This window comes from Diceros bicornis, chromosome 12 (assembly GCF_020826845.1).
Source record: "Diceros bicornis minor isolate mBicDic1 chromosome 12, mDicBic1.mat.cur, whole genome shotgun sequence".
In the NCBI taxonomy this organism is placed as follows: Eukaryota; Metazoa; Chordata; class Mammalia; order Perissodactyla; family Rhinocerotidae; genus Diceros; species Diceros bicornis.
The window spans coordinates 4048913-4172780 of record NC_080751.1 but is presented as its reverse complement, the minus strand read 5'-3'; the positions used below and the strand labels follow the sequence as shown (position 1 = coordinate 4172780).

At 43.7% G+C, this 123868-nt stretch overlaps 1 protein-coding gene across 2 annotated transcripts; it reads right to left on the bottom strand.

Moving 5' to 3' along the window:
• Positions 1-6613: 6613 nt before the first annotated feature.
• Positions 6614-63752, bottom strand: ST3GAL5 (ST3 beta-galactoside alpha-2,3-sialyltransferase 5). 2 transcript variants are annotated; one of them, XM_058550775.1, is made up of 7 exons: positions 63605-63752; positions 39886-40009; positions 36881-36992; positions 24378-24721; positions 20417-20603; positions 19009-19167; positions 6614-7838 (listed from the first exon to the last, which is right to left on the bottom strand). In XM_058550775.1, exons 1-7 carry the CDS (start codon positions 63687-63689, stop codon positions 7590-7592), a joined length of 1260 nt encoding a protein of 419 aa, XP_058406758.1. In that variant the 5' UTR covers positions 63690-63752; the 3' UTR covers positions 6614-7589. The 2 variants fall into 2 exon arrangements, with proteins under 2 accessions (XP_058406758.1, XP_058406759.1); XM_058550776.1 differs by lacking the exon at positions 19009-19167.
• Positions 63753-123868: the final 60116 nt, after the last annotated feature.

The following is a 123868-nucleotide window of genomic DNA, read 5'->3' as shown; positions in this document are numbered from 1 at the left end:
TGCCAGCTTCCTGAAGAGGAAGGATTCTTTCCAGTTGGAGGGAAGCTAAGTCAATGTTCCATACAGGGTGTGAGCGGGGGCTGGGAGAGCAGAGAGAAAGCAGAGCAGAAGAAACTCAAGATTGGCTCTTTATGGAGAGAGGTTTGGGGAAAATTCTAGAGACTTTAAGTAGCTGCAGGCTGAGATGGAAGTGGTCAGGAGAACTCCTTCTAAAAGTACTTCAAATGTCTTGGGATAAATACTTTAAAAAACACAAAATATGGGCTGGCCCGGTGGCCCAGCGGTTGAGTTCGCGCGCTCCACTTCGGCAGCCTGGGGTTCACCTTGGATCCCAGGTGTGGACCTATGCACTGCTCACAAAGCCATGCTGTGGTGGCATCCCGTATACAAAATAGAGGAGGATGCTCTGGTCCAATCTTCCTCAGCAAACAGAGGAAGATTGGCAACAGATGTTAGCGCAGAGCCGATCTTCCTCACCAAAAAAAAAAAAAACCACACACAAAATAGGTCGGGAGGAATAAGTATATACAGCAGTGAGTATAGTGATTATATTGTCCAAAGTCAAAGTCAGGATATTTGACCTGTAATTGGACAGTGTAACTGCAACTGAGACAGCCCACCCCTCCCAGATGAGGGGTGTTACCGAACCAAGTGGGCTCGCCTTCTGGTGAGTTAAATAAGACTCTACACCAGTGGAAGTTGTCTCACAAAGTAAAGTGTATTTGCAGCAAATAGGAGACCATGAGGAACCATTTCCAAAGTCATGGTGTCCCCTAACAAAGGAAAGCAGGAACTTTTATTTGGTTGGGGAATGAATATTCAAAAGGGCGAGGTGGCCATTCACAAAAATTAACTCAAAATGGATCAAAGACCTGAAGGTGAGACCTGAAACTATAAAACTCATAGAAGAAAATATAGGCAACACACTATTTGACATTGGTCATAAAGGAATCTTTTCGGATGACATGCCTACCCAGACTAGGGAAACTAAAGAAAAAATAAGCCAGTGGGACTTTATCAGATTAAAGAGCTTCTACAAGACAAACGAAACCAGAATCAAGATGAACAGACAACCCACCAGCTGGGAGAAAATATTTGCAAAACATGTATCTGACAAGGGGTTAATCTCCATCACATATAAAGAACTCACACAACCGAACAACAGAAAAACAAACAACCCGATCAAAAAATGCGCAGAGGAAATGAACAGACACTTCTCCAAAGAAGATATACAGATGGCCAATAGGCATATGAAAAGATGTTCAACATCATTAATCATCAGGGAAATGCAAATCAAAACAACACTAAGATACCACCTCACGCCCGTTAGAATGGCTATAATCACCAAGACAAAAAACAACAAATGTTGGAGAGGATGTGGAGAAACAGGAACCCTCATACACAGCTGGTGGGAATGCAAACTGGTGCAGCCTCTATGGAAAACGGTATGGAGATTCCTCAAAGAATTAAAAATAGAGATGCCCTATGACCCAGCCATCCCACTACTGGGAATCTATCCAACGAACTTGAAATCAACAATCCAAAGAGGCTTATGCACCCCTATGTTCATTGCAGCATTATTCACTATAGCCAAGAAGTGGAAGCAACCTAAGTGTCCCTCGACTGATGAGTGGATCAAGAAGATGTGGTATAGATATACAATGGAATACTACTCAGCCATAAAAAAAGACAAAATCGTCCCATTTGCAACAACATGGATGGGCCTGGAGGGCATTACGTTAAGTGAAGCTAGCCAGAAGGAGAAAGACAAACACTGTATGATCTCACTCATATGTGGAAGATAAACCAACTCATGGACAGAGAAAACTGTATTGTGGTTACCAGGGGCAATGGGGGTGGGGGGTGGGCACAAAGGGTGAAGGGAGGCATATATACGGTGATGGACAAACAAAAATGTACAACCCAAAATTTTACAATGTTAAAAACTATTAAAACATCAATAAAAAAAAAATGGAAAAAAAAAAAAGGGCGAGGCGGGTATTCGCTTGCACAGGCTCAGTTGGAGAATATGCTTCCACATAATGAGGCCTAAGCTCCTCCTGGAGAGATCTTTGCATTAAAAATAATGCAAAGGTCATGGGCATAGCTCTTGTGGTGAGGCTTGGTCAGTTTCAGGATGGCTGGTGGTTACATCTCCTTAACAGACAAAAAGAAAAGAAACAACTTGGAAAAACAGTTAATTGCTTCCCAACCCACCTTTGAGTTTCTCAAGGCCCCTGGTTGGTGACAGGGGTGCCAGGCTGATGTGCATGGACCCTAAAGAAAATGCTCGTTTGTGAAGCAAGAGGTTGAACCAAATGTGTCCTCTTTCCCTGTCAGTCTTCCGTGTGACTGGTGTTGGTCATGTTGGGACAGTAGGAGAGGTTAGCAAGGGGACGGAGGGTCTGTTCCTTCTGATGTCTCCTCAGCTCTCACTTTGGGATCACAGTGCACACCATGTTCTTAAATTTAGGTCAAGTTTGCAGAGAACAGTGACTTAGATGAGCCACAGGCAAAAGACGGGGATGGAAAGGCCACTTTCATTTTAGGACAAGATTCTTGGTTTAGACTAGAGTCTAGTTTTGTTTGGGGGGGTGTGTGTGCACGTACATTTTGAGGCTCACTCACTTTTGGTACTGAATATCACACTGGAAGAGCAAGCAACTCCAGAACAAAACCTGAGTCAGAAGGTCTTTTTTTTTTTTTTTCGAGGAAGATTGGCCCTGAGCTAACACCTGTGCCCATCTTCCTCTATATTGTATATAGGACGCTGCCACAGCATGGCTTGATGAGCGGTGCACAGGTCTGCACCCAGGATCCAAACCTGCAAACACTTGGTAGGATATTTTGATATGTTATGGGTAACAGTGGATGTGAAACTACAGTCCGAAGCTGCATAATGACGTTTCAGTCAACAACAGACCTCATATACAACGTGGTCCCATAAGATTAGTACCATCTAGGGGGCCAGCCCCGTGGCATAGTGGTTAAGCGAGTGCGCTCTGCTGCTGGCGGCCCGGGTTCGTATCCCGGGCGTGAACCGATGCACCACTTGTCAGGCCATGCTGAGGCAGCATCCCACATAAAGTGGAGGAAGATGGGCACGGATGTTAGCTCAGGGCCAGTCTTCCTCAGCAAAAAGAGGGGGTTGGCATGGATGTTAGCTCAGGGCTGATCTTCCTCACAAAAAAAAGAAAAAAAGATTAGTACCATATAGCTAGGTATGTAGTAGACTATACCATGTAGGTTTGTGTACGTACACTCTCTGATGTTCACACAAAGATGAAATCACCTAATGATGCGTTTCTCAGAAGGCATCCCACAGTAAGGGATGCATGACTGTACTTTTGTCTCTGACTACTGTTCTTAATCACCCTTGACTGGCCTCACTGCACACACTCTGTCCTTAGTCACCTGTCACATTCACATCACTATGTGGTAACTTACAGTGGTATTTCATATCAAGGACCCAACCAACATTTTAAATGAAATCATCATTTTTAATATCAAATCTTTTTGAAACTGATTTTCTTCAATAAGTCAAGAAACATAAGCCAGGTAACAGATAAGAGTGGAAATATATGGCTCTTTTAGAAGTTATAAATTTTTGGTGTACAATCAATTACTAGTCTTGCTGCTATGAGGTATCTACTGGATAGTCAGTTTCTTTAATGTTTACATTTTCTGAAAATTCACTTTGTTACATTTTCAGCTACCCAAAGGCTGTAACAGCTACATCTGACAAATCTTAGATGGCAGCCTGACACTGTCGCAATGCTGGACATCTCACTTCTTCCAGACAGAAGGAAATGTATAAACTTGTCTTCCTTCCTACATGTTTTATTGACACAGCTCACTGGAAAAATCTGCTTTTAAAAAAGTTAGAACTCAACTTCATAGCATGTTATTTACTCTTGTTGTACCATAACTTTTCTTCTCTGCTAAATAGTTTGAAATTTAATATTGGGAATCAGTCAAATCTAACCATTCCAATAATAAAAGTTAAACTACTAAGACTGCCATTTCCTTTCGGGCAACATTAATTTCTAGTCAATAAAATTTGAGTGTGTACGTTTAATGAATAGTTCTCCTTCCCAATTTACTTCAGTCTTATACTGAGTGTTGGTTGTAGGTAAATACAGATAAACACCACGTTTTGAGAACACAAATCCATGTTAAGACGACCTTGGGAAGTAGGAAAGGAGAGAATAAAGACTCAGAAGGTTGGGCCAAGGGTGTCTTGACCTCCAGGGAAAGGGCAGGGAGAGTTGGGTTTTCAGATGCGCTCTATGTACTGCGATCTCCTTCCCAGGGTCAGTACCCGGGAAGAGGGCAGTGGTCCCACAGGCAGCAAACACAGGGTCCTTTGTTTGAGAGAAGCATTTTGTTACCACGTGCGTGAGTGAAAGGAAGGCCCTGGCGTCACAGTTCTTGCCTGCTACGCAAGCACACAAAGGTCACGTCCTTCTGAGGGGTATTCTGCTCCATAACAGGAGCTCTTCCTTTTCTTCTTCCTCATAGACTTAACTGAAGTGTCCCAAAGAAAAGATACAAACGGAACCCACACTCAGGTGCCGTACAGCTGGCAAGGAGGAAAGAAAGCAGCGTTTCTTCATCTTCCTACAATGCTGGTCTAAAGTCCTGAGACAGTAAGAAGGCAAATTCAACAACCCCTTTGATATCAAGTCCCAAAGGGCTGGGGTTAGAATGTAGCTAAAACAAGTGGTCCTTGGTTTTAGAAATCTGTAATAACCCGGGGAGACAAGGGTGTGAGCGCTGCTTTTTTCTTTTATAGCTAAGCCTGCCTGCCACACAAACCAGACTGACCGTTGACGGCTAAGAGGCCACTGTTGAGCAAAAGCAGGCCAGTCAAGAAGCAGGTTTGACAACTTATTTTAACTAATGGGTCCAACAAATGACGAGACTGCCCCAAATTTGTAGAAATAGACATTGCCACTGCCTTATTAATACATTCTCGGGAAATGAAAAAACCGGGGTGACACAAAAGGAGCAATGAAGGCAAGGTAACACCTAGAGTGCACACAGTTGTCTAGAAGATCCCAATTTAGCTTTGCCTAAAAACACGACACATCAGCAGCAGATACTCATCCCAGTCCCAAAGCATTTTTCTAAGGCCAGCCTAGGTTTCTGGAGAGAACATGCTCTTGGTAAGAGAAAAAAAAGAAAAACAAAAAAAAAAAACCCTAAAACGTGCTGAAATTGTCTATGGCTCAAAGTTTCACTACAAAATATGTTAAAATACAGAACATGTATAAGTTGTCCTAAGTTGCCTCAAAACCAATGCCAACCATGTAACAGGGACGCGTGTGTGTGCCAGTAGAGCTGTACAAAGTTGGAGAGTGGTGGTGAGCCCTCATCCTTGGAGATCAGCCTTGTGACACCCTGGAACACCTCAAGGTCTGTTCCCAGAAAAGTGGGGGTGGGTGGAGTGGGGTGGCGGGAGCAACTCTGAAGCAAAGAAGCAACTTCCAACAAATAACTGCCAGAGCGCTAAGTTCCTGAAGATGGTCTCTGGTCAACTCCCATTGGCTAGTAGACTCCATGGAAGGTATTTGAAAAAAACACACCTTTTTATTCGTTTAGGGCCGTTTCTGCCTGCTAGTATTAAAAGTTGAGAGGTATGGGTCAAGCAACGTAAGGACGCAAAAAAGGACATACAGAGGAGGAGGGCTGGGGATGGGACCGGCCCCACGTTTGCTGAAGGCTGACCAGGCGCTGGGCACTGAGCCACACACTTCGCAGCAGCCGTGCAGGGTAGGGGGACATGAGGCCACACGAACCCGTGAGGAACTCACAACACTGCAAAAGTTGTCTGAGGAAGCTTCAAACCATGGCTTTTTAAAAAAAAATATTCAGGCTTTAAGTAGCCCCTGAAGGATGAGGGGATGGAGATGTGTGGTGTAGGCTTGGCCCTACCTGGGTCACAGGACAGCTGTGGACCATCATCCTAAGTCTCAATTTTCAAAACTAAGTCATATAACTGGTGAGAATTTTAAAGAATTTTCTCTTAAACAAACAGTATCTTATAAAGTAGAAAGCAAAATCCATAGAAAATTTTAAGACACAGAACCAGAGAAATACTCTTTTCCTGTGCCGGCTACTCTGAGCTCGACCGCAGAGCCCTGGAGATCCAAGGGACTCTGAAAGCTATGACCTGGCTCCTTGCCCGGCACATGCTGAGGAGGCAGGAGGCGTGGAAGACGTCAAAACGGGCTGGGAGTCAGCGCTGCATTGGGGCTGCAGAAACAGTTCAAGGAAAGGAGAACTGAGGGAGGGGGCAGCAGCTCAACACTGGGGGAGAACAGGGAGGGAGCAAAATAGTGGCAGGTCTTCTGACAGCAAAGACTAGAGTAATTAAGAGACAGAAGCTAGAACCAGCTGTTCTCTGGGAGGAAGCCACCACCCCTCAACATCTCTCCAGAAGAGTTCACAGGTGTCTGGGAAGCAGCCCCTCACAGGACAGGGCACCCTTCATTCTCTGTCCTCACTAGGACGTCCACAGTGAGGTCTCTACCTAACAGCATCCAAGAAGACATTTTAGGTACATTTACAGACTTATTTTCTTGAAAAAGTACTCAAATTAACTAGACTGTGAGAGCTTCTCAAAAGCTTTTATTTTATTTTGACCAGCACACTGCCTGGTACACACTGCCAGGTAGGCATTCAAAAAAAAATTTTTTTAATAGGCAATTTATAACATTGGGAGGATTTCATTTCAGTGATTCAGAAAATGTGATTATTCTTGGAAAGGTTTTATTCTTCTACAGCTCTGGATAACAGAGGTTTTCTCCTAATTTTTATAAGCCACCTCAGACAGACAGTGGAACACCTTAGATTAACATTTAAGTGCTTTGAAAGGGTAGTAAAAAGCTCTCAAGAAATTCAAGAGTTGTCATCATCGCAGGGAAGATAATGGCTTCTGCAGCCTGGAGTGGCTTCACCATACTCAGAGGACACAGAAAATGTCTTCTGTGTCCTTCCTCAATCAGGGATCAGGTTGATTCCAGCAAGTCTTCTGGCAGAAGGCAGACCAACAGGGGGACCATGAACTTCTCTGACCGGCCCAGGCCTCACGCAGCAGCATGGCCGAACCAGTGCCAGTGGTTTAGCTACTGAGGACGTCCTCCTGGAAGAGCCTCGGACATCTGTCCCACCCAACAGAGATGCAGAGAACCAGAATCAGGCATTCAGAGCTCTCACCAAAGGAGTGACCTCCCTTCTCTTTCCACTTAATTACCTGGTATATCTATGTGCAGTAGACATGGACAGAGTTTTTACAAATTAAATAACTTTCTTAAAATACAATAAAACATCATTACATACAATTCTCTTCAAAAAGTCTTTTCAATTCAATTCTCAAAATTAACTTACAAAATTCTGTGCAAAAAGACTGACAAATAAATAGGGGGAAAAAAGTGGGAAGAGCTAAACTGTTTTTTGTTTTTTAAATTAAAAGTTAAAAACACCAGCTGCACTTCAAAGTCTTTGCAGGATGAAATGCATCAAGAAGGCGATGAAAAACAGCCCTCAGAGTCAGAGTTGCATTTTCAAGTGAGGTTTTCCTGTGTTCAAAATTCACAATGGATGCCCCCGCTGAGATCCTTCACCACGCCCTCTTTGACCAGCTTTAGAAGGAACCTGGTCTCTGTTGTCACATTATGCATGGTCTGAAAGTTCATGGCAGCCATGCAGATATTGTCGAAGTAATGCAAAGGTGTTTTGGGTTGACTGAGGTCATATCCAAAGCCTGCCAAACTGACTTCATCGCACAGATGTGTGGCTAAGACAACAGCAATGATGCCAATCGTGGGGACGTTCTGAAAAAAAGACAAAAAAAGTCTCAGCACAATTCACGGCTTTCAAGTAGTATGTACTACATGCTTTGTAAAGTAATAAAGGCTGCATTGGGGGCTGCAATTTTATACATCACGGAATTCTCAAGTCTGATTTCCCATCGAAGTCCCTAGACTCTGAAATGTGGTCTGTGATAGGAATACTTTTAACACATCACCAAGAGGCAGCCTTGTAGTTTTTCCTGCACAAGCCAAAAGTTGCTCTTTCTGAAACTTCTACTCACTGGTCCTACATATGATGACCAGAATTGCAAAACAAGCCCATTTCCTCTCTCACATGACAAATGTCTACAAGGTCTGCTCTGGGATAAGTGGTCAGAGGACCTTCCACCATCCTTTTCGGGACATGGCTTCTGGAGCCTGTCCCTTCCTGGCTGGCTCCTGTGGACAGGCTCTGTGTGAGAACAGAGCAGCCTCAGTTCCCCCACTGAAGACTGTGTTCAGCCCTTACGTGAAGCTATGTCCCACTTAAGACCCTCATTTGCTTTTCTGGCAAATAACACTTCCAGGCCATTTTCACATGTACAGCTGTTAAGCCAGAAATGTTTATGCTCACCCTCTGTTTAGGAAAGTACATTTTCAGGCCCAAATTAAGGGCTTTCACATTTGTTCCTTTCAAAATACATCCTACTGACTTTGGCCTAGAGTGCCAAATGTCCAAACCATTTTGGATTCTGACTGTATCACCACTCCCTCCTCACGTCCCATATATTGCCACTTGCACATCTGGACTCATGCTTTCTGGATCTCTGTCCCAGTCCTGGGTAAAGACAGCAATAGGGCAGAGAGGAATACAGAAAGCCTTGCAGCTGTCCAAGCCCTCTCTGAAGGCTGCTGTGCATCTACTAATTGAGAATTTTTGTAGAGTTCTTCATGTGCAAATGGACCTCCTCTGTCCATCTTAGCTAAGTTTGTGGCTTCCAGAAAGAACTCTCCTTTTCTGTAAACTGGAACGACAGTGAACCCTTTAGAGTTCATAGATTAAGGTGGGATTAGGGAGCATCTATTGAACCCACTATCCCTTCAAAACTGCTTCCTGCTCCTTGGGGTGTTGCATCTACCTCTCAAAGCCAACCTCACTTGTTAAACAGTCATTCTGCATGCTTGGAAATAGAAACTAAGAGAAATTAACCCAAAGGAAGCCTTCCTCCGGTTTAGCCCTAGGACCCTAAGGAAGTGTTCTGTCTTCTCCACCTGTGGCCAGCTGGGCACCTAGCACCTCAGGAATATTCAATCAGTGTTTGTGGAAGGAGTACACAAAATCAACCCTTCATAGAAACTATCAAAAACTACCCAAAGCATGTTGGAGTGAAGTCAGCATCATGGCGGAGTGAGCTTCCCCCATTGAACTCTCCTCCTCTAAGACACAACAAAAACGACATTCATATTCCAACAGAAGCTATTCACACAACACAGGGGACGTCTGAGGCGCCCAGGCAAACCGTACACCAGAGGACTGAGGTGCTAGAATCCCCAGAGGAAGTGGAAGGAGGTAAGAGGAGCTCCCTTCATTCCCCAAGGACTATGACCCAGAGACTGAGACCACGTGGCTCTCAGAGGAGGGGGACGGGAGGCTCGCCGCGTGAAAACCGGTGTTCTCCAAGACCCCTCACAAGCCCACGGGGCTTCCCCTACGGAGGGAGTGGAACTGTTGCGAGGGTAGTTTCAACAAGCTAGCCTCTCAGGAAAGCAGAGAGGATAGCAAGGCAAGAAGCCTCTGAGATTGGGGAGGCGAGAGTAAGCGCCCCTCCCCCACCAGGCTGGACTGACAGGCGCTTCAGCACAGTGGCACTTCAGCTCAGCCCTGTCCCCCGAGGCAGCAGCCCCTCTGCGCCCGGGCCCGACCAGCAGCAGGGTGAGCCTGCGCCCCCGCACCAGAGGCAGTGGCAGCTCAGGCCCCACCACGCCACAGCCCCAGCTGCTCTAGCTGGACCAAGCCACAGCCCCAGCTTTCCCAGCTCCACCGTGCCATGGCCCCAGCTCCTTCGGCTAGACCATGTCCCGCCCCCAGCTCCTTCAGCTTGACTGCCCTCCGTCCCCCCAGTTCCAGCTGCTTTGGCGTGGTCTGTGCTCAGGCTCCAGCTGACTTGGCGCCAGCAACTTTGGCCCACCGCACTCCAGTTCCAGCATCTTTGGCCCAGCAGCACTCCAGCTCCTCCTTCTTCGGCCCAGTGCACTCCAGTTCCAGTTTCTTTGGCCCAGTGCACTCCAGCTCCTCCTTCTTTGGCCCAGCGCACACCAGTTCCAGCTTCTTCAGCCCACCGGTGCTCCAGCTCCTGCTTCTTCAGCCCAGCGGCACTTCAGCTGTAGCTGCTTCAACCCACCTGCACCTGAGCCCCAACTGCTTTGGCCTAGCTGTGCTCCAGTCCCAGCTGTTCCCACGCTTCCCGCCCAGCAGCCTCCACTCACCACGCCTCAGATCAGCCAGGGGCCGACGAGAGTGCCTGCGGATTGAGGCGGGCCAGAATACACAGCCCTTGACCCCCACCCAGCAGCAGCAAGAGGAAACTGCGACCATATATTTTCATTATGAGGAAAAGTAAGCCAGGCACTATGCAAAAATATATTAAATCTCCAGACCAAAAGGAAAATGACAAGCACCTAGAAGTCAACCCAGAAAGCACAGAAATGTATAACCTTAATGACAGAGAATTCAAAATAGCCATTATAAAAAAGCTTAATGAAATACAAGAAAATACAGACAGACAATTCAATGAAATCAGGAGCTTCTTCATAAAAGAGATTGAAACTGTAAAAAAAACCAATCAGAAATCTTAGAGATGAAAAACACAATAGAGGAGATAAAGACAAATCTGGAAGCCTTAAACATCAGAGCTGACAATATGGAGGAAAGAATTAGCAATATTGAGGACAGCAATGCAGAAATGCTCCAGATGGAGGAGGAAAGAGAACTAAGACTAAAAAGAAATGAAGAAACTCTCCAAGAAATATCCGACTCAATTAGGAAATCCAACATAAGGATTATAGGTATTCCAGAGGGAGAAGAGACGGCAAAAGGAGCAGAGAACTTGTTCAAAGAAATAATATCTGAGAACTTCCCAAACCTGGGGAAGGAGCTGGAAATACCAGTGAATGAAATAAATAGATCTCCTAAACATATCAACACGAAAAGACCCTCTCCGAGGCATACAGTAGTAAAGCTGGCAAAATTAAACAACAAAGAAAAAATATTAAGGGCAGCTAGACAAAAAAATAACGTACAAAGGATTTCCTATCAGGATCTCAGCCGATTTCTTGACAGAAACTTTAGAGGCTAGGAGAAAGTGGAATGATATATTCAAAATTCTGAAGGACAAAAACTTTCAGCCAAGAAGACTCTATCCAGTGAAAATATCCTTCAGATATGATGGAGAAATAATAACTAACCCAGATAAACAAAAGCTAAGGGAGTTCATTGTCACAAGACCCCCACTACAAGAAGTGCTCAAGAAGGCCCCCATCCCTGAGAAACAAAAGAGAAAGGGGATTCAAACTTTTGAAGGAGGAAAGTAGGTCAACAAAACCAGAAAAATTGCAATCCTCTATCAAAATAGATTAGCAAACACTTAATTATAAAACCAAAGATCAAGGGAAGGTAAGCACCAAGAATAAATATAACCTCATCATGTTGAACATGAGAAGGAATAAGATGTGACAACAATAACTTAGAAGGGGAAGAGGAAAGGGATCAAATTGACTTAGTCTAAGGGAATAAGAGGCCATCAAAAAATGGACTGTCACATCCATGAGATTTTTTATACAAACCTCATGGTAACCACTAACCAAATAATCAGAACAGAATCACCCATGATAAAGAAAGAAAACTAAGAGAACTCCCATACAGAACGACCAAACTGAATTGGTAGTCTGAAACACACGGGACGAGAAACAAAAGAAATGCAAAAGAATGGGAAAAAGAGCAATAAAATAACAACAACAAGCTCCCATATATCAATAATTATCCTAAATGTAAATGCACTGAACTCTCCAATCAAAAGACACAGAGTGGTGGGATGGATTAAAAAACAAGACCCAACAATATGCTGCCTCCAGGAAACACATCTCAGCTCTAAAGACAAACAAAGGCTCAGAGTGAAAGGATGGAAGACAATACTCCAAGCTAATGGCAAACAAAAGAAAGCAGGTGTTGCCATACTTATATCAGACAAGGTTGACTTCAAGATAAAACAGGTAATGAGAGACAAAGAGGGGCAATATATAATGATAAAAGGGACACTCCACCAAGCAGACATATCACTTTTAAATATATATGCACCCAATACAGGAGCACCAAGGTACATAAAGCAACTATTAACAAACCTAAAAGGAGATATCAACAACAACACAATAATAGGGGATCTTAACACCCCACTCTCATCAATGGACAGATCATCTAGACAGAAAATCAATAAGGAAATAATGGACTTCAATGAAAAACTTGATGAGATGGACTTAACAGATATATATAGAGCACTCCATCCAAACACAGCAGATTACACATTCTTCTCAAGCGTGCATGGAACATTCTCAGGAATAGACCATATGTTGGGAAACAAGAAATGCTTATATGAATTTAAGAAGATTAAAATCATAACAAGCATCTTTTCTGACCATAATGCCATGAAGCTAGAAATCAACTACAAGGAAAAATCCGGGAAAGTGACAAAGCTGTGGAGACTCAACAACATGCTACTAAACAACCAATGGATCATTGGTGAAATTAAAGGAGAAATCAAAGCATATCTGGAGACAAAGGAAAATGAAAATACACTGTACCAACTCATACGGGATGCGGCAAAAGCGGTCCTGAGAGGGAAACCCATAGCAATACAGGCCCACCTTAACAAACAAGAAAAAGCCCAAATAAGCAACCGCAAACTACGCCTAACAGAATTCGAAAAAGAAGAACAAACAAAGCCTAAAGTCAGCAGAAGGAGGGAAATAATAAAAAAGCAGAAATAAATGAAATTGAAATAAAAAAAGTAGAAAGGATCAATGAAACAAAGAGCTGGTTCTCTGAGAAGATAAACAAAATTGACAAACCCTTAGCCAGACTCACCGAGAAAAAAGGAGAGAAGGCTCAAATAAATAAAATTAGAAATGAAAGCGGAGAAATTACAACAGAAATACAAAAGATTATAAGAGAATACTATGAAAAACTATATGCCAACAAATTGGACAATCTAGAAGAAATGGATAAATTCTTAGACTCATACAACCTCCCAAAACTGAATCAAGAAGAAATAGAGAACTTGAATAGACCAATCACAAGTAAAGAGATTAAAACAGTAATCAAAAACCTCCCAAAAAATAAAAGTCCAGGACCAGATGGCTTCTCTGGAGAATTTTACCAAACATTCAAAGAAGACTTAATACCTATCCTTCTCAAACTATTGCAAAAAATAGAGGAAGATGGAACACTTCCCAATACACTCTACGAGGCCAACATCACCCTGATACCAAAGCCAGACAAAGACAATACTAAGAAGGAAAACTACAGACCAATATCCCCGATGAACATAGATGCAAAAATCCTCAACAAAATATTGGCAAACCAAACACAGCAATACATTAAAAAGATCATACACCATGATCAAGTGGGATTTATACCAGGGACACAGGGATGGTTCAACATCTGCAAATCAATCAATGTGATACACCACATTAACAAAACGAGGAATAAAAACCATATGACCATCTGAATAGATGCAGAGAAGGATTCTGACAAGATCCAACATCCATTTATGATAAAAACTCTCAACAAAACGCGTATCGAAGGAAAGTACCTTAACATAGTAAAGGCCATATATGACAAACCCACAGCCAACACCATACTCAATGGGGAAAAACTGAAAGCCATCCCTCTGAAAACAGGAACAAGACAAGGGTGCCCACTCTCACCACTCTTATTCAACACAGTACTGGAGGTTCTGGCCAGAGCCATTAGGCAAGGAAAAGGAATAAAAAGAATCCAAATAGGCAATGAAGAAGTGAAACTCTCGCTGTTTGCAGATGACATGATCTTATATATAGAAAATCCTAAAGAATCCATTGGAAAACTATTAGAAATAATCAACAACTACAGCCAAGTGACAGGGTACAAAATCAACTTACAGAAATCGGTTGCATTTCTATATACCAACATCGAGCTAACAGAAAGAGAACTCAGGAAGACAATCCCATTTACAATTGCAACAAAAAGAATAAAATATCTAGGAGTAAATTTAACCAAGGAAGTGAAAGACCTATACAATGAAAACTATAAGACATTATTGAGTGAAATCAATGATGACATAAAGAAATGGAAAAATATTCCATGCACTTGGATTGGAAGAATAAACATAGTTAAAACGTCCATACTACCTAAAGCAATCTACAGATTCAATGCAATCCCAATCAGAATCCCAAGGACATTCTTCACAGAAATAGAACAAAAAATACTAACATTCATATGGGGCAACAAAAGACCCCGTATAGCTAAAGCAATCCTGAATAAGAAGAACAAGGCTGGAGGAATCACAATCCCTGACTTCAAAACATACTACAGAGCGATAGTAATTAAAACAGCATGGTACTCATACAAAAACAGACACACAGATCAATGGAACAGAATTGAAAAACCAGAAACAAAACCTCATATCTACGGGCAGCTATCTTTGACAAAGGAGCTAAGGACATACAGTGGAGAAAGGCAAGTCTCTTCAAAAAATGGTGCTGGGAAAACTGGACAGCCATTTGCAAAAGAATGAAAGCAGACCATCTTCGGGGCCAGCCCCATGGCTTGGCGGTTGGGTACGAGTGCTCCGCTGCTGGCGGCCCGGGTACGGGTCCCGGGCGTGCACCGGCGCACTGCTTGTCTGGCCAGGCTGAGGCGGTGTCCCACATACAGCAACTAGAAGGATGTGCAACTATGACATACAACTATCTACTGGGGCTTTGGGGAGAAAAAGGGAAAAAAAAAGGAGGAGGATTGGCAATAGATGTTAGCTCAGAGCCGATCTTCCTCACAAAAAAAGAAAAAGAAAGTAGACCATCTTCTTTCACTATACACAAAAATTAACTCAAAATGGATCAAAGACCTGAAAGTGAGACCTGAAACTATAAAACTCCTGGAGGAAAATACAGGTAGTACACTACTCATCAGCAGCCATAAAGCAATCTTTTTGAATTCCATGTCTACTCAGACAAGAGAAACAAAAGAAAAAATAAACAAGTAGGACTTCATCAGATTAAAGAGCTCCTACAAGGCAAATGAAACCAGGATCAAAATGAATACGGAACCTACCAGCTCGGAAAAAATATTTGCAAACCATATATCTGACAAGGGATTAATCTCCATAATATATAAAGAACTCACACAACTGAATAACAAAAAAACAAACAACCCGATCAAAAAATGGGCAGAGGAAACGAACAGCCACTTCTCCAAAGAAGATATACTGATAGCCAATAGGCATATGAAAAGATGTTCAACATCACTAATCATAAGGGAAATACAAATCAAAACCACACTAAGATATTGTCTTACACCTGTTAGAACGGCTATAATCACCAAGACAAAAAACAACAAATGCTGGAGAGGCTGTGGAGAAATGGGAACCCTAATCCACTGCTGGTGGGAATGCAAACTGGTGCAGCCTCTATGGAAAACAGTATGGAGATTCCTCAAAAAATTAAAAATAGAAATACCTTATGATCTAGCTATCCCACTACTGGGTATCTACCCAACGAACTTGAAATCAACAATCCAAAGAGGCTTATGCACCCCTATGTTCATTGCAGCATTATTCAGTACAGCCAAGAAGTGGAAGCAACCCAAGTGTCCCTTGACTGATGACTGGATAAAGAAGATGTGGTATATATATATATACCATGGAATATTACTCAGCCATAAAAAAAGACAAAATCGTCCAATTTGCAACAACATGGATGGACCTGGAGGGTATTATGTTAAGTGAAATAAGCCAGAAAGAGAAAGTCAAAGAGTGCATGATTTCACTCACATGTGGAAGATAAACCAACACACGGACAGATAGAACTGTTTGGTGGTTACCAGGGGATGGGAGGTGGGGGGTGGGCACAAGGGGTGGAGGGATGCAATTATATGGTAACTGACAAACAAAAATGTACAACAAAAATTTCACAATTAAAAAAAAAAAAAAAACAGAAAGGAAAACTACCCAAAGCATGTTATCTCCGGAACATATTCCCTAAGATCACACCTCATTATCCAACAGACTTCCCTCTCTGCTGGAAGGGCATATGCATGAGGAAATTTCTGACAATGCAATTTTAGATCAGAAGTCATCTTTTAAGTTACCGTTTTTATCCAAAAAAAAAAAAAATACCATTTTGTCAATTATAAAATAAACAAATACTCAATTCAAATAATAAATAAATGGTTTATAAAATAGAAAGTAAAAGTCGTCTACAGACTCACCCCCCAGAGAAGGGCATTCCTCACAGTTTGGCATTTATTTCCAAGCTTTTTCCATGAATCTATATACACACATTTTTATTTTTAAACCAAAATGGGATTATACACATGTTCTGTAACCTGATTTTCTTGCTTTATATATTGTGGAGGTGTTTTCATATCCATTAGCTTTTTTCATGCTTAACAGTCACACAATATTGCACCGACTATACCATAGTATGTTTAAACAATCCCCTAACAATGAACGTGTAGGCTGTTTTTAGTCCTTTGCTATTAATGCCATGGTGAACATCCTAGGATAGCCTTGAGGATTTCTCTGATTTCCTTACAATAAAATTTTTAGAGTAAAATTGCTGGGTGAAAGACCATTTATATTTAAAACTGATGTATATTGCCAAACTACCCTCCAGAAAAAGTACCAACTTATAATTCTACCTACATTCCTGCCAAACAAGGACATTATCAAGCTTTTAAATCTGTGCTAAGAAAACATGCAAAAAATTTCATTGTGGCTCTAATTTGCTTTTACTTGATTACTGGTGAAGTTGAACATCATATCATGTACTCCTTGGCTGTATTAATGTCTTCTTTTGTGAAATGTCTGTTCATATCCTTTCCCCATTTTTTATTGGCTCATCTTTTTCTTTTTGATTTAATTAAGACCTCTTTGTACTTTGAGAATATTTACTCTGTCATATATATAAATTTTCCCCCACTTAATTGGCATGCTACCTTTGCCCACTTAATTGGTATTCTAACTTGGCCATTCAGCAATTTCACATTTTATGTAACTAAATCTGTGTCCATTTTTAAAGGTTAATTTTTAAATAAAATCTACCTACAAACCAACAAATGAGCATTTGCCTGTGTTTAAAAAAAATACTATGGAATTTAATACAGAAACAGGGCAGTATAAAAGATAAAGAAATCTAAGGACATTGAAAGATACTCAAGCATATTTATAGTGAAACGTCTTTATAACTTAGTTTAAGAATCTTCCCAAAGTCTGTTTAAGTCTTTTTTTTAAATTGTTTTGTTAAAAGTGATGCTAACAGTTAGGTTAAAAGTTGTAAGTCCATGCTCTGGGGAACCCTACGTGCTCCCATGTGGGAGAGAGGAGCTAAAGCAACCTAAAAAATGATTCCAGTCGTAGACCCTGAGAGTCGCCGTGAGGGGTAGGGCCACTCTCCTGTGAGAGGGAAAACGCACCACCTCCTGACTGGAAAACTGGTCCTAGACACGCTCCCGCAAAGGGCAAAAACTACAAGGCCCTGACAGGCTCCCCATGGAGGGAGAGGCAGGGAAGCACCTGAGAGGGCAGAGCCCCGAAGGAAGATGGCAGCCTGCTCAGGGAAGAGCTTCAATGCTTGACGGAAAGCTGGGTATTCAAGCCTGAGGCTTCAGCCCGAGTTGGATTTAGCTGTAACCGATCACAGTAAAGAACTAGGTTTTTGTGTCCAAGGAGTCTATTTAGGTGTTTGTTTTCCTTAATAACCACAGAATTCTTCCTTTAAAAGGTACATAATTGTTTTAAAGAATCTTTTTTTGTGTGTGTGTGAGGAAAATCAGCCCTGAGCTAACATCCATACAAATCCTCCTCTTTTTGCTGAGGAAGACCGGCCCTGGGCTAACATCCTGCCCATCTTCCTCCACTTTATATGAGACGCTGCCACAGCATGGCCTGACAAGCGGTGCGTCGTTGTGCGCCCGGGATCCAAACCCAGGGCCGCCACAGCGGAGCGCGTGCACTTAACCGCTACACCACAGGGCCAGCCCCCTAAAGAATCTTTTTAATTAGAATTTGATTCACAGGGAAAACAGAAGAACCTGCTCATCTGCCTACTGGTTGATGACACCTAAGAGTCTAGCTCAGTGTTTGCAAATTGCGACCCTGACCAGCCCCACCTCCCAGGAAATATCTCAGGCCCCCAGTGTGAACAGCAGCCTCCACATTTCAAAATTCCTTGCTTTCCTTTATATAGAGAGGTTTTGCTTAAAATTTTATGAACAATTTCCACTGCTTTTAAAAAAGTTTTAAAGACAGGTTTAGCTATTCAGATCATGAAGAAATAGGTAATAAAGGCATCTCCACCCCCTGGTGGCAGCAGGCTAATTGCAGGTAAGGAATCTCTACCACAGTGAACAAACAGCCTACAGCACAAAGGTTCTCAAATTAGGCTGCAAAATAAAATCACCCAGGGAATTTTGAAAATCCCAATGTACAGAACCACTAAATAAGAATGTCTGGGGTGGGACCCAGGCATCAACTGCAAAGCACAGCTCTAGAGGGTTGACTTTATTTACCATCACTTATAAAGTGATGATAAATGTCAATTCTCATCTAAGTGGCCCACAGAGTATAAAAGACTTTTCAGACCACCAAGGTGCCTTTCAGTGTCCTGTAGTTAGTTATATGGAGTCCTGGAGTAAGAATACCTTAAATAATATCTCAGTGACCTAAGTGTTAGCCTGCTGACTATACTAAAGAGATGGTCACCAGCAGGAAGGTCAATTAAACAATGAGAAGCCCAGAGGTCGAGATGCAGAGTGGTAAACACACAAGGAGCATCTCATCCGTGACTAGGTGTCTCCACTGGAAGATGCTTCCGGGTATAGAGCAAGCCTAAGTAAAATGTGTACAGATGTCTCCCTTCCAACACAGAGAAGAACAGTTACTTTCGGTAGCAACAAAAATACCTTATCTCGGCCCCAGAACCTTGGTTGAGGCTCTGAGTATTGAAGGATGTCAAAGGCAGTCTCTTTGATAATAACTGGATTCAAAATCCTGAAATGTTTTGGCTGTAGTGGGATTTTTTCCGCCACCCGCTTCCAAAAGAAGAGTTGCACCCAAAATGGCTAAGGAAAGAAAGCAAGCAATCATTATGGGTATTTAATAAAGTCATCTTATCAGTGGAGGGTGAGAATGCCACCCCTGCTAATCAGGCCAAAGCCATGGGAGTGACCCCAGGTGGGTGTGTGTGTTGCACTCTGCAGCAAAGTCACAGATCTATGCAAATCCAGCACCTCAACTCAAAGCAGCAACTCTAAAGGACCCGGTTTATGAGGGGCAGTGGACAAGGGAGGAACTGCAGAAGCAGCTCTTGTTTGTTTGGGGAAGAAACTCCTCAGGGAATGACCTGAGATGGTAAGCTTTTTAGGATTGAAAGCCACCACTTTGCCCAGGGAAGACCAAGCACATGGATCCAATTCAAGGTGTTAAGTGCTGTGAGTGCCCCACTCTGATGAGGCCCTCACCTCCATCCTCTCTCCACTTTATTTCCTAGTCCTGTGAAGTCTCCTGGTAACTGACCATAAGTCATTTCATATGCGCGTCATCTTCTAACTAGAATAACTTCTACCCCATAGGAAATCCAGAGGACCACGATCACCTGTACAGAATCAAGCTCGGGAGACACAAATTCTCCATCACATGAAACTTCTGTGAAAAGTTTAATATGTCCTACTAATTTTGCAAACAGCTAGTTTGTGCAGGTGTATATAAATGCACACACACTCCACACTCCAGACAGTTGACCTCTGAAATTTATTTCAGCATAATGGATGGGACTATAAAGAAATGTGATCAATTATTGTAAAGACAAACTAAAGGAATATGACCAAGTAAGGGTCATCTCCTGCACATTTGCCATGAATTTCCTCCAAAAGAATACCACCAATCAAAGTATTTTTGGAGAATCTCTTTGAGAATATTCCTCAGAGATTTTATGTATATTCTTTTGAATATCGCCAACAATGGTTTATATTCATCCACACAAATCTAACTTCTGGAAACAGCCAAAAGCCATGTAAGTTCAAGCCTAGTGAATAAGGCGGGTGATCAACCTCAATAATAGCAATTTGGGTCTCAAACTTGATACTCCCAGTAAGTAATGATCACATTTTTCACATGTGACTCAATCAAGCTCTGAAAGCAACTGCCAGGAGGAGTTCTGAGAGGTTTCTACAAAGGGAGTGGTTATTTGAAAGACAACACAAAAGTATGTATTCCACTGAGTTTGTTTAAAAATAAAAGCCTGTAATTAGAATTAGAGACCCCTTCACTTTCTACGAAGGCACATTTGATAGCTGAATTTCTAGTGCTTACCAGGGTTTCATTTTTTACCACTGCTTGAAGCCAGTTGAAGTCAACACTTTTAAACAAAACAGCAACAAATAGGTCATTGGAATAATATTCAATGTCAGACAGTGGTGCGCCCTCTGGATAAGTCATCCTTATAGTAGTTTTATTTCCAACATGCTCTGCATATCCTTCAACTGGTGCATTGTTTAACCTATTTAAATAAAAAAGACAAAGACAAATCAACAAAGCAAGCCAGCAACTACTTTAACATATCACACAAAATGCCTGCATCCTGTTCTGTACAGTTTTTTTAGGACCGGGAATGAGTATGTGGTTGGGGGTAGGGCATCCCTCCCAGCAGTCTTGTCACCCCTCAGCTCTGCCCTTTCCAGGTGTCTGATGAATCCAGTCTTCAGTCCACGAGGAATACTCATATCTAATCTCTGAACATCAAGCAAGTCCATCTAGTCCTGCCATTTTAAGCCAACCCAAATGTGTTAAATTGTGGGCTTTCTCTGGGCTCTACTAATGTTTCCTTGAGAGCTGTCCATTGTGCTCAGATATTAGTGGTTCTTGCCAGAATTTCAAAAAGGTCATCAGAAAGGAGAACCTAGAAAGCAGGGCAAGGCAGACACAGACCGCAGTTATATAGATAGGGTCGGGGCCGGGGAGGGCACTAGGCCCCAGCACAGCCTGGTCTGAAAGCAAGAACTGGGGGCATGTACAACTGTTAGATGAATGAAGGCTTTACCAGGGGGGTTGTTTTGGGGAAAATGCTCAGAATTCTTCCAAAAGCAATACCACTCACCCAGTTACACAATTTTGCAATTTCAAAATAAGTCTGTCTGGTTCTTCATCTGTATTATCCCATCTGTATCTAACCTTTCTTTTCTATTCCACTGCCACTTCATCTTCTAAATCTCAGATACCCAACACCTGGATTATTAAAAGATATTACTAGACATGACAACTAAACGCAAGGCATGATGCTGGACCAGTTATTATGTTCTTTTTGTTTTCTTTTTTTGTGTGTGTGAAGAAGATCAGCCCTGTGCTAACATCTGCCAATCCTCCTCTTTTTGCTGAGGAAGACTGGCCCCGGGGACGCCGCCACAGCGTGGCTTGACAAGCGGTGCATCAGGGCACGCCCGGGATCCAAACTGGCGAACCCCGGACCGCCGCAGCGGAGCGCACGCACTTAACCGCTTGCGCCACCAGGCCGGCCCCATTGTTTTCTTTTTTTAAATAAAGGACAGTACTGGGATAACTGGTGAAATGTGAATAAGGACTGTAGATAAGGTCTGTACTGTACCAGTGTTCATTTCCTAATTCTGAAAATGGTTCTGTGGTTCTACAATAGAATGTCCTTATTCTCAGAAAATGCACACTGACGTATTTACGGGTAAAGGGCCTTGATATTTGCAACTAACTCTCAAAGAGTTCAGAAAATAATAATAATACAGAAGGACAGAAAATTATAAAGCCAATGTGATAAAGTGTTATCAATTGGGGAATATGGGAGAAGGGTGAATGGGAGTTCTTTGTACTATTCTTGCAACTTTTCTGTTAAGTCTGGAATTCTTTTAAACCTAAAAGTTACCAAAAAAAGTTTCTTAACTGATCTTCGCCCTCATAATCAGGCTAAGTCACCATTCCTCTCTGTTCCCAGTGCTCAGAGGCCTCCCAGTGCCTATGCATGAAGTCCATGCTCCCCAGTTTGGCCCACCATCATTGGCACAGAGCCACCTTCCCAGCCCCCTTCCCACTCTCCCAGGGCCCCCTCTCTTCCTGCCAGGTGAGGCTCCTCAGTGGATTTCCCTCCTGCCTCCTCCCTGAAGAGCCAAATCCCACCATTCTTCAAAGCTAGCTCAAGGCCGCCCTTCTCTTCCATCACATCTCTCCTCTGGCCCGGAGTGTGCACTGTCGATCCCCCTGGTTTCTCATCTCTTCTCCTCCCGTATCCCAGTCTCACACCAATAGATGGGCATGGGGTCCTGACTGCCTACCCCAGGGCTGCCTGGGCACAGATTATCATTCAGCTGCTCACACAGGGCCAGGGTTGAGGTTCTGAAAGCCTCAAAACCCTGCATTTGGAATGCTGGGGTGTGGCCTGGACCCTGGGCCCTACGGTGCCTCTGTGTGCTCATCTATGACACTGGCTAACAATGATGGCTTCCCCGAGCAATGAGAACATCTAAAGCACGTGACACAGCACCTGGCACAGAAAATACCCAGTGAAAGGCTGCAGTTACATCCTCCTTCACCCCAACCTTTACAACCCTCACAGCCCTGACCCCACTCCCACCCTCTCACTTCACACCATCCCTGCTCTCTGGCCACTGGGCCCATAGCACCCTTTTTGCCTTAAAGTTCCGTTCCTACCTGTTTCTTCAATCTCTTAGCCTTACAGAAGTCTGGTTCTTTCCTACAAACACCTGATACCCCTGCCCCCTCCCCTCCTTGGTCCCCACCTTCCCCAGAAATAGCTGCTAACATTTATTGAGCATCTACTATGAGCCCAACACTGATCTAAGTGCTCTCCATCTGTTAATTCATTTTGTCTTCACAGTAACCCTATGAGGTATGTACTGTCACTGCCTCCATTTACAGATGAGGACACAAAGGCCCAGCACAGTCAGGAAACTTGCCCTAGATCACAGCTAGTGGAGACAAAGGCATTACATGAACATATCATTACTTTTAGGTTCGAAATATCTGAAACGGATCTTGTCCTTTCCCTTCACTAACTAGAGATTCTCAACTACTCCATTTCTGACAGTAGTTCCACTAATGTCTTAGGCCCCCAGACTAAAATTCTTTGTGTCCCCTGCCATTAACTGTCAAACTGTCAGAAGGTCCTGTAATTTACTTTTTCAATATACCTCTCAGATTTGATCCTTAGCCTCTATTTCCACTTTCTCCCTCTCACACATTACGTGCCCTGACTGCGACTTCTAACCCCAGCCTCTTATCCCTATTCTCTCCTGCCTTCAACCAAACTCACACACTACTGCTGAACAAATTCAATTAAGACCCAATTTCATCACGTTCCTCGTTCTGCACACCCTTAAGATAGGGACAGTTTACTAAAATGTATCAAAAGCCTTAAAAACGTTCAAATATCTTTAAGCCAATTATCCAAGGAAATAATCAGACATGCACATACAGACATAGGCATGGGAATATGTAAAGCATTTTCACAATAACAAAGAAACTGGAAACACTGTAAATGTTCAGCAACAGAAGAGCAGCTAAATAACACAATACCATCATTTAAAGGAATACTAAGCACTTAGTAAAATTAGTTTTCCTAGAATATTTCATGACCTCAGAAACTGTTCATGATATTAAAAAAGGAAAATCTTTTATAAGAATATAAATGCATTCACTACTAAGTGCATATAACAAAAGTGGAAAAACTACAGCAAATTAATAGTGGTTGGTTACTTGTGCTATGAGTAGTTTTCTTGCTTATATTTTTCTGTATTTTTTAATTTCCGAGAATAAACATATTTTACTTTTATAACAGAAAAACAATTTTTAGCCAGCTAAAGCAAAGAGAGTCGAGGATGATTGCCCATTGTCTGTTATGTGTTCAAACTCCTCTGTGCGCTTTCCGGGTCCCCGCCAGCACCGCCTTCCAGGGCTCACCCACACTCGGCCCTGATCCCAGAAGCCAGGTATCCCACTGCCTCAACCTCCCCCCGCATCCTCGTGGCCCTACCTAGCGCAGTCTTCCTCCTTTGCTGGCTTATCTGAACCTACCCATCCTTCCAAACCTCACCTCCTGGGAAAAGATTCTGCCAAATGATGGCACAGGTTGGGGCCTGCAATCATTTCACATCTTAGTTTCAACTTCTCAATCAGTAAGACCCCTGGGGGCAGGGACATGCAGGGCTGCCTGTGTCCCTTACTGGTCCTGGAGCTGCGCTGACCAACAGCAGTGAACTTAACAGGAGAAGGGTTGGTTTTAAAACCAATGTACCTGATCACAACATCGTACTGGTTCAGGGCTTGGCCCAGTTCCAGCCCGTGGAGTACTCCGCCGCTTCCAATAACCACACACCGCCTACAACTCTTTGCTTTCAAGTGTTCAGGAAAGTCGTGCTCAGGCAATATTTCCAAGAGGGTCTGGACTTTACTGGAGAACTCCCGAAATCCAAAAGGAGGATCATACTTGTACACGGCGTCATCCACCTGGGGGACCTTCTTCACGAAAGGCGGTAAGTCCATGCTGTACCTGTGCTCAAACAACCGCGCCATCGACTGCTTCGCAAACTTGGGTCGGCATTCCTTTTGCAAGACGTGCTGAGCGTATTTCTGAGCTCTCTGGAATGGAATCACACCAATCTGAGTTTAAAAGACTCGCTGGCCTTAGAAATAAACTCTTACAGATGACACTATCCTGGAGGGTCTGATGGAGCCCTCTTGTGGATTATTGTCTTTTAACAGAGAACATCTGCTTTTAAGAGTTAACTGATGCTAGAAACCTGAAGGAAAAAACCTGGGAGAATCACATGACAAGGAGATGCACTCAACAAGAATATTTATTTCATTACACAAGCAAAGCAGGAAAGACCCCCACCCTCCTACCCCCAGCCTAATTGTGTTCAAATAAATTTGGGGTAAAAAACACACTTTGAGGTGTTTAAGATTTCATGTTTCATAAAATCCTGTCACATGCTACAACATGGATAAACCCTGAGGACATTATACTAGGTGAAATAAACCAGTCACAAAAAGACAAATACTGTATGATTCTATTTGCATAATGTATCTAAAGTAGTCAAATTCATAGAAACAGAAAGTAGAATGGTGGGTACTAGGGGAGTTGTTGTTTAATGGGTATAGAGTTTCAGTTTTCCAGCACGAAAAAGTTCTAGATATCTGTTTCACAACAAGGTGAACATACTTAACAGTACATTTAAAAATGGTTAAGATGGTAAATTTTATGTCATGTGTTTTTTTTACCACAATTAAAAAAAGATTTCATATTTCAGGCTCCTATCCAGCAGGATGAGAAATAGACTTACTTATCTGTTGGGGTAACGAGCTTTATACAGTCTGGAAGGCAAATTGCTCTAAATGTAACCAGGGAACGATTTCATATCAACATAGAAGTTGCCTTCGTTTTGTATACAATGTTCCCTGCACGTTAATGTTTTGCCTCAACAAGGAACAACTGCTGAATGCCAAGTACACAAGCCCAGCTGAACACAGCAAGCCACGGAGGAACATGGTGCAAATGCCCATTCGCCCCACAGTCTTGCTCTTGGCTCAGTCCGGCCAAAGGCTGCCTCCGAACTGCTTGGCAGCAAGTTCTCCCTCATCATTGTGCTTCTGTCCTCACCTCCACATTCAGCAGCCTTGACTCTGCCTTACACCTCCTCCCACCAAGTACCTTCACACACATGTGTACATGCATGTGCATGTGCGTGTAAAGTCTTATATTTACTGGCATATTTATTTTTAGGCTCAAACGTCTTTTTGAACTGTGTCAATACTATTATGAGGATTATTATTGTTGTATATCTTTTAAATGCACCATGTTTTTCCTCAAAGCCTTGTTATTTTTGTCTGATTCTGTATAATAAATTTTTTGTAGGAACACATCTATCTTATTATAGCAGAACTCTCTCTCTCCTTTTTTTTAAATTAGAGCTTCAAAGCTTATTAGTACCCGGGAAGAGCACAATGTCTACATCTTAAGGATCTGGCCCCGTTTCTGAAAAAGGGAGCAGATATTCTTTGAGCCTCAGACGATGCTGCTGATGCTATGTATGCATAGTCACTGTCTCAGTTCACCATCACGACACCTGACACCCCACCAGACAGTCGTCAGTATCTTCACTTCGTGAGCTCAAGGTGGCATAACCAGTAAGAGGGCCGCGCTGGCATGCTCCCTTGGTCTGATTACTTCCCAGACTCCTAAAACCACAGCCTCTGCCTACAGAGGGCAGCACACAATCACCACCACCGAGAACAAGAGTTTGAATAGAACTGGCATCTTCGTGAAGAACCAGTGGGAGAGCCCAGCAAGGCACCAGTCATGACCCCAGCAGCCCCTGAATGGAGGGCTTGCCCCAACCAGGCCTGCCAAGCTGGTGACACTCTGCACCCAGCAGGCACTTAACGCCCAACGGTGGGGGCAGGCAGAGAGAGGGGCCACCCATACTATACACATTTGTCTCCAGACTGTAGGCCCAAAGGTTAGGAACAGCAATTTTTAGAGAAGAAAAAGTCTAATTCTTCACTATAGAATGACATCCCAAGCATCTGGTTTTACAAATCTAGGAGGTTTTACAAATCTCCTAGGACAGAAACGAACATCTGAGAGATGCCAAAAGAGACTGTGGGAAATCAGAATTGGCCACCTCACAATAAGGAAGTTAAACAAGGAATTTAGCTCTGGGCATGGACAGACTGGGAGGGTCCTTGCTAAGCCCATTCTTATCAAAGTTCTGTTTAAGGGAAATCTCCATTTATAAAGGTGTCTCCCTCTCTGTACCAGGAAGAAGGGGGGATGACCTTATCTCTAGAAACTCTTAACAGTACGGAAGGTGAGGACTTAAATCTGCATACTCTTGATTACTGTGCTTTCTGCTAATCTCCCATAGCTGACTCCCCCACCCCCAACATTCTCCTTTGTCTACCTGAATATGCTATTTAAGGTGAAAACCTCCACCATTTTGTCAAGTTACCCAGTTTCCTGGGTTTCTCCCAAAGCTTTGTTTGGTTTCCTCCTGCTATTCGGTCTCATGTCAATTTAATTTATAGCCCAGCCAGAAGGACCCAGAGTGGGTAGAAGATAGTCTTCCTCCCTTTCAAGACCCAGGGAAGCTTAGTGACTGACTCATAATGGGAAAGAGAGGGAGGTGATCCAGCCAGAAACCCGTGCACAGCTCTCCGGGGCTGCCAAATTTTCTCTTTAGAAGTTTCATTGGGAAGGAGTGAAATTTCATTCCATTTCCATTCTGGCAAAGAGTTCCATCTCAGGCTTCAAACTTAATTTTCTAGACTATAGGCAGAGCACAAGGCTTAGTAACCCTCCTCTGACCATGACCCATCCTGTGCCTCACTCACAGTGGGTGCAACAGATGTTCTAAATGCCACTGGAAATGCCTAAAGCCACAGCAATTCTTTTTCTTTTGTTTCAACTTTTCTAAAGATGTATAACAAGCCCCGAGAAAGCCCCCAGGATAATTTCTTCCGACCAGAAACTGTCTCAGCCTCTATCCTCCCTCTTCAAAGCCAGGAAGAAAAATGCCTCAGAAAAATGCCTCGGGGAGGAGAACCCTGCCTGGCGCAGCTGCATGCGATGATAAAGAGAGGAAACACGTGACTTTCCTCTGCTCTGCTCCAAAGCTGGAAGCCACAGCAGGCCAGTGAGGAGGGAGGCGGAGGAGGCTGGACGGCAACCGCCCACGGGGAGGAGCACTGGGAAGCAGAGCACTGGTGATGCTCAGATACGGCAGCTCCCACTTCTCTCAAATCAAGGCATGAAAATGAGGGCTTCAATTTGTAAAAGTCTTCCAGACTGAGCTTTGCTTGTTGCCCACATCCAAGAATAAACAGCCATCTGGTAGTTCTGAAGGATGTAAATTATGTTAAAAATTTAATATGTTAACACCTTAAGGGGCAGTTGGGGCGAGTCTTCTATGAATAGAGTCTATCGATCCCAACTGACTCTGTTCGCGGAAGACTCACCCTAAACTGTTCAGAGAAAATTGAGAACAAGGGAGTGCTACAGAGGGATAAGTTTGGGAGGGTCGGGGTGGAGGGGGGCCAGATGGGGACATGTGTGTGCACCTTGATAGCTGTTTCGCGCCGTAGCAATTCGCGCCATAAAATGTAACTGTCTGAATGTTTTGAATTAACCAATCATGTAAAACCGCGCCAACCTTTTCCCGCTTTATGCTCCCAAATCCTATAAAAGAACTTGCCCCCTAAGGCTCGGGGTCGACCCCTCTGTCTCCTGCGAGAGACACGAGTCGACCCGGAGCTCCGTTCAATAAACCTCTTGCGTTTGCATCAAGTTCGGTCTTCTGTGTCTGTGGGCCCGCGTCATCCCGAGACCTGGTGAGTTGGGATTTCCCTCCCCTTCCCCTTGGGAATCCAACATTTCCAACTGTGAATGACTGGCGATTTGCCATGGAAAACCACAACGTGAAAATTCACAGAAGGGTATAAAAAAACCAAAGTAATTTTCCTCAGCAAAATTTCCATTTTCATTTCTAATTCATAATTTTTAGGATAATCCTTCTCAGAAATATAAGTAACTTTTACTCAGTAAAATCTCCATTTTCATGTTTACTCCACAATTTTTAGGACAATCTTTCTCAGAAATATGGTAAGTGGCATAATTCTTAGTAAAAGGCAATGTTCTTATTCATTCATTCATTCATTCATTCATTCATTTAAATCCAGGACAGGGCACAGCATTCAGGGTGAAGGAGAATTTCTGGTCTGGAGCTAACCAAACCTGGGTAGGAGCCCAACAGTCACAGCCCCTGTGAACTGAGAGCATGAGTTACCTCATGGAACTTGCATTTCCATGCTGGTGAACTCTGGTACTGGTCTCTGCCTCACAGGGCTGCTGTGATGCCCACAGCATTGTGCACAGTGCCTGAAACCTCTGAAGGCTTGAATGCCCTCACACAAGAACAGCACCTGTGGGCAAAGCAACTGCCACCTTTATATAACTATAACTCACATTACAGTTAGCTGTCTATAACTTCTACCTGGTTAAAATCAGAAAAAAACCTGAATGGCCAAGTCACAGAGAGAATACCACAGTAAAAACTCAACCAGTCAGTGGTCGCCTGGGGCTGGGATGAGGAGGGGGACTAACTACAAGGAGGTGCAGGGAACTAACCTGGGTGGTGGAACATTCTAAAATTGGATTGTGGTGATGGTGGTCTAACTGTATAAATTTACTAACACTCACCAAACTGTATGCCTACAAGGGGTAAATCTTATTGCATTTTGAATCATATTTTATGTTAAGAAAAAACAATCAGAAGATCCAGATGCTAGAGCAGTTCTAGACCTATTCAACCAGTAGTGTAATCTTGGTTAAAGCACTGAACCCTAGATCAAAGCTTTAGTTTCCTGTATCTATGCAGGATGGTCTGGGGAAAGACAGGAGCAGTACCAAGGAGAGAAAAGAATCAGTTTGGAGGTGTGAATGCCTGGACTAATTTAATAACTCAGCCTGGGGTTAGTCTGCTTACTTTAAATATGTGGGTGTAGGTCTGCAGAGTCAAAGAGAAGAAACAAATTTGGCCATAATTAACTGTATAGCACAGAATGCAGTCCCCAGGGTAGTATGTGGTCTCTAGCTTTCTGAGGAGAAAGGGCCAAGTTTAAATTCCTATTGCCAGGTGGCCTAAACCTAAACTGACATGAATGTGTCCTCACCTCTCCTCCAACATCTTTTATGTGTGTGTGTGTGTGTGTGTGAGGAAGACTGGCCCTGAGCTAACATCTGTGCCAATCTTCCTCCATTTGGTATGTGGGACACCGCCACAGCATGGCTTGATGAGTGGCATGTAGGTCCACGCCCGGGATCCAAACCCACAAACCCTGGGCCACCACAACAGAGTGCACAAACTTAACCACTACACCACCGGGCTGGCCCTCCTCAAACTCTTTTAAGTGCAGTTTCACATCTGAGCCACACTTCCAAAGTGTCCAAGCATCCCTGTAGAGACCACAGGGATCTTTTTTAACAAATGGCACATTAAGAGACATGTTTAAAAAGAAAATACAAAATCCACAACAACACAGCCACACTTCTGCTGCTGTATTAAATGCAGGCCAGGTCCAGTGCAACCAGACAATGCTTAGTGTCCAACGGGGCTCGCAGGGTCCCACTAACATTGCAAGTTGTTGAGTGTAGTCAACAAAGCTAACACGGCCCTACCCTCTGGCTCTGAGACCCTCTTCTGCCAGTATACATGCACAATAATTCACATTTATCCAAGTGCTCCAGGTGGTTAAGAATCACTCTCCACCAACAGCCTAGAGACAGGGTGTTCTTTATAGAGAGCTCATACTAAACTCTGTCTCAGAGCCATTCAGAACACTGGGGCCACACCGGTTGGCTTCCTTGGCCATTTCTTCTCCTCTGGGGACTTGAGATAGGGTTTCTGTTCTTGCTTTAATGATGCACAACCAGATATCAAATTTAGGAGCTGCTGAGTATGGCATTCAAGGCCTTTCACTCTTTGGCCCTGTCTCGGTTTCAGTCTCATATCCTGCGATGCCCACCCTAAATCTTCAGCAACATCCAACTCTTGCTGTTCCTCTAACCTGCAAAGCCTTCTGAGGCACGTGCTTTTTGCACATACTGCTCCCTCGACCTGGGATGAAGCGAGATGTCCTGCCAGGACCATTGTGAAGAGTGGGGCATTTTGACAGGGTCAAAAATGTTAAAAAGCTACTTAAAAAAAAATCTTGGGGCCAGCCCAGTGGTGTAGTGGTTAATTCTGCACGCTCCGCTTCAGCGGCTTGGGGTTCATGGGTTCAGATCCTGGGAACGGACCTACACACTGCTCATCAAGCCATTCTATGGTGGCATCCCACTTACAAAATGAAGGAAGACTGGCACAGATGTTAGCTCAGGGACAATCTTCCTCAAGAAAAAAGAGGAGGATTGTCAGTGGATGTTAGCTCAGGGCTGATCTTCCTCACACACACAAAAAAAGTCTCAAGTAATAGAATAAAAGTTACTCCTAATTCCCAGGGTTATAGCAGGCTTTTACTTTCTACTTTAGTAATTTCTGAACTGATTGGGACTTTTACAAACATGTCCAACTTATACCACTGCCCCCTCTTCTTTCTTTCCCCACAGATTACTGGGGACTTTCTAATTGATTCATTTCTGCATTATTTGAATTTTTGGTGTTATTTTTATAATTGGAAAAAATAACGATCTTTTAGAAATCTTTTAGAACTGGGTTGATGTGGTGGTCACATGGGCTGCCCACTCAGTCTCCACTTCCTGCTCCTTCTTCTTAGGGAACCAGTTTTGTTCAGGCAGCATCACCCCTGCTCCATGTAGGCAGTAGGGCTGGGGAGACTGACCCGCCCATCAGGTACTCCCATCACGCTTCTCGGGGAGTACTGCTCAGGAGTCCTCACTGGAGCCCATCAGGGCGGAGCACTAGCACCCACGAGAGGCTGTTACTGGTCAGGAGTCCTCACTGGAGCCCAGCAGGGCAGAGCACTAGCACCCATGAGAGCCTGTTACTGGTCAGGAGTCCTCACTGGAGCCCATCAGGGCGGAGCACTAGCACCCATGAGAGACTGTTATTGGTCCAGCAGTGAACTTAAGTTTTAAAACAGGCCCCATCAGCCTGAATGGAGGACTCGTATTCCATGGTTTAGGAGGAAAAGGATGGGGGAGCTTTTTGGCTACTGGTGGATATGAAGAGCTGAACAGGAGGTATCTGTCCTATTTCTCAAAGGGATAATAAACAATGTACATTACTGAAAGTACTCAAAGAATTGCCTGTTATTTAACTGTGGATTTTCTGTACAATCCAGTGTTCAAAGATGAGACATCACACTGTGGTTCAAGTAATATCCCCCCTCCCTCTGGAATTTAATATACATAAGTGAATATTAATCGATGTAAAAGGTTAGCACACCACCGCTGTCTCCCAAGGGCTTGCCTGGAGCACAGGTGGGGAAAACAAACAGTTAAAATACCACAGTGACAAGTGTTAGGATTAAGGGATGAAGGGGCTTCTAGAAGACAGAGAGATGGATGATCAGAGAAGGCTTCTTAGAAAAGGTAACCCCTCAGCTGAGCTTTAATTTAAAAGATGAGTAACAGGGAGGCAAAGGGAGGGAAGGGCTCCAGGCAGAGCTGTAAGAAAAAATAAAGCAAACAGAGGGGAAAGACTTCTCAACAAACAGTGCCAGAACAACCAGAGAGCCACATGCAAAAGAACTAAGTTGGATCCCAACCTCACACCATATACAAAAATGAACTCAAATGGATCAAAGACCTAAATTTAAGAGCTAAAACTATAAAACTCTTAGAAGAAAACATACTTAGGCAATGGTTTCCTAGATATGACATCAAAAGCACAAGTGACAAAAGAAAAAACAGATAAATTGGACTTCATCAAAATTAGAAACTTTTGTGCTGAAAATGATACCATCAAGAAAGTGAAAAGACAACCCACAGAATGGGAGAAAATACTTGCAAGTCATATATGTGATAAGGGACTGGTATCCAGAATATATAAAGGACTCTTACAACTCAATAATAAAAAGACAAATAACCCAATCAAAAAATGGGCAAAGAATTTGAATAGATATTTCTCCTTAGAAGATATACAAATGGCCAAAGAGCACATGAAAAGATGTACAACATCATTAGTTATCAGGGAAATTCAAATCAAAACCATAATGAGATACCAATTCACACCTACTAGGAGTGCTACAATAAAAAAGACAGAAAATAACAAGTGTTGGCAAGGATGTAGAGAAATTGAATGTTCATACTCTACTCATGGAAATGTAAAATAATGCAACCATTTTGGAAAATAGTTTGGCAGTTCCTCAAAAAGTTAAACAGAGAGTTAACTTATGACCCAGCAATTACACTCCTAGGTAGATATCTAAAAGAACCAGAAAGAGGTACTCAAACAAATACCTATATGCGTGTTCACAGAAACAGTATTCATAATAGCCAAAAAGTGGAAACAACCCAAATGTCCAACAACTGATGGATGGATAAACAAAATGTGGTATATCCACACAATGAAATTATTTGACAATAAAAAGGAATGAAGTACTGATACATACTACAACATGGATAAACCTTGAAAAGATGCTAAGTGAAAGAAGCCAGTCATAAAAGACCACATAATATATGACTCCATTTATATGAAATGTTCAGAATAGGCAGATCCATAGAGACATAAAGTAGGTTAGTGGTTGCCTAGGACTTTTGGAGAGGGGGGAATGGAGTGACTGCTAATGGGCATAGAGTTTTTGGGGGAAGGTGATGAAAATGTCCTAAAAGATTATGGTGATGATTGCAGAAGTCTGTAAATATACTAAAATCATTGCAGTGTATGATGGGTGGATTTTATGGTGTGTGAATTTTACCTCAATAAAGATGTGAAAGAAAGAAAGAGGGAAAGAGAGAGGAAGGCGGGGGGAGGAAAGGAGGGAGGGAGGGAGGAAGGAACTAACTTAACCAAGGACCTGTGAGGGGGCTTAGTGTGCTGATATAGGCAGTGCTGGGATGATAGGGGTGGCAAAGGAGGCTGAAGAGATTGGAAGGAACCAAGTCATGAAGAGCCCTACAGGCCAGACTAAGGAGTCTGGATATTCTCCTAAAGGTAATGGAGAGAAATCAGAGTTTGAAGCGGGGAAGCAACATATCAGAATCAATTTTTAGAGATCCTACCACAGCCACAGTGGTGTGTACCTGGATGCAGGAAGGCGGATAGAGACATGAAACTGGGGTAATGGGTGAGAGCAGAGGATTCCAAAGCGCAGCGTTGGATCATTTTCGTTTTCCTGGAATCCCAGAAACTATATAAATTTTTATAAACACAGTCCCTGCTCTCAAATACCTTACTTAGATGCTTACATAAATGATTATAATACCAGAAGGAATCTGGTAAGTTTCAGAGGAGCTCCTCAGTACTGTGTGGGTTCAGCTTGAAAGTCACTGAGTTGGGGACTACTGGTGCCCACGTGTCAGGACAGGGAAAGCTTCAGGTTACGAAACCAGCCTACACTGTCCAGCCAGGTACTGGCAAATTGCAAAGAATCTCAGGACTAGAAGGGATGTGAAAGGCCCTTGAGCTACTCACTGTCTGATGCCTGAATTCTACCTACAAGACCCCCAAAATAATTATTCTATTTTTGCTTAAAGACCTCCAGAGACTTGCCACCAAGGTGGCCCATTTAGTCCATCTTTGGATGCCTTGGACCATCAAACCCTTCCCCTTTCATCTTGGCTGCCATCTCCTGATACACATCTCTGCCACTAAGGCCACCCAGGCAGGGCCGACCCCTCCACGGGCCAGGCCTCTGGCTTGCTGACAGTAGCTGCCATGTGCCCTGTACTAGGTCTTCTCTCCTCTGGGCTACACAAATGTTCCCATCCTTTCAAAGGTTCCTCAAGGACACAGTCTTGAGTCTCTTCTCTGGTCATTCTCATAAGTCACCAGGATTCCTTGGGGGGACCTTAAAAAGTAACAGCCATAGGGGGCTGGCCCCGTGGCATAGCGGTTAAGTATGCGCACTCTGCTGCTGGCGGCCCGGGTTCGGATCCCGGGCGCGCACCGACGCACCGCTTGTCAGGCCGTGCTGTGGTGGCGTCCCATATAAAGTGGAGGAAGATGGGCACAGATGTTAGCCCAGGCGCAATCTTCCTCAGCAAAAAGAGGAGGATTGGCATGGATGTTAGCTCAGGGCTGATCTTCCTCACAAAAAAAAGAAAAAAAAAAAGTAACAGCTATAATGATCAGAGCACTTGTGTGAACACTGCAGGGACAAGCAGACCATCCCTGGTCTATTAACGTAGCTTAAGGAAAATGGTGTAGGCAGCCATGGCACATGTTGACACAGATGGCACAGGCTAGGAACTAAAACTGTTAAGTTGGCTTCACCCAAGGTGTTACCAACTGCATCTTCTCCATCTTGTACTTGTGAAACGGTGTGTTCAACCCTTGTAAAAGACAACTCACACTTCTCCTCAATTAACCCAGACTCGAGAGCAACTATTGTTGCTGTCGGTCAGATGGTCAATGGTGTGATTAATTAAATGGACAGGAGAAAGAGGATGCATCGAGAATGTGGAGAAGTGCAGCAAAGAAACAAAGGGAAGAGTTCACAGATACCAGTAAGTCATATCAAGTGTCATCACTTCAGGCCTTTCCCAAGAGACAAAAACAGAGACAGATGTCTAAAAACTTTATCCAAGGGAGCTGCGAGGGGCCTTGGAATTGAAAGGGAGTTGGAAATGTCCACGAGGCCAGCCAGGTAGGGAGAAGGAAAGCCCGAGCAGAGGCTACTGGACACGTCCTGCTCCACGCAAGCAGACGTGCTAATGCTGATGAAACGAAGCGAGTCAGCGAACATCTGAGGAGACAAAGCAAGAAATGAAGGCTCTGTGATCAGCAAGACCCTGAGAGACAACAGTTCTGCAGAGGCCAAGCTGTGCATTTATTAACTATGCTCTTTTCATTTATTTGTTTACACCTGTCTGTACCACAAAAAATGTGAGGCACTTTGAAGGATATATAAAGTAGAAACATGAATAAAAATCAGGGCTAGAAAAGGAGCTTTGTATATACTATCTTATTCAACTTGGATGACAATCTTCACACACAGATGCTGTCATCTACACTTTACAGCTGAGAAGACTGGGACTCCAAACAATTAAGCAACTTGCCCAAGGTCTCACTGTTACTAACTGGCATCTAGATTTGAATCTAGATCAAAAATTTAAGCTCTCCTCTGCATCATGCTGCCTATAACTTCTGGCTTCTTCTCTGTGGTCACTCCCTACTCAGGCAGAGAGAAGAGTCATCAGGAGCTTGGACTCTGAAACCACACTGCTGGGTCCAAGCCCTGACTCTACCACTTACCAGCTAAGGTAACCTTGGACAGGTCACTTCATCTTCCTGCCCCTGCGTTTCCTCAGCTGTGAGATGGGGATGATAATAGTACCTACAAGCCCAAGACTGTTATGAGGGTTTAATGAGCTTATACTGCTAAAGCACTTTTATAATAGTTACACATTACACACCAGATTAACTAAACCAGTAAACTCAACTAGATGTGAACTAGGGCAAGCAGCTTCACCTCTCAGGCCATCATCTCTAAGATGGAGAGAATCCTGCGCTATCCCTGAGTCGTGATGATAATTAAATGAGATAATCTACGTAAAGCACTTACACATGCTGGTTATCATTATAACCACACACCTCACTTAAAATCATCTCTTCTTTCACCCAGGGCTGAACATTATTGGATAATTTAACCAGTAAAATAATCAGTGAAATGAGCATTTAATATATCAATTGATTTAGAAAAATAAATATAAACTGAAGGAAAAATCTTGAAATACAATGTGAAATCATTAAAACGAAAAATAAAACATAGGAATGACAGGCAATACTAAAAGAATTTCTTCCTGTTCTAAGAACACATACACTGGCAGCATCATAGCATATTAACTCCAGAACAGGTACCCTAGACTGTGTCCAATGGAACTCACCTCACCCACGACTTCAGCAAATGGAGGAAGAATACTGTGGGTCAGGTGGGTGGGTTGATTGTTTTGGTAGGGGAGTTGTCTCTGATTTGGGTTTTGGAGTGCTAAGATTGTTTTCCCATCTGTTTATAACTTTCATGAACTTTTACTTATAACACTTTAGAAATAATAATACTATTTAAGTGTATGCTTAGAAATGTTTTAATTTAAACCACACCCATGGAATATCTAACCTTTACGCGGTCAGGGTCCACATAATGCATTTTTTTCATGTCACATTCTTCAGTAGTATAATTTAACTTGAGGATATAAAGGATCCACACTCCAAACACAAGCAATGTACACCTGGGAAAAAAAAAAATCAGTTAGGTATAATGATGCAGTCATGTGATAATCAAGAGAGATCATGTGGAATAAGTAAAAACCTAACCCAAACTGAGTTTGCCTGCCATGCAGCATAAAAGTATAGTCTTTAAAGTTGACCTTAGTCAATGGTCAATTTAAGGCACCATTTCTTATTTTCCCAGCAAGATAAATTAGTCACTTATGACTGTCTTTGTTATAAGCGAATACAGAAAAAACTTTTTTCCGCAAAGTCATCATAATAAAATCTGAATCACAATGCAGATTACTGGACTTAAAAAAAACCAAATAATAGATTTTGAACTACAGAATCTCAGCTTCAATTTTTTGCCACTTTAAAATACTGTCAGGGGGCCAGCCCAGTGGCGCAAGCGGTTAAGTGCTCGCACTCCGCTGCGGCGGCCCGGGGTTCACCGGTTCGGATCCCGGGCGTGCACCAACACACTGCTTGGCAAGCCATGCTGTGCTGGTGTCCCATATAAAGTGGAGGAAGATGGGCACGGATGTTAGCCCAGGGCCAGTCTTCCTCAGCAAAAAAAGAGGAGGATTGGCAGATGTTAGCACAGGGCTGATCTCCTCACAAAACAAAATAAAATAAAATACTGTCAGTCCTGTATGATTCCACTTATATGAGACACATAGAGTAGTCAAAAATCAGAGACAGAAAGTAGAATGGGCCGGGGGAGGGCGAAGGGGGAATTTGTGTTTATAATGGGTACAGAGCATCAGTTTGATAAGATGAAAGAGTTCTGGAGATGGAGGGTGTGATGGCTGCACAACAGTGTGGATGTACTTAATATCACTGAACTGTATACTTAGAAATGGTTAAGATGGTAAATTCTGTTATGTATATATATATATATTTTTTAATAATTTTATTTATTTTTTTCCCCCAAAGCCCCAGTAGATAGTTGTATGTCATAGTTGCACATCCTTCTAGTTGCTGTATGTGGGATGCAGCCTCAGCATGGCCGGAGAAGCGGCGGGTCGGTGCACGCCCGGGATCCGAACCCAGGCGGCCAGCAGCAGAGCGTGCACACTTAACTGCTAAGCCACGGGGCCGGCCCTGTTATGTATATTTTACCACAATAAAAAAAATTGGGGGAAAAATACTGAGTCATAAAAACAAAATAAACAATCTACTCATTATTCCTCTAAAGAACTGTCCAGAAATGAGGCTGACTGAGGTGAGACAGTATCACCCATCACCCCTAAGTACAAAAACTGCTTTTAAAGATCTGATAAATTCACACTATTACACAGTTTAAAACACACACATACACACACAGGATTGGGGGAAAAGAATTGAGTCTACTCCTGGTTCTAGAAATCTCATTTTTAATAAGCTCCCGAAGTGATACTGACAAACTAAAAGTTAAAAAAAAAAAAAGTTTAAATCAAAGTTTAAGAACCATTGCTTTAAATAATTTGCAGTTATTGAAAAACAAAGTTAAGGAATAACCTTAAGGAGAAAATAAATCTATTTTCCAAAGAAAGGGGCAGTTAAAAAAAATATAGCGTCTAGCATAGCATACTGTAGACAACAGATGCTAAACAGTTCTTAATATTTGAGGATGATGATGTGAGAAAGTATTGCTAGGAAGTGTTTTCAAGACTTCTCGATTCTCATTTCAACAGGCTCCCCCATGAGAACCCGGGCAGGCATCTTCATTTCTCCCCGGGATCGCGTACAATGTTAAGTGAATAGGACGCTATCAATTGTGTGAGAAAGCAGGCGGGCGGGCAGGGTGGGAATATACGCACACCTGCACGCGCGCGCGCACGCGCGCACACACACACACACACACACACACACACACTATTTCTTAGATACACAAGACTGGTAATACTGATTTCCTTTAAGTGAGAGGGGAAATGTGGGGGGCAGGGATGAGGAGATGTTTTACTGAGTACCTTTGATATCTTTGGAATTTTGAATCTTCTGAATGTAGTATTACCCATTCCTCTCTCTAGCCCCCAGAAAAGGTATTACATTCAGTGCATGTAATGATTCCCTTATTTTGATTATTAAGAAAATAAAAAAAGGAAGGAGAAAAGAGTGTTACAAGCAGGCCCAGTATCTACAGCATTGATTGCGCTGTACTGTAATTCCCGGTGGCCAGTCTGTCTCGCCCACACTGTGAGCAGCACGGGGCCCAGGTCCATTTTGTTTGCTGCCATGTGGCTGGCACCCAACCCAGGGCCAGGCATGTGCAGACCTCAGTAAATACTGGTTGATGACAAAAGGAGATGGAAATGATATAAGTGTTCATTAATATACATTTCGTTTTCCCATTTTCCTCCTTCTACACCTCCTACATTAGTCAAGTGAAATGGAAGACTAGACTTCAGGGTTGGATTTCTAGCCATAGACATGAAAAAAGGGTAGTTTTCAACTTGGTTTGGCTGGTACCAAATAAAATTGACAAGTTCCCCCTTTAACAATTCTACCACTTATTAGGATATAAGGGTGACCTAGCTGAAACCAACCAGTCATCCTTTTTAGTGTTCAATAGTTAATGTTATTCAAATACCTGTAGGGGACCTTAATTAACCATAGTTTTAGATTAACTTAAAATAGTGAGGGGAAAAGCCCTCTTTTGTTTAATCATGGCAGGACGAGCTGCTCTCTCAGGCCTCGAAGCTCAGGTGCAGAGTCTGAGCGGCCCGCTGGCTCGGCACTGCACTATTACCAAGTACAGTGTGTGGCATGAACCCCTGGCACCTGTGCACCGGATCGTCACTCGGATGTGCCTTTAAATGATCCTACGACCAAGCATGAGAACCATCTTTAGGGCTCTCGTTGAATTTTTCTCCCAATTCTACACAGTTGACCCAAATCAGCGGGATCTTATGCCCAAGGGCTCATACTTACTTGAGGATGTCTTTTATTAATAAGTTGGGTCTTCTCATCTTGTTTTGAGCTCGGGTGTACCATTGCAGGGGGGGTCTCGAGCAATCACTTCTCAGTTTCACACAGTTATACTCACTTGGCATTGCTGTGAAGAGAGGAGAAGAGAGAGGAAGAGGAAAAAGAGGGAAGAGTTAGGCAGATTATGTTTTTAAAGAGTCTTTATGCGGTACCTCCATACTGTGGAATACTACTCAGCAACGAAAAAGAATGAACTATTGATACACACAACAATGTGAATGAATCTAAAGGAAATTAGGCTGAGCCAATACTGAAAGGTTACATATTGTATGATTCCATTTATATAACATTCTTGAAATGACAAATTTATAGAAATAGAAAACAGATTAGTAGTTGTCAGGAGTTACGGAGGGGATGGTGGGTGTGCCTATAGGAAGGGCAACATGAGGGGTCTTTGTGGCAATGGAAATATTCTGTATCTTGACTGTACCCATGTCAATATCCCAGCTGTGACATTGTACCATGGTTTTGCAAGGTGCCACCATTGGGGGTAACTGAGTAAAGGGCATGTTGGATCTCTCTGTATTATTTCTTACAACTGCATGTGAATCTACAATTATTCCAAAATAAAAAGTTGAATTTTTTTTTAAAGAGTCTTTATCTTTTAGAGATTCATAAGGAACTATTTATAGATGAAACAGCAGAAATGAGATCCACTTCAAAAAACATCAGGAAGGGGACAAGTGTGAGGGGGAACAGATGAGATAAGACAAGACTAGCTTTAAATTGATAACTGTCAAAGCTGGACAATGGGTACATGGGGCTCATTATACAAGTCTCAATACTGTCACACTTTTGTATATCTGAAGTTTTCTATAATAAAGTTTTTTTTAAAAAGTATTACATTCAAAACAGAAGTGTTACACTTAGAAAAAAAGAAAATATGGCTATTTTAAAAGAAATTTTTCTTTTAAAAAAATATGTGTTCTCAGGTATGCTTGCCTACTTATTCTTCTGAGTTAATTTTATTCTCATTCTCATATTATCAATTTCTAAACAATATTCCCAGGAGTATGGTAGCAGAGATAGATACGTCTCCCTCAGTATCAATTTCCCCCTTTCTCTCCACTTAATAGAACTCTGGGCTTTCAGCTGGGCACAACCACCTCCCAGAATAAAGACTACATTTCCCAGCCTCCCTTGGAGAGAGGTATGGCCTCGTGCCTAAGTTCTAGCCAATGGGGTGTGAGCAAAAGTGACTTGTACAACTTCCAGGGTGCATTCCTTGGCACACTCTCCTTTTCCTTTTCCCCCACTTCCTGCTGGCTGAGATAACGACACATGACGAGCCGCTTTGGCCCTCAGACAGAGGGCACGTCACAAGGGATGGTGGAGCAACAAGAGGGAAGGGGCCTGGGTCCCTGGACCACCCCAAGGACAGAGCTGCCATTCCACCCGGGGCTGCCTGCCTCTGGACTGTTACATGACAGAGAAACAAACTTCTGTCTTGTTTAAGCAACTGTTAACAAAAAGCAAAGTCATATCTCTACTAATATGGGCACCTATTGCTATGATGACAAATTTATACGTTAATTTGAGAAATAATGTCTATACTAAGCTTAGTCTTTCAGCTACAAGGAAGTTATCTCTCATTATTCACTTCATTTCCCCCATTAGGGTTGTGCCATTTTCTTTGAAAAAAATCCTTTATCAAACTGACATTCAAGTATTTACTTTTTTTGCTACTGTAAACAATCTCTCCCTCAACTCCAATTCTAAACGTGAAGCAATACAGTGCAAGAGTTTTCACAGATATGTATCATTCTATTTGAGCAATTTCAAAAAATAGTGCCAAGGACCTCACTAGTAAACCTTTGCTGAAGAATCTACTGAATTCTTAAAAGAGAAATTAGAACAACTGAGACTCCGGAACGTTTTCAAACACCACAACTTCGTGGTTACTTAAATGCATGGTCAGCGAAGTGGTGGGAACCAGCAGGCTACCTATAACCAGTACAAACATAAAATTAAAGTTTCTAAGATGTCTGTGTTTTTATGACCAGAATGACACTCAGGTCACAGCAAAGTAGACCTCCAGAGAACAAAGCTGACTGTGGCAACAGAAAGAACCTCTGCCTACTGCTGGTGTGCTGGACAGCACTGCTGGCTCTCAGCTCCACTCTGACCCTCTATTTCTCGTCTTCTCTGCCACTCCCGCTGTCAGCCTGTACACCATATTTCCCAGACTCTCTCTTGCCGGCTGGCTTCCTGTTGTCATTGTGGGATGTCCTGGTGGAAGGCTGGAGACAAGAGGAAAGGAGGAGCCTTTCCATTCCCCTGATTCAGTGGAGGTTCTGACAGGAGCAGACGACGGAGGGTGACTACATGTGACACCAGCAGCGGCAGTGGGCATCCAGCATCCTAGGTTTCTACTCGAGAGAAGTGATGGTACCTCCAGCAGCTTTGTGACAAGTACGAGTTTCAGCCCAGGGTGACAGCAGCCTCCTGATTTCTGGCTAACACTTCTCACGTTGGCCTGCCATCATCTTTGTAACCAACCCCTCGCATGAAAGCCCTCTCTGTCTGAAGTATCTACGTGGCTTCTGGTTTCCTGCTGGGCACTGACTGACATGTCAGATGATTCTCTTCTACCACTTTCAGGAAAGTGGCATCAAGCAAGGAAAGGAGGAGCTCTGAAGGTGACAGGAGGGGCTACAGTCCTGCCCTCCTTCCTCCTCTCACCATCACTGCCATCAAACATGCTCACACAATCCATCCAATTCCCACATAAAAGTTGTGTTTTTGTTTTCCTACTGGAGAGGATCTCAGGAGAGGTATAGTCATGCGTCACTTAATGACGGGGATACGTTCTGAGAAATGCATCATTTGGCGATTTTGTCACTGTGTGAACATCATAGAGCATACCTACACAAACCTAGATGGGATAGCCTACTCCACACCTAGGCTATATGGTACTGATCTCATGGGACCACTGTCGTACATGGTCCATCGCTGACTGAAACATCATTATGCGGGGCAGTATGTAGTATGAGAGCACAGCATCTATGACACCTGGCTCAGCCCCTCCACCTACCAGCTGTGAAGCTTTGGGCAAGTTCTGCAACTCTTGTAGCTCGGTGTCCTCATCTGTAAAATGGGGATAATAATATTACCTACCTCATAGGATTAATACAGGGCACAGTGGTTGCACAGAAGCACTCAAAAGTGCTGGTTGTCACTATTATTATTTCACAGAAAGGGAAGTTACAGGCTCCAAGTCTCATTTATATAACCCATTGGGCAGGGCTTTAAGGCACTTGCCATTCCCTGGTCACCCTCACTTCCAGCCACGGGCTTCGGCTCTAGCCCTGTCACAGAGTCCCTTCTTCAGTCCATTCTGTTTCCCTTCCTGGTGTCTCTGGAGAAGCAACATCCCCCCAAAGCCCCTCATGTGCTCACCCCAAGTCAGGTCTTGGAGTAACCTGTCTCTCTCTCCCAACTCCTTTCTAAACCTAGAGAACTTCTCAACGCCCACCTTCCTTCACCGCCTCTTCTCCCCACTGTCACTGCTCCCTGTGACGGCGGAGCCACTCCCAGCCTGGGTCTGTCTTCCTTCACTCGGTCTGCACACCATGCCCAGGATGCCTTGGAACCATACTTTCCTTACGACCTTTGCAACCTTAATCTCCCACATGCACATCTTATGACTCCAGGGTTCTGGTTTCCACCCTCAGCACAACTTTCTCCTTGCCCCCCACATATTCACTATAAGATTTCATCACTTGCCTGTTACTCACCTCCTCTGGGGAGCAGACCCCCAAATCCAGCTCTCTACGGAGACCTCTCAAACTCAGACCTGTATATCTAGCGACCTGCACGCTATCCTCACCTCAGACAACGTGACTAAGCAGAACCTGGCATTTTCCTCTATTCCTTGCATTATTTGAGTGGCAACATCCACTCAGCCATCCAAACCAAAAACCCGCAGGTCAGCCCCAGACCTCTCTTTCATCCCAGCCCCAATCAATCCCCTGGGCCTCTCCATCATACCTTCTTGAACCTCCCATGCCCAGTGACATTCCCTTAGTGGAGGTCACTTACCTGGACTCCCCTGTCTCAATTCTGTTCCCTTAAAGCCATCTTTTTAAAATATACATCTGCTTAATGGTTGCCAGCTCATCTCACGTTCTATGACTCCAGGTCACAAACTTCGTCTGTCACACTCTAGCCACAAAGAAGTACTGTCAGAAACCTGGATGTACCAGACTATTGCCTCAGTGCCTTTGCACATGATGCACCCTCAGTCTGGAATCCCAGTGGGAATCCCTCCCAACAATCAGTCTGGTGAACTACTTTTCATCCTTATACCCTTTCTCCTTCTCTATGAAGATGATTTTTCAACATCATAGCCATCCCTGGGCACTTCCCTATCTCTGTTTACCACAGTGAACCGAGATTTTCTGTGTATGTTTTAGGTCTCCTCTACCTTTTTGCAAGGTAGAGGACTGAGCTGCAGTCATCTGGACAGAACTTTGTTCATCTTTGTATCCCCAACACCTAGGACAGGGCTCAGCACATAGCAGGCCCTTAAGAAACATCTCACATTGAATGGACTGTGCATTACATGCCCATGGTCTGTCACCAAATAAGATAAACTTCCAAAAAAACCATGTATTTTTGCAATACTATTTAAGATTAAAACTGAAACTGAATGCTAACAGAAATCATAATTGCAAAGAATAATAAAGCATAAGCTCTACTGGAACATCTAAAATGTCCAAGAACAGGGAATTTCTTGGTAAATTATGGTGCAAACCACATGGAATACTCTGTAGTCCTTAAAGCCTTGCCATGTGAAGAGGAATCTGTGATCACAGCCTCAGCATCACCTGGTTAGAAATGCAGAGTCTCAGACCCCCCAGACCTGCTGAATCAGGGGATTCATACGAACATTAGTTTGAGAAGCTCCAGCTTCAAGTATTGAGGATACACATCTACCGACACAGAATGATACCGTAAGAAAAAAGCAGTCCTGTATGTAAAAATGCATGTATATATACATATAATCATGTTCTGGGATGTATCCACTCAAGGTATGAGAATTTAACTTTCCATGGAGTTTCACTGAATCCTCCTACTTGGGCTTGGAAGGTATTCTTCCAACTTATAAGGGACCATTTGGATTCCATGCCTCTCAACACCACAAAAGGAGGGCCAACCTGGGTCATCTTCACTGACATACAGCTGACATATAGCTAGGTGGCCTTAGGATGCTCCCTTGGAGAACCTGCGGATCATCAGTCTACAGTGGCGCTCACCCCTGCACCCTCTGCACTGTTTCCATTCATTTCTCTTGCCTCTAGTGTTTTGTTTGGTGGAGGACAGGTTGCAACTAAAAGCTCAGTTACATAAACATTGAACCATGGGCATGTTAACTACTGAATAACTGTACACCATTAACTTCAAAGGTAATGATACTTTTAACTAACAAAAATTATCAGAATGCAGAAGACGGTTGACATATCCATAGGCGTATACAGGTATAAAGATATCTGAAAGAAGGTACACATGTGGTATGAACAGGGGCTGCAATTGTGGGTAAGTTAATTTCTCATTTTGCATTCCTTTTTATACTACTTGAATTCTGTACATTATTACTTTTATTTCCAAAAAATTAAAGATGTTTTCATTTTGCGGGGAAAAAGTCTTTACGCTACGATGAAAAGCTATTTGAAAACCACTCAAACAAAAAATATTTCTAGGAACCCTGAATCATCTCTTTAGTGTACTAGGACAGTATTTCATAAATCAAGCATTTAAGGGTGAAAAAGTAGAAACTAAGTTACTATATTTTGGGGAGATCTGCTGATCTGGAAAAAATACTTACGGAGAAGCAAAATAAAGAACGTTGACATTCAGCAAGTCCAGTTTGCCTCAGGAGGGGCGACTGAGGCCCCTCCTTTTGTGGAAGCCTCATGTCCAGTGTTACTTAAGCATCAGGGAGCTTCCAAAACGCTGGTGAGTGAAGCAATGGACAAATGAAGGATGACAGAGGCCCTCTCGCTTCGGAAGGCTCGCACTCACCTGATCTGGGCTGGCGCTGCAGCAGGAACTGGAGAAGCAGGACGTCACAAACCTCTCCCCACACTAGAGCCACCCCCAGCCAACGTTGCGCACGCACACACACAGACGGCATCCAATTTAGTGATCTGGACCCTCCACTCAATTCAATGAATTCACATAATGTGAAGACTGCTTAAGTCAGAATAATAAAACTACTACAGATATGCCCCACTTACCAAAACTGCTTATATGCATATTCCTATATGCATGCTTTATTTTGTCTTTATAACACTTATCATCAGGACATGTTAGTCATAATTTTTTTCTTTTTAATATACATTTATCTCATCTCCCCCACTAGACTGTAGATCCCATGGAAGCGGGGGTCTTTGCTTTGCTCACCACTGAATCCACAGTGCCTAGGAGGGTAAGAGGCACATAATAGGCATCTAACACATATTTATTGACTAAATCCTCGTTTTCTTATGAGGGTTTCAGAGGTGATGGTGGTTTCAGGCATTCCTCCAAGGGCTTTGTTGGCAGGCCATCACTGAGGGCTTGCCTGTCTCCTGCCCTGTGGCACCCTCCTAGTTCTCCCTCCCCATCTCCTTCACGGGCAGCTCGTCCCCTAACACCTCCTCCTATGTGCGAGGGTCCCAGAGCTCATAAATCTGACCCTCTTCTCACTCAGACTGCCGGGGTAAGAGCCTCCATATCACGGCTTCACTAACCATCCTTATGCAGAAAAGGCCTGGCTTTCAAAATTGTGTATTTCTACTCACATATAAAAATGTAACAGATTTTTCTTAAATGCTTGTATGCCTGATGATGAAATAATTCTTATTAAGGCCCTGATGAAGAAATATAAGGGCAAGGCCCGGGCTTTCAGCCCATTGAACTGGCACTAACATTTTCAAAATTAAGAATTAACCATTCAAGACAAGGGCAGAATAGATGCCACAAAGCAGCACACGATGAATTGTCAAATTAACTGCATAGACAATTACTGGTGCGAGAGTGGGAGGGCATTAATACTCATTGGGAGGAATAAGCCTACACACGATATCACTAAATCCTAAAACGTCTACTTCAATGGATTGCTATCTAGATTTCACCTGCCAAAGGTCACACACGGATAAGTAATGAGCTGAGAACTCCAACCCACATCTACCCACCTCCACGTCCATGCCCTTTACCGGGGGGGGGGGGGGGGGGGGGGCTGAGGAAGGGTGGGTCTTGGAACAACAGGTGGCTATGCATATATGTGAAGGGATTTTTGTTTTTGTTTTAATAATGAAGGCATGCCAAGGGACAGTTTATTATAAACAAACATCTGAGGTTGAGAAAGCAGTGAATAAACCCACATGGCTGGAATGGACTGTCTGGGAAGGTGAAGAAGCACAGCTGAGATGTTAATATGGAGCCAAAAGAGCATGCCTTTTAAGGCGGGAGGCTTCTGAGAGCAGCACTTCAAAGCAGGAGAGAAGGACGACTGGTCTGCTGCACGCTGGGCTCCCCGGGGACAGCGAGGCAGGAGACACGACAGTGAGGAAGGACACTGGGCGCTCGCTCCTGCCCAGGAGGAAGGGGAGCCTGAGGCCATCCCTAGTGAGGAGGAAGAGGAATGGACGAGGACAGAGATCTATTGAAAAATGACAAAAAGGAAGACTAGTGATGACAAGAAGCATGCAAAGATAAACCTGGGTCCCAGTTATGGAAAGAAATAGGGATGGAAGTCAATTTTTGTAGTTTAGTGATGAGGATGTCATGAAATTTGAGAAAGATGCGCAGGAGGCAGTTGGAAATGTGGCCTGGGGCTCAACACAACATCCATCCCACCTGTCCGCCTTTCTCAGCAGGTGAGAGAGGTAAGCCCTCAGGCATCCTCAGTATGGAACCAATCAACTTCTCTCCTAGACTGGTATACATGGGTACCAGCCATAGGAAAGTTGAGAAAACAGTCACTCAAATCATGTCTCGGGTTTTGTGTTTTAGACGAAGAATTCTACTTGATAAAGGAGAACAGAAGGCAGAAAGCCTGCCCTCAGGGAGAAGACAGCCTTGGGGTTCACAGAGATTAAGCATGTGGTAGCGCGAGGAGAATGCACAACAGCTCCAGCACTAGCAGAGGGGCGACAAAGGAGCTGAGCGAGGAAGGCAGACACACACTGTGGGCAGAAGGAACGGAATTAGCAAAGCACAGAGGCCTGGTTAGTTTGGGGAACAGCAAATGACTGGGTATAGCTGAGAAAGTACAGCATGGGGTGGGGGTGGAGGCAGGAGTTAAGGGTAATACTGTGGTCCTATTGGACGCCCAGGTTGTGAGTGCTGACTGCTAACAGCACACAGCTGCTCCCTTCTCTGTAGATTTGCCTTCTGTCCGCAGCCAACGACTGACTGACTGACTGACAGGGCAATGACTTGCCTCCAGGTAAGATGACCCTGGGAGAGTAATTCAAGCTCCAGAGCTCCCTGAGGGATCTGAGCCCACGGCTTTACTTGGCTGCTTCCCCTGTCTCTCTCCTCCCTCACTCCCTTTCTCCTGGCAGCTCTCTCAATAAACCAAGAGCCCTCGAATTCCTGTTTCAGGCTCTGCTTCTAAGGAACCTGACCTAAGACAGGCCATTAGGTCAGCAGGGTCAACATATGGAAGATCGCAGAGGGTCACGGATGGTCAGGAGAAGCCCTTGAGGATTTTACTCAGGAGGGGTCATGAAACATGTGGAGGAAAATCACTGGGGGAGCAGTAGGGATGGCAGAGGAGGGGGGTGGTGAGCCTGAGGCCCTCAACAGCAGATCCTGCGGGCCTCAGCTAAGATGGCGGTAGCCAAGGGGAGAGGAAGACAACTAAAGTGACAGGGAGGACGGTTGGAGCCCTTTGTAGAGAGCCGTCACAGGAGGAGGGAAAGCTGTGGAGATGTAAGGTCAGTTTGGCCTTCCTGAGTCTCAAACGCCTGTGGGCCATCAGGTTGGTAAATCCCATGTACAGCTGAAGACCCAGGCTTGGAGCCCTCAGGAGGAATCTGAGCTGCAGGATCAGGCAGGGGGTGCACCTGGCTGCATGACGGAATCCTGGGTATCACGGCTTTTAGCCAAGCGGGGTTTCTTTTTCTCACAGAACAGGGCTGGCGCAGTAGCTCTGCAATGTCATCAATGTCCCCAGCTCCTACCAGCTTCTGTTCCTCTGGCATTGGCACGTGGCCAACCTCTGCCCCACATTCCAGGCAGGAAGGAGAAGAGGGATGAGACAGAAAGGAGGGGGAGGCACCTGTATCAGGAGAGGGAAAACTTTCCTGGAAATCCCTGACAGGCTTCCATTTATATCTCTTTGGTCAGAACCAACCACATGCCACACCAGCGGCAAAGTTAGCCAGGAACTTTTACAAGCTAGCCATACTGCTTCCCCAAACAAAATTAGGGTTCTGTCAGTAATGAAGAAGGAGAGAGGGAATCTTTAATAGTCAATAGTAGGGTCTGCCACAGCCAGGTAAGGGCCTGGGGCTATCTGGATAAAGGTGACAAGGTTGCTCTAAGAGATAAGATCCCCAAGGGAAAGAACAAGGAGCAGAGTCCTAATCTTGGGGATAGCAGCCTGCCTTCAAGGGGTTGGGGAGGAGAGGAAGAAGCACACAGAGTACTGCCGGAAATCATAAAAGGAAACATGAAGCAAAATCTGTAACTTTGATGTGACAATTCCAAGCCTGGGTTTCATAACACTCAAATTGCAGTTATTTCAGAATGCAACACAGTAGTTCCTAAACAAAATGCCTTTTAAAGTCCTTTAACCTAAAAAAGTAATATGGGTACCCCCACTGTACACACCAAAAAGGGTGATTTCTGGAAGTTAATTTCATTGATTCCTCCAACATGCTCGGTGAGAATGCAGAGATGAAATGATGGATTGAGTGCCCGCTTTCTAGAAACCCAAGGTCCAGGGAAGTGATAACAGGAATGTAACTACAAGAGTGTGGGGAGGGTATGCGGGAAAGGGGACTGTTGAGAAATGTGGTGTGGACACTGAGCACAGACACGGTGTGGTCAGAGAGCCGACCCCCTAGGCCGTCTGGCCAGAGCCCATACACGGGCACTACAACAAAGTGGCAGGGTGGGGGCCCAGAAGGTGGGAAGCAGCAGGTGCCAGTGAAATTCTAAACTAAACTTTCTTCTACCCTCACCCAACAGGGAAGGGAAGCTGGAGGTGGGGGAACAATGGTTTAGTTAGCAATGCTCAAGAATACACCAGTCCAGGGCCTTACCTGTGGCTTACAGGGCTCTTGGGGACATGTTATTTCTCTCTTATTGATTCCAGAAGTCGATCTGTCCTCCCTTGTCCACCCAAGCTGACTGCCATCCTCATATAATCTAGGTAGTTAATTTCAAACTAGTTTTAGCCATGGAACTCTTTTTACATGAAAGCTTGCTCTGAATCCTAACATAAAACACAGATAAGAGGCATTAATTGACCTTTCGCAGGGTTTCTCTACCATGGCACCACTGACATTGGGCCAGGTAATTCTTTGTTGTAGGAGGCGGTACTGCGCATTGTAGGATGTTTCATAGCATCCCTGGCCTCTACCCACTAGATGCCGCTGGCATCTCTGGTCCTCCTCCCCTCTCCCAGTTGCGACAACAAAAATGCCTCAGACATTGCCAAATGTCCCCTGGGGGGCAAAATCACTCCCAACTTTACCCATTGGGATAAAGTCATTGTATATATTAAAATTCCAACATTGCCATATTTTTAAAGTATTGAGGGCAATGAAACATTATAAAAACTGAAAATCAAATACTGTGGGCTAAAAATTGATGATGCTTGGGCTTCGGTATCTAATCTTTTTCTGTGTTTGCTCTGGATTGCATAATCTCAAAACATCTTGGTTCATCAAGATATGTGGTCGTGTTCTCACCTGTACAGGGTACAGGAACCAACAGACAGGCACAGGCCTGCATTCACACACCAGCCCGGGCAGAGCACCAGACCTGCAGAGGTGAAGTTCACAGGTTTGCGTTGGGGCGGGGAGGACAACACTCATTCCTGGATCCATACAACTCGAGCAGAGCACCTTAACCATCCCATTCCACTCCCACCACTAAAGGGGGAAAACCCCCACTATATGGTACTTTCCTACTTCCACTGGGTAGGCAGTGTCTCATTTGTCTGTTAGGAATGTGAAATTTCACCCATAATATCAAAACCACAAAGAAAGTGCTGGTGAGAGCACTGGTGTTGAAACCAGACCCAATCATTTCTGGATGTCTTTTACTATTTGTTCAATTTAAATTATCAACGTCTCCACCAATGTCTGGGCCAGTGATTCTCCAACCTGACCACGCACAAGAACCATCAAAGGAGGCTGAAAAGTATGCAGACTCCTGGACCTCATCCCCAGAATTTCCCACCTGGTAGGACCAGGTGAGGACACCAAATGTGCATTTTAAGTAAGTTCCCCTGAGTTCTGTGGGTGTGCACTAGGAGAAACCCTGCTCTCCAGCAAGCTTCTCACAGCTGTAATTAACAACAGATTTTAGCCTAAAGATTTTCAGATCTTTCTACAAACTGTGCAAAGTTATGAGGACCCATCTTCTGCAATGAAAAATTAAAGTGCTGCTCTGAATGCACAGTCTACACTCTACTAATTTTGACCACGAACCAAGATGCAAGCACTTCAATGATTCAAAGGAATGCTTTTTAATCCACTTCTAACCAACCAGTATTCCTCTAGTGTTGAGAATACATCATTACTATCATTCAGTTGCCTGCTTTTTACATGTTTAAAAGCGTTAAGGCAATTAATTCTGAGCCCTCAGAATACATAAACATTCTTCAAAACTAGAACATGCCTGGCAACTACAGATGGCATTTCTCCAAGATTTTACTGAAGCAACAAAGATGTTAGGAGGGCAGCGACTCTTGCAGGGTCAATCCAGAGCCCTCTCCTCCTCTCTCTCCTGCGCTCTCCTCCTCCTCACTCGCCTTCAGCCCAGCAGGCATCCCGCTGTTCCCCACACCCCCTCCCCACCTCAGGCTCTCCACTTGCCGCTCCCTCCGCCCATCCTCCAGATGGCTCTCTCCCTCATCATCTTTATTCTGGTCTTTGTTCAAAAGCCGCCTTCCTTGACCACCCCCTGTAAAACAGCATCCCACCCCTCAGCCCTGTTATTCACTTTCCTGCTTTACTTCATAGCACTCATTACCGCTCATACATATTTGCCACTTGTCTGCTCTCCCCACTAAAATATAAGATGTCTAGAGAAGGGACTCTGTCAATTTTGTTCACTGCTAAAACAGTGCCTAGCACGTCAAAGGCCCTTACCAAATACTTGTTGAACAGATGAACCCACGAATACAAGAATGCACTGATCAGGGGCCTGCACCCAGATCCCCACAGAAAGGCTGACCCAAATTCTGCCTGGTCCTAACAAGAGGCAAATGTGAAGACTAGATCCTTCCATGTGTCCAGATATCACAATCATTGGGCACTTCTGAAGCGTCCAGAGCATACCTGGAGCATGGAGAACAGGGATGGGAATCCTTTCTCAAACAAGAATCACTATGTGCGTGTGTGGAGGAAGAGAGAGAAACAAAATCAAATGATTGTCCCACCGACAACCATGGGAAAAAAAAGTGCAATTGATCAGTTCTGTTTTGTTTTTTAAGAGAAGAGGAAAGAGATAAAATATGCAACTGTTTGGCTGTTGGCTGTTTGATCATGGCCAAATCACCTCTTTGAGGATGTTTGAAAATACGTAAAAAGCAGGGTTGGGCGAGAAGTTTCTATTGCCCCTTTCTCCACTAAAATTTTATGAGTCTCACTTATCTACTTTTCAAAGTAAGAACAGGAAACATAAAACTCAGCTCATTCGACGGACAATAATATGTTATGGCCATTTAGGAGAAAGAGACAGCAGCTGGAATAAGCGGAGGGAGAGGATTTAACAAGATAAAAGGGGAAAGAGAGTGACAGGAGGGACAAAAAAGTGGAGAAAACGGAGTGGGGCTTGGGGGACAGGAAATTCTGGGAAAGAGGAGCTGGAAGGGAAAGACAGGAAGGAGGAACAGAAGCTTCCTCACTGTTCTTACCACGCTCTGCTCCCTGGGGCTGGGAAGTTTCCTGGGAACTCCTCTCTGCACATTCTGATAAGCAGATCCACCCACAAACTGACCTCAGGCCCCAGCTTATAGCTTCCCTTCGGAATCCAAGAACTGACACCCCCACCCCACAGGAGAGACTCCAGCCAGAGCACAGAAGGCTGTCCTAAACTGGATAAAATGAAGTGGGGCCTGGAGAAGGACCCCCCTGCCTCATGCAGAACACGGCAAATGCAGGATTTCTGCCAAAACATACAGCCCGAGGTTCTGTCAAGGCAGGAGAGAGGACCATCTTTAACTGGCTAAGGCCGAGCTCTGGGTAAAATGCACCCTCTGAGGCCCTTGTGCCTGATTTGCTGGTGAAGTGCACTGATCTGATGCATAAACACTCTCAACTGCATTTCAACATATTTTCAAAGTTACCCTCTGCCTGGGAAGCCTCTTTCACAGGACAGTCTAAACCAGGTAAAGGTGTGCATGAGAGGGGGCTGGCCAGACACCTGAGGACAAGCAGCAGGAGTGAAGTGTCCTGGAACAGCGGCAGCAGCAACAGGCAGTTGAAGAACCTCCCTGCCAGGTGAAGCCTCACTATCAGTGGTCTTCCACCTGTTTTCCACCGATGCCAGCGGAAGCAAAACCAATTCTGAAGCGCTCAGTGTTGTGGGAAATGACTTCAGCAACAACCGACCACAGGAAGGGCAGACACTGATGTACTGAGGCTTCCGATGCTGGACGGGCTGCAGCACCGTGACCCGCAGGCTTCTGAACTTTTCAACTTGATTTTCTTGATATAATCTCAAACTTAGAGAAAGACTGCAAGAACAGTACAAAGAATTCCCATACACCCTTCACCCAGACTCCCCAATTGTTAACATTCTGCCACATTTGCTCCGCCATTCTATTCTATAACATGCATATTACTTTTTTAACCGTTTGCAAGTAAGCTGAAGACATGATGACATTTACCCCTAAATATTTCAGCATTTCCTAAGAACAAGGACATCCTCTTACACAACCACAGTATAGTGATAAAAGTCAGGAAGGTACTGTTGCTTCAATACTATTATCTAATCTAAAGGCCATATACAAATTTCTCTACTAATCCCAATAACGGCCTTAGAGAAAAAACAGGACCACGTGTCCACAATCACATGTGGCATTCAGCTGTCACATCTTTTCAGGCTCCTTTAATCTGAAATAGTTCCTTTATCTTTCATGGCCTTGGCGTTTTTTGAAAAGTACTATTTTCAAATGTGATTTTGTAGCATTCTCTCAATTGAGGTTCGCCTGCTTCTTCATGATTAGATTCAAGTCACACATTTTTGGCAGGACTGCCGTGGAAGTGATGCCGTGCCTTCTCGATGCATTTCCTCAGCAGGTACATGATGCTGGTTTGTCCCAGCACTGGGTGATGTTAAATGTGATCGACTGGTTAAAGTGGTGTAAGGCAGGTTTCTCCACTGTCAAGTTACTATTTTCCCTTTGTAATTAATAAGTAACTCAATGGGAGAAACTTAGAGACTAAGTAAATATCCTGTTCCTCATCAAATCTACTTGTTTCAGCACCCACTGGTGGATTCTTGCTGGGATAAGGATAAAATTTTGTGCAACGTCAAACAAGGTCAAACTTCAGGAAAAAAACTACAGCCATGTGAAGCAGTTGCTGATGAGCAAGAATTAGCATGTGAGCCCCTCTATCAGACTTAATCCAAATAACCCAGGCTATGTTCACTTGTAGCTATTAAGAAAACAAAAACACAAACACCTTTAGAGTTGCTTTTGAGAGTATACATAAGGATCCATGATTATGCGAGCTTCTCTCATGGTGAGCCACACCTGCTGGACCCTCAGTTTTTCAATTCACAAGGTGTCCAGTGGCAGCAAAAAGAGACACCCAGGTTCAGAGAGCTGACAGATAGAGTCACCCTCCCACCGAGGACCAATTCTCCAGCGGCAACGCTGAGGGGCTCAGCTCGGTGGTTCCTGGTCCACTGTGGCATGGCGCAGTCAGCTATATTTAAGAACAAAAACTCCAACTCGCCACGGCCTTATACTGAGGCACAACCAGGTTTAGGAACTCCGATTTGGCTTATTCAAGAAACATTTTTTAAAACTCTGCTATCACAAAGTTAGAAACTTCAGAAAGTTTATAAAAGCAGAAAGAACACTTTGAAATCACATACGGTTGTTATACTAACAGTGATATCCACCGTTACCATTCTGGTCTATATTCTGTCAGTCTTTTCTCTTTGCATTTATATACTTTATCAGCATTGGGATCATACTGTCTATACCAGCCTTCTTCAAGCTGGGTTCTACTGGAGAATTAAGTCTTAAAGAAAAGGAGTTGAGTGTCTATTTTCTCAATTCTCCTGTGGATGGTCTGTACTAAAATCATTCCAGAAGCATAGGAGAGAAGTTAATTCATAACATACAACGGTTGCCTTAGAGTATTAGGGCTTAATTCTCTTACAGAGCTCCAGTTGAGGAGAGCTGGTCTGTATTGTTGTATAATTTGCTTTGTCCGCCTAATAATCCTTTAAATAAACATTTAATAAGCACCTTCCATACACCAGGCACTGGAAATATGAAGATAAATAAGACACAGCCCCTTTCCTCTTTAAATGAATAATCCAGCAGGGGAAAGTGAAAATATCTAAATACCGCAAATACCCAATAACGCTAGGATAGAATAACGCTATGATAGAGGAATGGCAGTCGCCTGGAGCATCCCAGGCAAGGAACCACTAGCTCCATCAAAGAAAAAGGAGGCTTCCCTGAGGAGATGATGTGTAAATGGGTCCTTAAAGGTTGGGCAAGACTTCAGAGACAGAAAGAAAAGAGGAGAAGGCATTCCAGATGGAAGGAAGAGCATGCCAAAACGCCCAGAAGGGTGTGCTCCGGCCGGTTCACGGAGGACCTGGGGGAGAGGGCAGAGGACACGGCTAAGAAGGAACCAGGCCCTCCAAACTGGCCCCAAAGGAGGAGTCAGGCAGCCCTAAGCAGTTCTTAAGCAGGGGGCTGGTGGGCTCACACTGGGCTGAAGGAGGCCAAGGGAGAGGGTGGTCGAGGGGCTGCTGAGATCACTGCAGCCAGGGGTGATGGGGGAGCTGAGCCTGAGCAGGGACGGTGAGAAGGGGGCCAACCAAGAGATGTGCAGGAAAAAGATGTCACAGAACGTGGTGACACAGCTGGCAGGGGCTGTTCTTACAGCACCCAGCTAGCTGAGATCCGGCCTGCATAACAAATTCAAGTCGCTAATGGAAAAAGAAAAAAAAAGAGCATGCAAGAAGGTTCCACACGCTGCCACCATTCCACCATTCTCTGAGGGGATTTAATGGTGAGGTGGGGGTACCCCTCAAAGAGCAGGAGGCCAGAGGGAACAAAACATGACACTGGGGTAAACTGAGAAAACTGCCCATAGAACTGCCCTTCCAAGCTCCAACAAAATACCTTACATAACAGCGCTCCGGTGGTAGGCCCCTGTGACAGCAAATGATACATGCAGAACATGCTACAGGAAAACAAGTCTTTGGCAGCCCATGAAGGCCACAAATAAAGCAGAATCTAGAAGCTACCTTTTGAATGGAAAATCTCCATCTTAATCTAAAGGAGATACAAGTAGTTGGGAAGAATTTAATACTTAATAGAGAAAGTGAAAGTCAGTAGAATTAGTTAACAAAAGCAACTCTGGGACCCAGCATAAACAGGCTCCAACATGGGGACCTTCCCCCAAACTTGAGTATAATGGGAAACACAGGATGAGATGATGGGAAAGTGTGCATGCAAATTCTAAAATAACCAAGATCCTGCCCCCAAAAAGAAAGGGTAAGGGTATGGGTTCATAAGGTTTGGGATTATGAAGTGACATCACCAAACGGGACCTCAGCAGTATCCCTCAGGGAGCAGCTGGCAGGGTGGATGGGGAAGGGAAGGTGGAGGATTCGCTAGGCAGTTTATGTGATAATCCAGGATTCAATAATCCTAGATGTGCTATAGGAACAAAAGAACCACACTATCACAGAAAACCCCAAATCAGAAAGTGGTCAAGATCCTCGAAGGAGAGACAGTCTGACTGGCCCTGGCAGTTCAGAGACTGAAGGAGAGGGAGCAAACATACAAGAGACAAAGGAAAGTTCTGTTTGGGCCACTTTAAGGTCAGAACAAGTTAAACATATTTGATTCCTAAAACCAATAACATGTATTAAGGTCCGTAACAGGGATGGCTAAAACATACAATTTCCTTTTACACCCCAGTCACATATCCCTTTTACTCTTTGCTCTAAAAATTTGGGAAACCAGAATTTGGGCAGGCTTCCAAACAGGCATCCCGCTGTTCATCTGACTGGTTTAATCAGGCATGGAGTATGCGCCTGGGGATATGGCAGTAAGCAACACGGACACGGTCTCTTCTTCAAAACCTCTCATACTCTCATTTTAAAAATCAGACAAGTAGTATCTATCACCAGTGTAATTACTTTCATAGTTTTTCTTTTTAACTTATTTTACATTGGACATGAGGGCAGTGTCACAAGACGTTTTAGATTTGGGGTGTGTGTGTATACGTGCGTGTCTGGGAGGGGGTTCCCCCAGGAAGGAATGAGAAAGACGTGGTAGGGGGTGGGGAGGCAGGAGCCGCCTGAGCAGCGACAGCAGGCACCATGGTGAAATCTCCGAGTGGAGGATCTGAAGGTCCAGCCTAGGAGGGAACAATGTACTGAGAGAGGCTGGAACAGAAAGCAGGCCATGCCTTGGTGGGTTGGAATTTTATCCTAAGATAAAAGGAGCAACTGAGGGGTTTAAACCGGAATTGGATTTTGGAGACACCTCTCTTTAGGCTGGACTGGAGACGGAGAAGTCCCCTTGTGAGGTGAGAGCAGTTAGGAGGCTGCTATGGAGACCCAGGGGAGTGAGGATGGTGTGTAGGAATGCAGGAACCTGGACCAGGGGACAGAGCCATCTCGGCCACCTCAGATAATCCTCTCAAGAATTTCTGAAGGGTGGGTGGGAATGCACCACATGCTGCAAAGGCAGGGATGCCATGTGCCTCATCGACCACCTCCAGGCCAGCCTGCCTAAGCCTGAATTCCACTCTGTCCCCTAGAGTTTCTTATCCTCTCTGAGCCTCAATATCCTTATTTGTAAAACGAGAATAATAATGGTACCAAACTCACACGGCTTTTGTGAAAATTAAATGAGCTGATATAGTCCACACATCTAGAACAGGTGAGGATGCAGTGAGTCAGTATAGCATTTATCTATTTTTCCGTCCCATCTATGGTTTGTAGCATGTGGGTCTGTTGGCAGGGGAGGGGGCAGTTAGTATCAAGATTTTCACAAAGAGCCCACTCTCTCTTTGCCAACCACAAAACACTGCTAGATTCCCAAGATCCCAGACTCGCCTGGCAGATAACTGAACTCCACCGTTGTTAGCTCTGTCTCCTTTATCAAGACAAAGTGCCTCAACATTTACAGACTAGGATCTACAGCTGTGCTGTCTAATACAGTTGCCACTAGCCACACGTGGCTGTTGAGCACTTCAAATGCGGCCAGACCAAAGTGAGACATGCTCTACTATGTAAGTGTAGGATACATACCAGGCTTTGAAGACTTCGTAGGAACAGAAGAAAGTAAAATAGCTCATTAACAATTTTTATAGTGATCTCATAATACAGTGGCCATATTGGATTAACTAAACTATACTGTTAAAATGAATTTCACCTGTTTTTTTAAATTTCCTTCTAATTCACTGAATCTATTTTAATTGCTATGTTCCTAACTTCACTTTAATTTAGCTGATGAGCTCATTAATGTTTGCCTTTTTTTCTTGCTAATACGAGCAATTAAGACCGCACATTTCCCTCTAAATACTAATTTAGTTGCATCCACAAGTTTTTTTAAGTATACAATTCATCCTACAAGTTTTGATATATATTTTCATTATTACTTCTTTATCTTTCAAATCTAAATATTTTAAAATTCAAAATTTCAGATCTGTTTTTTAAAATCTTTTAAAATTGATATGCAATTTAGTGGTATTGTGTGCAGAGAACTTGGTCTGTATGATACTGATTATTTTAAATATGTTAGGACTTATTTTACGACCTAGTACATACACAATTTTTGTAAAAATATAATCTTCATTTGCTGGAACTATGTTTTCTATATAATTAGTTTGATCAAGCTTATTAATTGTGTTGGTTGTCCGACTAATCCCTTATTGATTTTTAGTCAGCTTGTTCTATCAGTTATTGAAAGAGGTATGCTAAAATCTCTCACTATGATGGCAGATTTGTCAACTTTTTTTTGTCATTCTGTCACTTTCTACTTTATGTCGTTTGAAGCTGTGTTATTAGGTGCCTAAGAGTTTAGAAGTTTTTATCTTCCTGGGAAATTGAAACTTTGATCCACCTGATTCTATTTGATTTTTTAAATGTAGCTGCTAGAAAATTTTGAATTATATGTGTGGCTTGAGTTATATTTCCATTGGACAACACTGGTCTAGAGGAAGGAAAAGCAAGAAGCCTGCATCAGCCACTAAGTCCTGGATGACTAAGGACTTGACTGCAGAAAATGACAAGCAAAGAGAGGAGAGTATTGGCAGCCTTGTTAAAGTACCACACTCTGTCCACCTCTCTTCCTGCTGGAGTCTAGACAGGAACAAAGATGTGTGAATAGCAGAAAGGAGGTGAAGAATCAGACAGAAGAGGATGGAATACCAGACACTGAGGAGAGAGGAAGGCTGGGGAAGAACTAACTCTACACATGTAGTAGAAAAACTGCTCTAACTCAAGACATTTAAGCCTTTAATTATGAAAATGATACCTAATCTTAAAAACAGCCTTAACCTTCAAAAGACAGAACTATTATTCCATTAAAGTACACTATTTTTATTTGTTATTTTTATCAGTGTTTCCCTCTTTGAATTAATCAAATCATATTATATGATACTTTACTATGATTTCAGATATTAAAAACCTGGAGGGAAAAGAGGAAGAATTCATGGGTACAGGAATTGGTGAACCATCTAATAACTTAATCCTGGATATTTTTCCATGCCATCAGAGGAGAACAAAAATGTCTTGTATGGCCTCAAAAGACCAAACAAGAAATGGGCTTTTCCTGTAGGGCATGGGGCAATTCGTAAGTAGAAATCCAGAGGTGCAGGGAAGGCAGGTAAGAGAAGTAGAAGCAAAGTACAGAAAGTACAGTGTTACGAAAGCCAAGGGAGGAGAGGTTCCCAGGAATGTCTGCAGCAAGAGGGGTGGGAGCTGAGATAAAGGAAAGCTGTGAGGCCAGAGAAACTCTTCCTTGACAAGAGAGGCTCTTGGAGCTAAAGGGCTCCCCACACAGCCCAGCCTGTCCTGCTGCCTGACAAGGGGAGACCAGGGCCTGGAGGTGACTGCACTTGCCGAGAACATAGAGGGCACAGCCAGGCAGAAACCGATCGTGACTCCGGGCGGGACTCTTGCCTCAGTCTCCTCAGTGAAAAGTCAACGTCGCACTCATCAGCTAGTAGCGAGGAACCACCAACATAGTTTTTCCAAAATTGGAATAAAATAGCTTTGCCTGTAGCTCCGAAAGCTGAGTACACACACACCCTTGGCCCAGGAGTGACACCCCTACATACACCTCCATCAGAAATGCATACATATGTATACCAAAGACAGGTACGAGAACAGTCACAGCAACATTATTTGTAATAGCCAAATGCTGGAAACTGCCCAAACGTACATCAACAGTAGACAGATAAATATAGTCATGCGTCATTTAACAACAGGGATACATTCTGAGAAATGTGTTGCTGGCGATTTCATCATTGTGCAAACGTCAAAGAGTGTACTTACACAAACCTAGATGGTATAGCCTACTACACACCTAGGCCATATGGTACTAATCTTATGGGACCACCATCTTACAGGTGGTCCATCGTTGACGGAAACATCATGCTGTGCAGGATTGTACTGCATACTGTACTGTGATATACCACTATATTATTCACCCAAAGGCCAAATCAGGAATGAGAGTGAACACACAACAGGCAGCAGCATGAGTGAATCTCAGAAACCTAACTCAGAAGGAAAGAAGACAGACACTGGAGGATTCTACTTACACAAGCGGAGCAAGTCAGGCAGGGGTTATCCATGAGGAAGAACTGACTGGAAAGGAGCACATGGGGAGTTCTTGCTTCTTGATCTGAGTGCTAAGTGCATGAGTGTGTTCAGTTTGGAAAATGTGATGAAGAGTACACTTACGGTGTGTCTACTTTCCTACTATGTGTGCTATACTTAAAAAAAAAATTGGAAAAGCTCTCCACGTAAGACAAACCTGGTAGCATCCTTGTACGCTCTAACGTCATTTTTCTCCAGCTCCCTTACACTGCTTCCTCGTTCTCCCTCTGCACGTGTGCTTAAGCTGGGTCTCTCGCACGGAGAGCCCACATGTCCCCATCCACATTCATGGCTTCCTCCCACTCCAAGCCGGCAATTCACCCCCCTTTTGGATGCCTTTGCTAACTCAGGCCACTCACACTGACCCAGTCCTTGCTTCTCCTTCCTCAGCGGTTAGGGAGTTCATGCCATCACTAATGTGTGAATATTCCCAGTTGTTTTATTTCTGCCAAGGTTTCCCAGCTAGACTCAAAACACGGAGCATGACCTCTGGGAGCAATCTCAATCCTCCGCATCTCCACAGGCAGCTCAGATGAAATCGCTCCTCAGGAGTTAGAAGGGTGTGGAAGGTGAGCCTCCCCTCTTCTCCCAGGGACTCTGGCTCCAGGACACACCCCGGTACCCCCCAGCTCCTGGATGGACTCCCACAGGTGACCCGAACCTCTTTTTATTGTCCGTTCACCTCCCAAGAGTCAACCTGCTAGATAAACTCTCTGCACTGCTGCCCAACAGCCCAGCAAGGGAAGCAGGGACCAACTGGAGGAGGCAAATCAAAGAACAAAGGGTTTGTTCTTATTCTGCCTTGAATATATCCTTAAAATTCAATACCAATCTATTTTGATAGTGTGTGACAATTTGGCAGTTTGTGCCAAAATTATAAGCATTTTCAAAACAGGTAGTCATAAATGCAAGTTTTTAGAATTTATGCCAGACAGCTCTCTCTCTCCCTTCCACAAACCCCTTCACGCCTTCCCATCTCACTCATTTCTTTTCTTGCCCAGAGGAAGAAATGGCTACTAATCATAACCAAGGTTCATTTCATCTTACAGAAACAGCAACACTCATGTAAAGGACAGACAGATGAGAAGACTCATGACATTCTGGTTGGTGCTCTTGCAATTCACGTCAGTCTCTTTCTTCTTAGCCAAGCATTGGTTGGAATTTAGGTGATCCCCAGCTTTACCACTAGAACTAGGATGTTCTTCTAAACTGTCAAGCTTTCAGAATCACACACCTAAAACCACAACCCATCCTAGCTGTTTTTGAGTCTGTGCCCCTTCACTCAACAGACATGGATTCCTCTTCCAGTCTCAGGACGTGCATCTTCTGTGGAAGAGGATTAGCCGTCATAAGCCAAGAGGAGGGCTGGGCTAAACACCAGAGGGCAGGAGATGAGTCTCCTTCCTCTCTGTAACCCCAAAACCCACCACCTGCTTGGCACGAGGAGCAGGCAACCCAAGGGGCAGCACATAAAACCGTTTTCCCTTTTAAACGAACAATACCTAATTAAGCCAAGGCCATAAACATGAATTAAGACATGAGGACATAAAATTCGTCTTTCAAGTCAGCTGGCGATCCGGCAGGACCCCCTTCATTCGTAAACACATTTTGCGGTCAGAACCATGGAATCAGGGGCCTGGAAGGGACTTCGGCCACCAGCAGGTCAAGCATCCCTGTACAGACCGGGAGACGGAGCCCCACAGGGGAATCAGTGTAGGCCAAGGTCACCTAGCTGGTGTGGAGTAGGGGCAGGACCCCGTCTCTCCCTTTCTGCCCGGCTCCTCGGAGATGCTCTCCAAAAGCCTTGCGTTACCTACACTAAAGGAGCATAATAAATGCATAACCACGTCAACTCACTGCTTATAATTCAGAAACTAAAGGTCACCAAAACGTGTCTCTTCCGCAAGGCTGGCCCAAAGAAGGTCACTAGCGAATTTCTACCTACAGACACCACACATTATGCCTTCTCGATGGATGCAAAGGGCAGTTTCCGGAGCTGCGGAGCTGTTGCCCTGTAGCGGGTCCCCCAATCCTGTGCCGGGGAAATGAGTTAACTCGGCTCTGCTGGCTCGGAAGCTTCCAGCAATGAATTAAACCCCGAGACGCTGCGGAAAGCTGGGGAAAAAGGGCCACTGCGGCTAGACCCGACATCCCGACCGTTCACCCCCCGCGCCTCCACCGCGTCCACACTGGTGCGGGCCGCGGCGCCCCCTTCCCCGAGGCCATGACTCTCAGCCCGCGCCCCCGCGAGGCGCGTCTGGGGACGCCGAGCCCTGGGCTCTGTCCCCGGGGGCTGGGGCGGAGCCGCCGGGCCCAGCCAGGCGGGAGCGGGGACAATCGCCGCCGCCGCCCCCAGCCCGCGGGCCCCGCTACGCCGAGGAGGGGCTGCGCCACGTACCTCGGCCGGCAGGTGCCGCCGCCGCCGCCTGGATTCGCGGCTGCAGGGGACGCCTCTCCGCGCCGCCCGCCGCCTTCGTCCGCATACTAGGGAGGGGGCGCCAGCTGGCAGCCAGTCCCAGGCCCCGCGCCCCCGCCCGCCCCCGGCGCCGCGCTCGCGCCCATTCAGTCCCGGACGGTCCGCTCCCCGGCGCGGATGCGGAGGAGGGGCGTGGGGGGCGGGGCCCGGCGTCACGAGGACACGAGAGACCAATCGGAGCGCGCGAGGGCTCCCGCGGCGGCCCCGCTCCCGAGGCGCGCGACCCCTCCACCGGGCAGGGATGGGGGAGCCGGGCGCCCCCAGCGGGACGCGCCCGGGGTTGGGCAGGTGGGCCGGCTGGGGCGGGGGTCCCGGCACCCACCGCTGTCTCGGACTCCGCGTGCGGTTAGAGGGTGGAAGGAACAAAAGGTGTATTTAGACCGGTTATAAGCTTTTATTGCGCAGAGGCTCGTAGATGCGGAGCCGGGGCATGAAGGGGCTTTACGTAGTTACGCACTTCACTCACCGGCGCAGACCCCAGGCTGACACTGGTTCGGAGTTCCTGGGGCCCTTGAGACCAGCTGGAGACGAGCCTGGGCGTGTCTGGAGACTTGCAGAAAAGCCTTATGTTGTTCCACGTGTCGGAGAAAAGCGAGATAGCGCTAATTACCCGCTAGTTTCACGGATGGGTAATTGAGGTCGGAAGAGCAGAAGTGAGTTACCCTTAAGTCCTTGGGACATTGGGTGGCAGAGCTAGGGTCAGAACCTGCGCTTGGAGCGTCCATTTCCATGCCTCCGGAGTCCCCCTTGTTTCTGGAGAAGAAATGTCAAAAAATTTTTAAAAGCATAAATATTAATCCCCAAATTCAGGAATTAAAAAGAGTTTAAAGCACTGATATGTTATTTCTTTAACACAGTGTGTTTAACGAGTGTGTATCATCGGCTGCGACATTTCTGTGCCTTGGGACTTGTTGACTCTTCAGTGAAGTCAGTGAAGTTGGTCTGCCTTCAGAGTTTCTTTTGAGGTTGAGGAACACAGAGGATCGTGATCATGTGCCTGTGATACTGGTTGCGGTTTGAAAAGGAAGATCCTAGAGACGGAGCCAAATATATTTGCCTAAACCGAGAGTCTTGTCACTCTTTTTTGCAGCAGCTTACACAGGGTTTGCATAGCTCCAGACAGAGTTTGGAGATGTCTGTGTTCTTCCTTCGGTGGGGACAGGGGTGCTGGAAAAAATGTGGTATCTGGGTGACAAAGGTCAGGAGGGAAATCTTGGAAAGGAAAGGATGGGAGGACTCTGCCTGCACATCTTCCAAAGGGATTTGTGTGTGTGTGTGTGTGTGTGTGTGTGTGTGTGTGTGTGAGGAAGACCAGCCCTGAGCTAACATCTGATGCCAATCCTCTTTTTTTTTTTTTGCTGAGGAAGACTGGCTCTGTGCTAACATCCATGCCCATCTTCCTCTATTTTATATGGGCTGCTGCCACAGCATGGCTTAACAAGCAGTGCGTCGGTTTGCGCCCGGGATCTGAACCGGCGCACCCCGGGCAGACACAGCGGAGCGCGTGCACTTAACCGCTTGTGCCACCAGGCTAGCCCCCCAAAGGGATTTTGCCATAAAAATGTTTCTGGATTATTGTAAGGTGAGGACACTTGATCATTTTAAAAATATTGGAGGAAAAGCTGTCACTGGGAGATCCAAATTCAGTGGGTTGGCCAAGGCTGGCCAGGCAGAACAGCTGCTGGTTCAGTGACAGCTGCAAGGAGAGTGCTGAGCACCTCACCTCCTCTTTCTTGGAGAGCAGCCCGAAGCCTGCCTGGTTGATCAGACACTCCACCTCTTCTTGTCCAGGCTGCTCTCCCCCTGTTCTCCCAGATACTCCTTGTCCATAAAGCCAGGACCTGACAGCAGTGTGGCTGGCATGGGGGTCAGCAGTATCTTGGCGTGGAAGAGTGGGTGTAAGGTGAGGGTGAGGAAGAAAGAGAGCTTGAAGCTGCCTCCTGTCCCACCCTAACAGGGCAGCTGTTAAACTTACCCTGCGCCCACTACCTCATTCACTCCACTCACATTTGGTGGGGAGAGAGGATGACCTACTTGTGCAACAAGACAAGCCCTCCCATAAAACATCCTTTTGACTAGCTGCAGAGCCAGCCTTAGCTACTGTTCTGGATTAAGACAGAGACCCCAAACAGTAGATTAGGGTCAGCCACTAGATTTTAAAGCCTTACCAAGAATCTCTTCAAGTCAGAGGCTGGTCTCAGAAAAGCTTCTGGACCCTGGGTAGCAAAGCTGTCAGAGAATTTGTAAATCTGGGACAGCAACCATGATTTTGTAATTCTTTAGTTCCTTAAGCTCATGACTTGTCATTCTGATAGCAGGCGTTGTGGTTGCCCCCAGTGTCCATCTCACCCTCCACCTCTGTGATGCAACCTATGGTGTAGGTAAGTTTGGTGCACTCAGCTCTATGAGTGGGCTCTGATTGGTCTAAGTCAGTGGTTCTCAAAGTGTGGTCTGTGGACCTCTGGGGATCCCTGAGGACCATTTGGGGAATCTCTGATGTCAAAATTATTTCATAATAATCTAAGACATTGTTTACCTTTCTCACTGATGGTGCAAAAGCAAAGGTGTGCAAAACTGCTGATGCCTTCACAAATCAAGGTAGTGGCACCAAACTGTACTAATATGTATTCTTCACACACTCATGGAAAAAAAAAAATGCAGTTTCACTTAAGAATGTTCTTAATAGAGCAGTAAAAATTGTAAACTTTGTTAAAATCTCAGGGGCTGGCCCCGTGGCAGTGGTTAAGTTCGCATGTAATGCTGCGGTGGCCTGGGGTTCACGGGTTCGGATCCCAGGCGTGGACCTACGCACCGCTTATCAAGCCATGCTGTGGCAGTTGTCCCACATACAAGATAGAGGAAGATTGGCACAGATGTTCGCTCAGGGACAATCTTCCTAAAGCAGAAAGAGGAAAATTGGCAACAGACATTAGCTCAGGGCCAATCTTCCTCACCAAAAAAAAAAAAAAAAAAAGAGGGGCTGGCCTGGTGGCATAGTAGTTACGTTCGCCTGCTCTGCTTTGGCAGCCCAGGGTTTGAGGGTTAGGATTCCTGGTGCAGACCTACACACTGATTATCAAGCCATGCTGTGGCAGGCGTCCCACATATAAAGTAGAGGAGGATGGGTGTGGGTGTTAGCTCAGGGCCAGTCTTCCTCAGGAAAAAGAGGAGGATTGGCAACAGATGTTAGCTCAGGGCTAATCTTCCTCACCAAAAAAAATGAAAAAAGAGAGAAAGAAAGAATAAATCTTTTTTTTTTTTTCTCACTGTGGCTTTATTTTTTTTGTTTGTTTGTTTATTGCAGTAACATTGGTTTATAACATTGTAAAAATTTCAGGTGTACATCATTGTACTTCTATTTCTGCAGGGACTACATCATGTTCACCACCAAAATACTAATTACAACCCATCACCACACACATGTACCGAATTATCCCTTTCACCCTCCTCCCTCCCCCCTTCCCCTCTGGTAACCACCAATCCAATCTCTGTCCCTATGTGTTTCTTTATTGTTGTTATTATCTACTACTTAATGAAGGAAATCATACGGTATTTGACCTTCTCCCTCTGACTTATTTCACTTTGCATTATACCCTCAATGTCCATCCATGTTGTCACAAATGCCTGGATTTCATCGTTTCTTATGGCTGAGTAGTATTCCATTGTGTATAAATACCACATCTTCTTTATCCATTCATCCCTTGATGGGCACTTAGGTTGCTTCCAAGTCTTGGCTATTGTGAATAACGCTGCAATGAACACAGGGGTGCATGTACCTTTGCAAATTGGTGTTTTCAAGTTCTTTGGATAAATACCCAACAGTGGAATAGCTGGATCATATGGTAGTTCTATCCTTGATTTTTTGAGGAATCTCCATACTGTTTTCCATAGTGGCTGCACCAGTTTGCACTCCCACCAGCAGTGTATGAGAGTTCCCTTCTCTCCACATCCTCTCCAACACATATTGTTTCCTGTCTTGTTAATTATAGCCATTCTGACGGGCGTGAGGTGATATCTCATTGTAGTTTTGATTTGCATTTCCCTGATAGTTAGTGATTTTGAACATCTTTTCATGTGTCTGTTGGCCATCTGTATATCTTCTTTGGAGAAATGTCTGTTCAGGTCTTTTGCCCATTTTTTAATTGGGTTGTTAGTTTTTTGTTGTTGAGATGCATGAGTTCTTTATATATTTTGGAGATTAAGCCCTTATCAGATGTATGGTTTGCAAATATCTTCTCCCAATTGTTAGGTTGTCTTTTCGTTTTGTTGATGGTTTCCTTTGCTGTGCAGAAGCTTTTTAGTTTGATGTAGTCCCATTTGTTTATTTTTTCTATTGTTTCTCTTGCCCGGTCAGACGTGGTGTTTGAAAAGATGTTGCTAAGACGGATGTGGAAGAGCGTACTGCCTATGTTTTCTTCTAGAAGTTTCATAGTTTCAGGTCTTACATTCAAGTCTTTAATCCATTTGGAGTTAATTTTTGTGCATGGTGTAAGGTAAGGGTCTACTTTCATTTTTTTGCATGTGGCTCTCCAGTTTTCCCAACACCATTTGTTGAAGAGACTTTCTTTTCCCCATTGTATGTTCTTGGCTCCTTTGTCAAAGATTAGCTGTCCATAGATGTGTGGGTTTATTTCTGGGCTTTCGATTCTATTCCATTGATCTGTGTGTCTGTTTTTGTGCCAGTACCATGCTGTTTTGGTTACTATAGCTTTGTAGTATATTTTGAAATCAGGGAGTGTGATACCTCCAGCTTTGTTCTTTTTTCTCAGGATTCCTTTAGCTATTCGGGGTCTTTTGCTGTTCCATATAAATTTTAGGATTCTTTGTTCTATTTCTGTGAAAAATGTTGTTGGAACTTTGATAGGGATTGCATTGAATCTATAGATGGCTTTAGGAAGTATGGACATCTTAACTATGTTAATTCTTCCAATCCAAGAGCACGGAATATCTTTCCATTTCTTTGTGTCTTCTTCAATTTCTTTCAGAAATGTTTTATAGTTTTCGGTGTACAGATCTTTCACCTCTTTGGTTAAGTTTATTCCTAGGTATTTTATTCTTTTTGTTGCAATTGTAAATGGGATGGTATTCTTAATTTCTCTTTCTGCTACTTCGTTGTTAGTGTACAGAAATGCAACTGATTTTTGTATGTTGATTTTGTGTCCTGCAAGTTTACCATATTCGTTTATTACTTCTAAAAGTTTTCTGGTGGATTCTTTAGGGTTTTCTATATATAAAATCATGTCATCTGCAAATAGTGACAGTTTCACTTCTTCCTTTCCAATTTGGATCCCTTTTATTTCTTTCTCTTGTCTGATTGCTCTGGCTAGGACTTCCAATACTATGTTAAATAGGAGTGGTGACAGTGGACAGCCTTGTCTGGTTCCTGTTCTTAGAGGGATAGCTTTCAGTTTTTCACCATTGAGGATGATATTAGCTGTGGGTTTCTCATATATGGTCTTTATTATGTTGAGGTACTTTCCTTCTATCCCCATTTTATTCAGAGTTTTTATCATAAATGGATGCTGTATCTTGTCAAATGCTTTCTCTGCATCTATTGAGATGATCATGTGATTTTTATTCTTCATTTTATTAATGTGGTGTATTACGTTGATTGATTTGCGAATGTTAAACCATCCCTGCATACCTGGAATAAATAAAATTTTTTTAAAAAAATAAAATCTCAACCCTTGAGTACACATCTTTGTAGTATTTTATATGACAAAATGGAAACTTCACAGAAAACACTTTTGCTGCAAACCAAAGTATGACGGTTGTCTAAGGAAAAGCAGTTATGCAATCATTTGAGTTGCAAGCTGAACTAGCTGTTTGTTGGGGTTTTTTAACGGAACACCTTTTTTTTTTTTTTTTTTTTGGTGAGGTGATCAGCCCTGTGATAACATCTGCCAATCCTCCTCTTTTTTTGCTGAGGAAGACTGGCCCTGGGCTAACATCTGTGCCCATCTTCCTCCACTGTATATGGGACGCCACCACAGCATGGCTTGCCAAGCAGTGCGTCAGGTGCATGCCTGGGGTTCCCAACCAGCGAACCCCAGGCGGCTGCAGCAGAGCCGTGCACTTAACCACGCCACCAGGCCAGCCCCTTGGAACACCATTTTTATTCGAGAAAACAACTGTAAAATTATGGTTATTTCAACTTGGATATTTGGTAGACATTTTCTTGAAAATGAACTAAGTGAACCTGTCTCTTTGAGGAAAACAATTGACCGCCAATGATGAAAAAATTCCAGCTTTCAAAAGAAATTTAGAGTTTTGGAAAACTTGTATCACGATCAGCTTGACAACTTCTCAATATTTAAGGACTTTTCTTCACCAGCCATTTTTTTTTTTGAGGAAGATTGGCCGTGTCCTAACATCTGTTGCCAATCTTCCTCTTTTTTTTTTCCTCCCCAAAGCCCCAGTACATGGTTGTGTATCATAGTTGTAGAGTTGTAGGTCTTCTATATGGGACGCCAGCTCAGCATGGCTTGATGAGCGGTGAGTATGTCCGCGCTGAGATTTGAACTGGCGAACCCCAGGCCGCCGAAGCGGAACGCATGAACTTAACCGCTATGCTGCCAGGCCAGCCCCAATAAGGACTTTTCTGATGAATGTGATTTTTGGATATTGGATAATGTATGATGTGCCAACATTTGGAAGACCTGCATTTACTCAGTGAATCAATGTTTTCCAAATGGCTGATGCATGATGTTACAAAATCATATGTAAAAGATCCGTTTTAAATGCAAGGCAGAGAATGGATTTTAATTTAACAGTGTGAAAAGTTTATAGATAAGGTTTCAGATTCCACAGTGCAACAACCTTTAAGAAATTATATCTTGTGGAGTTTTGGTGTAGTATCAAAGAATAATATCCACAATTATCTTAAAAGGCTATTAAAATACTCTTCCCTTTTCCAAATAACATATCAATGTGAAGCAGATTTTCTTCATGTACTTTAGCCAAAACAATTTGCAACAGATGGAATGCAGAAGCCAATATGAAAATCCAGCTGTCTTATATTAAGCCAAACTCAAAAAGACTTACAAATATGTAAAAAAAGAGAAAAAAAGCCATTCTTCTCACCATCTTTTTGTTTTGGAAAACAGTTTTTTTTAATTAACATATTAATATGTAATTTTAAGATTTTTGAGGAATTACTTTATTATTTTTAATGACTATAAATTCTAATTTGGCAAGTATCAATAGATAAAGCCTCCATTAAAAAGATTCTTTGGGATCCTCAGTAATTTTTAGGAGTGTAAAGGGGTCTTGAGACCAGAGTTTGAGACCTGCTGGTCTAAGCCATCCAGAGTTGTCCCATCCTCCTTGCCACTGGGGTTGGTTCATGGGTGGCCATAGGAACCAGACTGATCCAATCAGGAGAAATCTCAGGAATTTATTGGATGGTGGGAGAGAGATGCTCTCATTTCCTGCTAGACGGGAGCTAGGCAGTCAGTAGTCTCAGAAACTGCTGATAAGGCAGCCATTTTAGACTACAAGAAGAGCTTACCTTGGGAAGAGAATAATGATGCGGGAAGCAGAGAGAAAGATTAGAAAGAAAGCATTTCCTTTATGACATTTTTGAGCCACTAAATCAAACCAGCCCTGCAGCCCACCCTACCTCTATACATTCCAGTTTTATGAGCCAATGAATTCCACTACAGGTTAAACTAGCCAACCTCAGGTGCCTCAGTTGACGCATTATGTACCAGTTTGTGCATATTTTTTCCTAAACAGGTGCCTGAGGCCTCAGGATAATATACCTTCTAGGGTTAACTCATTCAGCCATAATCATTGCAACACAAGTTAGCTTAGTTGTGAAGCAACTAAGGACACGGGTGGGAGTTGAACAGAAGATGGAACCCATCAGGAGAAGTTGGAAAGCAGAGCAGTCTGGGAGGAAAGGGACCTAGCACAGGCAAGTGGGGTCAAAAGTGCCAACAACACTTGAGAGCAATAAGGAACAGTGGCATATGATGCTGAATAGCAAGATTATAGCAGATTTTTTTATATTCTTTTGCTTATATGTATTTCTCAAATTGGACAACATGAGCATGTATTGCTTTTATGTTGAGGAAAAAATAGAACAATATTATTATTTTTTAATAGCCCACCGAGTGGAGGCACAGGCTTAGAGAGCTGGTTGGGATCAGAGAGCCGGTTCCTCCCATGGCAAAAATACTCTTGGGCTAAAATTGCCAGCAGGGAAGAAAGAAGATCTGTAAAGGATACACATGGGCCCAGAAAACAGACTTCCTTTCGTTTACAGCTTTGCCAAGAGTCAACCTCAAAGATTCAAGGGGATAAGCAAGATCCCCAAGGGTTAAGGAATCATTAATTATTCCTCAATCAAATTGGCTGGACTATTTGCAGTTAAAACAAGAAAGACCAATGTGAAGATTATGTCAACACTGGAAAGGGCTTAAGATATAATATTAAGTGAAAACAAAAAAGAGGACACAGATTGTATGCAAACTTCTATCATGTAGCCAAAAACTAGAAGTGAACTTGGAAAAAGAAAACAGATGTGGTGTGAGGGTGGTAGGATCATGAATGATCTTGTCTTCCTTTTTAAGAAATGTCCTTTCATGTTGTAATAATGTTGTTTTTTACAATAAATAAAAATGAAGGGAGTCATTGTTTCAATCACTGAGGTCTCGCAGGCCTCTCCAGATGGCCTGTTTCTTTTTGCCTGCCAAATGGCTCTCATCTGACACCCAGACAGAAGCTGTGCCTTCCCCAGGGCCTGGCATCTTTGATGCTGTGAGGGGCGATGCTGGTGTGACTGTTTTGTAGGTGGCCAGAAGGAAAGGAGGGAAGTGAGTTGTAGCAGCCAAGACTGAGGAAGTGCGTGAGATGGGGCGTCAAGACTCCCTCTCCCCCTACCACCGTCCCGTTGTGGGGTTTCCAGCCCAGGCATTGTCTTTGTCTTTTTCTCCTGGTGGGTTTCATCTTCTGTTCAACTCCCATCCGTGTCCTTCTGAGGTGCCATCACTCCCTCAGTCCCCAGGGGCTGGAACACAGCTGCCGCCAGTAGAACACAGACTCTGTCTGCTGCCCTGAAGCACAAAGGAAGTCGGTCCCTTGAGGTTTTTCTAAGAATGTTTCCGGTGAGCAATCACGGAAGAAGCAGGACTAAAACAAACAAAGGAAGGAGAGAGACATTACAAAAACCTCAGGGGAAGGCTGTCTGCTGGCAGAGGGCGGCTCAGATTGAGGAAACACTTCCACATGGACTGAATCCTTCTGGAAGTTGTGGGACATGTATTGATGGATTCAGGCACGTCTGCAGGCCCTCATTCTGCCCATCCTTCACTATATATTCATTGCACAAACATTTCCTGAGGGCCTGTTTTGTGCTAGGCATTATACTAAGTGCTTTAGATAAATTATTTCATTTTTCCTTTGCAACACCCCATTGAGGTAGGGTCTTCTTATCCCCATATCTTACCTAAGGAAGTTGAGGCTTGGAGAAACTTAGGTAAATGAAATAACCTGTCCATGGTCACATGGCTAAGAAGTAGCAAAGCCAGGATTTGAACCTAGGCCATCAGACTCCATAGCCCATCCAAGACGTGGTCCCCGCCCTGAAGGACCAAACGGTCTAACTGAAGAGAAATACACTTTAAAACAAGTGAACAGACAAAACTAGTAACGCAATGAGGTATAAGAGAAGGACTATTAACAAAAAGCCATGGGAGCATCAAGGGGGCCCTGACAGGACCTGCCTCCAGAGCTCAAGGACACCTCTTGGGTGAAACTTGAATTTGGCTTTGAAGGATAAGCTAGGTATATTGGTAGATATATTAGTTTGGGGCTGTATTAGTTTTCTATTGCTATGTAACAAAATACCACAAATTTAGCAGATGAAAACAACACAAATTTATTATCTCTCAGTTTAAGTCCAGGTACAGTGTGACCGGATTCTCTGCTACAGCCTCACATGACTGAAATCATGTGAAATCCGCCAGAGCTACATTTCTCATGTGGGCTCTGGCTCCTCACTCAGGCTCACTGGGTTTTTGGCAAAATTTATTTCCTTGCAGTTACAGGATTGAAGTCCTCAATTTTTTTGCTAGCTGTTGGCCAAGGACCATCCTCAGCTCCTAGGGGCTGCCCGCAGTTCCTTACCGTGTGCCCCATAGGAAGTTGACAACACGGATGCTTGCTTTCTTCCAGGCCAGCCAGAGCACAGCTCCATTACTTTCTCTTCTGCTTCCCATCATACAAAACTCTCTGCTTTTAAAAACCTCATATGATTAGGTCAGGCCCACCCAGACAATCTCCTTATTTTAAGATAGACTGATTAGGGATGTTAATTATATCTGCAAAATCCTTCACAGCAACACCTAGATTAGTATTTGATTGAATAACTGGGAGAAAGTGTGCATCCACCAGAGACTAGGAATTTTGGGGGCCATCTTAGAATTCTGCCTACCGCAATGGGACTTAGCAAATGGAGAAGATGAGGAAGATCAATCCAGATAGTGGAAATAGGGTGAGCAAAGAATTCTGGGAGACTGTTGGAAAATGAAGATAGAAAAATAAGTGCCACGTTTCCAGCAACATGGCAGACTAGATTCTGGGGAAATCCGCCGAGTCAAAAATCCTAAGATGCTGGGGAAACTATTAAAAGTGTGTTTTTACAGCAAGGCTGAGCTGGCAGGAATGAGAGGAAACCCCTCTGAGGCAGAAACAATGAGAAAGTGTGAATCCAGAGAGGTGAGTGGGAGCCAGAGTTTGCCTTGGGACCATCTGTTAATTCTGGCCAACCAGACACCAGGCTGGAGATAGGAGACAAAATCTAGACTGAAGCAGAATGTGAGAGTGGATTGGAGGTCCTTATGCATGCCTAGAATCCTCAAAGGGGGGGAATTTCAGTGGGTAGAGTCAGATCTTGCTTCCCTAGAGAAATAGTAGGATACTTGCCATAGATAATTATTTGCCTTAAGATGCCTGATTTTAGTTCAGAGTGGAACCAACGTAAAAATAAACATTTCCTCTGAGAATTCTCAACCAAAAGCCCACACTCATGCAGGTTTGGGGCTGGAATTTATTTCACCTTTGTGACCAAAAACCTTTTAAAGTAGTTCTAGGTTGGTAGTTCTCTTAGGCACCTGTAAGAAGAAAATCACCTCCAGGGACATGCTCTTTAGACTCAAGCCTAAGACAGTTCCCACAGAGTTCCAAGGAATTTGAGTTTTCAGTTTAAAATATCCCAGTACACATAAGGAAACAAGCCATAATGCATGAGTCAGCAGAAATAATAAAATGAAGTCTCAGACCCACAAAACCTGCAGAGAATGGAATTAGGAGATTCAAAATATCAAATGAGTTTGTTCAATATGTTTATGGAAATAAAAGAAGGTATTGAAAGTATGACTAAGAAATAAAAGAAGCAGGAGACTGTCAATTATAACTCAGTAGATAGGCTGAACAATGGAAGAGAAAGATAAAGATATAACTACTGAATTGAATGATTGATACAAAGAAATTACCTAAAATGCAGCACCAAGAGAAAAAAGTTACAGGAAAAAGTAAATGAGATTAAGAGACATGAAGGATAGAATGAGTGAAGTCTAGCACACGTCTAATCAGATTTCCAAAAAGAAAAAAATAGAGGAATTAGTATAGAGGCATTAACTGCAGAAATAATGACTGAAACATTCCCAGAATTGATGAAAAACACAGTCCTCAGCTTCACAAACCCCAGCAAGATCATCAGCAAGAAAATTAACAGAAATCCTAGACACATCGCAGTGAAGCTGCAAAACACTAGAGATAAAAAGAAAATCTTAAAAGCAGCCAGAGAAAAAAGACAGATTATCTATGAAGATACAGCAATTATGCTGGAAGTTGCCAGAAGACAGGGAAATAATATCTACAAAGTTCTGGGAGAAAATAACTGTCAGCCTAGAATTGTATAAATAAGGAAATCATCTTTCAAGATCAAGGGCAAAAGAAAACATTTTCTGACAACAGAAATGGATGATCACACCCTGAGTAATGGAACTTCTGAACGATATACGTTAAAGAGGAGGAAGATGATCTCGGAAGGTCTAAGACACCGAAGTGGAGTATCAAAGACACAAGCCAAAGAGTTGAAATGTGAAACTCGATTCTGAGAACACAACCAGCTGAATGCACAAAACCAGGAAAATTACTCGTGTGTACCCTGATATTGGGAGAAAAACATGTGTGGGGGAGCAATGGGAGATGAGCTTGGGACCAGATTTTGAAAGATTTACCAGCCTAAGGTGTTTGGACTTCATTCTCCTGGAAGGAGGGAGATACTGAGTTTTTATATTGAAAAAGAGTAAGATTAGATACCAAGCAGGTCACTTACATGAGTGAAGCAGGCTGCACGTGAGACAATAGGAAATGGGGACAGTAGGTGGGGACTGTGGCAGCTGGAGAGCCCTGTCTAAAGGGGACAGTCACTACTTGGCTCTTGGCAATTGCTGCCATGTGGGAATTGAGCACCCTGTGTCGCCAGATCTTCAGATTTTTCCAGAGAGGCTAGAAATCTGGATTTTTAGGTCACTTCTCTCAGTTTTTAAAAGTTAGCCACAAGTTCAATTTTTTTTTTTTTTAATTGCAGGGCAGATGAACACTGTATGGGTGAAACAAAACTTCTGCATAGAGAGCCTGAAGGACTGTGACTTCTATGCTGATAAAGCTGATGGTGTGGAAACACTAATACGGTGGAGTATGCAAAATCAGCCTAAGAGTTCAGCCCTAGGTCTCTGCTTTCTCTTCAAAATTAGCTTGTCTGGTCAGGTTTTGTTTTTGTTTTGTTTTTTTTCACTCAGGGATGCTTTCATATTCCCAACTAGGCTGTCAAGTCCTTACAGGCAGGGACTTCATCTTCTCTGAACATTCCATAGGATGGAGCATATTGCCTAGCTTTTAGACAGTATGGTAAATAACCTGATAAGAAATTAGCTCTCTTCTTCTCCCTTCCCCCAGTCTCATTCTTGAAGAATTGGAGGCATTGTTTCCTCCCTCCACCCCCTCAGGATGCCTGTACCCTAGGGATTTGGGTTTCCCTTGCCCAAGCTATAGTAGATGGCCTCTTGGAGGGGCTGAGACCTATGCCCAGTTCCCCTAAAATGCCCTAGGAGTTGGAGAACGTTTTATAGGAATGTTCATGGATGCCTAGGTACTGACCACTAAATGACACAGCCGTGCAGGAAGCTGGAGGTACTGTGGTCAAGACCATGGCTGGGCTATGTGTGGTGAGGGCATCTTTGTGGACTTTGGAACAGCAGATGTCCAGAGGCAGACATAAAGATAAATGGTAAAATGGCACCAATCATGGGCCGGGGAGCAGGCCCCTGACCTATTTTCCTGGCATCATGTAAGGTCTACTGTCATCTGGGAGGAGGAGGGAATGCCAACTAATATTAGTCATCTGGTCAACCAGGTATAACCAGGTTTAAAAAATAAGAGCACTGTTATGCCAATCCCCTGGGCATCTGTGAAATATTTGTGGATGGCAGGAGCTCTACCAAGAATGGAAGTTGAGGGAGGTGGGGGAAGGGAGTTGGTGGAAATGGAAGAAGTAACCAAGCCTTCGATCATCAGGGATGTGTCACCTATGCTTATTCCAGAGGGGCACTTCATCCTTTATGACCATTTTACTAGGGTCAACAAGGAAAAGTCACAGCTTTTCCACTTTCTGTACACATAAAATTTTTTAATGAAATATGAGATCTACCAAAAAGTTCAAAAATCGTGAATGTATACCTCAATGAATTATCTGTAAGTGAACATACCGTGTCAAGAAACATATCAAGAAACAGAACATGGCCTGCCTTCCCAAAACCTGCCTCACAGCTCCTTCTGGTCACCATCCTCACCCTCCTCCTGCGATGGTAGCCACTCTCCTGATTTCACCTCTTAGGTTTTTGAACTTTATATAAAAGAAATCCTCCAGTATGAACTCTTTGTGTCTAACTCCTTTCACTCAACGTTGGGTTTGTGAGTTTCATCTATGTTGCTGCAGGCAGCTTAAGTTCGTTCATTTTCATTGCTGTATAGTATGGATATATCACAATTTTTTTTATCCCCCTGATAGACATTTGGGTGGTTTCAAGTTGGAGACTATAACAAATAGTGCTGCTGTGTATGTTCCTGCTCATGTCTTTTGGTGCCTTGTGCTTTTTTTAACCTTCAAGAAGAAGAAGAACAGTCTTAAGAGAGTAGTGGAATGACTAGGAGCTCCATGGTCATCTCACCAATCACTCCTAATCACAAGATTTTACTGAACTAAGATGATCTGAAAATACGATAGTTCTTGGCATTTTCCTTGTACTCAGTATAGCTACATGTAGACACTTAGAAACTCAGAGCCAGAGATGGAAGAAATCTTATATATCATCCAGCCCAGAATTTCCCAAGCTTCAGTTTTACAAACATTCTCTTTGTGATTCTTGCCATATTCTTGTACCACTCATATTATCACTTAATATTTTCCTTTCAATTGTCTAACTTTTTATCATTTATAGATCTGATTTAGCCTTATTCTAAGCAGTAACACCTGTGAACTCATAGCTTTGATGTGCTACTATATTCTTTTTGTTACGCATTAAAACAAACATTTAACTATTCAAATAAACTGTTAGCCTGCTACCTGTGTAAGATATTCTCTGATGCCTCCTTCTGGTCCCTTCCCTGCCCTGCTCTGTCTGGGAAGCTAACCACAACAGATTGTCTCAACTGGCTCCCTTGCCCGCTGGCTTTTGTGTGTATTCAGCTGAGAGGCACTGGAGGGTGGCTAGAGGTCAGGGTATTTATTCCCCTGGCCTCGGCCCTGCCCTACCACAGTTGGCAGCGGCTGCGTTCTCTATTAAAGGCTACAGGTCTGGTCAGGCAGCCCCTCTCTCACAGCTAATAGTTGCATCTCCTTGCCCCTTCGTGTCAAGAAGTGATAATGGCTTCCAGATGTTGCAAGTCCCTGGCATTTTACCATCTCTTGTTGGCTCCCTTAATTATAAACAATCCCTTCTGTAAGCCCTCCTCAACTTCCCCCTTCCGTGGGGCCACCTGTTTCCTGCTAGGAAGGATGCAGTGTCAAACACCACCAATGGTAGACATGCATTCCTTGCACCTGTACAGGTGCTAGCTGAGACCCAGGAGGGAACTCACTGGTCCACAGTCCCTCAGCTGTGAGCGCCAGAGCTAGGAATGGTCCTCAGGGGAGAAACTGGTCCATTCTGATAACAGTGCCCTAGTGTTCAGTATTGCAAGTCCTCTTACTAATCTCTCTCTCTTATGCTCCCTTCCCTGTCCTAGTCTATTTTTTGCTGGGCCCCAGATCTAAATGGATCGCAGCCGGCTCAATTCTTCCCCCAGAACCCAATACTCACATACATCATGCATCAGCCCTCCCAGAGCACTTACCTTTTCTCAGACACACTTGCATTTCACCGCTCTCCTTTGATCATGAATTCTTCCCAGGAAGAGCCCAAAGGCCTGACCCAAACATCTCTTCTATAAGCTTACCATCTAAATATCCTCCTCTATTCAGAAATAATCACTGCCTCCCCTGTTCCCCCATAACTCTATAACTTAGAATTGGCCTGAATGGTAACTAGTTGTGTATGTGTTTTCTCGACTACACTGTGACTGCTTCTATGAATGATCATGCTGAATTCCTCTTTGTGTCATCTGCACCCAGCGAGCCTGACTCAGATAGGCCCTTCATAGTGCTATGCTGAATTAAATTGCATTCATTAGGCCATCAAGAACATTAAAGCGTGAAAGATGTCCTAATTGGTCACAGATGAATTCCTATCCTGGTAATTTTTAACAATTATTTATTGTAAAAGGATATACTGGAGACATGGTCTGAGTCAAGGATGGGGTTGGGAGGGGGCCTCTTCCTAGTCTCTTATTCTTCCTCTGTGAGGTCTGAGGGAAAGGAATGAGGAAGTGGTCATCCAGTTTCGTTATGGGTCATGGGTTCTCCAGCTGAGGTCCTTAGATGGGCAGCCTTGGACCTATAAACCTCGGTAATCTCGTGCAAACTGCTGAGTGCGCACTGCGTGTTGTGGGGGGATGCCTCAGAGCTCTCCTTGAATTCCCAAAGGAGCCCAGCTCCAAAGAGCACTTTGGCCTTCCTCTTACCCTTTCTTGGCCTTGAAGATAAAGGAGGTCTTGCTGATCTCCACGTCTGAGCTTGGGTCAAAGCCCCCACAAGTTATAAATTGTCCCTTCTGAGTTTTTCCTCTGTGCATGGATTTCCCTTGGGGGCCTTGAGGAAGGGTAGCTTGCGCACAAAAGGCAGCGTACCTGGGATCTAGGTGTTTGAATCCAGAGTTATGGCCATGTCTTTGTCTCTTTCAGACATGGTGTCTGTGAGCATGTTTACCATTGACCATGGGCTCACTCACAGACAGTCAACTCCCACTTATGAGCACATCAGGGACCTTGGACTATAAGCTAGGGTGGTCACATGTTGGGGGCAACAGAGTTCCCCAAGAGGGGCCAAGCTCTGACGTGGTGATCTTGTCTCTGGTAGGGTGATCTGGAGCTCGTAGTGATTGTAGGGCTGACTCTCCAGGGCAGGCACCCCCAGAGGAGTGAGGAACTAGGATGGAGGGTTGGGTTTGGAGGTTTATGGGTGGCCCAGGGTTTACCGCTCACTATTCTCTTCTCTTTATTCTGTCTCACCCAGAGCTGAGGGCAGAGGCCTTGACAATGGGTAATATTTAGGGGAGACTGACTGTGGCTTCAGCCCTAGCAGGTGGTGGTGTGCCCAACGGAGCTGCCAGCTCTTGTTCTCTCAGGTCCTCTGGAGTCCCTCCCCACCACAGGTAACCCCAGTCAATCACAGCTTCCACCCCACCGTCCACATCTGGGAATGGGCACCAAATGGGAAGTCAGGAGGAGCCCTGGGCTCAGGTCCCAGCTCTGCCAACAACTCCCTGCATACTCTTGGGCAAGTCACTTAACCTCTCTGGGTCTTGATTCTCTCAACTAGAAGAGGGAGATAATAACCCTATAAGGCCCTCAGTGTTACTTTGAGGATCAAAATAATAAGTGTGCAAGTCCTCAATTTACTCTAAATTGTGATCAGTATTTATTATTTATCCTGGAACCCCTTCGTTTGTTGGGCCCTGCTAAATGAACCAACGTGTGAATGGTTAACAGTGAACATTTTGTTTCCCTTTCCAGACAATTATTTGCACTTGTAACCACAACCTTTCATGCCTTCATTCGGAGAAAAGAGTAGGGAATAAATTCCAAGTTTGCAGGCAGGCTGGCTAAGAGCGACTTCTGAGCAGGAGGTCCTGCTTGCTTCACTGGATACTTTGCTGGCATTGCCATCTCTCCTCAGGAAAGGACGGACCTTGTTATCTATGTCAGGGAAGTCCTTATGCAGAAGGCTGAGGGGGAAAGAATTTCCAAAGACAGAACATTTGCTGGGAAACCCAGCTTCACAACTTCCTTCATTTGTCAGCCACTTGGTACACAGTTGATGCTTCCATGAGGCCATTTGCTGCTAAAAACCCCACAGCAGTAGGAAAGGGAAATAATTCTTCTCATGTGTTCCTGTATTAGGCTGGTTAAGGGGGAGAAACTGCCAAAAAGTTTAGTAACATTTGAAGTCCCTTGTCGTGTTCAAGGTGTTTGTTTTCATTCAGATAGGTTGGCAGCTCTTTCTCTCTTGCTCAATCCTTCCTCCTGCATTTCACCGGAGTTCTTGTTTCCCATCTGAAGGGCTCAATTCCTTTTTGAGCAATTTCTGTTTTCTAGTCTCCCATCTCCTCCTCATCCTATAAATACGGACACTGGTTCATCTCCGAGTTTCCCAGTTAACCTTGGTATAGCCCCGCATCGCCTTTCTCAGTGTCCGGCTCGTAAATTAATTCGTCCTTCAGTCTAACTCAATTTCATACGTCATTCTCCTATTTCCAAACTCTCATCAGGATCCTTATTACCAACTGAATTAACTTCCATCTCCTAAGCCCAGCCTTCTTCCATCCAGTCTCCAGGGCAGCAGCCAGCACAGACCCAGGGCCAGACACACCGTTTCTTCAAGCTGAAGCAGCCCCAGTTCGGGGTGCTTGGCTCTGAAGGGGGAATTTGATCTGGATGTTAGCCCATTGCACCCACTCACCTCGGTGCCTTTGTCAGGCACCTGTTGGTCCCAGCCAGCCTTTCAACCTCATCTTCTACTTTCCCTTACCTCTGCCCTGCCCCCTGGCCCAGTGCCCTGCTCACCGCCTCTCTGCAAGGCTTCATCCTATCCTGTCTCTGCATGTTTGCTACACTATTCCTTCCACCCACAATTCTCTAATTTTCCTCGTAAAGTCCCCCAAGGCCCTCCTCAGATGGCATCTCCTCACCAGTCAAGCATGTGTGGATGCAGCCTCATCACATTATAGGCGATCTGGGTGGGCTGTTTACCAAGGGACCTATACGTCTTGAGGTTTTTCCTCTTGGGCTGTTCAGACTCCCCAGAGAGCAATTTTCCAGGCTGCTGCCTGGAAGGTGGGGTCAGGCTGCCAGCGTGTTCTGGGCCCCAAGAAGCAAGAAGGGCTGAGTTCCTGAATTTAGAAATCAAGGCATCAGTCCTCGATCCTTCTGTTTTCCCTTCTGCACCCCACACTCCACTGTCCCTTGGACCTCAATCCAGAGATCCACTCTGTTAACTTCTCCAGAGAGTAAAACTCCAGACTTCCACTGGGGCGAGAGTGGGGCAGGCGCCCAGTGGAATGGAGTTGGAGAAGGCCTCAGGGGACCTAGAAAGTATAGGAACAGCAGACGCTCACAGACTGCTTACTTAACAAGCGCAAACATTGCTTACTATATGTCTAAAGGAATTTACACACACAGTCACGTGCCGCATAGTGACATTTTGGTCGACGATGGACCACATATACTACGGGAGTCCCATAAGGTTATACCATACAGCCTAGGTGTGTAGTAGGCTATACCATATAGGTTTGTGTAAGTACACTCTAAGATGTTCATACAACAACGAAATTGCCTAACGACGCATTTCTCATAATGTGACCCCATCGTTAAGTGACGCATAACTGTACTAACTCTACATATGTAAACATACATTTACATGTGTTAACTACCCCTCAAACAGCACTCCTCCTAGTCCTCCACTTAACCACTCTGTCACCTGCCCCCGGGTCAGAAGTTCCTGAGGCTCTGCTTCCTCCTTCTGAAGAGTCTGTGATATGAAATATTTGTTCTAGTTTTCTCCAAGTTAAGCTAGGTACTGGGCTCAAAAGTCTGCTTGGTCAGTTATTCCTCATTTGTTTGCTTTCTTGCTACTAAAATGTTACTGCTATCGTCTCCTCATAAAGTTCTTTCCCACAAACCATCGCTATAAGTGAGGTTATCTGTGTTAACAGATGTTTGTATATATGGAGAGCGTCACCCCACCCAGCTAACCGTTGCCACACCAACTCCCCATGCCTGCCCCCTGCACAAGGCCACACCAAGATTCAAGTCCAGATTCGAGGACAGGCCTATGTGGGTTCCATGCACTTACTTGGGCTTGCTCTAGAAGCTGCAAACAAGCACCATGAAAGATGGTGACGCATGGGCCCCAGCGCAACTCACCCTTGCGTCTCATGTGGGCAGGTCCAAAATTCAGCAGTCTTGGCAGCCTGAGTGGAGGAGCCGAGAGCTGTGGGCTGTCAGCTTTTTACAGCTCCAGCCATGTCAGGGTCCCAAAGCTGCTTATACTGTCACATGTGATATTAATTCTCATTCAGGAAGCAACAGTTCAGCTCCATGCATGTGTTCTGAGCCCTGAACTTGTGGCTGGGCCAGCCCTGGGCCATGTCTCCATCTCTGCACCTAGGTGACAAGGCTTCAGAGTTTTCCATTTAAGTTCATTTCTGGGCTTCCCATGTTCAGGCCTTACCACACCTTAAGGCTCTGAAGAGTGGCAAATGCAGAGAGGTTGTTTTTCCCCAAACCCCAAGCTGCCCCCAGGTAGGCAAGGCTGGGCCCCACTGAGACCTCCCCACCTTGGGGAGGCTTATGGCCTAGACAGGCTGACCACTAGCCTTTGAGCAAATCAGGTAAAGGCACCTCTTGGAATTTGTGTAATAAATACACAAAGCTCTAATGTCTATATAGAGAACTACCCTCTTTCATGTGGTGCCCTTGAGCAGGGCACTGCCTGGCAGGGGCACCACCTGGGCAGTTACGTGGTGGCCTTGGGTCCAAAGCCACAGCAGGCCAAGTGGCCTCTTTTGGCCTTTCTCCTGAGCTCACAACAAAATATGCCCTTTCTTTATCTTTCCATTCTGTTGGTTAGGAGAGGCCTGGCTGAGAAAGAGTAATAACAGGCAGTGAGAAGCAAGAATGAGAGCATTTCTCTAATATACATTTTTTATTATTGTTTTTAAATTAATAGATTATTTTTTTGAGCAGTTTTAGGTTTACAGAAAAATTGAGTGGAAAATACACAGAGTTCCCATATAACCCCTTACCCCTACCAAGTTTTCCCTGTTATTAACATCTGGCATTAATGTGTTACATTACATTGCAATTGATGAACCAATATTCATACATTATTATTAATTAAAGTCCATGGTTTACATTAGGGTTCACTCTGTGTTGTAGGTTCTATAGGTTTTGACAAGTGTATAATAACATGTAGCCACCGTTATAGGGCCATACAGGATAGTTTCACTGCCCTAAAAATCCTGTGCTCCACCTATTCATTCCTTCCTCTTTTTCCTGCCCTGAACCTCCGGCTATGTTTATTTTTCACTCCTGAACACTCTAGTCCCTCCAAACACTGACGCTGAGGCTGACGAACCTCTTCAGTGCCCCTCCTCTGAGGGGCAGAGCAGGAGAGGGAGGGTGGAGAAGGGGGTGAGGGTGCTGAGAGCTTCTCTCCGAGACCCCGGAGACCATTCTTCATTTCTTTGTTCTTTTCTTCTGCTCAGCCAGTCACCCAGGAAGAAGATTAACTACACAAATCAATAAAAGCCAAACCTGCTCTTTTCCTCCCCCTCCTCCTTCTTGAGTTGCCTCATGTCAGATCCAGGAGGAGTGAGAGGAACTTGGCACTCACTTAAGAAAAGCATCCAATGAAAGCACGAGTCCCTTTGTTTGGTGGTGGCATATTAAAATAAGTTTATAAATACACATTTTACTATTTTATCTGAGCATTGGTAGACATCATCTGTTTCATTATACTGGCAAAGTTCTTGTGTTAAAAATAGAGTTTGGGAATATCGCTGTGCCTTGTGTAATTCTGAGAGTTTCCGATAACCGTCAAGCCGTGCTCCTTCCAAGAAAACAACTCTGGTTATCTTGTTTGGGCGTCAAGGAGACGAACACATGGGCAGGGTGACAGTCAAAATATGTAAGAACTTATAGGGCATTGGTGCATGTTAGTCAGAATGCACTGAGTTATGCTGCAGTAACAATCAACCCTCCAGCGTCAGTGTCTTGGTCACCCTCCATGCTCCTCTTGCATTGCTGAGGGTAAGGGGTGTGCTTGGTTAAATGCTCTGTTGTCACCATCTTAAAATTCTTAATAAGTTTTGAACAAGGGGTCCTGCATTTTTATTTTGCACTGGGCTCAGAAAATCACAGTTTGTGGCCCTCCAGGCCCCAGGGGAGGGGCAGGAAAGCCAGAATAGTAGAAGGGCTCTCCAAGAGTAGGGAGCAGCATTCATTTACCAACCAGGATGAAATGTTTCCATATTTTTTTCTTTCTTTTTGCTGAAGAAGATTGGCCCTTGGCTAACATACATGCCCATCTTCTTCTACTTTATATATGGGATGCCACCACAGCATGGCTTGGTAAGCAGTGTATAGGTCTGCACCCAGGATCCGAACCTGCAAACCCTGGGCCGCCAAAGCAGAGTGTGCAAACTTAACCACTACGCCACCAGGCCAGCCCCTGGTGTTTCCATATTTTAACAATCGGTATAGCAACTGGTGCATATCAGTTGACTATCAGCCCAGCATGTGGGTTGACATGATATTCCCTAAAAAGGCCCGTATTCACTAGGACAGTCATGGAGTAGAAGTGGTTCCTTAGCCTGGAAACCAGAATTCAGAGAGCAGCCAAGGCACTCCCATCTCTCTCTGAGTCTCTCTTTCATGAGTCTAGATTTTGAGAAGGACATGACCTCCTGGGTGGTGAGGGTTACACATGGTACCCGCTACATGGCGTTAGGACAGGAGCTAAAGTGGGGTGAGTCTTACATGTTCTAATGACCAAGGCTTCATAGCAAACAGCAACTGGTTATTCCTTTTTTTCCATCCCTTAGTCCAGGGTTAGCAAGTACCCCACAGGCACGCTCTCTTCTCCCCTTCCTATCCCCTTCTATGCCAGAGCTGTCATGACTAGTTAATCATATCACTCCTTCCAATTAATCCTCGATGTGGCCTCAGAATCCTCCACACAGCACCCTTGGCAGTCACTAAGATCACAGTAGGTTGGGATCCAAGGAAAACCCTAGCCATTGCTGCCCTGGGCTTTAGTTAGGTCCAGCCTTGTGACAGCTGTGCTATGGGATATTGTTGTATAATAATTTATCTGGTCTTTGTCTTGGATTCCTGGAATGGAGCTTCCAAACTCTTGGAATTTGTTGTTCACAGTGGGCCCCTGGGAGCACACCTGAGTTTATGCAAATGAGGTGACACATGTTGGACCCTAGATAGTTTCAGGATGGGGGCTGGCCAGGCCAGAAAGACCAACCATGTGCTTAGACAGTTGGGGCTTTGAGCCAGGCACTATCAGTCGGGAGGGGTGGGGAGCTGAAGATTGAGTTCAGTCACACAGCCAGCGATTCAATTAATCATGCCCATGTAACGAAACCCCAAGAAAAACTCTGGACACTGAGGCTTGGGTGAACCTCCTGGCAGATGGACACATTGATGTGTTGGGAGAGTCATGTGCCCTGGATTCCACATGGAGAGGACACGGAAGCTCCGAGTTTGGGACCCTCCCAGACTTTCCCCTATGGGCTTTTTCATTTGGTTCGTCCTGATTTCTATCCTTTATAATAAAACCAAAATTGTAAGTATAGCACTTTCCTGAGGTCTGTGAATCATTCTAGTGAATTATCAACCTGAGGGGGTAGTGGGAACACCCACATTTGTAGCCAGTTGGTCAGAAGTGTGGGTGGCCTGGGAACCTCCAAACTTATGGCTGGCATGTGAAGCAAGGGCAGTCTTGTTGGAGACTGTGTCGTTATCTGTCGAGTCTGCACTAACTCTGGATAGTTAGTATCAGAATTGCCTTGCACTATTGCAGATATGAAAAGCAAGGAGGAAGCCACACTCTCCTGAGGCTGCCATGGTAGCAAGAGTGCTGGAGAGGAGAAGGTATCCAAGGGGAAAGTGAATCTTTCTGGACCTCACCTGCCCTTGCCACCAGGGCATTCTGCCTCCACCGCCAACCTCAGAGTAGCCGGGCTTTCTCAATGAAGTATGTGAGTTTCCCCAGGCCTCAAGGGACAAATGAGGTCACATTCATGACCTTATTTCTCAAATTCTTCCCTACATCTGCCCCTGGAAAGTGCCTGTGCCCCATTAGAGTTTCTGGGAGTGCCAAGGGTAGCTCACGTGTGCTCACGAACAAGCATAGTCAGCTCTTTCCGAGGTCTGCTGGACGCTATTTCTTCCACCAGATAACACTGTGTTGGATGTATTCTGTTTGCCCCTCCAGATGCGCTCTCCACCCTCCTCAGCCACGCTCGGTGTCCTGCAATGCTGACCTTTGTGAATTGCGTCATCCAAGCTACTCTGCCCTGGCTTCTGGTCAGGTTCAGCCAATGGAAGGAACTGGACACAGAGGCTGGAGGAGCGTGAGGTCAGGGTATTTATTCCCTGCTCCCTCCCTGCAGTGAGTTGGCTGATTCCCCTAAGAAAGGCTGCAGCTTTTATCAGGGGGCCCATATTCTAACCACCCCCTCGCTTGTCCCCTCAGATCTAGGAGAGGTAAAGGCTGTCACCAGCTCTGTGATGCTTCACCACCCTTTGTAGGTTTCCCTTAACACTGCCCACATCTTTGTAAATGGTCCTTCGTCAAACTCTCCTCAGATACCCAGCGTGAGATGCACTTTGCTTCCTGTTGAGACCCTGACCACACAGGCACCACTGCTCTTTCCACTGGATACACATCCTCAGGCCACTCCACTGCCCCCTGGACATCACCAATAATTCCATCGAGTCCTTTTGAAGCAGAGCTGACATGGTGCCAACATGGCACAGCTGCCTACAGTGGGAGGGGATATTTCTCCCTTATCTGTTTCACTCTGTTGGGGGGGTCTCAGAGATGTACTGCTCGTGCACCAACATCTTCTAGAATTTTGAGTGAAACAGCTCCTTCTGTTTTACCTACACGAGGCTGGAGGAGGAGTCCCGAGAGCGGAAGGTGCTGAGCTGGAAAGAACCAAGGAGCGTGCTCGCACAGAGACAGCACTGCACTGGGACCCGGGTGCTGGGTCGGGGAGCTGGCTCTGCCACTAAACGGCTGTGTGACCTTGGACGAGTCACTCTCATTTTTAGTCCACAGTTTCCGCAGCTGTGTCACAGGGGTTGGACTCAATGATTCTCAAGCTGCTCTGGGCCCCCAGCCTCACTTTAGCCAGAGCAGTTCCTGTTTGATCTATTTTTAGAATTTGGGCTTCTGTGAAGATTTCCTTTAAAGCATGGATTTCACTGCTTTAAAAACGCTTAAAAACAACTGGACTAGATGATTCTAAGGTCTCTTCCAGTCCCAACATTTTTGAGCATAAAATCAACCTTGTCTTCCTCACCATGGTGCCAGGGAGGATCTGGTTCCAGGAATTAATAGAAAACTGATGATTCAAGGTCCTCTTCTGCCAGGCTCTCTGCAATGGCAAATCTTCCATGACCCAGTAAATGGTTTGCTCCCTCCCCATCCATCCTCAGAACCTTTTCATTTTCTTCTCATTTACTTCTGCCACTATTCCTAGGTGAGGATAAGAAAGGGAAATTTTAGATCAGTTGCATAAAATGCAAACGAGCCCAGCAAATAAAAATGTGGCAAAGATAGCAGCTTTAACAAACTGAACTTAGGAGCTTGGCAAAGGCTTGGCCCATGGCAGCGGAAGCTGGCAGCCCCTCTATAGTTCATCCCAGACATTTGGTGTTGGAGAGAATTATAGAGCAATGATTAATAGTTTGGGCTCTGGGTTCAGAAATAGGTCAAAACCCAGCACTACCCTTGACTAATTGGATGATCTTGACCAAGTTACTTAGCCATGCTGAACCTTTTTTCGTTTTCTGTAAAATCAGAGTAACAATAATATCTACTTCATAGAGTTGTCATGAGGATTAAGAGTGAGATAACACATGTAGAATGTTTAACACAGTGCCTGGTACATGGAAAGTACCCAATAAATCAGCTATTTATGTTATTGTCATTAGAACTATTCCCCTTGGCTTCCTGGAAGCTCAGAGATCAGAACTCAACTAAATGTTCAATTGAGAAACCCTCCTAAGTGTCATTCTCTCCCCTTTCTCTCCAATTTCATAGCTTCTTTTAAGACAGTTATCATTTATGGAATGCTTATTACGGCCAGGACTTAGAGACACTACCCAACCTAGCACAGGGCTGGGAATACTGTAGATAACTAAATATATGATGGTAGAATAATGAGTGATCTTATTCAAGGCTCCCAGCAACCTTGAGAAGTAGGTATCATTGTCTCAATTAGAGTAGACATATTTTTGTTGTAATTGTGCAGCATCTGAGCCTGCTTCCTGATTGTGGGGAATCTTCCCTGTGTAAGGGTCCCACTCCAGACGCTGAGAAGGTGAAAATCTCCCCTTGACCTCTGGCAGCAGGAGCACAGACATATTAACTGAGTACAGCCAATCAGATCCTCACCTGAGACTTTTAAATCCAGACTGAACAATGTAATCAGAACTCTTTCTGGTGGGGCTGGTGGCTAAGGCATCCAGTGTCCTGTGGCATTGGTGGCACTGGGGCCAGCAGTGATCACAGTGCCAACAGAGGGCCCAGTGTCCAACTACCTACAATCCATTTTGAAAAGGGGAAAGGTATTATAAATGACATTATATGACAACGTTAGTTTTGCAAGAAAGTTTTTCTACATCTTGCTAGCCTGTGCCTTTTCCAACATTCCCTTTCCTTCTGTAGTTTGTGAGTTTCCTTGACACTTAATCTCCTTCGAACTCTCCCAAGTGATTCCTCTCTCAGGATGCTTACCTTCCATCTCCTCAGCACATATTTAGGCACCTCTTGTTGCCTCTAAGAAGATGCAGCAATACGTCTCCTGCTTTTCTTCCTACCATCTTCCTTCTGCCCATTTTATGCCCAAACTATGCCAATCCAGAGCAGTTGATAGTCTTCTCCTTCTCGAAATGAAAACCCCAGAGTGAGTCTCGTTGTCACACACACATGTGCTGGAGTTGAGGACTGATTTATAAATCGTGCTTAAGAGAAAAAGGCCTTTGGGCAAGTGGGCAAAGGTTGGCTTTCATTTATTTCTTTTTCATTCCCTTCTTGAATTCCTCCTCTGCTCCAGGCCTGTGGTAGACCCCATGGGGGATACTGAGGGATTAAAGCATGTACAAAATCAGGAAAAAAATGTGGGACTTAGAATTAAGAGACCTGGTTTGGAACCCTGGCTTGGTCACTCACTATCTGTGAGAACTTGGGTAGGTTACCTAACCTGTCTGAGCTTTAGTTTCCTTATCTATGAAGTGGGCTCATCAATGCACATATTCTCTGCATTGTTGGGAAGTTTAAGTAAGAATGCATTTAAGCATTCATCAAAATCACTGTTTCACAGGAGACCTCCCATAAATGTGTGTTGCTGTCGATTGGAAGTTCTCCAGATGATGGAGCCCAAAAGGAAGATGCTCCACACCTCCAGCCACCCTAAGTCAGGGGGTAGGGCATTTGAGAGTTGGGGTACCTGGCAACATGGGAAAAACTACTTGCAAGTGTGTTATATGTTGATTTATATCAAATATCTTTTTATACTTCTTGGCAAGAATGCTTGTAAAATAGAGGGGGCAGTAACACTGAACAACCAGTGTAGTTGGAATATGAGGGAGGGTAACTAGAGGCAAGAGGGTGCCAGAGGTGAAGGTGCTAGAAAGAAGAGCTGAAAACAAGCTTTACCCATAACTCAGTGTTTTCTAAATAGTCCCTGAGTCCAGGTTCCTGTGGCCCTGAGGTAGGGGTGGCAAACACAGTGTGTGTGTGGGGGGGGGGGGGGTGGAAGCAGCACGGGTGTCAGGAGACCTGAGTTCCAGTCTAGTCTCTGATATTTATGAGGTGAATGAACCAGGAGGGTCACTTAAGCTCTCTGAGCCTTAGTTTCACATACTGTGATGCAGGGGAAAATACTAGTACCCGCCTCACAATGGTGTAAGCAATGAACAGGCGATCAGTTTTTTTTCACAGTTTATTGAGATATAATTCACATACCATAAAATTCACCCTTTAAAAGTATACCCTTCCACTGTTTTTCATCTATTCACAGGGTTGTGCAACCACCACCACTATCTCACGTTAGCGCATTTTTATCGCCCCTGACAGAATCCGTACCCATTATCAGTCATTCCCCATTCTCCCTCCTAAGAGATTTACTTTTAAACTGTTTAGTACTGTACCCATTTTGATTAGTATCAAACAGCTGATTAGTAGTAACAGTTGATCATTGCTGCACAATAGTCTGCTTCTAAGTAATATCACTATTATTTATCAGATTTAGTAAAAACTGGCTTGAGAACTGTGTCTGGAGTGAGCTCAGCAGGGGAATTTTAAAGATAAAAAGGCTTAAAGAACACAATTTGTTTCTCTTTCGTAGAACACCCCAGGTAGCTCACTGCTCCATCTTCCCTAGGATATGGCCTTCTTCCTCAGGATCCAAAGTGTCAGCTAGAGCTCCAGCCATCATGTCCTTGTTCCAGATAGCAGGATGCAGGAAGCGATGAACATTGTATGCCATAGTCCTCTAAGGAAGGTCTCAGAAATGTTGCCATACAACATTTCTACTACATCTCATTGACCAGAACAATTATGAAGTCACACCTAGCTGCAAGGAAGGCTGGGGGATTCCAAACAGCCAGTTAAAAATTAGGATTGGCATTATTATCAAAAAGGAGAAAACAGTATTAATGTATACATCAGTCAGCAAATGCATAAAAACCACACCAAAACTCAATGGCATACAACAATGAGCATCTATTTTTCTTGCTTTCAGGTCTGTAGGAAAAGCTCTGCTGGAGGCTATAAGTCTGCTGGGCGAGGATTAAGGCTTCAAGTTGCTCAGGCCTACCTGTCTCCACATTTTCCTTGGACCAGCCCTACTAGGGCATGTTCTTTTCATGGCAAATGGCAGGAGCCCAGAAAGTTAAGCAGAGACACATGATGTGTCTTGAGGCCTCTTGATTCACTCCTGCCCACACTCCATTGACTAAACAAGTCACATGGCCACACCAACATCAGCGGTGGGAGATATACTCCACTCACGCTAATGGGTAGCCCTGCAGAGTCACACGGCAAAGGGTGTGAGTGTAAAATCCTAGCACAAGAAGAGTCTGAAGAATGGTGACAATGATTCATCCTACGAGAGAGCACAACCGACACTGCTGGGAAATGCAGTATCAGTGGTTTTGGTCCCCTGAGACCTGCCAGGAGCCTGCCAACTGTTCTTACGATGGCAGTCCCCTACTCTAGCTTCCACTTCTGATGGCTCCACTTTCCAGGGTGGGGGGCTATGCTAGTCCAGCCTCTCGCGTAAGCATTGTAGGCCATACCTAGTTCCTGGCCTCACCAGCTGCCCTGTAGCCATTTCCTCTGAGGTCTTGGCAAGCAAAGGAAGCAGGGCTGCCAAGGGTTTCAGGGCTCCTCCATGCAGGACCAACTGTGGTCAGACCCCTTTGCTCCAGTTCCCAGAGGTCCAGCCAGGGTCAGACCCTTTCCCCTGCTCAATCTCCCAAACACCAAAGCTGTCTCATGCTGCTCTCTCGTACAATATGTCTTGATGATACATTTGGCGAGACTGAAGGCCTGGACAGCCAGGTCCTCAAATCACAGAAAAGCCTGTTTATCTTTCCCGGGTAAGATGGAGTCTACAGCAGTCAAAATTCAGAACTCAGATTAGCTTTTCAAAGGGTGACCTTTCCACAGTTTACTTTCTCAATAAACACCCTGCTAAATTGTAATTGGTTGAGCTTAAGGCAAAATTCCGAAAGGTTTGGTCACCATTTTGGCGTGAACAAGCTTCTGTGTATTTCAGCGTGGCCGCTCTGCGTAGTCCACTTCCACTGGGAATGCCAATAAACGTTTTCTCGAGGAGAGCCCGAAGTTAGCACCAATTATGAAAACTCCTCAGGAGTTGGTTAATTCAGGAATTGGTAAAAACAGGTTTTTGCAATAAAAGCTGTCACCTCCCTGTTACCACCTTCTCCACGTGGAGGTTGTTTTGGTGTGGGCTTTGCAAGCTGACTTCTAAACATCCTTTCAGGAAGGTGACATAAAAAACAAGCGGCAAGTTTCTTATAAAGTTAAGTATATACCTATCTTATAACCCAACAATTCTACTCCTGGGTATTTATACCCTAGACAAATGTAACTTCTATCCACCTCACACAAAGACACGTACATAAATGTTCACAGCAGCTTTATTCTTAATAGTCAAAAACTGGAAAAACCCAAATGTCCATCAACAGATGAATGGATAAACAAACTGTGGAATATACATAGAATGGAAAACTCTTCTGCAATAAAAAGGAAGGGACTGCCAATATACGCAACAACATAGATGAATCTCACAGATATTATGCTGAGTGAAGGAAACCAGACACAAAACACTATACACTGTATGATTCAATTTATATGACACTGTCTTAGTCTGGGCTGCTCTACCAGAATACCATAGACTGGGGGACTTATAAACAACAGAAATTTATCTCTCACGGTTCTGGAGGCTGAGAAGTCCAAGATCAAGGCAACAGTAGATTCAGTGTCTGGTGAGGGCCCGCTTCCTGGCTCATAACAATGTTCTGACAACAAAAGTCAGAACAATTGGGATTGATTGGAAAAGGGCAAAAGGGAACTTTTTGGGTGATGGAAATGTTTTGTCTTGATTGGGGTGGTGGTTACACTGTGTATATATTTGTCAAAACTCATCAAACTCTGTAGGTTAGATCTGAGCAATTCACTGCACATAAATTATACCTCAATAAAAAATATTTTTTAAAAATCAGGCTATTTCCTCAAATGTTCCGGAAGCACACTTAGGAGATCCGTTTCCTGAATGTTAATGGAGACATTGGTGACCTTCAAGCTGGAGAGGTGGTTTGTAACATGTAGTCAACAGCCAACTGGCAACATTTTCATTTTGTGTCATTAGTTAATCATTTATGAAAGGATTTTCTGAAAGTGGAGTATGAGGCCCATCCAACTAGGTCCTTAAAATAATTTTGCAAGAAAGTCTCAGGTTCTGCTCAGTAAACTGAAAACGTCATTATGGGTGACTTTTATGTCAAGTCCCATCGTGCTCCCTTGCTGAGGAGCAGGGCTTGTCCAAGCCCTCAGACCCTGGGTCTGCAGAGACTGTGACATGTTGGTCAGACAGAGCACTTCTCCAGCACCAGGCAAAACATGAGATTCTGAAGGCACCACAGAGTTGGAGGAGACCGCAGATCCTGTTAGCTGGGGTGGAGGAAAGAGCTCTGGACGGGGGAGCCAGGAAGTCTGGAGTAAGTTTGCCCTTCCAATAACCTGCAGTGACCAACAAATCCATCTGCGGCTTCACCGACACTCAGCCAGAGGGCAACAGCGCTGTGACCCTGGGCCAGGCATTTATCGCCTCTCCTCCCATCCATCCAGGGCCTCAGGACTCCTACAACAGGATGTGCATTATGACACTCCCTTGACCAAAATCCTTTATAATCCCCATGCTGCTGTCCCTGCCAGGAAGGACAAAAATGCCTTGCTTTGTTTGATGTGGCCTGAGACTGACTCAGGCCACGAGTTTTCCCCCACTTGCTCAATTGGGCCAGCTCTTTTGGCACAGAGCTATACTGGGGGGAAAAAAACATACAAACAAAAAACAGTGCATAAGCTGCACTGGAAGCCTGAGAGCCCTTTCTCCTCTTTTCGTCAAATTTTCTTTGGAATGTACTTCTCTTCCCACCTTGCAGAGGCAGGGAGCCTTCCCAACGAGGGCAGACCGTCGCTGGGTGCTGTCAGTTGCTGGGTGGCCCAGTCAGTTTCCTGTTCACTCAGCCCACTGGGATGGTCATACACAACTCACTTCGAGGGCTTGGCTAACAGAAGGTCCCCTCCATTCTTTTCTCTCCTGGTCACCATATTCTCAGTCTCACCCAGAATGCTTGCCTCAGCACCTTCATAACACATGCACACACAGAGGCACGTACACGCAAACACACCTGCACACCACATCCATGGCACACAGTGCAGAAACATACACACACCACCCTCCACACTTATCCCACCCTCCCATACCACACACACACAGACCACACATAAATACACATATACATATACAGTGCATATCTAGACACCAAACACACACACACACACTCAACTATTGTTCTGGGCAGGAACTGAGTCAGTATCCACTTCTGTCCTCCCACAGCCTCTAGAGCTTCTCAAACCCCAGGTCACAGGAAAATGTTGCTGGGGGCTGATTGTCCATCTCCCCATCTCGACCATGCATGATTTGCTTATGCCCACCAATGATGTTATTTTAGGCAACCAGCAGGCAAGCTGTCTTTCCAATCATTCAGCACACTCCAGTTCTATATAATCCAGTTGTGACTGGATCACTTCAGGGAAGTCACTGACAGAAGAAACAATGCACACAGCTAGAATATACTAAGGTGGCATTATTGGTTGTTTAAATATGGAAATAATTCTGTACACAGTTGGTAAACACCTGCTGTCCTGGGCCCCCTGAAGGCCACACTCCCTGCAGCTCTGGCTCCTCTCTGGGCCACCCCTGGATTCAGCAACTAAAGGGTTAATCCTTTGCATATCAAGGGAGCCCCAGACTCTGGTCCCTAGGTTGTGATCAGTTGGGGTCCATCATGTCCCAATTATTTGTATTTTAACCACCATTCCTGTCCTCAGGGAATGGGTAAAAGGTAGCCTTGTCTACTTTGAGGTCTTTTATGATTGTCAAACATGTTTTGTTGGAGTATGGATTAAGCCCTTCTTGTGAATGGAGCCACAGTTAGAGGCTCAGCAGGATATGGTCCAGTTGGTGGAAGTGCAATGAGAGTCCCAGGAGGGACTTACACCAGTCAGACCTGCTCACCAGGTGGCGTAGACGTGGGGCTCGGGAGGCCATCCAGTCCAGCAGGTGAAAAATGGGTCTGGGGGACCAGCCCAGTGGCGTAGCGGTTAAGTTCATGGCTCCGCTTCGGCTGCGCAGGGTTTGCTGGTTTGGATCCTGGGCGCAGACCTACTCACGGCTCATCAAGTCAGGCTGAGTGGCGTCCCACATAGAAGAGCTACAACTCTACGACTATGATATACAACAATGTACCGGGGCTTTGGGGAGAAAAAAGAAAAAGAGAAAGATTGGCAGCAGATGTTAGCGCAGGGCCAATCTTCCTCAAAAAAAAAAAATAAAATAATCGGGGCCGGCCCCATGGCTTAGCGATTAAGTGCGCGCGCTCCGCTACTGGCGGCCGGGGTTCAGATCCTGGGCTCGCACCAACGCACTGCTTCTCCGGCCATGCTGAGGCCGCGTCCATACAGCAACTAGAAGGATGTGCAACTGTGACATACAACTATCTACTGGGGCTTTGGGGAAAAAAAAAAGGAGGAGGATTGGCAATAGATGTTAGCTCAGAGCCAGTCTTCCTCAGCAAAAAGAGGAGGATTAGCATGGATGTCAGCTCAGGGCTGATCTCCCTCACACACACACAAAAAAATCAAAGAACACGGGGCTGACTCAACCATTTAAAAAAAAATGGTTCTGGAGGATGAGACAACAGGAGCAGGTAGGCTCTAGGCCAGTAGTCAGCATGACGGAGGTACAAGGCAAGGCTTCACTGCCAGGTGAGTGCATACCACAAGGGGCATGCAGGAATCCAGCAAGAGGCACACGCAGTACAAGGTAGAGACAGGGCAGGGTGGACTAACAGTGAGGGGGGTGGTGAGCAGTCATTCATTCATTCATTCTCCAACAAGTGTGTATGGAGCGCCTATGAGACAGACACTATGCTAACCATTCCGGATACAGAAGTGAGCAAGACTGACTCCGGTGGAAACGTACACAGCGCTCGTGCTAATGGATGGGTAGACAGATGTCAAAAGGCAGTTCCAATATAGGGTGATGAATTCTACAGTGGGGGAAGTGCTGTAGAAGCACAGAGTACAGGCACGAAGTCAGACTCAGAGGATTCAGGAAGTGCTTTCCCAGGGGCATGTGGTCTAAGCTGAGACCCTAACAATTAGTAAAAGTTGTTCAAGTAAAGAAAGATGGGGAGGAAGGTATTCTAGAGGAAGGAACAGCATGTCAAAGCCACAGAGGCAGGAGAGAAACTGGTTCATTCAAAGAGTGAAAAGGGATTTCTTATATCTGGATGCTGAGAACACAAGAGGGAGGGGGTGAACCCTGAGGCTGGTGGGGTCAGGAAGGGAAGCCCCTTGGCAGGCAGGTTTCCAAAGGCGACAGAGTGAGTAAGTCCAGAACAAGGGCTCTGGGATAAGACTGCCTGAGGTGTGTCTGGGCTCCGCCTCTTCCTAGCTGTGTGACCTTGGGAAAGTCATTTGGCCTTCTCTACCTCAGATCATTATAGTGCTTCCCTCAGGAGGATGGAGATAGATAATGCAGGTAACGCAACTAGAACTACTTGGCACGTGATAAGTGTCCATTGACGTCAGCCATTACTGAGCCCCTAAACCCCTCCAGCAAGTCGGGAGTGGTCCCAGAGTAGGGAAGTGACTGGGCCTGCAGGCCTGTAATGACAGGTAGTCAGCCGGATGTTACCTTTAAACGAAATGCTCAATATCAAATAAAAACTGTGTCCAGCCTTATCTGTGGCTGGAGAACTGTGGGATAACCACAGTTCTCTTTCGGATAGCATTTTAAAATTTGCAATATAGTTTCTACACATTTGCCTGTTGAAGTCTTAAAACTTAACCTGTGAAGGAAGCAAGGTGTCCTCCTTTTTATATAAAATGAAACCAAGGCTTTTTGCCTGGAGAGTCTGGGGCCTGGGGTGGACCAGGTCCTCTGACTCCTCCATCCCACATGGGCTGTTAAAGCTTAGCTCTTTCAGTCAAGCCCAGCAGGACAGCAAATTCCCGCTTTCAAAAGACAGCTTCCCAGGCAATAGCACTGTGGGCACAGCCCCTGGCCTTAGGGCTGCTCACCCACCTCCTGGGAGGTCCCCCAGTTGCCATGACATGGCTGTGTGGTGGGTGGACTTATGAAGGATGATCTCTCCAACTACAACCCAACATCGTCTCTTTAGGGGTGCCCCTGACACAGCAGCTGCCCTGCGTGCCTTCCAGCACCCACCCCACCTATGTCTGGGACATGTCACTCCCCGATCTCAGCGGTCTTCTCAAGGAGTGATATTCTTTACCCAGCTTTTATCATGCTGATAAATGGGGGTGAAATTCTTTCATATATTAGTTTTATCTCCCACGTTAAGCTCCTTGGCATGAGGAACTATGTCTCTACTTTTCTGGTGTGTACATGGCTGCCGGCAGAGCACAAGGCACATAACGGTTACTCGGTAACTACTTGTTACTCATGCATTTATAGTGGGTAAATATACACTTATGGGTGTGTATTTCTATATTGTGATGTCAAGGGAATTTGGTTACTCATCAGAAGGTTGTTTGGGAACAAATGAGCAAGAAGAGTTGGACTTAAACAATTATTTCACAGTCTCAATCAAGGATCCGTTAGTAAAAGGAGGATTTATTGTAAGGATACAAGGCAACCTCAGGGAACCCACCTTCAGGAGCCAGGGCTCTCAGGACCTAGTGGAGGAACACAGGCTTTTTCCCCTGTCTCTCTCTCTCAATCCCTCTCTCCCTGCATTCCTTCATCTCTGCTTCTCTTAGCTTTTTCTGTAGGTTTCTAATATCTCCTGCTTCACAATAATTCATTGTTTGGGGTTACTATGCTACCAAAAACGGCCTCAACTCTCCATGATCTTACAACTCCAGTGGCCCACAATACTAGATTGGTTTCTGTGTCTTTTACTTTGAATGCCTGAGAAAGAATCTAATTGGCTCAGCTTGGATCAGTTCTTCCCTCTAGTTCAATCAGTTGTGACCAAGGGATGCGTCCCCCAGGAAAACACAGCCACTCAGGTTGCCCCTTCTCCCTGAGGAGTGCAGACCACTTCCCAAGTAAAGGGTCTGAGCTAAGCATCCCAAAGCTGCTGCACACACTCAATTCCCAACCGTGCAGGCGCCACCAACCCACTCCTCCTCCACGCAGACGTGGACCTCGGGCCATCCATATCAACAAGCATTTTGGGGGCTGTCCAGTACCTTCCAAGAATACTTTAGGCCCTGGAAAGGGAAAGGAATTTTTGAAATATAAGGATCCTGACTTCCAAGTTCTGTTTCTAGTGGCAGGGACTCAACCATTGGACCCAAGGGCTGGGTAAGTTAGAATATGGAGTAGATAGTCATTTTAGGGGCAGAAACTTGGGAACACAAGCTTGAAAGATGGGCCAACAAGAGTGGTTAAAATCAGCAGCCATCTTCAACTACCAGATTGGCAAATATTAAGAATGACTGAGCCGTCCCAGTGGCGTAGCGATTAAGTTTGCGTGCTCCACTTCGGTGGCCCGGGGTTTGCCAGCTCAGATCCCGGGCGCGGACCTACTCATCCCTCATCAAACCATGCCAAGGCAGCATCCCACGTAGAAAAGCTACAACTCTATAACTATGACACACAATTACGTACTGGGGCTTTGGGGAGGAAAAAAAAAAAGAGGAAGATTGGCAACAGATGTTAGCACAGGGCCAATCTTCCTCAAAAAAAAAAAAAGAAGAAGAATGACAACATCTAGTGTTGGCAGGATGACAGGAAACAGGCACTGTCATCTACTGTTGATAGGAGCAAAAAAATGGAGCAATACTGCTATAGGGTATCTGGCAATCTCTACCAAGATAAGAAATGTGCATACCCTGTGATCCACCAATTCTAGGTCCAGGAATTTATCTGATGAAAATAAATAATTGGACAAGGGTTTAAGGATGTTTGTATCTGCATGTGAATGCAGTGTTGTTTAGAGGAGGAAAAAAACCCACAACACTTAAAGGGCACACAAGCTTGCTTAGGTAAATTATAGTATAATAGAATACCATAAAACTATTAAAATAATAATGTAGCTCTGTATTGGCATGGAAAGATAACCTGGATGTATTGTTGTATGAAAAAAAGCAAGTGATAAAATAGCAATTCATATAGGAGCTGATTTATATAAAATTGTTCACATTCAACTCTGTGGACATTAGGCACAATCTGGAAGGAACTACCAAAATGTTAAGGGAAGGCAGAGATTTCAAGTAATTGCTACTTTTGTCTTTATATTTTCTGTATTGCTTGAATCTACATTATGTATTTTCATAGTCAGAAACTCAATAAAGCTAGATTTTTTCTTTGTCTTTTTTAAAAATAAAATTTTAATTTTAGAATAGTTTTACGAAAACTTGAGAAGATAATACAGAGTTCCCATATACCCTGCACCCAGTTTCCTCTATTAATTTCTTATATTAGCATGGTACATTTGTCACAATTAATGAACCAATATTGATACATCGTTAGTAACTAAAATCCATTCTTTATTCAGATTTCTTTAATTTTTACCTGATGCTTCACCTCCTTGAGGGTGAACTGTCTACATAAATTATTTAGAGTTCCTCTGCTTGGGGGATTTATCTCTTCTCCCCCAACTATTTATTTATTCAATCATTTATTTTTTATCAGCATGGACTCATGGATGTTTATTGTATACTTTGGGTTATAACCCCATGTTACTTTAATTATTTTGTTCCTCAAAATAATTTGTTCCAGCTTTGGCCATTGGGGGCTCTTCCAGTGGGCTCCCGAGCCTCTTTGACATATCTCCATCAATGTGGGTTTGTTTTGTGTTGGGGGGGCTTTCTTTTTTTTTTTATGATTTTCTTACTTTCTGGGTCTACAAAATACTCCAGGCTCATCTTGTATATTCCTTGCCCAGGTCCTAGACTCAATCTTTCCTCCAAGGAGCCCTGGTTCCTTTATTAGAGAATGGTATTAAAAACCAAGTTTTCTATGCACTAGATGTGCACGCTACAACTGCAGTAATAAAGCCAGTGAGGTAAAGCCAGCACCCATGCATAATAGGCAGACAATGAGGCCCAGTGGCAGAAGGAGGGTCCCTTTTAGAAGAGTGGACAGGGCTAAGGACTGTCCCTGTGAGAAGGGTGCGCTGCAGCTCAGCCAAAGGAGACTTGTAGGACAAGGATTCTTTGGGTTCACCTAGCCCGGCCGTGACCCCATTTCAGGGTGCCTCCTGAGTGGCCCGGGGGCTGGAGGAGAGGAATGGTCCCTCTCTGTCCCTCTAGACTCCAGGGCCACTGCAGAGCACATGGGAGGGGGACAGCACCGGCTGGTCTTGTTCAGGGCCTGGCAGCCCCCAGCTCCTGCCCGTTCTGGTGTCCCAGGTTGGAACTTTCTCGGCAAGACCTCTGGGGTGACGTCCAGGCCCGTGTCTGTGGTGGCTCCTGGTCATTCTCTGGCTGCCAGGCAGCACTTCAAACCTGTCCAGAGTCGTGGACATGCCGCCACAAGAGCTTTGAAGAAAAAGGCCTTCCAGCAGAGGCGTGGGAGGCAGCGTTCGTTCCGCCAGCATCCCGCAGGACCAGGCTGCTGTCACGCATGCGCAGCCGGGCCAGGTAGGGGCGGAGGAAGGCGGAAGCTGAGCCTGCCGCGCCCTGAGCCACCTGCTGGCTGCTCACAGGTCTGGCTTGGGGGCCCAATGTTGGCTGCACCCAGGGGTAGGGTATACTTACATTAATGGGGACATGATAATACTTTTAAAAAATTATTCTTGGTTTATCTGAAATTAAAACTTAACTAGGCAGGGCCGCCCCGTGGCTTAGCGGTTGGGTGCACGCACTCTGCTGCTGGCGGCGCGGGTTCGGATCCCGGGCGCGCACTGACGCGCCGCTTCTCCGGCCATGCTGAGGCCGCGTCCCACATACAGCAACCAGAAGGATGTGTAGCTATGACATACAACTATCTACTGGGGCTTTGGGGAGAAAAATAAATAAATAAATAAATAAATAAATAAATAAAAACTTAACTAGGCATCTTGTATTTTATCTGACAGCTTTACCCAGGAAAACTGTCTGAGGACTGTCTCAAGCCAGAGCCAGGTCGGGGGGGGGTGTTGTGCCCACCAGAGTGTCCTTTCCTAGGTCACTTATCGTGTCATTTCTTATCTAAATATTTTGCCTAAACTCTTGATAATACACAACACAAACTTTTCCAGATGATAAGAGACAATCAGAAGTACCACTATTTGATTTGCCCCGAGGCAGGATTAGGGATACTGACTGTGTCATTGAGCCTCAGTCCCAAGCACAGGACGAGGGGCTAACTGTCAGGGTGATGTCCAAAATTCTATGTCCAGGGAGCTGAGGTATGCACCCCAAAGAGTTTGGAAAAGCCAAAGAGGGCACTTGAAGAGAGAATCAGGAGCTGATCTACAGGTGGGAGAACCAGGAAAGATGAGAGAGCAGCAAATTGTTATGGGACAATGGGGAAGTATGGATGAATCTGGTGACATGGGCCAACCCTCAGCTGGGTTTGTACCCTTTCCACTGTGTGTGCTATTAAGGGTGATAACCTCTCTCCCAATCCCATATAAATGACATAATTGAGACATCCAATAACTTTTCCTGCTTAATCATGCTTTTCTCAAATGAAAGCAAGATATTAGAGCAGACACAGCAAGTAGGGCGTATACCAGTTATCACAAGTTGGTAACTGTACTCTTTCCCATTGGATTTGGACACTACCTCAGAATCATTCTCAGCACTGTACACTGTCCTTACTAATGGAAATAAAACCCCTATCCCACTTCTGCTTTGTAGCTGCCTGTCTCATCCTTTCCACTGCCCTGATGCCTGGACAATACTGTGGGATTCCTCAAGTCAAATGGCCCTATGTTTGTGAGGATTTTTATTACCCTGTTTTGTTTCGTCTTTTTCTTTCTAACCTGTCAAGTAGGCTTGATGCTGCTGAGCAAATTTTCAAGTCATTCTGCAATTCCCCCTTCCCCGAGAGGGAGGCCCTGCAGGGAAGACATCACAAACTGAGACAGTCAGAGTCTATAATGGAGGCCAGGAGAGAGACCCTGAAAATGTTTCTTACCTGTAGCCTGAGTCACAATGCTGGAAGGTGAATGTCAGGCTTGTGTTTGCGTCTCTAGCTTTTTCGAAAGTCAGAGGAAAAATTATTGTGGTCGTATCAATCACACTGTGATATATGGATCTGACTGAAACGCAGCTTTGAAATGGTACATATCTTCATACCTAGAAACTCAATCCAAATAGCTTCTGCTTTGAATTGTATAATTTACTGGAAAATTACAGTGTACCTCTCTTTTGCTCTGCAAGCTTTCTGTCGACCTTTGACTCAAAGCACTAAATTTCTGGAGAAAATGGTAAGATGAATGTTACTGCCTTCATTAACACATTTAGCACCATGCCTGAAGTGGAAAAGGTATTCAGTAGATGGTAGCAATGTTCATTCTCTTTCATTAATCTTTGACAAATAAACATTTTCAAATTTTAGATCTAAGCCAATGGAGTTAGAACAAACAGTTAGCAGTCACACCTGTACTCAAGACTCCTGTAAGAAGATTTTAAAAAAACATTGTAATTATTGTCCAAGATTTCTCAACCTTGGCACTATTGACGTTTGGGGCCAGATAATCTTTGTTGTGTAGGGCTGTCCTGTGTATTGTAGGATGTTTAGCAGCATCCCTGGTCTCTACCCGCTAGATGCCGGTAGCAGTCCTTCTCAATTGTGACAACCAAAAATGTCTTCAGATATTGCCAAATGTCCCCTGGGGGAAGGATGGTGCAAAATTGCCCCTAGTTGAGAACAACTGATCACTATCAGATCCTCTGTAGGAACTGTAACAGAGAGGAACAAATTTATGGTCAACCACAACTGTATAAAGAAGGAAACCTGCTATGCAATAGGCCTTGTTGTTCAGCTCTAGCTGTCTGATAGGTCTGGACATACTCAGGTCAGCTTGGAGCTGAATTCGTCAGCAGGCAGCCATCCAGAAGTGATTATTCCCAGCAGATATGCCAGAGAAACCCTGCCAATGCAGAATACTCAGAAATGCTGGATACAATATTTTTTAAAACATATTTTTAAATGTAGGGTTAAAGTAGTAGGAAAGTAAGGGAAATCCTCAGAGGCCCAAGATGAGAAAATCCAAATACAGAAGTAAGCAAAGGCTAAAGTCTGAACTCACTCTGAAGATATCTGCCAATCCCTGGGGGCCTAGAGCTGGCTTTTGAAAGGTCGTGTGTACTGCAATAGGAACCAGACTCTGGGACATATGTGGGATGGGAGGTAGGATTAGAGACTCTTTCATTGAGCCAGTTCCTCTGAAAGGTAACAGTCTCAGTGTGTGAACTAGGAAAAAAAGCCCCAACCCTCAAAGTTCTGTCTAGGCCTTGGCTCTGAGTGGAATGGAAAAAAAAGATCTCCTCTACCAATTCCTAATCATAAGCCTACTTACACTTGTTTTAGGGACTGGAATTCACACTTCTTATGTAACTCCAAGCTCAAATCTAAAATTTAGTGTAAAAGAGTACCAGGTTGGTAGTACCCCCAGGCATCTGGCAGAAGAAATGCAAATCTTCCTGAGAGGAACTCATGCTAAACGCACACCTCAAAACATCCCAACAGATAAAGCACCAAGGAACATGAGATAACAATAAAGAAATCATAAAATATTTAAGGAAAAACCCACCAAAGTCAGAAGAAACAACCAACTGCAGAATCAGACCCCCAAAGACAACAGCTATGGAATGACTGGGTACATAATATAAAATAAATATGTTTAAAGAAGTATAGGAGAGACTAGGAAGGGTGACAGAAAAGTAAGACTCTATCAAAATTGACCAAGCAGAAAGGAAGAAATAAAAGCATTATTATTTGTAGATGACATATTTATGTATTTAGAAAATCTGAAAGAATCTTCAAACTATTAGAATTAAATGAATTTAGGAAGGATGAGGGATAAAAAGGTAATATACCAAAATTAATTGTACCCGGAATAGCCACAATGATCTTGAAAAAGAAGAACAAAGTTGGAGGAATCACACTTCCCAACTTCAAAACTTACTAAAAAACTACAGTAATCAAGACAGTGTGGTACTAGCATAAGGACAGACATATAGATCAATGGAATAGAATTGAGAGTCCAGAAATAAACTCTCACGTTTAAAGTCAATTGATTTTCAACAAGGGCACCAAAGCAATTCAATGGGGGAAAAAAAGAATAATCTTTTCAGCAAATGGTGTTGGTTCAACTGGATATCCACATGGAAAAGAATCAAGTTGGACCCCTATCTCACAATATATACAAAAAGTAACTCAAAATGGATCAAAGACCTAACTACAAGAGCTAAAACTATAAAGCTTGAAGAAAACATAGATGTCAATCTTCATGATCTGGGATTGCATATGACACTAAAAAACAAGCGACAAAAGAAAAAATAGACAAATTAGACTTCATCAAAATTTTAAACTTTTATACCTCAAAGGACATGATCAAGAAAGTAAAAAGACAGTGACAGAATGGGAGAAAATTTTTGCAAATAATATATTTTATTACAGATGTGTATCTAGAATATATAAAGAGCTCCTACAACTCAATAATAATATGACAACCCAATTTTAAAAATGGGCAAAGAACCTGAATATACATTTTTCCAAATAAGGTGTACAAACTGCCAGAAAGCACATGAAAAGATGCTCAATATCATTAGCCATCAGGGAAATGCAAATCAACACATATATGTTCACCTGATTGATGATAAAGGTGACAACTGCGATACTGTGGGGAAAAGGGGAAAAGATGTTCTTTTCTAGGGCAATTAAATAGCCAAAGGGACAAAATAAATCTTGACTCTCCTCACATCATTCACAAAAATCTATTCCAGGTGGGCTATAGGTCTAAATGTGAAAGGTTAAAAATATATATATTTTAGAATGAAACTTGGGATAGGCAAATATTTCTTACCATGATATAAAAATAACTAACCACAAAGGGAAAAAATGATAAATTGGGCTACATTAAGATCAAGAACCTCTGTTCATCAAAAGATACCATTAAAAGTGTAAAAGGCAGGCACAGACTGGGAGGAGGCGTTCACAACATTGGACTCACGTGGTAGACATTAACGCACCATTCATTCCCCTTCAAGAAAGGCCCCCCTGCTGAGCATTAAGGAATGTGGTTAATTCACAGCCTCCTGCTGTTAGCTCCTTCAGGTCCACATCAGCTTTTGAGTCAAGGTCATGCTCTTCTTGGGGTGGTCCTTGACAATGATTGAGAAAGGCAATGATGACCAAGCATGTGCTTTGTGGAGTGTTCCCAGCCAATGATAAACAAGGCAGTTATACAAGGGCCTAGCTACTTCTATCCCCAGTGAAACTCCTCTAATGGGCAGCCTTTGTTCCAGAGCTCCCTGTTGGGTTGTCAGAGACTTTCAGGTCTGCACTGTAGTCTAAAGGCTCCCCTACCCAACCATGCTTTCTTTCCTTTTCTTTCATGGATGTTACTCCAAAATAAGACTTTCACACTTCTAACTCCACCTCAAACCAGTTCAACTTATATCCAGAATGTATAAAAAGAACCACTACAAATGAGTAAACAAAATGGCAGACAACCCAACAGAAAAACAGGCAATTACTTGAATAGGCACTTCATAAAAGAGAATATCCAAATGGCCAAAAAACAAATGAAAATGTTCTTATATTAGTTTCCTGGGACTGCTATAATAAATTCCCACAACCGTGGTGGCTTAAAACAATAGAAATTTATTTTCTTCCAGTTCTGGAGGCTGAAAGTTTGAAATCAAAGTATTGGCAGGGTCATCCTCCTTCTAGAGGCTCTGGGAGAAAATTCCTTCCTTCCCTTTTCTGGTATCTGGTGGCTGCTGGCATTCCTTGGCTTGTGGCTGCATCATTCCAGTCTCTGACTCCATCTTGCCCTCGCCTTCTCCTCTATGTGTCTAATTTCCCTCTGCCTCTCTCTTACAAGGATACTGGTTATGGCATTTAGGGCCCACCAGATAAATCTGAGATAATCTCCTCATCTCAAAATCTTTAAGTTAATCACATCTGCAAAAACTTTACCATGTAAAGTAATATTCACAGCTTCCAGGAATTAGGACCTGATATCTTTGAGGGGGCACCATTCAGCCCACTAAAGCTTGTATCATTAGTTATAATGCAAATTAAGATCACAATGTGCTACTACTTCACATCCACCAGAATAGCTAAAATGAAAAAGGTAACGTCAAGTGTGGGCAGCAATGTGGAGCCACCAGAACTCTCATACATTATTCATGTATAAATTGATGCAACTATACTGTACTACTGGTTGGCAGTACTAAAGCTAAGCATATGCGTACCATATCAATGACCCAGAAATTCTAGTCCTAGGTATGTGGCAGTTTTAAAACACAGCTACGAATTCTTTGACACCCCTTTCATCAAGAGGTGGATGTCTATATCCACTGCCTTTGAATCACAGAGGGCTTACAGCTATTTCAACCAATAGAGTGTGGTGTTGGTGACAGTGTGACTTCTGAAGCTAGGTCATAAAAGGTCTTACAGCTTCCATTTTTCTTTCTAGAATACTTGCTTTTAGAGCCCCAAGCCTCCAGGACAGAAGTCTGACTACATGGGGCCACCATGCTGTGAGGAAGCCTAAGCCACATAGAGAGGTTGTGGGTAAGTACCCTGGAGTATAGTCCCAGCCGAGCCCAGCCTTTGAGTTATCCCAGCCTAGACACCAGATAAGTGAGTGAAGAAGTCTCCACGTGATTCCAGGCCCTACCATTGAATCACCCCAAGCCATTTGAGTTTTTCCAGCTGAGGCCCCAGACAATGTGGAGCAGTGACAAACTATCCAAATTCCTCACCCACAGAATCCATGAGTGTAACAAAATGATTGTTGCTTGATGCCACTATATTTTGGGGCACTTTGTCATGCAGCAGTAGGTAACTGGGACAACACCCAAGAGAAACATGTACATAATTCATCAAAAGAGAAATACAAGGATATTCATAGCAGCACTGTTTGCACTAGCCCCAAACTGGTAACTACCCCGAAATACCCACTGACCGTGGAATAGATAAATAATTTGTGGTATATTCACGCAAGAGGATACTATATAACAAAAAGAATAAACAAATTACAGCCACACACAACAATTGGATGATTCCCACAAACATTTAGGGCTTTGAACAACAGAATCCAGGCCCAAAAAGAACTTACACTGATTATTCCATTTATATATAATCTTATACATAATTTTTACATAATTTAAAAATAGGCAAAACAAATCTGTGAAGTCAGGATAGTGGTTACCCTTGAGGCAAGTAGTAACTGGAAGGTTTATGTTATGGGTAATGGGTAATATTCTGTTCCTTGAACTGGGCGTTGGTCACACAGGTGTGATCACTTTGTGAAAATTTATCAATCAGTATGCTGTGATCTATACACTTATGCAAATATGTTATACTGCAATAAGAAGGTCGAGAAAAGTGTGTCTTGAAAGCAATGAAATAGGGTATTTCAAGGGGAGAAGGATGGGCAAAGCAGAGACAGTAACTACAAGATGATGGTCTCAAGGCTTAAAAGAAACAATCTTGGTTCCAAGTGGAAGTGAAAAGCCTGGAAGTCTACTAAGCTTTCAAGAGAACTGCACTGCCAAAAAAGTCCCAAGACTGACCTGCCACAACCTGTGACAGTTAAATCCCCCGAAACACACCTCAAGCCTCAACTCTTCACCAGCAGAAGCAGACTGTGAAGGCAGTGCAGCTCCAAGAAGCAGACCTTCCAGTGCCCACTCAGATGTGGCCGTGGAGGATGAGGGACAGGGAAGAACCTCAGAAAGGCAGAGCCACGACCACAAAGGATACTCACATAGAGTAAGATGTTCCTCCCGGAGGAAGTTGGGGCTGCCAGATGGGCTAATCAGGCCCTACTCCTAGGGCTGGAAGTCTCCACTAGCCTGCTCAATTGCGCTTGGTGATTGCTCTCGACCAGTGACTGCCGCATGCTTCCCATTCTCCCCTTTTCTGAATGAGAGTTTTAACCATATTAACCTATTCCTCTCAATCATTGTTCATCAGATGGGCTGTCTTTTAGTTTATAGGTCACCAGAACATAAAGAGTCACACCTGGTGGGCCCGGCCCCGTGGCTTAGCGGTTAAGTGTGTGCGCTCCGCTACTGGCGGCCCGGGTTCGGATCCTGGGCGCGCACCGACGCACCGCTTCTCCAGCCAGGCTGAGGCCGCGTCCCACATACAGCAACTAGAAGGGTGTGCAACTATGACATACAACTATCTACTGGGGCTTTGGGGAAAAAAAGGAGGAGGATTGGCAATAGATGTTAGCTCGGAGCCGGTCTTCCTCAGCAAAAAGAGGAGGATTGGCATGGATGTTAGCTCAGGGCTGATTTTCCTCACAAAAAAAAAAAAAGAAGAGTCACACCTAAGCCTGACAAAGATACTGGACTTTGAGCCAGATGTAACAGGGTGGGACTTTCGAAGTTTCTCTTTTGGAGGATGAGTGTGGGAAGGGAGGGTAAAATGGATATTTAATAGCCAAAAGGTAGACTGTAGTAGAGATCGCTAGTTGCCTATCCCAACAGCCATTGTCCTCCTCTTCCTTATGTCAGAACCACAAATTTATTTGGGATGGCAATGCAACCTACTAAAGTTCTATAATTCCCAGCCTCCCTTATAGCTAGGTTTGGCCATGTGACTAAGTTCTGGGCATTGAAGTATAAGCAGCAGTGTGTAAGACTTTTGGAAAGTATCCTTAGAGAAAAAGCGGTAAACTCTCCTTACCTAGCACTATCTGACTGACTGGAATGCAGGTGTGGAGTTCGAGCTCCAGAAGTATCCTTGGACCTTAAGAAAGGAAGATATGGGCTATAGGAGAGTGGAGTAATGAGATAAAAGACCCATAACAGCCCAGGATTGCCTAACCTCTGACTACTTTTATGTGAGAAATGGTCTTCTGTCTTTTACCATCCACTATTATTTTGAGTTTTCTGTCACATATGCTTAACCTAGTTCTAAATGGTATAGGCATAAATTGTCAGATTTAGAAAGCCCAACAAATCCCATGAAATAAAAATAAAAGGAAATTTCTATCTAGACAGTTTGTGGTAAAATTGTAGAACACCAGAGACAAAGAGATCTTTCAAGAGCAGACAGAGAGAAAAGACAAATTACCTACCCAAGTACAACAAACTGACAGTTGATTTCTCACCATAAAAACAGAAGCCAACAAACATCTTCAAAATACTAAGAGCAAATAACTGTTGGTCTAGAATTTTATATCCAAGGAAATTCTTATTTGAGAACAAGAGCAAAATAAAGACATTTTCAGACAGGACTTACCACCAACAGACCCTTGACTGATAGAACTTCAAAAGATATACTTCAGGAAGAATAAAAATTATCTCAGAAGAACAATCTAAGGTGTTAGAAGGAAAAATGAGTGAGAAAAATTATAAACATATGGAGAAATTTAAATAAACTACATAAAAATCATCACCATCATCTCTAATTTGTGTGGTTAAATAGAACTAAAAGTCTGGACAACATAACATATAATTTGGGAGAGAGTGGTTTGAGTTAAAGCATTCTAAGGCCTTTGTATTTTGGGGAGGAGGGTAAAAATATTAACTGTACAGATGCTATCAATCCCCTGCTTGTACAGCCTTGAGCCTTACCACTTGTGGACTTTAACTTACCTTCTAACTGGCAGCATTTGGGATTCTTTGTTTGAAGCCTCCCTCTGGCCACTATGGCTCCCCTGTACATGTGCAGGACAAGCTGGAAATGCTAGGATTTAACATCCCTGAAAGATGCCCTCAACTAATGACTGGTGAGAGTTCATTGATAAATACCCCAGCTCCCTCATTCCTTAGGACATGTTCTGTACTGTCTCCTAGAGTTTCCTGCTAGGATTTAGCTCTAGTTGGCCACATTGGTAACCTAATGAGACACCCTTTATTGCCTTTCTTTCCTTCCCTGTCTCATTTCCCTACCCCCTTTTTCTTTTTTTTCCCGACTATCTCAGTATTTTAGATTTTTTTTATTGTGAAATTTTTGTTGTACATTATTGTTTATCAGTCACCATATAAATGCCTCCCTTCACCCCTTGTGCCCACCCCACAAGCCACAGCCCCTGGTAACCACCAAACAGTTTTCTCTGTCCGTGTACTGGTTTATCTTCCACATATGAGTGAAATCATGCACTGTTTGTCTTTCTCTTTCTGGCTTTTTTCACTTAACATAATACCCTCCAGGTCGATCCATGTTGTTGCAAATGGGACGATTTTGTCTTTTTTTATGGCTGAGTAGTATTCCATGGTATATATATACCACATCTTCTTTATCCAATCATCAGTCAAGGGACACTTGGGTTGCTTCCATGTCTTGGCTATAGTGAATAATGCTGCGATGAACATAGAGGTGCATAAGCCTCTTTGGATTGTTGATTTCAGGTTTGTTGGGTACATACCCAGTAGTGGGATAGCTGGATCATAAGGTATTTCTATTTTTAATTTTTTGAGGAATCTCCATACTGTTTTCCATAGAGGCTGCACCAGTTTGCATTCCCACCAGCAGTGGATTAGGGTTCCCATTTCTCCACAGCCTCTCCAGCATTTGTTGCTTTTTGTCTTGGTGATTATAGTCATTCTAACGGGTGTAAGATGATATCTTAGTGTGGTTTTGATTTCCCTACTCTCTTATCAGTGTTTATTCAAGCCACCTCCCGAATAAACTATTTTCACTCAAATTCTTACTTCAGGGTCTGCTTCTGAGGCAACTCAAACTAGCACACTAACTTTAGACTGTTAAATATTTGTGTTAAAATTTCTAAAGTAGCCACTAAAAGAATAGTAAGAGAAAAAATGGAATCTGAGAAAAAAATATAATCAATTAAAATGGAGTCAAGAAATGAGAGGGAATAAGAAACATAAAAAGTAACACAAATAGCACTGAAGAAAATATAGAAATTAATCCAAATACATCTGTGATAAATTTAAGTGGACGAAAATCTCCAGTTAAAAGACAAAGAGTAACAACTTGGATTCTTTTTTTATACCACAGCTGTATGTTGTCTATAAGACTCAAAGATAAAACATAAGAACATTGAAAGTTTGAAAATAAAAGCATGGAAAAATGGTCCACTAGGCAAATTCTATTGAAAGTAAGCTGGCGCAGCAACGCTGATAGCAGATGAAACAGAATTTAAGGTTTAAAATATTACTAATGATAAAGAGTTACGTATATTGATTAAAAAAATTATTTCACAGAAATATTTAACAATTCCAGACTTGCAAATACCTACTAACTCATCTTCAAAATACAGAGAATGACTTCTGGTTTTTGGTTCTGCACATAAGGAGCTTGGCAGTCATCACTCCATCCTAACAACAAGTAAAAAGCTGAACAAACTGAAAGATCAACAATTCTTCTTAGACCTGTAAGAGAAGTGAGGTCATAGGACAAACTGCTGGCCCCCAAATAGGAGAGACAGATAGTTGGATACACAGAATCACAACCTACTAGAGCAGAAACCTCTGCAGGAACACATGCGGGGTAGGAACGCTTGTACTGTAGTTGATTAATTGCCAGAGGCTAGGCGTGGACAAGTTTGAGTTAAAAACTCCAAGGGGACCCAGTCATTGGGGAGGGGGCGTGCTTTATGAGTGTTACCTCCAAGAGCTCTACCAGGTGCTCACAGTAAATATCATGAAAAATCCCCCATGTGCTCTGGGCAGGGGGAGGGGAAAAGGAATTATTTTTAAATATACAAGAGCATTCTGTTCTTCTTAACAAGATCTGCCCTCAGGAGAAACTAGTTAACCAGAGCCTAACCTACTGGGTTTTATCGGAGCCTAACTGACCTGGGGGAAGGGAAATACCAAACTCTAGCCCACTCTAGCCATCCTGTCCCACCTAAGGGAGCAGAAAATAACTGAGAAACACTTGTGAAGTTCACAGTTCAGAGGCATAGGCTCACTGAAAGACTGAGACCTAATCATAGGACTATAGAATGCTTCCCCTCCCCCATGCTTACCAGCACATTACTAAAGGCATATTTACAGCAGACCCTTTTACCCAGAATATCATATACAGCTATCAAGAAAAAATTACAAGGCATACTAAAAAAAAAAAAAAAAAAAAACAAACACAGTTTGAAGACACAGAGCAAGCATTAGAACCAAATATTGGATGTTGGAATTATCATACAGGGAACTTAAAATAACTATGACTAATATGCTAAGGTCTTTAATGGATAAAATAGACAGTATGCAAGAACAGATGAGCAATGTAAGAGGAGAGGAAATCCTAAGAAAGAACCAAAAAGAAATACTAGAGATCAGAAACACTTTAACAGAAATGAAGGATGCCTTTGATCAGCTTATTAGTAGACTGGACATGGCTGAGGAAAGAATTTCTGAGCTTGAGGATATATCAATATAAAGCCCTAAAACTGAAAAGCAAAGAGAACAAAAACCAAAAAAAGAACAGAATATCCAAGAACTGTGGGACAACTACAAAAGGTGTAACACATGTAATGGGAACATCTGAAGGAGAAGAAAGAGAGAAAGGAATAGAAGAAATATTTGAAACAATAATGACTAAGAATTTCCCCAAATTAATGTCAGACACCAAAACAGAGATCCAGGAAGCTCAGAGAATGCCAAGCATGGTAAATACCAAAAAACTACATCTCAGTATATCATTTTTCAAGCTAAAGAAAATCAAAGATAGGGGCCGGCCCGTGGCTTAGCGGTTAAGTGCGTGCGCTCGGCTACCGGCAGCCCAGGTTCGGATCCCGGGCGTGAACCGACGCACCGCTTCTCCGGCCATGCTGAGGCCGTGTCCCACATACAGCAACTAGAAGGATGTGCAGCTATGACATACAACTATCTACTGGGGCTTTGGGGGGGAAAAAAAGGAGGAGGATTGGCAATAGATGTTAGCTCAGAGCCGGTCTTCCTCAGCAAAAAGAGAAGGATTAGCATGGATGTTAGCTCAGGGCTGATCTTCCTCACAAAAAAAAAAAAAAACAAACAAAGATAAAGAACAAATCCTGAAAGAAGCTAGAGGTAAAAAAAACAAAAAAACAAAAAAACCTTACCTATAGAGGAGCAAAAATAAGAATTACATCCAATGTCTTCTCATAAACAACGCAAACAAGAAGAGAGTAGAGTGAAATATTTAAAGTGTTGAGAGAAAAAACTCACCAGCCTGGAATTCTGTCCCATGCAAAGTTCTTCTTCAAAAGTGAGGGAGAAATAAAGACTTTCTCAGACAAAAAGAATTGAGGGAATTTGTTGCCAGTAGACTTGCCTTGTAAGAAATGCTAAAAGAATTTCTTTAGAGAGAAGGAAAATAATGTAGGTCAGAAACTTGGATCTACATAAAGAATATTAAAGAAGGAACAAGTGAAAGTAAAATAAAAACTTTTATTTTTCATATTCTTAACAGACCCAACAGATAACAGTTTGTGCAAAATAATAATAGCAAAAAAGTATTTGATTATGTATGCTCACATATTTTGTATATATTATATGATATATATATACTATATATATGAAATGAATGGCAGCAATGATACAAGGGATGAGAGGGAAGAATTAGGATCATTTTCTGATTAAAAGGTACTCACATTGCATGTAAGGTAGTATAGTGTTATTTGAAAGTGGGCTTAGATTTGTTGTAAATGTATACTGAAAACTTTAAGGCAACCATTAAAAGGAATTAAAAAAGAAGTATAACTGATATGCTAAGAAAGGAGAGAAAATGGAATTATATAAAATGTTAAATTAAAACCATGAAAGGCAGAAAAATAGTGAAAGACAAAAATAGGAACAGAGAACAAGGGCAACAAATAGAAAACATAACAAATATGGTAGATATTAAGCTGACTATATCAACAATCACTTTGAATATCAATGGTCTAAATGCACCAATTAAAAGAGATTGTCAGAGCGTACCAAAAAACAAAACCCAACAAATGTTGTCTACAAGAAACCCACTTTAAATGTATAGACATATGTAAACTAAAAATAAATGAATGGAGAAAAATATACCATGCTAACACTAATCAAAATCAAGCAGGAGTAGCTGTATTAATTTCAGACAGAGCAGATTTCAAAGCAAGGGGAGTTATCAGGGATAAATGGACACTACATAGTGATAAAACAGTCAATTCCTTGAGAAGACATAACAGTCCTTAACATACATGCACCTAACAACAGTGTCAAAATACACAAGGGAACCAATGATAGAACTGCAAGGATAAATACATGAATCCACTATAGTTGGAGACTTCAACACCCCTCTATGAGAAATGGACTAGCAGGCGGAAAATCAGTAGGGACATAGTTGAACTTAATGCCATCAATCAACTGGATATAATTGATATCCATAGACTACTTCATCCAGTAACAGTAGAATACACATTCTTCTCAAGCTCACATGGAACATTCACCAAAATGGACTACATTCTGGGCCATAAAACACACTTTAACAAATTTAAAAGAATAGAAATTAGATAATGTTTGCTCTCAGACTGAAGTGAAATTAAGCTAGAAATCAATAACAGAAAGATAACTGGAAAATTCCCAAATTCATGGAGATTAAACAACCCAGTTCTACATAACACATGAGTTGAAGAAGAAATCTCAAGAAATTTAAAAATATTTTGAACTAAATCAAAATTAAAACACAATTTATCAAAAGTTGTGCGATGCAGCAAAAGCAGTGCTTAGAGGGAAATTTACAGTATTGAATGCATATATTAGAAAAGAAGAAAGATCTAAAATCAATTATCTAAACTTCCAACTTAGGAAACTAGGAAAAGAAAAGCAAATTAAATCCAAAATAAGCAGAAGAAAAGAAATAATAAAAATTAGAGCATAAATCAATGAAATTGAAAACAAGAAATCAATAGAGAAAATCAATGAAACTAAAAGCTGTTTCTTTGAAAAGGTCAATAAAATTGATAAGCCTCTAGCTAGGCTAACAAAGGAAAAAAGAGAGGATACAAACTACCAATATCAGAAATGACATTAGTAATCATTAACTACTAATGATTAGATATATATACGACATATATATTATATATTATATATAAATATATATATGATATATATTATATACGTGACTATATATATAGTCACTACAGATCCTTTGGATAATAAAAGGATAATAAAGGAGTACTGTGAACAACTCTATGCCCACAAATTTGATAACCTAGATGAAATGGACCAATTCCTTGAAAGATTCAATATGCCAAAACTCACACAAGAAGAAATAGACAATCTGAATAGGACTATATCTATTAAAGAAATTGAATCAGTAATAAATAACCTTCCAAAATAGAAAGCACCAGATCCAGATGAGTTCACTGGTGAATTCTACCAAACATTTAAGAAAGAAATTATACCAATTCTATACAATCCCTTTCAGAAGACAGAAGTAAAGGGAATACTTCTGAATTCATTCTATGATGCCATCATCACCCTAATACCAAAACCCGACAAAGACATTACAAGAAAAGAAAACCACAGACCAATATCTCTCATCAACATAGATGCAAAGATCCTCAACAAAGTATTAGCAAATTGAATCCAACAATGTATAAAAAGAATTATACACCATGAACAAGTGGGATTTATCCCAGGTATGCAAGGCTGGTTCAACATTTGAAAATCAATAAATATAATCCAGCACATCAAGAGGTTAAAGAAGAAAAAATCGTATGATCATATCAATAGATGCAGAAAAAGCATTTGACAAAATTCAACACCCACTCATGATAAAAACTCCGAATAAACTAGGGATAGAGGTAAACCTCCTCGACTTGATAAAAAATATCTACAAGTAACCCACAGCTTATGTCACACTTAGTGGTGAAAAACTAGAAGCTTTTCCACTAGAACAAGGCAGGATGTTCCCTTTCACGACTCCTTTCATCATTCTGGAAGTCCTAGCTAATACAATAAGAGAGGAAAAGAAAATAAAAGGTATACTGGTTGGGAAGGAAGAAATAAAATTGCCTTTGTTTGCAGATGACCTGATTGTCTATGCAGAAAATCCGAAAGAATGGGCAAAAAACTCCTGGAACTAATAGGCAATTACATCAAAGTTGCAGGAAACAAGGTTAATATGCAAAAAGTAATTGCTCTCCTATATACCAACAAAGAACAAGTGAAATTTGAAATCAAAATACAATACCACTTACATTAGCATCCCACCAAAATGAAATCCTTAGGTATAAATCTAACTAAATATCTACAGGAACTATATGAGGGACTACAAAATTCTGTTGAAAGAAATTAAAGAACTAAATAGATAGAGAGGTATTCCATGTTCACGGATAGGAAGACTCAATATTGTCATAATGTCAGTTCTTCCTAATTTGATCTACAGATTCAATGGAATCTCAATAAAAATCCCTGTAAGTTATTTTGTAGATATTGACAAACTGATTCTAAAGTTTATACAGAAAAGCAAAAGATCCAGAACCGCCAACATAATATTGAAAGAGAAGAACAAAGTTGGAGCACTGACACTACCTGATTTCAAGACTTACTCTAAAGTTACAGTAATAAAAACAATGTGGTATTGGCAAAAGAATAGACAAATAGATCAATTGAACAGAATAGAGAGCCCAGAAATAGACCCACATAGGCAACTCATCTTTGACAAAGAAGCAAAGGCAACACAATGGAGAAAAAACAGTCTCTTCAGCAAATGGTGCTAGAACAATTGGACATCCACAAGCAAAAAAAAAATGAATGTAGACAAAGACCTTGCCACTCTTCACAAAAATTAACTGAAAATGGTTCACAGATCTAAATGTTAAATGCAAAACTATAAAACTACTAGGAGATATCATAGGAGAAAATCTAGAGGACCCTAGGTTTGAGGATGACTTTTTAAGTATAACACAAAAGGCATGATCCATGAAAGAAAGAATTGGTAAGCTGGACTTCATTAAAATTAAAAAATTCTGCTCTGGGAAAGACACTGTCAAGAATGAAAAGGTATCCCATATATCAGAAGAAGATATTTGTAAAAGACACATTTGATAAAGAACTGTTATTCAAAATATACAAAGAACTCTTCGAACTCAACAATAAGAAAGCAACCTGATTAAAAAATGGGCCAAAGACCTTAACAGACACCTCATCAAAGAAGAAATACAGATGTCAAATAAGAATATGAAAAGATGCTTCACATGATACGTCATCAGGGAAACGCAAATTAAAACAACAGTGAAATACTACTGCACATATATTAGAATGTTCAAAACTGAAAACACTGACAACACTAAATACTGGCAGATATGGAGCAATAGAAACTCTCATACATTGCTGGTGAGAACGCAAAATGATACAGCCACTTTGGAAGATAGTTAGATGGTTTCTTACAAAAGGTAAACATACTCTTACGATGGGATCCAGCAATTGTGCTCCTTGGTATTTACCCAAAGGAGCTTAAAATTTATGTCCACACAAAAACCTGTGCAAAGATGTTTATAGCAGCTTTATTCTTAATTGCCAAAACTTGGAAGCAACCAAGACATACTTCAATAGGTGAATGGATAAATAAACTGTGTTACATCCAGATGATGGAATATTATTCAGTGCTAAAAAGAAATGCGGTATCAAGCTATGAAAAGACATGAAGGAACTTGAAATGCATATTACTAAGTGAAAGATGAATCTGAAAAGGCTACATAGTGTATGATTCCAACTGTATGTCATTCCGGAAAAGGTAAAACTATGGCAACAGTAAAAAGATCAGTGGTTGCCAGGGATTCGGGGTGATGGAGGGATAAACAGGTGGAGCACAGAGGATTTTTAGGACAATGAAACTACTCTGTATGATACTCTAATGGTGGATACATGTCATTATACACTTGTCCAAACCCATAGAATATACAATACCACGAGTGAACTAATATAAACTATGGACTTTGGGTATAATCACCCAAAGTGTGTGTGTGTCAGTGTAAACTCATCAATTGTAACAAATGTACCACCCTGGAGAGCAATGTTGATAGTGGGGGAGGCTATACATGTATGGGGGCAGTGAGTATATGGGAAATCTCTGTACCTTCTGCTCAGTTTAGCTGTTAACTTAAAATTGCTCTAAAAAACGTTATTTTTAAAAAGTAGAGAGCAAAAATTAAAATAACAAAGAGAAATTGACTTATCCGTCATTATTAGGAGAGTTTAATACACTTCTCTCTAACATACAGACAAAGTAGATAAAAAATAAAAGTCAGTAAGAATATTGAGGATTTGAACAGCACAAATAATGCTTGACTTAATGTAGAACTCTGCACTAATCAATTTAGGAAATCATTCTTTTCAAGCACCCAAGATATGGTTTATAAAAATTGGTCACATACTAGTACATAAAGTTAAGTCTAAATAAAGCTCAAAGAATGGAACCTTCAGATTTACACAGATCACATTCTCTAACAAAAACAATGAAATTAATCAATAACAACAGAAAATATACAGATTTGGAAATTAAAACATATCATCTAAATAATTCATGCCATGGGTCAAAGGAAAACTGATGGTCTGAGGCTCCAAACTTTCATGACGTGAAACAGCTAGTGAAAACTCTCTGAAGGTAGAATGACTGAAGGACCTTCAAGAAAAGAGGACCTAATGCCGAATTTGAAGCTGCTTTTACTTCTTCAACATTTTCTGGGTAAAGAGGACCTCTTATCTAATGCTCGTATGTCAATCATGATTGGCCTTGCTGAGGTCACATGTCCATAATTTAACCAATCACTATGAATAGAGAGATGGAGTCTTCTGATTGGCAAGCCTGGGCTTGACTCCACCTCTGTGGAGATGAAAATAGGGGTAGGAATGTCTTGACTCCTAGACCCTCCAAGACCACATAGGATCAGAAAAGAGGTCCCTCTTGGGAGGGAAGCTTGACAAACAAAATCACCCTTCTTCCCATAAATACAATTCTATAAACACCACTGCCTAGCATAATACAATGACTCTATAAACAAAACTAAAAACTAAAATCATGTCTAGTTGCCGTATCCGGTCCCAAGCCCAGGATTTCTGAGTGATGTGTTTTCCTCTTTCAGCAGGTTCCAATGTAGTCTTTCATGGATTTGGCAGCCTATAGCTAAAAGACAAGTTTAACCACCATCATCACCACTCCCAATGTACCCAGGACCCAATGACAAAGGGACAACAAAAACACTGCTATAAGTCTTCCATTTGGCAAGGGGGGATGGGAAAACCATGCAGAGCAGCTCCTAGTATACTCCATGTTCTGCAGGGCAGGAACAGGGTCAGCCCCTGGCAGTGCAGTCAGTCTCTGGGTCAGCCAGCCCAACTGCCCCCCTTCCTACTAACTGTGAGAGCACCCCTTTTCTAGGGACTTCCATGGCCACTTACGAGTAGGATATAAGGGTAGACTCTCCATGGGGGGGCTACTTTAGTGGCCACTTCCTGTCAGCATAATTGCAGGGCCGGGGACTTGCCCTGGGGTTTGAGCAATCACAGACCACTGTTTACCAAGCTTGGAATTTTCTGGAAATATAATATTCCCACAATCCTGGTGGGTGGCTGTTCTATTTGACTTTACCAACTCTGTTAACTAGTAAAGTAACTCCAGAAGTCTATTCCTGGTCATGGTCCTTGAATTAGACTTGCTCTTGCTGTATCTGACTCAGAGATAAGCACTGCCTGTTTTGCCTTGTACTCAAATTGAGGGCTCCCTTCTGGACTTGAAATGGGAAACAGAGCTAATCTGACCCCTACCTCCGGTCTGCATCCCAGTGCATGGTGGGTAAAGAGAGAATTTATTAGCTCCATTGACAGGTAGATTCAGGAGTGGTTCTGGCTATAGGTAAAGCTAGATCTTGGGGCTCAAATGATACTGTCTGTTCTTCCATCTCTCAGCTCTTCTTGCCTCTGCTCGGTCTCATGCTAAGTGAAGCTGTGTCCATATGATGGTAAAGAGCTCCTGGAACCCTCAGATTCATACTCTTTCAAATTAGCAAATAGCTAAGAGAACATCTCTCTCCCTATATCAATCTCATGCAATTCTCTGATAGGCCCATCTTGAGTTACATGGCCATCCCAGTGGCCACGTGGGTGTGGCACTTTGGGCAGCCTTAGTCAGGTGCCCATCCCATGAAGAGGGTAGGAGATGGGGCTGGACACTATGATTGGCAGCTCTGTAGGGACTATATGGAGTGGGGTGAAATGCTTCAAAGGAAGGGATGCTGAGTGGACAAAGACAAGGAAGGTCCACAGGAGAGGGGCAAGAGAAAATGAAGGCCAAATAGTCGGATAAGGCATGGGCAGCAACTCTGCATCAGTTCCTGTACATGTATTACAAGGGATCTCCAATTTGACTCTGAGTTTCCTGACAATGAAAGCCAAGAAGGAAACATGGTCAGTGATGCACACCAGTTGCTAGCTGAGGTCTCCAGGCCCAGGGGAGACCAGAACACGTCCCAAGTTTCCTTCTGTTTCCCTGGAGGCTGACTTTCTCAGGGTTCTTGATCCCACAAGGGGTACCTCTGTTCCACACCACGTGGCTCCCAGACATGAGGCGTAACTTTTCTTTGACTTTTATAAAAGATTCCAATCACACAAAGTAGTTAGTGAAGATGTTCACAGGAAGACAAGGTTGGGGGGCTGGAGAGTGGTCTTCAAACGTCCTTTGGCTCCTGTTATGGGCTGAATTGTGCTCCCCCCAAAACTTATATGTTGAAATCCTAACCCCGAGTACCTCAGAATGTGACTGCATTTGGAGATAGGGTCTTTAAAGACGAAGTTAAAATGAGGACATGAGGGTGGGCCCTAACCTAATATGACTGGTGTCTTTATGTGACGAGGAGATTAGGACACAGAGACACACAGAGGGAAGATGATGTGAAGATACAGGGAGAAGGCAGCCATCTGCAAGCCAAGGAGAGAGGCCTCAGAAGAAATCAACCCTGCCAACTTCTTGATCTCAGACTTCTAGCCTCCAGAACTATGAGAAAATAAATTTCTTTGTTTAAGCCACCCAGTCTGCAGAACTTTGTTATGACAGCCCTCGCAAATAAATACAGCCCCTCTGCCACTGGCCTCACTCACCATCTTACAGGCCTCTCTTACCATTCCTCCCCTGGCTTCCCTGAATTTCTTCTCCTCCTTGTCAGAGGCCAAGTTCCCTTTTGTGCTTCAGACAGAGCAGTCTGTCCCTTATCTTAAGTTGCTTGGCCTATGGAAACACCCAGTTCTTGGGCTCAAGCTCACAGCTTACCAAAATATTTTCCCAAACAATGACTGTTGCCTGCCTAAGAAGATTTCCACTACCAGCAATTAAGATCAAAACATTTTCCTTTATTTTAGCATTGTGCCTGTGATGAAGACAATACCTGTGTTAGAGAAGTGTCCCTGTGACCCTCATGTAAGAGAACCTGAGTCACATTCAGGGCATCCACCAGGACACACCCACGATAAACCCAATCATCTCAAATACACAGCTGATGGCCCACACCCAAGGGCAATGATAATGAAATCAAATGGAAAAGGGAGGAAAGGTAATGTTCAAAAGAGGAGTCCAAGTACGCAGCCTTTGATGATCTGGCTTAGTCAATCTAAAGTAGGAAATAGCCTGCCTATTTTCCGTATTTTCCGGGCAATCGTCTGTGACTATGATTTCTCACAGGGTTGACTGAGATTAGAGTTGGCAGCTGCAGTTCAAACTGAAAAGCCTCAAAAGGCCACGGCGCAGCAGCATTGCTGTTGTAGATTAGAGCAGATCTGTGTAGTTTTAAAATCAACCAAACAGTAGATAGGGCGGGTACTATCATTACGCTCATTTTACCTTTGAGGAAATTGAGGCTCAGCTTGGTTGAGTAAGGTCGAGGTCAGAGCCAAAGTTTGTACCTCCGTCTATTTGATGTCAAAGCCGCTAAACTTCTGAAATTCAGTTCTTGATCTCCTTCCTACTTAGTTTGAAAAGCATTATGTATAGCGGTTAAGAGCAGAGACTCTGGGTTCAAATCCTGACTTTATTATTTGGTACTTGAGAGACTGTAAGTTATTCTGTGCCTTGGTTTCCTTAACTGCAAAATGAGGACTGTAATAGTAATTGTCTCATAGCGTTGTTGTGAACAGTGACTGAGCTTAGAACAATGTCTGGCATGAAGTAGGAACTCAACGCACTGTTATTCTTCTCTAGTGACAGCTTCTTGCCTGTCTCATCTTCAGCAATAGATATATAATCAGCATCTAAGACGCTAAGCTCAGCCCCTGCCTTCAATCTGCCCTAGTGGCGGGAGGGGAGCTGACGAGTCAACAGCTGAGGCACCGTAACCCCAATGTGGGGAGTCAGTTCTGTTATAGAGGCCGGAGCAGCGGGCTTCAGAGAACAGGACTGCAAACTGCCCGGGGGGAGGAGAAGGTGCACAGAGCAGCCACATTTGCTCCAGATCTAGAAGACTGAGGAACAATTTTCCAGGAGAGGCACGGTATTTGTGAACAGGGAGTCATCAGGAGCTGGTGGTGGGTGGCAGTAGGGGAGGTAGAGCCACTCTGAGCAGTTTATCGGAGCAGAACAAAGGGTGTTTGGGCTGTGGATGAAATGGCGAAGATCAGAGAAGCTTCTCAACTGGACGGATGGCTCAGATTAGTGATTTAAATAGTTCCAGACAGCATGGGTGGGAGGGTAGTCAGTGGGATCAGGGAGGCTGGTCAGGTGTCTGTTGTCTAGAAAGATTCCATTCAGATCCCAACATGCCTGGGCATGATTTCTTTGGGAACTCAGATAGGCTGAGTGTGCCAGGCTGTATGAAGCAGGAAGGTTCCACCCTGGGCGG

Bases quoted from the DNA above. Each gene is read 5' to 3' on its own strand.
- ST3GAL5 (XM_058550775.1), bottom strand. From the start codon at position 63,689: ATGCGGACGAAGGCGGCGGGCGGCGCGGAGAGGCGTCCCCTGCAGCCG. The intron at 40,010-63,604 runs GTACGTGGCGCA...CTCTCTTCACAG, and splicing joins GGCGGCACCTGCCGGCCGAG to CAATGCCAAGTGAGTATAAC. The intron at 19,168-20,416 runs GTAAGCACTAGA...TTCTTTCCTTAG, and splicing joins TGGTAAAAAATGAAACCCTG to CCATTTTGGGTGCAACTCTT.